The 127,156-nt window shown below is 33.5% G+C and overlaps 5 protein-coding genes across 11 annotated transcripts in view; 3 read left to right on the forward strand and 2 right to left on the reverse strand.

Moving 5' to 3' along the window:
- The window catches only part of MS3_00007801 (uncharacterized protein), a gene marked incomplete at its 3' end in the record, with an annotated part of 13,213 nt that extends 13,112 nt beyond the window's left edge, over positions 1 to 101 (reverse strand). For all 3 annotated transcript variants that reach the window (XM_051216140.1, XM_051216141.1, XM_051216139.1), the window contains exon 1: positions 1 to 101. This exon is cut by the window's left edge and continues 37 nt beyond it.
- Positions 102 to 7,740: 7,639 nt separating this feature from the next.
- On the forward strand, positions 7,741 to 23,027 carry ETV1 (ETS translocation variant 1). Its single transcript, XM_051208219.1, has 4 exons — positions 7,741 to 8,152; positions 17,111 to 17,394; positions 19,216 to 19,790; positions 21,741 to 23,027. Exons 1-4 carry the CDS (start codon positions 7,836 to 7,838, stop codon positions 22,968 to 22,970), a joined length of 2,406 nt encoding a protein of 801 aa, XP_051066696.1. The 5' UTR covers positions 7,741 to 7,835; the 3' UTR covers positions 22,971 to 23,027.
- A 10,271-nt stretch (positions 23,028 to 33,298) lies between these two features.
- On the reverse strand, positions 33,299 to 64,170 carry MS3_00007802 (uncharacterized protein). Of its 4 annotated transcripts, none has more exons than XM_051216144.1 (16): positions 64,136 to 64,170; positions 61,600 to 61,897; positions 61,474 to 61,565; positions 61,314 to 61,437; positions 61,095 to 61,261; positions 60,188 to 60,293; positions 59,388 to 59,500; positions 55,600 to 55,711; positions 46,698 to 46,805; positions 45,988 to 46,064; positions 42,797 to 42,907; positions 38,215 to 38,503; positions 37,163 to 37,235; positions 35,794 to 35,924; positions 34,482 to 34,649; positions 33,299 to 33,770 (listed from the first exon to the last, which is right to left on the reverse strand). In XM_051216144.1, exons 2-16 carry the CDS (start codon positions 61,843 to 61,845, stop codon positions 33,429 to 33,431), a joined length of 2,259 nt encoding a protein of 752 aa, XP_051066699.1. In that variant the 5' UTR covers positions 61,846 to 61,897; positions 64,136 to 64,170; the 3' UTR covers positions 33,299 to 33,428. The 4 variants fall into 4 exon arrangements, with proteins under 4 accessions (XP_051066699.1, XP_051066698.1, XP_051066700.1 ...); XM_051216142.1 differs by lacking the exon at positions 64,136 to 64,170 and adding an exon at positions 63,364 to 63,931 and having other exon boundaries at positions 61,095 to 61,264; XM_051216145.1 differs by lacking the exons at positions 60,188 to 60,293; positions 61,095 to 61,261.
- A 176-nt stretch (positions 64,171 to 64,346) lies between these two features.
- MS3_00007803 (uncharacterized protein) lies at positions 64,347 to 95,686 on the forward strand. Of its 2 annotated transcripts, XM_051216147.1 has the most exons (13): positions 64,347 to 65,264; positions 67,060 to 67,237; positions 72,453 to 72,875; positions 82,580 to 83,139; positions 84,743 to 85,172; positions 85,788 to 86,274; positions 86,983 to 87,401; positions 89,357 to 89,539; positions 90,955 to 91,044; positions 91,242 to 91,665; positions 93,040 to 93,527; positions 93,889 to 94,051; positions 95,193 to 95,686. In XM_051216147.1, exons 1-9 carry the CDS (start codon positions 64,426 to 64,428, stop codon positions 90,985 to 90,987), a joined length of 3,552 nt encoding a protein of 1,183 aa, XP_051066702.1. In that variant the 5' UTR covers positions 64,347 to 64,425; the 3' UTR covers positions 90,988 to 91,044; positions 91,242 to 91,665; positions 93,040 to 93,527; positions 93,889 to 94,051; positions 95,193 to 95,686. The 2 variants fall into 2 exon arrangements, with proteins under 2 accessions (XP_051066702.1, XP_051066701.1); XM_051216146.1 differs by lacking the exon at positions 90,955 to 91,044.
- Positions 95,687 to 97,550: 1,864 nt separating this feature from the next.
- On the forward strand, positions 97,551 to 113,029 carry RAD50 (DNA repair protein rad50). The gene is made up of 5 exons (XM_051216148.1): positions 97,551 to 98,982; positions 101,752 to 101,880; positions 101,931 to 102,321; positions 110,404 to 110,717; positions 112,227 to 113,029. Exons 1-3 carry the CDS (start codon positions 98,732 to 98,734, stop codon positions 101,977 to 101,979), a joined length of 429 nt encoding a protein of 142 aa, XP_051066703.1. The 5' UTR covers positions 97,551 to 98,731; the 3' UTR covers positions 101,980 to 102,321; positions 110,404 to 110,717; positions 112,227 to 113,029.
- Positions 113,030 to 127,156: the final 14,127 nt, after the last annotated feature.

The following is a 127,156-nucleotide window of genomic DNA, read 5'->3' on the forward strand; positions in this document are numbered from 1 at the left end:
CTCTGTGGCCAGTTGCATTGTGCTGAAGAACTCGAAAACAACTACAGTTCATCAATCACTGCGGAAACATAGCGCACAGTGCAGATCTGCCGCCAACTCGATGTTCAATGGTAAACAACTAGAGGTTTGTGTACTTATATTAATCTATTCATTCACTGAAAAGGCAGTATTTCATGCTTCGTTTGAAAGTATCACTACAAGGCCTGAGCAATCCTTTCTAGTTGAGTACAGAAGTAACGAACCATTGAGTCGTATGTCAGTGAAATATAGAGGGCATAGAAAATGAACTGAAAAGCCAGAAATAAGATGGATATGCATCAAATTTAGGTACGTTGTCCTATTATCAACTTGTGCAGCTGATTACAGAGGGGAGTTGTGTTTACCCCTTCTGTTGATTTATTAGAGGGGGAGCTGAACAGATACTTACATCCTTCCTTCCGTTTTTGAATCCCATATAGCATGACATTGTTAACTGCTCATAATTAAACACACTTTTATACATACGTCTCTGGTTTTACCGTGTTTTTGGATGTGATAATGGAACGAATAATTAACTGTCATCTATATTTATAGACTGTTGTAATATTTACATTACATTCTACGTTCGGATATACTACTGAAGCCATATCGTCTCATTGGAATTATTATTTACCTATAATTGTGAATTCTGGTGCCAAAATCAACAGAACGAGCGCCAACCTGCTGATTTAAGTAATGTCCTTAAACTTTTATTTGTGTTATTATCTTATGCGTTGTTTATCGCTACATTAACTGTTGGACGTAATAACTTTATTGCTGTTTTTCGGTTAATGTACTTTTTGGTCCACCACAAACACAAGAAGAAACTCATTAGAAAATGATTCATACAAGCCCTTGAGTTTATGTTTGCACGGATAAATTTTACGATTACACTCTGTCGTGCCAAAAAGATGAAAGAGCATTTCAAGCTCACCTTGTTGGTGAGGTCAGAAAGCTCTGCTATTATTTTAATCTCAGCTGCCTAAAAGTTTACCAGTATATCTGTTTTACGTTCAGAAAAGACGTACTAAGTTCCGTATTCTAAATGAGCCTTGATATATTCCAGATGTCAAACTAAGATATATAATCACTACAAAAACATGTAGTTCTCTGGGCTCATTGAAGCTAACTAAGCAAAGATATGTAGTTAGCATAATCCATGTCTCATTAATCCGCCATGAAAATTATCTGCTCAAAAATTGCCATCTTATTTATGTTATTTCACATAAGCACCCCAGAGTTCCATAGTCGTATTTAAGGCATATAAATTAAGACGATGTTCACTTTCAAATTCTTCACGTAGTTTTGTCATTAAATATATTGTTTAGAATTTGGCGATATTATTTTTAGGAAATCAGGGGTTGAAGGCATCCGGCAGGTAAAGGTGGTTTGATATCCACTCTCATAAACCAGATCTACTGTGGACTATCAGAAGTAATTTTAGTGATCCGAAGGTCATATTATGTATTCTCGCTAGTGATGCCTAAGACTATCCAGCTCGTATTCTAATAATCACTTATGGGCCAGTAACCTGGTGAGAGAGAAATCTGTAAGCACAGTCGGAATTACTGTACTTGGAACTCAAATTATCCACGGAATGATAAACGAGGAAGTCATCGATTAGCACAAATACCAAAGTAATTTGTCATGATCATAATTATTATTCCATAATTTGACTGATGCGTTTTGCTCTCTATCTGAAGACCTGTTTGTGTCAAAGCTGTAAAATAATGTCCATGGTTAAAGCACATTTATATGGAAGTCCGAAAGGTACACCTCGTCTAATTTTCATTTATTTAATGTAGTTTATTTATTTTACATTACATTACTCAGACTCAGCATATTTTGTTTACGTCACATTTAGATATTACTAACACTTCTTATGCATTAAATGAAAACTAAACGTATAAGAATAGCACAGACATACAGCGCTTGACAGCCTTGTTGTCCGTAACATCTCTTTAATCGAGGACATCAAAACCCACTCAAACCAAAATTCAGGAATGAAAGGATCCCAAAGTACGTCTCGGAAATGGTCATTGCATCGAAAAGTATATAGTTCAAACTGACTAATTGATATAAGAGAGAAGGGGCATCGTGTATCTAGATATTATCTGGTGTGGATGCGTGGCAAAGCTCCTTGGGCTAGGGGTGTGTCCAGTAAAACTAGTGAGGTCAGCATCAATGTCCAAGACGTGCAAAACTATTTATTTTGAGGACCTATTAGTTAGATGTGTGGTCTAGGTTGGTACTAGCATGCTTATTTATAGTACTAGAATATTAAATCTCTCCCGCAACTGTAGATTTGCCATGATGTGACTACTTAATCTATTAGACCTGACGTGAAGTTCGCGTCATTATCTATACTGACTTGTCCTACGTGACAGTAAGTGGTTGCTTCCAAGAGGTGATAAAGAATACACTTGGGCTCAGAAGAGATTAACATATTTTATATGAAAGTCAAGGGGTTATATAGTGGTGACCGCATATGCATGCCTGAGCCATGACATTTCAATCAATTATTCCCTCATTCACCAACTCTGACGTTCTCACTGAGTTAAATGTTAATATAAATCTTCTCGATTATCGTGTGTTCACCTTCATGAATCATCCTGTTGAAAACCAATGTCACGACATATTTACCGTTTCAGGTATATCACATGAAGATTGCTAGGATTACCTAATCATTTAAAATCACTGGGTTTCTCAGACTCTTTTCAAGTTTTGGATGGTGATTATTTTCTTTTCTAACTTTATGACTATGATTCTTCCTTAGTCTTTCACTAATCGGCGATTTAATAGTGCTTTGCACTAAAAAAACTCAAACTGTCCCATGGGTGGGACTCACAAACTTTTACTTACATTTACTGAAAAGCCCATGAGCCATGGTTTTATGTCATTAATATGTTTATATGCCGATAAAAGTTATACTGATAAGAGAACGCTAGTCCCATAACTAATTCAAGGTCATGCAACTTCTGTTTACTAAATCAATAAGTATTATTTCAAGATAGGGGTGCATATAGGACGACTGAATGTCACACAAAATTCGAAAATACGTAACTAATTTCAGCTACTACAATGCATAAGAAGCGAACACACGTATTTTTGATAGATCTTTTTTCAGTATAAGTAGTGCTTTAAAATCTCATCACGATTTGACTACATGAAGTGTTCTGCACTATGAGAATCTAATCAAGTAATTGTCCTTACAAAATAAATTATGATATATGATGTCAAAGAATATGACTGAAATTTTGAAAGGGACAATAAGAATAGGTTTACAGAAACTTTTGACTAAATAGTTCTTACTCACAACCCTAAAATTCACAACACTAGCTAAGTGACATGAATAGGTGATTTCTTATCATTAATCAAGACGATTCGCTAATACTAGCTAGATCGGTATGGAGCACTAAACACCGTATAAACTAGGTAACTAACAACATAATTTCTCGAGATATTTCTTCTTGAACAACATGGATTTTGACTTGAATAAGTCTTATCATTTGACATCAGTCAGGTTTAGAAAAACTGAGTATAATTACATGCTAGCGTAGAACGGTTGAAGTCTTCTCATTTATACCTAGATATTTAACAGAATATTAATTTCCCTTCATGTCACAAACAGTAATATTGAAGATGCCACAGGTATTCAGAGTTTGATAACGCTTTAACCAGTAACACCTTCTAATATGGAGCGTATCCACCAAGTGAAATCAAAAGACAGAAGCGAGTAGGTTCGAAGATACATTTGATAGGCTATCAATATATCGAGGATCGTCTGATCTAATCTGGCTAGCTATTGTAGTAGATGTTGAGCACGGCGTTCCCACTCATGATCTGGTGCGGATGCATGACCGAGTACCTTCAGCTAGGTGAGTTCATTAAAACTAATGTGGTCAGCATCCAATGTCGAAAACTTACAGAGCTATTTATTTTGGGGATTCATTTACCGCTATAATATCATAACTACTCCTCATGTATATACATATGATATATGTACATAAATTGAAAGTGGCATGGTTGTTGTTGGACTGGGTACTTTAGTATACTCTTGTACATGGTTCAAAAGTCGTAAAAAGTAAATTGTACACAGAAATTACACAATAAACTGGTGAACTAACTCTTGAACTGTTATTGATATATGTTATCCTGCACACGAACTATTTGAGATTTCATTAAAGGACTTACAGTAATAAAACTTCCTTCCATTCATACTCATGTTTATCAGAGGAACAGTTTGATTTATGATTATTTTGAATCCTCAAGGTTTGATATATTTCCGCAGACTGCAAGAAGTACAGTTCTAGTTGTCTGTTACATTTGTATTCAAAACCAACTTAGCTACTTATTCTTATGTTAGTAGCTCAAGTACAATTCATCTGTATATACTGGTTCAAGACTAAAGACCACTTTTTATTCTTGTTTTGACTTTATGACTGTTTCCTTGCGATTAAGACTGATATTCAAATTAAGCTTGTGACTAAACCTAATCATTATAATCGGATTTTTTCGGCTCAGGTTAATCAGACGTTGATAAAGGAAAATACAGAGAAACCAAATAATTCTCTTGTGAAAAGCAATCATTCTGTATAACAATGAAGTTGTAAGCTGATATTATCTGGTAGAAATCGATTTCATTTAAAAAGACACTCAACCAGCCTAATGAGTGACGACAAGATTGATAGTTACATCTTCTATGGCTTTGATCTGTGGTTCAAGTACTAACTCTGATTTCCAGGCCTTAATTTTCGTAGTTATTGAATGATCCAAAGAGTCACTTATCATACAGGTTCGTAAATATTTTTAACGATTACTCATCACATTTATGGTTTGTATGAGCCTACTAAAATTACAAATGACAAAACCCTTCATTTATTGTCAAACACAGTTTTAAATAGTTGTTTTCTCATATATACTACTCAAAAATATCTAACAGTAAAAAAGTAGCTCATTATCAGTAGTTTTATAAGTAAGAAGACGAATTATTTTCAGTGAAAAATCATTTTAGAAAAACATTTTGAAAAGTGTTTAAATGGCGATAACCAAACATAATTTCATCAAATTATGGGTTATCTCATTATTAATCTCTTTAAAATGTATATATTTAATAAATATCCCATAATGAATAATAAGAACACAATGAAGTAGAAAAATAATAACAGTGAAACCAGGTCATGTGTTAATATTCAATCTGAGAAGGAATCATTATAATTATTGTTGAACAGGAATTATATAAAACTAGACATTTTGCATTATGACGACTAAAATAACTAGAATATAACACTTTCTTCTTTACTAAACTCAAGTCCTTCTTAAAGAAAATTTATTTGTTTATTTATATGGTAAGAGTTTTTCTCTTACCTAAAAATAATATAATATGATGTATGCAATAGAATAAATGATGAGTTTTCACTGACCACGTACTAGAAACAGTAGATAGTCTTTTAGATACTGATGTTTAAATCCTCATTAAATGTATGAAAGAAAAATTAGAAATATATATATATATATATATATATATATATATATATATATATATATATATATATATATATATATATATATATCGTTATAACGGGATACTATTGTCTTAATGTGTGACTGTCGATTATGCAATCGATTATCTGAACTGATACGGTTAACGTGATCGAGTGACTAGTATTCATAAATTCTGAATGATTGACCGAAATTTTCAAATGGAGGAACCTCAGAAAGCAGAAAGAGTTGTTAGCAATGATGAGACACATATGTACCGAATATTTGCACAAAAATGAAAATGATCAAAATTTATTTCAAACTTAAATGATTGTTAGAGATTTACAAAATTCTAATTTCGGGATCCATGTAAAGTTGTGGATATACGCTGCTGTGGTATTCTAAACCAATATGGAAAATTTATCTATTGCGTCTAGGTTTCTAAAGATTTACCGGTTAATGTCGTTTCAAATATTTCCAAAACTATATGAATGTCTACAAACCATCTAGATAAATAATTACGAGTACAAAGCTTTGACCTTTTTATTCAAAAAGTATTTGTGTTTAACCCTTAACTCTCTTGGTAACAAAAAAATGAATAGTGTTAATAACTTATTCACCATATTTCAGGAAGTCTTGATTATTATTACTACCATTATTATTTATCTATCTTATTTTGTCATATTATGTAACAGTGTTCTGGAACTATCACAATAATTATTTACAAAAATACAACTAAAAAAACTAATTACAATTTCACAATCTGAGAATTTTTTACTGATCTATGGTGTTAACTCATTCCTTTTACGTATCATATTGATGTTGTGAACCGTACAAATCTGTCAGCTTGTATGCAGCTGAAACAAAATCAACGAAACACAGTGAACTCCTTGTATTCTGAAAATACTGTTTTTGCTTTATTTAACTTGGTTGAAATTCTAGAATTATTCAAATAATTAGTAGTGAGTAGATGTTTGTCTTGCTACTCCTAACACTGACTTAATCTGTCAAAAGTAGTGAAAGGAAAATATAACACAACACACCATCAAGTATTTTCACATTTTTGAAAAAATCTATTTACATCTCTAACTTGATGATAATTAGCATATTCTATTACTCTATGGATTTCAGTTGTTTTAGATCTGTTATTTCCTTAATCACATAAGAAAGACCCCATTTACATAAATTAAAAGCTTTATGACTACATTTGTTAATAGTTTTTCATGCGACAAAAGATATAATCATGTAATCTGGGAGGGAGCATTTTAAAATGTACCATCACTCTAGTTTTCTCTCAAGTTTAATTATAGTAGCTTTATGAATATCCTTGAAATAAGATAACTTCATTTCTGTGTAGATAAGCAAAACACGAAATTATATTCCTTAAAAAGAACTTATTCATATTTCGGAAAAATGAGTTAACCTTGATCACTATTTTATTAATATTTTTATGGTATCTAAAGTGGTGAATGTTAGATCTTAGTTCCTATGGTGTACACTAGCATCTAAGTGATGATGAAGTGGTTCATTTACTGTCAAACTACTCGAATTTCAATCAACCTACCATATATATGAATTCCATTCTACATTCGTGGGTTTAGACAGTTGTTTAGTATGACCAACCATCCTACGAAAACTTTACATTCTTACATATTATTCCTAATCATGGTTTCCATTTGCTATATTACTTTTAGTTTCCTTCCATATCTAACAAAATAGGTTACGATGATGTAATATAGAATATTATAAACAAAATTTAACAACCTGTATAAAATTTATATTATGAATTTATTCATTATTCAATAATTCATTCCATAATGTTTATACTTATCTCCTATTTAATTATAAATATTTTACCGAAACAATAATTATATGTTCTAACATGACTAGTAAAAAATCACTTTCATTCATTTTCAATCTATTTTAACCCACATGCTTAACTGTTGAAAAAGCTCAATAATTAGCTATCATCTTTCATTCAATAAGGGAAAAGATAATTTTAAAAAAAATATTCTATGTGGTAAATTAGAGGGGAACAGAATTTATGCCTTTAATATTAATATAAGAGAATAATGATTTTAGTATCTACCTATCACAGTTTAAATTATAAACTGGACAGACTAATATGTCCTCGCCTATTTATCACTATTATTCATAGTTTAATATAAGGTGGAGAAATACTAACCAATGAGCTTATGATCCGTACTAATCTAACTTTTTAATATTTATTTTAAACTATTGAAAATGTCTAGTTTCTTAATTTTCCATTTTTGTTCATAATTTTTGGGAACTGAAGTAATCCTAAGAAATTGCTAATATTCTTATTGAAAAAAAAGATGTATACAGATGATGGATGTTGGATGCAAACTAATGAAGATGCATTGATTCACCTTCGTCCATCTCCTCATCATGAATTTCATAACCTTTGGATTACCGAATCAACCTCAAAACCATATTCATTTAATATTTCATCGACTTATTCGTCTAGTTCATCACCAGTACCAGATCCTTCATTTCTTACTGATAACACGACAAATACTTCTGTTATATTAGATAGTCAGTATAATCCATATTTCAATAATACTGGAAATTTACATGTACCATATAGATACATGTGGGATAAAGAAGATGATTATTACCTGTATACATCCAAGTAAGTTTTATCTTTTTGAGATATATCAGATTCATTTTTTAGAAGGTATAGATAACTGAGTTTAATATCAAAAAGAATAAATACATTCGATGATAAGCTTTAGAGGGTTCTCTGTAGAAATATAAGTAAATGTTACTGAATAAGTGATACTCACGTGAAAACTTGCAAAAATTTACATTATTCTTTGAAAATCTAACTATCAAAATGCTAAAACAATTAAGACTGGACTGTTTGATTATCTTTTATTAAAAAAAAGTTGATCCCTAGTGCGGATACTTCAAGACTTCAGTTTCAGCTATTGAATCATTGATTGTAAACATATCGAATTTATTCTCAAACAGTTCGTTAGTATGATCGGCTTCTATAATAGTGGCATAATTCTCTATTTCCCAATTTTACTGAGTTATATCTTAGTTTTGGAATACATGTTAGGTAACATTTCATCCATATAAGTACATTTTGTTAAGTCCACTGATTTTATCTTTGCTACTAAAATTGATGATTATTTACTGAAATATTTTTCTCAAATTTGTATGAATTGAAGGCACTTTACTTAACACAGATCAATTAAGGAGTAAGTGAAAAGCAAGAAGCACGGGATGAGTGTTCCTTTGTCATTCAGGACTTCTCAACAGTATTTGTCCATAACTATACAAAAATCTTTTGTCAATTAATGATCGAATCCTTACGAATGAATTGCTTCGAAATGGATTTGTCTAAGTTCTAGTGAGATTCTATGGAGTTAATCAAATGTAGGATGAAGCAATAAATCATTAACGGCTTTATATGAGGAATATGAAGCATAACAGACCAGTAAATTCTGGAACTGTGACGTATAGAATTTATACCCAGCGGTCTAAAGATACTGTGCTCTTTGTGAGAGCCAAAGATCGTCTCTTGGTGGGTGATCATTTTCGAGGAGTCATGGATTAGGGTAAAAACAACTTTCTAGTCCTCCCTGGTTTGCATTAACATTTCAACTAATGTCAACTGACAATAAAAGCTATCTAGAGAAACAAATATAAGAATTTAATTATATTTCTGGTGTCATTTGACATAATACGACAGTTGCTTACATAGTCCACCGACTATCCATTAGTTTAAATAAGTAAAAATCTCAGATACTTTCGTCTTAATAATTTGCACTATCTAGTAAATAACCCCGATTAGAAGAAAGTCCGTTAGTTCATGATTTCTGTTGTCTTAAACCAGTATCTTTGAATTACACGAAATTAAGAATGAATCACATTTCATATGATATTACGCAACGCTGACAATCTTAAGTAAATGATTAGAGAGTACAACCTCTTAAGGTGGTTTTACTAGAACTTTGTACAATCTCGGATGGATTAATGGTTCAAAGTGATGTTCATTTTTTAAAATAATCATAATAACTCTGACAACGCTTTTTACCCTAACTGAAGTTTATTGTTAAAATTTGAAATACATTATCAGTTCATTTATACTATACACGAAACAATAGTAAGAACGTTCTCGATGGATGCTACTAAGATTGCAACAAAAGTAGTTTCTTTTACTTGCCCATATTAAATAATACTTCTCCTATGTAACGAATTTAAGTACCATCTATTAGAGATTTTAATTAAGTAGCATTATCAAATTGCTTGGGCAAGTATGTGTTTACTATTGGTAAGCTTTTGAATTGAAGGAAGATAGCTATATCAAAAAACTAACTAATCTTCCTTAATATAGAACGTAGTAAAACCATTAAGGGTAAAATATCACTAGTCAATGTATTCAGATTGTATGGTTGCTGACAAATTATAAGAAGAAACACACTTATACTTCACATTTATCATCAACTCTACAACTTTGATGGAACCCTATCATAAACCACAGTTTCATACCCAAACTTTTAGGATAATCACTCAGAGATTTCAGTATCATCTTTCAACTTAGCCCAGAAATAGTATATAGTTGAATCTTAATCAGATGATATATTTTATTGAACTACCAAACCCGATTACCAGTAATTCTTGCATTTTCAGCAATTATTTAATTGTTTTTCTTAGTCATAATTATCACAGGTAAACAAAAAGACTACCAAATCTAAACGAAATTACTATTCCACCAACAGACTAACCCTCCATAATTTAATGTATTCATAAATTATTTAGATAAAACAGGTTTCAATGAAACCATAATTTAAATTTGCTTAAATAAATGTTTTCGGATAAATTAGTAACATATCGCTCAAGTATATACAATCCAGTTACATTCACAATTCGCATAGTCACTTTTAGAATCAATCTCTTGGATACTAGTATACAATGGTTGTTTATTGAATAACATTTAAGGCTACACATATCTTAATATATTTCAAAAATTTTTTTAATGATTTCATGTAGCTTTACTGAATTATTGTGAAAACTTGCACTGCTTCAAGTTTCCGTACTTAAAATGGTGTAAAACTTGAAAAAAAACTGATTGTAATATTAAATTAGCTAGAGAAAGTAGCTTGAAAACTTTAAGATGTCTTAAATGTTACACTTTAGTCTGCAGTCACTAATACATAAGAAATAGTTAAGTGTACATTTATAACCGGTTGCTTTTGTGCAAATAATTATAATGAATTACTTGTTTATGTGACTTGATAAACTTCATTTTGAAATCTCATGAATAAAGTACTCAAATATTACTGAAAATCATTTTATGCTTTTACTTAGTAATCTCTAATTTAACTACTAAATTTCCTATCTATGATGATAGTCTGAAATTGTTATAATATTTTATGTAATCATGATTCGACTTTCAAATAGTTGTTAGCCATTTTATGATTATGTCTACTTGACATAAAATTCGATTTTCATTTCGTAGAAAGTATCATAAACTACATTCTTTGATCATTGATGTTTTGAGTACTGCATTTATTTCGTCTTAGAATCTATATAACACAATTAAGCTTGTTGTAATGACTTTCTAGTTGTTATACTGAGCTATTTTTGGACACTGTTTCATATAATAAGCATTAACGTTGATGTAAAAATGGAACTGTAGAACCTGATTAGAATTTATTTACATGAATATTCTTCATTCAGATATCCATATTTTGATATAATGAGAATTTAGGTCTGTTTTACAAGAAGCTAGAAAACTAATTTTATATGGAATGAGGTTCAATGAAAAGCTGTATAAACCACATCATTCAGTGTAACAAATAAAGAAAAATAAAAGATCACTTAGCTTTTTATATCAACAAGCCTTTATTGGTATTATTATCAGAATGGGTTTTGTGGAGATTTTTAGAAATTTCACAAATTGAAATCATGAGTCAATTGAAGCTAGACCACCATGGAAGACCTGGAAGCACTGGACGGCCGTTTCGTCCTAGTATGGGACTCCTCAGCAGTGCGCATCCACGACCCCGCACCTTTCGGGACTCGAACCCAGGACCTACTGGTTTTGCGCGCGAGCACTTAACCATTAGACCACTGAGCCGGCACCCAACGGTGTTAATGTCTAACTTCAACCAACCCACTAAATTGCGCCACCGTACACCATTGTCTTCAGTGAGTTCCTATCTCACAATAGACCTGGTTGAACTCCAATGGTAACGACTTCTCACTAGAACTCCAGGAGTGTCTCCTGAAGTCAGTCACTAGTGAGCAGGTGATTATTATTATTATCAGTATGGGTTTTGTGGAGATTTTTAGAAATTTCACAAGTTGAAATCATGAGTCAATAGATATTGTTAGCTAAAGTGTGATATTAGTTCATATTAATTGATCGAATTATATATAACTAAACATCAAGGAAATCTAAAAAATGAATCACTAATTGTCAAATTAAATCATAGTGACATGTTTTCTTTATGGCATTATAATTCACTTCTTAGTTATCATATCTTGTATTTAGTAGAATATAAAAAATCCTATGATACAATCAGTCATCATTCTTCATCCTATGATCAAAGTTATTTCGTCCTTTCATTTTTTTTTCAAAAAAACTTGATTGATAAAATCCCAATTCACATCGAACACTTTCTACAGATAATTATAAGTTATGCAACAAACTCTTGGGAAATGATAGTAGTTACGACGAATCAGGCTGTTATTATTATTATTGTTGTTGTTTTGGCCACACCGAAATTCATACTCAGAATTTCTGTTTTCCAAGTTATTATTTTATGCAATATTTTTACATATATATATATCAAAGAAGAGAGGGAAAACAATCCATAGAAAAGATAAAATAATGAAATATATAGACATGCTTACACAGGCAGCAATTGATAGATAGCAGAAATATGTACGCAAATATGAAAACATTTACATTTTCAACGTCTAAGTGACTAAAGGAGAAGAGAATTCGTTAAAGTAACTGAATAAACATTGATGAGCTACAAAAACACACGATAAACTGATGCATTATATCAGTTTTTAGACGCTATAATATAATTATATATATATATATATATATATATATATATATATATATATATATATATATATATATATATCGAGTCACGAAATGATTATTGAGTATTTATTAACTTATTACTGAATACAATGGTATCTCAGTCTATCGATAAATATTATTATATAGGAGATTGTCGTGAACCACTCTCTTCATTAGTTACTTGTTGATGGTGAACAAATATAGTAAGATGGATATAATTTCAATCACGAAAATTTCAGTAAAAACAGCTGATAAATACTCAATTTAATTATATATTAAAGTGACCAAAATGTAAACTACGCATAATCATAAGACTTAAGTTGTTAAATTATAGTACAGAACAGATCAGTAGGATAATAATCAAACTTAAGACTAATCTGAACTTGAGTTTTTGAAGGAAATAAACTTTGCTGGTCAACGTCGATATCAGAGCTCCTATGTAAGAAGATTGAAAATGTAGATTCTGAATCTAACACGAATATGGTAGACATCATCACGTTATTCAATTTAGCGACCACATGGTACATAGATCTCGGATAACAGGAAGAGATAAAGAATAACATAAATTATCAACAAGTTACTTATTTAATGGAGCTGAATTCATAGGAGTTTAACAGAAATTATAGATCTTTATTTTAAAGTCACAACTGGATACATAAATTTCGTACATTTAATTTGTAAAATAAGATATTAATTCAGACAGTTTTCAATTGACGGAACATTGGTTTGATACACATACTCTCTGTTTTTGAATTGTTCCAACCAAGTGGTTCTTGTCATTGATATTATTGAATAACTAACGAAAACGAATGAGCACTGAATATTTACGTTATGATTTTTAACTCTTCAACAACGAGCACTTATCCTTCAGTTCTTCCAACGAGCACATTACATACAAATCGATAAGTCGAGATCTTATGCTCCACATTTTCAATTTTAGTCGATTCACTGTACAAAGTGGACCTCATTCCAAGTGAATGGTAATTTTCTGCCTCATTTCCAACTTGACCGACTTGACACATCACGTCCTTCTGGAAGTTAGCCACTAGTTCTTGTGACGGAGAAAAGTTGTATGGTTTTGTAGATCCATGATGAGTATGTGGGTTTTGTGATCAAATGACGACTAATTACTAAAACCAAATCATTAGCCAAAAGTATTCAGTGAATTAGAACTATAGGGTAAAACAACCGAAAAACAAAAAAATTGTGACTACATGTACAAAAATGTTTGTTTTAAAGTAGACATGATTAAACATAATTTTAAAAAAATTTGTACTATGTAGATTTCGTAAAATGCTCATCAGCCTATAAAATTAAAACCAGAAAATTAAAGTTGATTGTTGCCTTGTATTTCTAGATGGCTTTTATAACATTATTGACTGCTTCCAGTGAGTTTCTAGAATAGTAATTTGGAAATCATTTATTTTCATTAGAATTACTTGTATTTAGTTCCCGATCAGAGAGTTTTTATAATAATAGTTATGGCAATTTGTAGATCTGTATTTTTACTGTTCATTTACATCACTACGGGATTGGCTTATGTGTTCGCTTTATTTAGAAATATCTTGAACACTTTATTCTCCAGCGCATTTTCATCTAACCACAACTAATATCCTTAGACATTGGTTAGTGTTGTCTGTAGTGACGACTTAATCAATCTACATTGACTGGAATATTTATTTTCAAATCAATGAAAACTGTGGCCTGTAAAGAAGATTGTGTCTTCATTGATTTTGATAACCAGGGTGTTTTTGACGATTATTTCTTACAACTGTTTGTTAAACGCTTTTTGTCTTAATCTCAATTTTACTTACGGATACTCGACCTCGATAACAATACTCGTTTATTCGAATTGATACCTTTTTTCTTTTCAAATATTACCTTTTATTCTAAAACTCATTCGCTTGTACACCAAGGTATACATATGTAAATCGATTTTGTTTTTAAGGAAATATTCAAATGAATCAGATTTTGTCATTAATTACTCAATTTACATCAGGTGATCAGTCCGAGTTACTCATTCTACTTGAAACCTATCAAATTTAACAGTCGAAATCCATAATCCTTAGATCATGTCGTATCACGCTTAGTGGAAGTGGAGCTATATCACTCAACTTTAAATCATTGTTTTATATCCGAAAACCATATTCTCTGGTTCATTTAGGACAACTGGTTAATATATTTAACTCTCAGACCACATAAGTCTTTACTTAAAAAAGATTTTATTTATTTACTGTTTACATTTGATGAAAGTTCGAATCGTTTATTTTAAAAAGATAACACAGACGTCACTGTACGACATTACAAATTTATTAAGTTGGTTCTATAATCCAATGATTAACAAACTTAAGGTAATTATGAAGTCACTGAAGTGAATAAATGAAATCCTAAACGATTTTTATCCACGCAAATATTGTTTGTGAATAGATAAATTATTCACTATTAGGAAATATTTCATTTGTAAATATTATTATTACTGTTTTTTTTATCAAAAAACTATCATTTTCCTAATCAGTTGTATGTAGAAGTTTACACTAAATCTGAGATTTTACATGTATTCAATAAACAAGCCATTATCACCTATTAATTAATATTCGAAAGAAACCTAGAAACTTGAACCCTCTTCAGTTAACATGATTCTATGATACAAAAGTAATACCTATCGAATCATATAATAAAGAAATGAGAAACTTCAGTAACATAGTGAATTTTAGTAATACTACTATTTAAGTCAGTTCATTGAAACAGTTTGGATCTATGTTAAGGTTTTTTTTTTGAAAAAAACTTACGGATAAACCACATATGAATAATAATTTGTCTTTTCTATTTAAGTGAATGATAGATAATGGAACATGTAAGATAAATCTAATATCAAGATTAATTTGAATATACTTTTACTTAACAATAACAATGATTGTATAATGAATAGGTTAACATGTTTTCTATGTCTGTGTATGTATATGTTGCTGAATATTATGTTATAATGAATCATTACTATAAGAGTCGAATTCCACGCTCTAACTCTCTTTCTCTCTCTCTTTATGCATATATATTTCAGCAAAAATTTACTAAGATTGTTTGTTAATTTTCATGTTTTTAACAAGATGGGAGATAGGATGATCTCTGATAATAGTGAATCACATATATCCATAATCAAAAGATCTATTACAAAGATTATAACCGATCTTACTGACTTACTATTCCTTCTCTCTCTCTCTCTCTCTCTCTCTATATATATATATATATATATATATATATATATATATATATATATATATATTTTATGTATTGCGTATACTTTTGCTGTATTATTAACTGAACACTTTGAAATAGTCTTCTTTATTACATGTATATAAAATATCAAATATATCATGTTACACATGCCAACTATAATAGTTATATTGATAATTATTTCATTAAATGAAACATTATGACGATTAACTACTGATCATATTTCTTGTTGATTTGTATATCATAAAAATAAGTTCATGTTAAAAGTAAGAATATTAGATTAATAAAAGTAATGTACATTGAAAAGTGATACAAAATTTGTCATAAACAGTTAAAACATAAAGTTATTCTCAAATCTAATATCTACAATTGAAGTATATTCATAGATACATTAGTCATAATAACAAAAGATTCAATAATAACATTGTGAATATCTTACAAGAATGAAGATTTCCACATGTAATTTATTGATTTATTTCTAATTAACTGATTATTTCAAATAAATGATTCTAGAAATGTGTGGTTACGTCACAGTTAGATTTTGTTTGTCATAACTAGCCAGTAAACTATTTCACTGATTGAAATCAGGAGTCATTTGAAGCTAAACCACCATGAAGAACCTGGAAGCATTGGACGACCGTCTCGTCCTAGTATGGGACTCCTCAGTAGTGAGCATCCATGATTCCTTACCCCGCGAGACTCGAACCCAGGACCTGTCAGTCTCGCGCCGGGCATTAACCAACTAGACCACTGAGCTGGCATTCAGCGGTGTTAATGTCTAACTTCAACCAATCCACGAACTATTTGTTTAGAAAGAATATTTATTGAAATAATTAAATATCAAAATTGTGCTATATATTTAGAGATATACAGAACAAAAGTACAGATAATTCAGTCAAGAAATTGACACAATTCTCAGTTAAGAAACAAAAATCTGCTTGAAATCGTTGTTGGTGTTGAGTACAGCAAGATTTGTTACAAGAATGGAAACATTGAACTTGGGTTTTTGTCAGCTGGTACAGGTCAACAGTATGTATTTGTAATCTCGTAGGGACTGATATTCTTCGAGTATTTCGAAACTGTATCATCCAGTGTGTCGATTGATAGAATACAACTAGCACTAGAAACTAGAGAACATGACAGTTTTCAACTCTAATTAATCAGGTAGAACATATACACCATCTGTGCCGGAGTTTATTAAATTCCAGGGAATTCAATATGGTTGCTATTTGGTCATTAATTTCAATTGTTCATCATGATAATTACAATTCAACCACATTAAACCTATTCTATATTACATAACTTTAGGTCTTGTTATTGTGAATTACAAAAAAATGAACACATTTCACATAGTGAAATCGATTCTTTGAATCATTATCAAACTAGAGAAGTTAATGGATGTCTCTCTCATAAAATATGTGGTTGTACAGCAAATTATCCGTCAATTTGTGAAATTCACTCTACAGATATAAATACAGAGAAGTCGAGAAAGATTACAACAGATTATTCAATTCAGTCAACAAAAATTTGTGATTTTCCAGAATATATGGTACCAGAAAAAAGTAACCAAAACTCCAATGCATTTATTGAAGGTGAGTTAGGTGAATTTTAGAGATTTAGATTATATTAAAAAAATTATAGTTGCATTAAATACAGTCAAATCTCAGAAATGTTATAAGCTTGTATTATGTGGAAATATTTTTAAGTAAAAATAGTGAATAAATTATTCATTCACTAAGCCTTTTTACGGTCAACTTTTAACTGAAATAACACAGAACTAATATCAATAATGGTTAAATGACTCAAAATATTATTTTAACTGGGTAATTTATAGAGGTTGTTAGGTTAGACTACAAGTCGCGAGGCTATTTAACAGATTCAAGTGAATTCTAACCGTATTTCAATGACTTGGCAATATTTTTTTATGACAGAATGCTATACAACTAACCAGCTAAACGATAATGGGTTTTTTTCGAAAAAGGATTAACTAAAATGAAGTGAATTACTTATATTACTCACTTAGTGTACAATTTAGTAGTGTTCTTATTAATATCTTCGTTTGTTTAGTTTCTGAGAGTTGAATACATTGTAAGTGCAATGGGGAAAACATAGATGTCATAAAATATTTAACATAATCTTTCAGTAATACGTTGCTCAAATGAGGAAAAATAGTGTTAACATTAGTAATGTGTATTGGAATTTTCAGAAGTACTAGCTTATAACACCGTGAAGAGTTTGACTTAGATATCATAAGTTATAAAGTGACTGAATTAGTCATAGGTTATATTCAACAACCTAAAGCGAATTTTCAACAAATATTATTGGTCATCATGATTAAGGTGTCACCTCTCCCGACTTGAATTAAAAACCATGACTGCTAAGACCACAAAAGCACTTAATATTTCTAGAAGGAAACTCTCAGCGCACATTAATTCACTTAAATTTTCAAATGTCGTTTGGTAACACTTTGAATAATGTAATTGAATGAACTAGATATTATCTATGGAAATTGAAAGTTTTGCTACTAATCACAAAAAACCTTGGTTAAAGACTACTAAGAAAACACATGAATTTGTTAATCATTTAAATAAGTCTTACTGTTAAATTCACTTGGTGTTGTTTACTTGAATCTTCCCATTAATATTTACGACTACAATTGATCAATCTCTTGCTGGATTATGTTCATACTGTACGTATTGCCTCAACATTGCCTTAATTCACCAGCATTATAGGCAACGATGGATGGTGGCTACCAGTAGAATCCAGGACGCGAGTTTCGTCCTATATGGGACTAGTCAGCTAGATGTACCTACATTTCAGAGTTGATGTCCACTCTGGGACTTGAACGCAGTACCGTCCCAAATAGAACGAAATGCGCGTCCTGTATTCCATTACTAGCCAATATTCATCTCTGCTTATATTTCTTATTGTTAGTTTAAATGATATCAGAATTACTAATCAGAACAAAATTTCAAAATAGATCAGATAATTTAAGCAGTTTTTCAAATGATTGTACTTTTAATTAATTTAACTGGATATTGAAAATTACTTAACTATCGTTTCATTTTTAATATAACAACGAAAATCGGTGGCTATCAGGATTCAATAGCTAAGTGGATAACGTGATAGTGTTTGAAGCAAACGGTATTGGGATCCGATTCCCTGAGTGAACATCAAGCTAGGTACATCCAGCTAACGAGTCCTAAATAGAACGAAACTCGCGTCCTAGATTCCACTACTAACCATTATCCATCTTTGCTTGGAAATGAGAATCACCATTTATAACACATACTACAAAAGATCATATCAATTTAGATTTTTCCAAACATCAAATCTTTCCAGAATAGGAAAGTTAATTTCTATATTCATCATATATATATACATAATTTACCTATTTCCTTTTTAAACTGTAGATACAAAGAATTCAAGTTGGTTTACTTTTTCTCCATTTCTATCAATGAATCCTAAATTAGATAATACATATAATGAATCCTTTTCTAAATGGCCATTAAATAATTTTACAACAATATCAAACAATGAATTATCATCATCATCATTATCGTTATCAAAAACTTGTACAGAACATTGTTTAACTAATAATGAACTTCAATTAGATACAAATTCATTTGAATCTAACACAAAATCATCATCTAATTCTTTATTATCATTTAATGATTCTAATGAAATTAAAATAAATGAGAAAAAATTATTGAAACCTTGTCAAACAAATTTATTAAATGATCATTTAATAGAGAGATCATTAATGGAAAAGTCATCATTATCATTAATGAATAATCATGAAAATAATAATAGTAATAATAATGGAAATTTAATGGCGGCTGCTTCTGCAGCTTTAGCTAATCTACATCGTCGAGGTTCTTTACAATTGTGGCAATTTTTAATTGCTTTATTAGATGATAAAGAAAGTCAACATTTAATATGTTGGACAGGAAGAACATTAGAATTTAAATTGAATGATCCTGAAGAGGTAAATTTTGACAATATACAAGTTAGGTAATAATTTTCATTTGAATTAATTTAGAATACACATCTACCATCTTATAATTAATGGAATAGATGATATACTAAGGAAAATGTTTTTAATTCAAGATATAAATACTTTAATGTATATGATAATGTTTGAGACATTAATTTCAATGAGATGCAAGCGGTCATTTTCAATTAGAATTCGAACTATAATTTGATAGATATAGGTTAATGTGTAGTATTGATCTCTGATAAGCCGATTCAGTGTTTTATCATCTAAGCTAAAAAGAACATATGAATAATGATCAGACAGTAATTTTACTTTTAAATAATTACCATTTATTCCTCTAACTGGTAAGTTTGATTCAGTTCATTACTATTCAGTATAACTGTACGAATGTAATCCGGTATGTATACTTTATTTGATCCCACTAAGTATAAATCTCAAGGTAAAACTAACAGCAGTAAAATACATAAAGTTAGATCAACTACATATACATTAGTCTAACTGTATATACCTATCAAGATGATAAAACAGATACCAAGAAGATATAGTTCACGTGTACAATACAATGAATCATCATTTTAATAAAAATACTTTTAGAATATACACACGAAGAACTTTTATTTTAGTTTTTTTGGTAGAAAAAATATAATATAAATTACTTTCAAAAGGCATTTTACCATTGAATTTCATGCTTAAACATGTTCAAAAGGAAAAGATTATCAGAACTTTTTTCTGTTTATCAAAACATTTCTTCAGTTTTAAGATAATAATAATAATCAAATTTTTATACCCTGGATGTTGGAGAGAGAGGGAAAGAATGAGGAGGGGGGAGAGGAACACAAATCTTTTCCGTAGATATGTTAAATGACAATGACCTGTAGTAATTTTGATCATTTTATTATTACATTCTAATATGAAAATTTATAATTAACATGATAACATTAAGCTTATTTTCTATAATTAATTAGTGGTATAATGACTTACTGCATGTTTATGATCAATATAATCTCGTTACACAAACCAGTGATCTAGTTTCAATTGACTCATGATCTCAAATACTGAAATTACTACAATCTACACAAAACCCCTTTTGATACTACTAAACTAAATAACTGGTAAATAAATTATTATATTCCTAAGCTGAATAAAGAAATGAGTTTTTATTTGATTACAATTTTTAGTACAGAAATTTAAGAGACATATTTGCAGAAAATCATAAGAAATTAATCCAAGTATGTTTATATCCGTTGTCGACGTGTTCCAGAAATATAAATCTGAAACTTAGTGGAATTTTCACTGAGAGATAAGATAAACATAGTATTTAAGTTATAATCCATTTCGTACTGTAAATTAGGTTTCATTTTTCGATGTTAACCGAGGTCTGATAATCAACAGGTTATTGATGAATATCAGGATACTAAACATATAAATTTTTGAATTTGACATGGGTATCTTTAACTAAACAGTGACATATAGGTTTCGAAAATCAAAATATTTTTAGCTTTAATATTTATTAAGTCTAAATGTCAATAAGAGGTTTATAAGGAATTTTGAGTAAGAGTTTAAAATCAATGACATTTTAGAATGCATCATATTTCTATAAAAGCATATTCGTTCATTCGACAGCTTTAACTGAGCTTCTGATAAGTTAAACATGTATTTAAACAAGTAGATCTTATTTAGTAAGCACTTTATAGTCACCAAAAAACACACACAAGTTTTTGGATTTCCTTCATCATCATTAGCAGCATAAAGAAGCCTCTTAGAAATTCATAATTTCTAATTATTATCCAAATAATTTTGAATTCTAAAATTATTTTCATATAAATCGTCAGTTTATTAATAAAACTACCGATATCTTAGTTATTGTCCTTCATAATTATCAAAGTCTAGCTATGGATTTCGTAAAAAATAAATGAATCCTATTCTCTTCTTTAAAACAAGGTTGCTCGTTTATGGGGTATTCAGAAGAATCGCCCTGCCATGAATTACGATAAACTGAGTAGATCTTTAAGGTACTACTACGAAAAAGGTATAATGCAGAAAGTGTCTGGTGAAAGATATGTTTATCGATTTGTTTATGAACCAGAACTGTTATTTTCTCTAGCATTTCCTGGTGAAGAGCACTCAAACCAACAACTTATTAGCTCTATGACGACAACCAAAACTAATACAGATGATAAATTATCTGATCAATTGAAACAACTTTCGGATAATTCTATAAATACACCAGATAAACTTGGCACATCCAATAGTCATTTTTGTATTGCTTCAAATCATTTCAATAATCAGCTGACTGGTAATAATACAGAATGTATACCTATTAGTAAAGAAAAATTAGGAGTTAAACGTAAGTATAATGATATATTGAAAGGAGGAAATGAGAATAATCATTATGAAAACAACCATGAAATTCCCATTTCTACTGTAGTTACAAATGTTAATGACAATCAACAAGTTCAGTTACCTGATAAGTATGGATGTGGTAGTGTATTCTCAAATGATGAAGCGATGTGTTCTAAACAGAATGTAAACAATAACAACATTATCACACCAAATCAACACTATAATGAAAATAGCAAAGATTTCTTAATGTATGTATATGAAAGTCAAAATAATCTCACAGATAAATTAAGTGACAACAGTAATTGGCCTAAAACAGACAGTTTATTGCAAACAAATTCCGTATCTGCAATCAATGAATCTTTAGCATCTCATATTGACTGGTTCGATAATCTTACAATACAAAAAGAACAAGAACAACAACTACCAATGTTACATTGTACAAATTCTGAAAACAATCACACAATGAATTATTCATCAAATTTTTCAAATTATCATCAATATGATTTAGAACATTATTTATTATCATCGCCTAATATATACGATGAAATTGATATTTGGTCAGATAAACAAGACTATTATTTATCTGAAGTGTTAAATGAAACATATAATAAAGAACAAGAGAAATTATTATCATCATCGTCATCATCATCATCACCGGCACTTTCATCACAACCGCCATTATCTTCATCATCTTTTATTTCATCACTGAATGATCGTAATAGTATACTGTCAACTCCACCATCTGTAACAGTTAATTTACAAAATATTTATGAAATTAATTATGGATTATTAACAACTAATGAAAAATTACCATATCATCCATTTTAAATATTGATTTCATTATTCAAGATTAAATTCTCCGCTTTTTTTCTTCGCTCTCTCTCTGTTCCTTTAAACAATCATTAAATCATAAATGAATTCATTTTTCTCTTAGAACATTATGTATAAGTTCATTAATGATAAGAATTTGTTTTAATTCTTTACCTGTTTCATTTGTTTTAATAATAAGTGGTAGCTATTGGCGACACTATTCTTAATATTGTGTAATGATGTTGTCATTTGAATATGTTTGTAATATTTTATTTTCATCATACTATTCAAATGGTTTCTTTAAAGGTATATTTGTTATTGTTGCTGTCGTTGTTATTATTATTATCGTTGTTGTTTAACAGAACTATACAATGACTAAGATATAATAGTATACAGTCTATTCAAAATAAAATACTGTGATTAATTGTACAACATTATTCAGTTCATATTATTTTGAATGCATATACCTTCACTAATAATTATTGGTTGATTTGAAGAAATATGCATCATTGTTTATTGAGTGTTTTCTCATGTACAAAACTTGTTAATAGATTATTTTGAAGAGAAAAAAAAATTTTTGTAATATATAAATAAATATATTTAAGAAATAAACGGTTTTCTTTAGAGTATTATCAAATGCCCTAGTACGGCCGAGAGTGGGGAGAGTCCGCTCTTCCTCTCAAAATGCTCTCACATGGTCACGCGTATATAGCCTCTGCCAGGAAAGTCCTACTCACTGCCTTCTCGTGGCGGGGGTGTTGTTTACGAAATTGAGAGGACGAAAAGCGAATATCCGGCGCTTTAATCGGGTTGGTGGACATGGAGAGTCCACCTAGGGGAGTTGGAAAACCCTGATTCAAACCAATGATGCATATGGGCTCCAGTAGCCTGAAGGAACAAATGGGTTATGAACCAATCGTTGGTCACCGGTTACCATGGGACTGCATCTCCTTACAATGCCCCATTGCCTTGTGGATCAGACCTTCAGGTCGAAGGCCCCGGGTGTGGCCCCCTAAGAAAACCACCTACATCGGTTTGGGCACCCGGGCAGTATCACAGCCATCACATAAATGAGATTTGTGTGGCACATATGGATTTGGTGCCTCCTTGTACCAATATCTGTGTTAAAATAAACAAAAATAAATAAATCTAGGATGAAACTATAAATTATGGGGGACCTTTGAGTGACGTTAGAATAACCTTGAGAGTGTTCACCTCATCACTAAGATCAAAAGAAGGTTATAAGCTTGTGTGAGGAATTTGAATTATGATTTACAGTTGATGATTAAGGTTAGAAGTTACATTTAGGGTTTTCATCACCAACTGACATCAGCTAAAATGCCAAAACTCTATTTAGCCAAATTGATGAGTGAATTTCGCCCTAAAATCCGAGACCTGTGATCGTAGACCTGGTTGGTTTGTAAGTAGTGGTATATTCTATTATTCAGTTGTATTATTTTCTTTCTGATTTGATTCATAAACCAAGTGCTTGAATATTAAATGGTATTTTATTCAGTATTGTATTATATAAGTCAGTTAATGGTAAGCTTAAAATAAAAATGTGAAACTTATTCGTAATCATTCATGAAATAAACTTTATGGGAAAGAAAATATCAAATTCAATATATCAATCTCAAATGGAATAGTTAGTGTCACTAAGAGTGTGATGTGTGCTACTGATGTTGACAGATATAAGTAGTATGTATCATCAATCGAAAGTGCAATGTCTGGCGGCAGAACGTTTAAAAGATCGAAGGAAAGAGAACAAGTACAGAGAATGATTGGTGTAGAAGAGAAGGAATAATCAAATCTGAGACGATTGATTAACATTTTTAAAATAAAGTATTTACTCTATGGTTCTCAGATTTTACTGAGATGTTCTATAATTTTGTATTCAAATGCATTTGATTGTCCCCACTTGTGTTCTCGTTCACTAAAATAGAAGTTTTAATAGTGCATTACTGAGATAATATTGAATTATATTGAATAAAAAATTCAAATCCATGTAAGCTTCTTCATAGTTCTCGGTTTACATCATCAATAGCCATTATCAAGTATAAGATCAAGATGCAGACCCCCCTCTAAGATTCTTTCAAATACAACATATCATATTAGTGTCTTCAACTTATTACTTTTTAGATCGGCTTGAAATACTTTGAAATGAGTAATTATCTCTCCTTAATATCTTTGATAACTCAAAATAGAGGAATAACTTATTCATTTTCACGTAAAAGTTAATTCTATAGACGATGACTAGGTATATGGTTGAAGTGGTTGATAACCAGGATGAGGATAAGATCAAAATACAACTATAGTAAACAAATAACTAGATGATTTCCTGGAGTTGAAGTTCCAAAAAAATTTCTTAACTAATTTTATGTTTGGTTTACCATTCTGATTCTATCCTTTAGACTATCAATTCACATGTCCAAACAATGATAGTCCAACTCTTAGTTTCTAGTTGTTTTTTACTTTTTTAGCCAGTGTTCCAATGGAATTACTTCCTACCAGGAATTTAGTAGAGAATAATATTGACTAACCGAAAATACAATTCATTCTCCTATTACATAGTCAACAATGAAAGTAAAAAAAAACAAGTAATGTATAAGTACTTTATATAACATTTAAAATATAAAGTTAGTAAGGTTTTCACATAGAAACATTACTAACAGAAATATTAACTAAATGTTTACTAGTTAGAAAATAGTGTAAAGTTACGGTAAATTACTAAGCTTATAAATTGGATTACTTTGACATAATCCGTTAGACATTAATGTAAGTTTTCTTTACTCATTAATTTACATCAGAAGAAATTTTTCCGCATTAAAATTATTTTCCATAAAATATAAGTATATGATGTCTATTAATCACATAACCTATACAGGCGCGTTTATAAAAAGTTTACGACCTATCGCCATACAAGTTACAAAAGAGTACAATCAGAGACATCGTGGTGGTTGGAAATTAAACATATGTCGATTTCCGAGATGTTAAATTCTAACTACCGATCACTAATTGGCAAGGTAGACTATCTTCAATTCATATTATGTTAAAACATGTGTTGTAATTGCGGTGTAATCACAATTCAAGAATCTTGGTTAAATGATTTACAAGACGGTTGCTTAGTATCACTACAATATTTCAATGTCTACCGTCAGGATTGGTCAAACAATAAGAAAAGTTGGGGCGGCGGTGTAGCTACTTTTGTAAACATGAACTGGTGTTGATTTACTTTTGCAAGTTTTAAGTCTTCAAACGACTATAACGACTGTTTAACTTCAAGATACCGTTCAAAACACTTGAATAAACACAATTATGTTTGTGTTACCAACAACTACGGGACTTTGGGCTGCATATCATCTGCACTATCTGTTTTCGCTAATGAGTTTACTGATTTCTCCATTACTGCCTGCAGTGGTTCACTTTCAGTTATGTGTGGTGATTTTAATTAATGTGACTATAACTTTCTTTCATCATTAGTTTACTAGAATACAGTAGATTTTTCCATTCGTTTGGGTGCAAATTTAGACTTAATTCTCATTACTGATGTGGGAACATATTTAACTCGTAAACTTGCTCCATTGTCTACTTCTGATTATTGTATTATTCGTGTTCTACCTAAAGTATATGGCAAGCTTGTAAAGAGTATACACTTACATCAGACAAAGAAAGTCAAATATAGGAATTACTCAGAAGAAGATATTTAAAATCTGAAAAATATGTTTCGTACGAATAACTGGAGATTATTTGCAGATGACTGATTGGGAAACACTGTTGATGTTATCACTTGGTATCTTAGATTCTATTTTAATATTTGTTGTCCCAATGGAAACCACTTTTTTAAAGTTTTGATCTCCACAACCAAAACAACTACGGAAGGTAAAATAAAAAATGTACAATTAGAAAAACTCTATTGAAGTTCGGAAGCTAAATAGTCTAGTAAACCTAGAGATTAGATGTCTCATCTCAATGTTTACTCAGAAACTTTTATCTTGTAAAAATCCTTCAAGTATGTAGAAGCTATTTAAAGAACTTACAGGTGAAAGACATATTAGAAGCGATAACTAGCTGAATGTTTGTGACTTGAATAAGTTTTGTGTGCGTCAGTCATCTGATTTCATGCTCGCTATATATACAAGTTTGAAGAATAGAAGTATTCCAATTATCATTGAAACTGATGTCCGAAAATGTCTACAGCCACTTAACTCGTCGCAATGTTTAGGACCTGATGAAATCCCAAACCTTGTTTTAAAAAATTTTTTGACGTTCTATGTTATTCGTTCAGGAGTATCTTTAACAGATTTTTCTCAACTAATCTCATACCGAAAATATGGAGAAAGATAAAGATAATTCCTATACCTAAGAAAGTATCTGGTGATAAGAGTGTGAAATTTAGACTGAAAGCAGTAACTTCGCCCTTTCTCAAGACAGTGGAAAAATTGTTGTTACTCCCACTTCAATCTGCACTAAAAGAGCACATTGATCCGTATAAGTTTACTTACAAATGCAAAAGAAGAACCTTAGATGTTGTTGCTGTTCTGCATCACAATATAGTGTTCAGCTTGGAAAAGGGCAAGAAGTATATCCTATGAGCTTTTATGGACTGTACTTCTGCTTTTAATTCTATCCCAAGACAACATTTACTTAACAAGTTAACCAGTGTCAACACTGACAGCTGGGTAACCAATTGGTTACGCCCCCACCTCACTGGAAGAGAACAGTATATTGTGTTTGGAGGAAAGTGTTCGATTTCTCTACTGTCTCATGAAGGTGTGCCACAAGGAGCTGCTGTTTCCTCTTTTCTTTTTTACTGAATGGTCTGCCATCTTCTAGAGAACACACTTTTATTAAATATGCAGACGGTCTCACTGTATGTATGCCGATTTCTACCTCTTTACATTCCATAGAAATGAACTGGAATTGGTCTCGTATTGAATGGAGGTCTTTTGTTAATGGTCTCATACTCAATCTGTCTAAATGTCAACTTTAGCCTGAGACGTGAAAACCAACTTAACACCATGTTGGGACCTCATAATGCCTGTGTCATTGGCGATTCTTTGGTAAATACAGTGTGGAAGATCAATTACGTTAGTGTTACCTTTTCCTCTGATCTCTCTTGGTCTTCACATGTTTCACTGTTATCGAAGAACGTTTTCCGTCTGACTTACTACATTAAGAGACAGCATGCTCTGGAAATTACTCGACATTTACTCTTAAAATTTGTCAATTCTTGCATATCCCATGTTATTCTTTCTCGGGCTTTTGAGAAAAGAGTTTATTGTATTGCAGACAATGCTGAATGCAGTTAGCAAGGTGTGTGGTGAATCTTTCGAGGTCATTATGAATATGGTTGTGGATAGACATCCAAGGTCTTGCAAACTGTTATGAGGTGATATCTTATGAGATATTATTCAGCCACTTCATTCATATCTTTCTCCTTGTATATCATCTGGTAGAACGAGACGTCAATATAAAAGTTCTCTAATACCTTATCTAGCAAATATACTCTGTAACGGACAGGTTGGTAGAGTTAACCTAGTCAATAATCTGTATTCTTAAACATATTTGTAGTTGAAAAGTTGTACAGTTTCAGACCTTTTTTAACATTTCTCTTTTTTGTGTTTGTCAAAGAAACTTGTTGAAATACCTCGTACTAAGAATTCTATATTGTACCAAAAATATAATATTGAATAAAGCTATTAACAATAATGATATCAGAAATTTGACTTTAATCTTTACAGTATGTGGTTCACAACGATTTTCAAGATTTACATGACAATATATAAAACGGTCCGTAGTGATATAAGACGTTTTCTCAAATAAAGCGCTCGCAGGTCCTGGGCCCGAATCTCGGAAGGCGGGATCGTGGTTGCACGCTGCTGTGGAGTCCCACAATAGGACGAAACAACCTTCCAATGGTTCCAGGTTTTTCATTGTGGTCTAGCTTAAATTGACTCATCATATAAACCATTTAAATTATAATCAATGAGTTGAAAGTGTTTACATACATTTTTTTTTTCTATTTTTAAAGTGGTTTTCTACTAAATTTATTCATTTTTACTATAGAAATTCAGACAAACAATGCAATGAAGTTTTATTAACAATCAAAAATCCAGTTAAATTTTCATTAAATAGATTATTAAATTATGTATAAAATGTCAGATAACATTGTTTTGTAAAGATCACCATTTTAATTGTATACTTCATTTCGAACAGTCAAGATTATAGATAAATCATTCTTCAATTTAAAAACAGTTTTGATCATGAACTAATAATCATTAAGAAATTATTCATATTCAATGAACAGTAAATGAATATATCTTTCAACTGAGTTTTATACTCCTTAATAGTATACATCGAATATCCTGTAGGAAACTGGATCCAAAAACATTTATGTTTTATGATAAATTCATTCAAAATTACAATAAAGTTAAATAATTTACTGTTTAAATTAATTAAAAATGAATAACCATCAATTTACATTGTTGAATATAATAAAATTCATGATCTCGACTCTTGAAATTACTACAATCTCCACAAAACCCCTTCTGATACTAATCAACATATGCTCACTAGTGACTGGCTTCAAGAGATATATCCTGGAGTTCTAGTGAGAAGCAGTGACCAGTAGAGTTCAACCAGGTCTGTTGTGAGGTAGTAACTCACGGATGACTATGGTGGATGTGTCGCTCAGTTTCGTGGATTAGTTGAAGTTAGACATTAACACCGTTGGATGCCGGATCAGTGGTCTAGTTGGTTAAGCGCCTGGCCCGAGGCTGTTAGGTCCTGGGTTTGAATCTCGAGGGGTGTAGGATTGTGGATGCGCACTACTGAGGAGTACCACAATAGGACGAAACGGTCGTCCAGTGCTTCCAGGTTTCCCATGGTGGTCTAGCTTCAATTGACTCATGATCTCAACTCTTGAAAACTATATCCAACAAATTAATTGTGAATTTCATTTTAATCGAGTAAATTTTTAGTTTATTATAAAAAAAGAGAACATATCTAATGTTTCACATCAATGAAATTAATACCAAATAATTACTTATCATTATTATTGTTATATGAATATTTAAAGCTTTAGTAAATCAAAGATAATTTACGTCTGTACAGTTGTCTATAGGTATGTATGTGTGTCGATGTATTTATTCCGTTTATTTATAATTTTCATTGAAATTAGACCATAATTATACTCAATTATTTTATGAATTAACTGTACTCGCTATTCTATATATATATATATATACTCTCATCATCCCATCAACCGAAATATATGAAACAAGTGAATAGTCTAAATGTTAAACAGAAATGTTTGTATGCTCTATTGTGTTATGTTATTTCTTTCTCCTACCAATAACATTATTATGCTAACAAAATTTCTAATCATTTAATGCTTTTCTAAAATTTATTTTATTATTGGTCTGTAGAGTTGATATATATATATATATATATATATATATTCTATATGTATGTATATTATATTCTAGTCAATTTGAAAGAAAAGAATGTAAAAAGAAAAAGAAAACCACAACACCATCCCAGTGTTGTAAACATGTTTGAACACAATTATAAAAAGATGTAATTATTATCTTAAATACTACTGTCATTATGATTCAAATTAAATGGGAGAATGTATTTTAACCAAAACAAAACGCTTATATAGCATATATATATATATATATATATATATATATATATATATATATATATATATCATATATAATGACCGATGAAAATGATACACCATATTTTCTGTCGGTAAACTTATAAAACTATGACAAATTTGTTTTTGTTTTTTTAGAAAAAAATATTTAGAATTAATGCTAACCACATAAATTTATGAACACATGTTCATTAAATAATTATTTGCCAACATCTTTTTAAATATTCTTTTCTTTTCTTTTTTTCTCTTTTTTTTTACATTCCCTGTCTCTGATTAAAAAAAATTCTTTACAGATTAGAAAGTAAACTTAAGTCAAGAGATGAGAATGAACTTTACTAACCCTTATTTTATAGGGTATCGTTGTTTTTTTTCTTTTTTTTTAAAATAAAAATATGTTAGTACAGTTATTTATAAATTCAGTTTTTGTAACCAAATATTAATTTTGTGTTGTATAGGAAAGATAGGGAAACGTAAAAAGAAAAAAAAATAAACAAACATAACTATAAAATGTAATTAATCAGTTAGTTAATAAACAGTATTTTATTTCTCCCCCCTTCCCTCATTCAATTTATTTATATTTTGACAGGTGTGAACTAGTAGAATTATTTCTTTATTTTCATCATATTGACAACAACAACAACAACAAAAACGGTGAAAAATTTCATTCTGTTGTGTCATGTGATCTATTCTTGTTCTAATATATACGATATTTAATACTTCTATGTTTAAAAACAAAAAAAAAACAGTAAACAAATCTACTTGAAAATATATGAAAATAAAACAAAAAAAAAAGAACAGCCAAACTTAATGCAATGAATCAGATATTATTAAGGACGAGAAGATATTCTTACTTAATTAAATAAATATATGAATCAGATACAACTAAATCATCAACAATGTGAGGAATTAAATCTTATTTTAATTCTATTGTTTTCCTTTTATAAGAAAGTCATTTATTGTAAGACGTTATATATTTATTTGATGATGTTGATTATCTTCCTGAAGAAGTTCAGATAAGTTAGCTGGACGAAACGTTGGAATTATTTTCAAGTTTAATCGCTGAGATTATTTCAAATATAATCAAACTATTCATTTTAATTTTGACGAATATTTATATAAACATTTATTGTAAGTTATGTATAAATATCAATGAATATACTAAGCGATTGTCATAGAATTTCTGTGAGGACTTGACACATATGACATTGATCAACACCCAGTGATCAATCATCTGTGATTACATCTCAGTCCTACAGGAGGTAAGTTGCGGCCTGGATAGCACAGTGGTAACGTCTATGACTGTGAAATTGGGTGACATGGGATCGAATCCGCCAGGGAGCACCGGTTCCCTCAAGATTACAGGTACACCTTGCTGACGAGTGCCAAGTAGCACGAAACCCGGGTCCAGGGTTTCCACCATCTAATCTCAGAAATTGGTACATATGATAAAAAAAATGGATCAAATAAACGTTAATGATAAAAATTAATGAGTATGTATTACATACTCAAATCAGTCACTTATTTAAAAGGTAATTTCATGATAGACTGATATTACCTGGAGAGTAATTGAAAACTAGATTATATTGGATAGCTGTTTTGAACTAGTTAGAAATTCAGTGGTAGTTTAAGTTAATGACATCACATGAAGTTATACTAAAAACCATGTAGTTTCTTATAAATCATAATGTATTTAAACAAATATAACGGAATTCAGTGGTTCATATTTTCACCTTCAATTACTTTACTGTATATTGGATAAAGACTGTGCAATACTGATACTGTTAAGTGTCAAAATATTTAGCTATTGTCGAGTTATATGTAGGCTTAGTAAAATATGAATAATGTGAGGTATAGGATTCATAAAAGCTTTTTACACATGAAATTAGCTTACAATTAAGTGTTTACTTTTACTCAATAATAATCAGTAAATTCACTCGTCACTAAAAAAGATTATGAAGCTCATTTTGTTAATTTATATTGAATTTCCTTGATCGATTATTAGAGCTTTTTGTTGAAATTTGATTTTGTAAATATCTAGCCACTAGGGCTATTTTACTGATACCGTATCAGCGACTACACTAACGGTTAACAAGTCTCGATTTACTTACATCGCTTCTATCCTCTTTATTTCGTCACTTACTATGATGAGACCCTAAAGTCTAGTCAAAGTAGATCGAGTCCTTTAGTCTATTCCATTATTATTTCCTTATCTTTGTTTGTGGCTGCTTAAAAATTCATTGAAATGATATGCACATTGCAGCGGCATGGTGTTATAATCTGCAGACGCCATAACGTAACATATTCTGGTACCGCTAGCATGAGCCCATAAATGGTGACCGTAGATATTCATTATTCTATCATATAAGTGCGAATGGAAACCCAACGCAAGGCTTCAATGAATAGCTGAAATATCTGAAAATGATCCATTTAACTAGATTAAACGCATTATGAACTTATCCAGCATTACTGAAATATTTTCTTTATGAGTATTCATAATTAAAAATTTCAGTGTAAGAATGAGCAATGGCTGTTGCCAATCATTCAGAATAACGGCTAATCAATTCGGGTAAATGACAATGAAAACTACTTCCTGCTAACAACTGCTATAGAGTCTTTTGAACAACTTTAAACAAGTATTCTTGAATGTTTTAAAATTGAAAATGCATTTTGTTACTTTTTATTAATTTTATTTTGGAAAAAAAAAATTAATTATGATCTTGTGATGTGAAAAGAACTTATAAGCATAACGAAATGAAGTATGAATTATAACTGGGTAGGAAATATTTTTGTGGGCATATAAAGAATAAGGCATTTTATAAACAGAATAATTGAACAAACACTACAAAGTATATGAATATTGAAAAAGTTAGAGAAGTAGATGAGTAAGCTATATTAACTAAACATGCACCAGGTAGAATAGCTTGTTGTATTACAATACCTTTAGAATTTTTAGAATTTTCAACAATATATAATGGATTTTCAACAATAGACTCAGTTTCATTAACAATTAACTGAGAATACTGTATAGTACGTGATTTAGGTATAAACATATTGGTTTCATACAAAAACGAAGACGAACGATCGTTGGAGTAGTTTGATCTGAGATATGTTACATTGTTTTGTGAAATGGAATAGATTTTCGGACACTCCGATAACTAAAATATAAATATTTTAAAGAAAAAATTCAAATACAATGAGAAAAATTATTTTCACTTTCTCGTATAGATACATTATGATAAAAGAAAATCTCAATATTTAGTGCAGTAAGATAGTGAAAAAAATTTTCTAACTAAAGAGGATTACTTTAGTGGTGTTCAGTTGCATAAGCTTGATCATATTGCGTATCAATTCTGACACAGAGAGTCAATCACATCTAGCATGTCAACTTAAATATGCATTTCGCCTCCATGCTTGTAGAGCATGGCTTTAAGAAAATCCGGCTACTGGAGTAGAAGCGTAGTAAATGAGGACACAAATGGGAACAATCGAATGTATTTGAATACAAAATTACAGAACATCTTAGTGAAATCTGAGAACCATATAGTAAATACTTCATTTGCAAATTGTTGATCAATTATCTTAAACGTGACTGTTAATTCTGCAAAATGTCAATCGATCGACTTCATTGTTCTTTCGTTTCCACACCGATCATTCTTTGTTCTCGTTCTCTTCCCATCGGTCTTCTTAACTTTCTACAGCCAGACATTGCATTTTTGATTATTGATACATCTTACTTTTATCTGTCGACATCGGTATATATATATATATATATATATATATATATATCGATTAGCGTATTTATAAAAAGATCTAACAAAATGATCAGATGGAATAAATAAATTTAGAAGACCTTAGTCCTTACTTACTGGACATAGTAATCTGCAATCAGGACATACAAGTTTTCCTTTCACAGTAAGACTTTGTTTTGTTAAACAAGCGTTAATTTCACTAAGTTCTCCTGGTACTTCACAAGGAATCGACATACCTCCAGCAAGTTCTAAAATCAAACCACCTTCAGTCATTGAACATCGGAACTGAAATTTTTTGGAAAAAAAATTATACGTATACCTAATGATAACGTTTGTAAGAAAGATAATAGGAAACTACGGTTTTAAAAGTGTTCGTGATTCTTCATTTAGAATATGTATTTAAATATTTAAGAGAGGGCGACAAATATTCGTAAACTATAAAAATATGTTTTAAAGAATGACTATGGTTATAACTTTTTAAAACTTACTAACAAATTTTAATAATCTACTAACCAAATACATACAACTTCTCTCCTACATTTATTAACCACTAAATTTAATGATCTTTGGCCTATCGATAAACTGACTATAATTAACTTCTATGAGATTATTATAGGTGCTTGACAGTCCTAGAATAAGATGGGAAAGTTTACGGCATCCTCAAGTTTGAAATAAATCTTCGACTGTCATTAGTTTGCACTAGAAGCCAAAAATTGTCTAAAAAATTAAGTAAAAACTAAACAAAAATCAAATCTTTTAAATTATAAATACGATAAAAAGGTGGTCGTTGCTCTCAGAAATGGGAAAATTAATCAAAAACACTGTCTAAATAAGAATACAGCTCAATGTAGAATATGACGGACAAAGAGTAAGCTAAATAAGAATTATGAAAGTTTATAAATAAGATCGAAGTGATTAAACAAGAAAGAATTAATATGGAGTGATCTCAGAAGGATTTTAGTGTTCCATTTTCATATTAACTTTGTGAACAGTTTAAATGAACTATGCTTATGATAGATTTTGAAGAAGATAAAGATACGTATATTTATGATACATTCTTAATAGGAACCAATAATTTTGGTACAGAAATAATTATTAGGCTTCACATGAATACTTTTATAGAATATGAAAATCTTACTAAATAGCTAGAAAACTCATAGGTTACAAAGGACGTATGAAATTTTTCAGTATCTTAGACATGTTCTTCACCAGTGTGACGCATTAGATAAAATAAGAAAGTGACTATCATAATATTGCAGTAATATATATGAAACAAATGCTTTGCACTTCAATAAAGAATAGTTACAAAGTGATTTCATATACTGAATGAACAAAGGTAAAACTGAAAACGAGGTCTTTTGCTGTTCTACAGTGTTCAGAAGGTTAAGCGCGCTAGACATAATCATGGGGGAAATTTTTCAAATCATACTGTGTAACATCCAGCTCCTTCCACTGGCGGAACAAATAAGGAATCTCCATTAATTAAATACCAGTTGGGACTATGCTCTACACAAACAGAATCCATACCAAATCGTTCAAGTTTAAAGTTGTGATGTGGATCTGTAAAATAAGTAAAAAAACGAATGAAAAGTGAATTGCCCATACCAGTTTGTGAGGTAATCTAGGTCTGTGAGAGAAACGAAAAGCCGAAATCGTTATAAACTACAATACACAACTTTGAATGAATTCATACTGACAAGGAAGTTTAGTTAGATAATCAACACCACATATTTATCAATTATTTGGAGGCGAATATTATGGTTATATATTTTCAAGTACCCTATAAATATGGGAAAAAAGCTTATGAATTGTATTGAGCTATTTATAAATAACATAATATAAAGTTGACTTCAGCTTTAAATCCAATTGGGACCAACAATTTGATTGAAGTTTACTTCCTTCTCAATAATAACTATGTGTCACGAAAGAAATATCAAGTATCCTAATGTATCTCTGATATATACTACAATTCTTTCTGAATGATTTTACTTGCTGTCATCCTGTTTTCGTCCATTCAATTACAAAAAGCATCACCAATACTTCAAAACAAATGAAATCACTTGATGAGAAGCGAGTGAAATTAATTATCATTAAAATTAGTTTATTTCAAAACATTCAATGAAACAAAACAATCAAATGAAAACTATCCCATTTAAAGTTTAATATTTATTTTTGTTAGTTCATTCGGAGAAATCAAGAGGAAAAAAGCAACAGATATTACCAATAAATATAACAAATAGTTCATCTTGAGCTCATATAAACTGATAGCCTGGCTATAATAAACAATTCAGTTGATAAATCGAAACAGTACAAAAAAAGAGACTAACCCGATTAGTCTATTGAGTAATTTAATACAATTAGAATATAGAAACAAAACTATTTGGCAATTTCAGAAAGGGTTTTGTGGATACTATAGTAATATTAATAAATGAGGCCATGAGTCAATTGAAGCCCGACCACTATGGAAAACCTGGAAACACTAGACGGCCGGGTTCGAATCTCGCGAGGCGGAATCGAGGAGGAGAACTTCTGAGGAGTCCCACAATAGGACGAAACGGCCGTCCACTGCTTCCGGGCTTTTTTTTTAGCTTCAATTGACTCATGATCTCAATTATTGAAATTACCTGGCAATTGTTCGATAGAAACTAATTTGACTGTCATATGATTTAAAATATACTTCTTTTAAAAATGAAGTGAATAATGACAATATTGAATTTGATTTATTAATTTAACATTATATAAATTTTACTATAAGTTAAAATGAAGTGTCAATGTAAACAAGATTTAATTTAAGTTACCTTTCAAATTAGTTGATGCATGACAATGAGTATTAGCAATTGATTTTCCTACATCATCTTCCCATTCAATTTCCTACAAAAAATGTTTATATAAGAGTGAATAGAAATTGACTCATGACCACAACTACTGAAATGACTTAAATCTCCACAAAACCCTTTCTGATGCTATTAAATGTATTGAGGCAAAACATTTCAATGAAGATAAAAAAACCCATAATATATTTGTGATATCCCAATGAGTAGGAATTCGAATTTCTGATGTTTCGTAACGTAATGTAAGCCAATATTTCAAAGTAAACAAATGGATAACCGAATTAAATAGTATAAAGGAACAAGGCAGAATACTTAGTCTAGTCGAAATCAAAATCAGAATAAGTCTGATTATGTCTATGTCATGTGAACATTTAGGTCATGATTATGTGTTTAAATATCACATTAAGTGAATTTTTGGTCTTTATATTTAGACCATGTTTTACTATAGTTAAGAAAATCTTAAGTAGCCATCGAATGTATGTTTTTGGAAACTCTCAAACAGAATCATATAAACAGAGATGAACTTAAGGCAATATCTAGGAAATTCGCACATGATGCACATATGCCAATAAGTGACTGATTAATTGCAGTTCTAAACATCAATGGAAGGATTCAAACAATCAATACAAAAAATCAATTAGAATCAGATATATTTTATACGAATATTTGTCAATATTTAAATGAATAGTTTGATAGAAACTCAAATATAATTTTCTCAATTAAGGATCAAATTTAGTTTATACAACTGGATTTTACTTACATGTACACTAAAGTTTAGACCCTTCACACTTTTTTAACTGTGTTTATATCATGGATCTAAATACCCGAAATAACGATGCTAAATCAACAGACAACAAGTGAGAGTTTTCTTTCTATAGTTTTGTCCATTTAATTGTTATACCGTTAAAAATCCCAACAACAAAAATGCTTAACTCTCACACATTCACAATTACATAATACTCTCTAAGTGAATGATTTTGTTAGCAGTATAATTAAATAAAATAATTTAATTAACAAACCTGATGATATGGACAGTAATTAGCCAAAGCTATTTTTCCTCCTAATTTAACCAAAGGATACTGATTAGTTAAGTTTCCAGTACCTAGATTGATTTCAGAATTCAATGTAACAGTCGAGAAATTTGTATTAACGAAATATACATATTCATCAGGCAATGGTTTGGAATATTCAATTAGGTTACAAAATCCATAACTTTCTTCACCAGGTGTACAGCTAACCTGTAATCCATTATTTTTGTTGTGAAAGCTTGAAGTTAACTGTTGACAAAACGGTGCAATTGGATGACCACTATATAAAGGAAAAGAAAACAAATTACGTTAATTAATACCCAAAGAATATTTGTTTGTGAACGAAGATAGTTTACCTTCTGTTTAATCCACGTATTAAAGTATTATGTAATTTACGAAATCTACGAGGAAAAATTTACATAATTAGCAGCGATTGTGAGATATTCATATTCTAATATAATAACTCGTGAAAGTCAACTTCCTGAATTCACATACTAAAAAATAAATGAAAACACATCTCAGACCAAATCTCAGAAGCTGTCAGAGTAAGAGGTTGGATGACCGGTGTTCGCTCGAGACTACAGAGCAAATCGTGGTCCTTGGACTGAATCACGTGCGGTTAGAAAACTAGGCCAAGTTATGTACGAGGTAAAGGTGGGAAGAGACACATGGACTAGACACCGAAACCAACTAGGAAAGCGGATAGCCTCAGACCGCCCATCAACAGAAGTAAACCTTCCCCTTGACATCCTGCTTAAAACCTTCAACTTACCAGCAGCCCCGCCACGAGAAGAAGCTCAACAACAAGCTTATCACCGTTTCAGAAGGTGGCCTCCCCGACAGCGGCGAGCAACAGTCAAGATGCAAGTCGACCCCAGGAAAGTACGCTATTAAAACCGGGACGTGTGTTTTATTTATTATTATTTGAACACATAAATATTGGTACAAGAGAACGCCAATATATATGCGCCACACAAAAAAATGAGAATTCGAGGAGAGAAAAAGGTAAGGAGCGTAAAAAAAGAGAACAATAACGAGGAGATTGGTGTAAGGTAGTGTAGTAATAATGAGGGAACGGAAAGTTACAATCAGAAGAAATCTTTCAGTTAAGGGAGACACAACCACTTTTTATGAAGAAAGTAAAAGAAGGTTACAGCAGGATCGCCACTGGCTTCTATTCTGAGCCATATCTGATAACGTCTCCAGCTACTGTGTTGCACCATCTCTCGGACCCCAGCCAGGGAGTCGTGAAGGACCAACAGAAGCCAGTCCTTTGTAGCTTTCTTTCATGCCACGACACCATGTCATACACTGACCAACTCTCCGCATTTTCCAATCAGTCCCAGAGTCGGCAAATAATGCACGATGTTGGATGACATTCGTAGTACATGTCCAAGCCACCGAAGTCGGTGTTTCAAGATGGTGACACCAATTGAATTATCGTCTCTGCGCCGAACCTCTGCATTACTAACATGGTGTTGCCACTGGATGTCAGCAATCCTTCGGAGAAAGCGATGATCGAACACAGAGAGTCGTCTAACGTCCTCAACTCGAAGAGACCAGGTTTCACAAGCATAGAGCAGAACTGCTCTCACCGACGCGTTGTAGATCCGACCTTTTACAGCCAGACTAACATCACGAAGGCGCCAAAGGTGGCCCAGATTGGCATAAGCCGCTCTGGCTTTCACTATTCGTGCATTGATCTCATCACTCACACCACCACCAGCACTTATGCAGCTACCCAGATACACGAACTTCTCGACTACTTCTATCTGTTCACCATCTAGAGTGAGTACAGGATTAGAATCCTGCCAGTCTTGTAGAAGTACTTTGCACATCGAAGGCGCAAAGCTCATACCGTACCTACGGACACTGATTGCCAACTGATTAATTGCGGATTGCATGCCTTGGGCATTATCGCACAGCAAGACAATATCGTCCGCATACTCAAGGTCGATGAGTCTTTCTCCAGGCAACAGATCCACACCTCAATTGCGTACATCCATCAGAGCTGTTTACAGAATGTCATCGATAGCAACATTGAAGAGGAATGGTGAGATTGGGCACCCTTGTCTAACCCCACTGCTCGAATGGAACAATGGAGAAAGGTGGTTGTATGCCCTCACTCTGCCTGAGGTGTTTGTATACAGGGCTTTTAGGACGTTAATAAACTTCTCAGGCACACCCTTCTTCAATAGACAATCCCAGAGAACAGCCCTGTCCAACGAATCGAAGGCAGCCCTGATGTCAAGAAACACTACGATTGTTGGCCTTTGACAAGTATGGCGGTGTTCTAACATTTGGTGGAGGGTGAAGATATGATCAATACATCCTCGACCAGAACGAAACCCAGCCTGCTCCTCGCGAGTCAATCTTTCTCGGGTTTTGAACAATCTACGAAGTATGACGGAAGCCAATAGCTTGGACGCAATCGGAAGTAGACTTATCCCCCGATATTTGTTGCAGGAACGACGTGAACCCTTTTTAAAGATAGGGACAACTATAGACTCATTCCATGACGTTGGTACACGCTCTAGTTCCCAAACCTTTGTAAACAACGTCGTCAATTCCTTAGTCAAAAAGTCACCACCATCTTTAAAAAGAGCCGGAAGTAAGTCATCTGGGTCAGGTGATTTGTAACGCTTCAAGAGTTGGAGTAGACGGTCCCCGTTATCTGACCTGTGACCAACAAGTCCCCATCGGCCACCTAAACGACTCTCTTCTGTGCCTAGACGCCCGACCTGAGCATTCAAGTCTCTGGCTAGTACCACAATATCTGTCGAACGCACTTCCTGGAGAAGAACAGTTAACTGGTGGTAAAACTGATCCTTGATGGCATCCGGGCTGCAATCTGTCGGGGCTTAGGCGGAGATGACGAAAAGACATCGTTTCTCACACCGATTTCTTCTCACTTTGATGGAACTTTCTAATCTAACAGCACATAGGCGACTGTTAATCGGGATCCAATCGATTAGTGCTGCCTCAGCTCTAGCGCTTAGTGCGGCACCAACGCCAGCAAGACCAGACGGAGATGCCACAGGGTCCCCGGATAAACGCACGTAAAACAAGGTTTTTGAAGCGACAGATGGAGAGAAAATTTGAATTTCCTTATTTTCGCGCCAAAGGCGCTCTTGTCACCTTCATGTCGTATTTCCCACTGGGAAATATCTTAAATACTATTGGTCCGTTGGGTCTTTTAGTATGCTATTTGGTAACTCTCCCCAAGGACAGTTTTTTACTGTATATATACGTTTTGGATTGTTGTTATCGCTCATTTCTGGCTGTTTGCAGAGTGTACTTCCCCATTCCAAGATTGGACTTCTCCCTCTAGTTAGAGGGGCTGGGACGCATCAATAGCTAGCTTACTGGTCTTTGGTCAGCGAGTTTTGTTTCTCGTTCGCAGATTAAGTGAACTCGTGATAGCTTCAACCCTAGCATAATCTCAACTAATAATATTGCTCTAATATCCACAAAACCCCTTCTGAAAACACAATACGCTACATAATTTAGTTATGAAAACTAAAAATTTACGGTGTCATGCAAACTACTAGCTTCAAAATACATTTAAGTAAAAGTTGTTTAGAAGTGTAAATCTTTTATAAGGAAATTTCTGTTCAATATCTTATTCCAAAATTTTGGGACAAGTTCGTATAAGAAGTGGTTTGGTTATAGAAACTCCAAATATTTTTTATAGTTCACTAACAGTGAACCGTTTGAAACTATGCCACCAAAGTATCGTTACGACTCAAATGTAAAAGTCTGTCATTCTATGTTTGCCTTGTCAATAAATACAGTAGAAAATATTCTGCTTATTAGATTCATTAATTATATGTACAACATAAAACAAACTATTCAGAAAAGCTTATTTTGCTACTGAAGACGTCTATATGCTATAGTAATTCCACTGAGTCCACCCAATGAATATGTTAAATTCTATATGGAGCACTAAAGTGCTTCCTCAAAGCTTTATGCAACTGATAATTGTTCAAGGGATTTATCAAGCCGAAGTACGTAATCAAACCATGCATGAAGATCTATGTTACAGTTTATTATCAAATTGATGTTCATTGAACTCTCTTCCATTATATAAATTAGTCCTTAGATGGGAGCTTTAATTTTGTAATTTTTAGTTCTAAGTCAAAATATAAAGTGGCCTGACTTCAGTAGTAACTAATAATTAATTTAGTCGTGATTTCTAATCACTGAAGAACGACTTAAAAAAGACACATTGTCCGAATGTCATGACTTAATTTGATGCTTTTCCTGTAATGCACGACCGAGACCTCAACAAGAATGGAAATCGGTATCTTTTGATGGGATTCTCAACTAAGTCAAGGAGGTCACGATTCGATAATGGACTATTGTGCTGTCAGCAGGCATTTTCATACCATCCTCTAGTCCAATGATTCCAACTGATCTGTACAGATCTCCAAAGTCGTCAATAACGATTGGGTTATTTCGAACGTTTATGTTGACTATTCTCAAATTAATCAAATGCATAATCCACTAACCTGTAAACATTCAACATTAGTGTAAATATTGAATAGCGAAAGTTTTACATCAAATTACTTACCCACGACTTTGTTCTAGCATGTATTCTAAACAACTGCCAGTAGCAAAGGTACATCCTCGACCTCTACCCCAACTGAAAGACTGAGATAATGCATAGTTTGGGATGTACCAGCTTAAATTAAGAAAAAAAATCAAAATTGTAAACCGTTTGTAAATTGCTTCTACTAGAAAATTAAATATGAATGTACAAAATAAAGGTTTCTTAAGCTTCTACTTCAGAAGATCTAGGAGTGACGAGAATGTTAATTATTTATTACACAATTTTAAGGATTCAGGTGAAAAGTTCCACTAACAATTATATGAAAGCCAATCAACCCACAGTTCAAGAGATCAAAAATAGCATGACTAATGGTAAATTATAACAGTTAAACTCGGTCATTTGTTGATTAGATGTTTAGCTCAGCAAACAGTCTGTTGAAAACCAAACAAATACTTTGAAAATGTAGTGTCTGAAAACACTAAGAAACTACATAAAACTACGAACGAATTTGTTAGGATATTAAGAACGAGCACAAAATTCTGTTTCCCTCATCAATCATTGGAATACATTTGAAAAGTATGATCCATTGTTATAATTGAAGAACTTTGAAAAGCTATTTGGCAAACAAACTGTTGATATTCATTCTTAGTTTTAACTATTTAATTGTACTATACCGTTGAGCCAGGTGGTCGGCTTCAAGGCCTGCTGCTCCGGCAACATCGGTCAGACTGTCCTGCCCTCCATGGCCGGTGACGACTGATCCACCAAACGAGGAGGAAGTCCGCAAGGAACTCCAACTCTTGAAGCGTTACAAATCACCTGACCCAGATGACTTACTTCCGGCTCTTTTTAAAGATGGTGGTGACTTTTTGACTAAGGAATTGACGACGTTGTTTACAAAGGTTTGGGAACTAGAGCGTGTACCAACGTCATGGAATGAGTCTATAGTTGTCCCTATCTTTAAAAAGGGTTCACGTCGTTCCTGCAACAAATATCGGGGGATAAGTCTACTTCCGATTGCGTCCAAGCTATTGGCTTCCGTCATACTTCGTAGATTGTTCAAAACCCGAGAAAGATTGACTCGCGAGGAGCAGGCTGGGTTTCGTTCTGGTCGAGGATGTATTGATCATATCTTCACCCTCCACCAAATGTTAGAACACCGCCATACTTGTCAAAGGCCAACAATCGTAGTGTTTCTTGACATCAGGGCTGCCTTCGATTCGTTGGACAGGGCTGTTCTCTGGGATTGTCTATTGAAGAAGGGTGTGCCTGAGAAGTTTATTAACGTCCTAAAAGCCCTGTATACAAACACCTCAGGCAGAGTGAGGGCATACAACCACCTTTCTCCATTGTTCCATTCGAGCAGTGGGGTTAGACAAGGGTGCCCAATCTCACCATTCCTCTTCAATGTTGCTATCGATGACATTCTGTAAACAGCTCTGATGGATGTACGCAATTGAGGTGTGGATCTGTTGCCTGGAGAAAGACTCATCGACCTTGAGTATGCGGACGATATTGTCTTGCTGTGCGATAATGCCCAAGGCATGCAATCCGCAATTAATCAGTTGGCAATCAGTGTCCGTAGGTACGGTATGAGCTTTGCGCCTTCGATGTGCAAAGTACTTCTACAAGACTGGCAGGATTCTAATCCTGTACTCACTCTAGATGGTGAACAGATAGAAGTAGTCGAGAAGTTCGTGTATCTGGGTAGCTGCATAAGTGCTGGTGGTGGTGTGAGTGATGAGATCAATGCACGAATAGTGAAAGCCAGAGCGGCTTATGCCAATCTGGGCCACCTTTGGCGCCTTCGTGATGTTAGTCTGGCTGTAAAGGTCGGATCTACAACGCGTCGGTGAGAGCAGTTCTGCTCTATGCTTGTGAAACCTGGTCTCTTCGAGTTGAGGACGTTAGACGACTCTCTGTGTTCGATCATCGCTTTCTCCGAAGGATTGCTGACATCCAGTGGCAACACCATGTTAGTAATGCAGAGGTTCGGCGCAGAGACGATAATTCAATTGGTGTCACCATCTTGAAACACCGACTTCGGTGGCTTGGACATGTACTACGAATGTCATCCAACATCGTGCATTATTTGCCGACTCTGGGACTGATTGGAAAATGCGGAGAGTTGGTCAGTGTATGACATGGTGTCGTGGCATGAAAGAAAGCTACAAAGGACTGGCTTCTGTTGGTCCTTCACGACTCCCTGGCTGGGGTCCGAGAGATGGTGCAACACAGTAGCTGGAGACGTTATCAGATATGGCTCAGAATAGAAGCCAGTGGCGATCCTGCTGTAACCTTCTTTTACTTTCTTCATAAAAAGTGGTTGTGTCTCCCTTAACTGAAAGATTTCTTCTGATTGTAACTTTCCGTTCCCTCATTATTACTACACTACCTTACACCAATCTCCTCGTTATTGTTCTCTTTTTTTACGCTCCTTACCTTTTTCTCTCCTCGAATTCTCATTTTTTTGTGTGGCGCATATATATTGGCGTTCTCTTGTACCAATATTTATGTGTTCAAATAAATAAATAAATAAATAAATAAACTATACCGTTGAAGGAGTTTGTTTACAGTCACCAGGTGAAATCATGCTAAAGTATATATGTGTAACTTAGTTCATCGATGATTTACGATATTAGTTAAACAAATCTATCATTTGCAATGTATTTGTAGGTAAACAGATACTTTTATTAACCTTCAACTTGTCAGAAAATATTTTCTCAATAACGTGGAAACCAGATTATGATGAGTGAAGTTTGAGATTTTGAGTTTAAGATTCTGAAACTCAATACATAAAAAGTTCTTTTGAATAAAATCATTTCGATAATCTATGTCTACAACCAAGAGCGTAGTTAGAAAGTAATTTTTTCTTTTTTTCGAAAATTTCTTTACTGATTATGTTAATTGACAAACAAAATTATCCCGTTAATCACATCACACCTTTACAACTGACTATTAAGTGTCGGACTTTCATACAGTATATTTCAAATGAACTGTTGTAATGTTGAGTATTTACATATAATACAATGAGCATTGAAAAATTTGAATAAGATCTAGGAATTGTAGGCTAATTTTAAGTGATCACCACATAATTATCTTAAAGCACTGAGATTTAAACGTTTTATTAATGGGAGAAAAAGTAATCAACTCTTAGGGATATAAATTTAGAATACAAAGGGTTTAGAGCCACTTGAACTTAATGAGCTTACCCGGTATCCTCCATCATTGCCAGAGTAATCGGTGAAATTCGAAAAGAATTTGTGTATGTTGCCGTCATTAAATCATTCTTTAAAAAATGTTTGAAAATTTAGAAATTTAAATGTAACTACTCATAAGTAACTTAGTATCTAAGACATAAACCATAAACAACAAGCTACGGAAATACGAACAAAACAAGTACTATTGTGATTTTTGAGTTGATGGATTTTAAAATATTCACGGAGATTTAACAATTGATCCCGAGAGAAATAGTTGATCATGAATACTTGATGGTTATTTGTTGAAGAATGACGAAATAGTTCAATTTCATAGGAAGAACAAATCTCCAGTTAAGGATACTGACACAACAATGTAATCGTTTGGAATATGACTATCGTGAAATTTATCGTCTGTGACATGTGATTACGTTTCGAGAAGGTGTAATCACAGGAATTAGTCAATTGGCTATATGCATTAGTTATAGATGTCTAGTTGTATGATAATCTAAACATCACCAAACAATAAAATAGTATTCAGGCTTAATTTTCATCCTTAATTGCATTTACTATAAAATCCTTAAGTGCTCTACAGCATTTTAACCATTCATTTTTAGATTTGGATACTACATAAATTATAAGTACTACAACTCTATGTTGTTCTAGATATTATGAGCTTACTGGTTATCATTTTTCTAATAGATGCATTTATTAGTAAAACATACCTCTAAAAGGCGTTTCTCCCAGTGTGTTAGATACACTCCTGCATCATCCTCATCTTCTAACTCGACACCATCAAGATTCGGACAGTTGTAGAATGATCTGGCGATACGCTATAAGATAGAATTTTTTAAAAGATTTATTTTGTCAACTTATATATTTATATATGTACTAGAGGTATTTGTGTGGTGTAAGCTACTTATGTCGACAGATATAAGTGGTATACAACACCAATCAGAAGTGGAATGCCTAGCAGCAGAAGGCTAAAAAGATCGAGATGAGGAATTATACGGAATGTGAAGGACAATTGATGGAAGATTTGCAAATGAAGTATTTAATATATGGTTTTCACACTTTAGCAGAGAAGTGTAATTTTGCGTTAAATAATAAATTAGCTATCACCATCTGTGTTTTAGTTCACTACATTCGTATCAGTTATTTATTTTGCGTTTCGAAGATCACCTATTTTGAAGAGTAAAGGCTACCTTTATTTATGCGGAAAGAGTCGTGACCGGATTTTTGCATAGCAACTAATTAACGAAATCCTATTTCACCGCAATCAATATATATATATATATATATATATATATATATATATATATATATATATATATATATATATATATATTACAATCCTTTCATTTACCTCCCACTAAAGACATACGTGTCACAAGTTTTTTAAAGTGAACGGATTGTAGTTATCAGTAGGAACCATTAGGTACGTTTATTTAAGCTGTGTCGGTAGGATATATCTACATCTCTGTGTTGGCATTTACATTTGGATCAGAACACATTAACGTTTGATTAAAATTCCAAAACCTATCCAGTCCAAGTGGCCACTAACTTCTTCAACAGATAAGATATTAATGTTATCGTTAACAAGAGTTTGAAACATCCCATCACTGATATTTAGGACTGAATTTTGATCAATCTTTGTTGGTATATTTATAGCCTGTACGAATCCGAAATAGGACAAAAACTCCAATCCTCAATGTTACTGCTAACAATAATCCGTTTTTTCCGAAACACTTGTGATACAGTGGCTAAATCGTATAGAATACGCATATGCCAACAAAGATTGATCGAAATTTAATTATGAATATCACCTACAGGATAATGAAAACCCTTACTAAAAATTATATATATATATATATATATATATTCTTTAAACCATGAACTGCCATCTTAAATTTACTGGTAAATAAGGTGTAATATAAATTTCATTGTCGATTGATTGACTGATGTATGGCTTTAGTTTATGTAATAAATACTAAAGGTCCAATTTATTACTTATCTCAATAAAGTGTAATCTGTTTTAAAATGGATTTCTTATTTATATCAATTTTGTTTGTTGGTAAAATGAATGAATATATAGAGATAATAAGTTTTATTTTTATTCACTCACTTATTTAAAACATTAATTAGTCATATTAGAAAACCATAATTCACTTTAAATGAAAATATAGAAAGTAAATGAAACAGTAAATAAAAGGTAATAATTATATATTTAGATACATTGAGTCTATTTCCTTACTAGTAAAGATGGTTTAACAAAATAAATCACTGGTTTATTTATTATTTTAACCATATATAGACAATTATTTTAATAAAGTGATTTATTTGTAAAAACAATCATTCTAACATAATGAGTAACATTTTAAAAGTGTTCCATCTATTTCTGATGAATGGATGATCAAGTTACTTGAATTTACTTTCAGTCAGTAGATATACACTACAATCTGTCCTGTGTGTAAATGAATGTATAATAATTAATCTAAATTCGTTTTTTCTTAAAAAAAAATCATTTTAAGGTTTTTTTTTCTCATAGGAACAAGTATTTTATTACCCCGCAAAAAAAATGGTTCATGCACTTAATACTTTACAGATAAATAGTCCAACAAAATTATAAAAAATATCTTAAAAGGAATTTCTTTTCTTTAGGTACAAAAGTTACAAATTCGTGACTGTATGTAAACAATATTAATAATTTGAAAATAGTAACTGATATTTCATAAGTTAGACATTATCTCTGGAAGCTATTTGATAATAATAATATTAATAATATAACACTGATATATCCATTTTTGTTGATCAAGAAGCCATGTAAACCGTAGTTGAACATATGACAATTTCCATATTTGTCATCCCATTAAATAATTAAAGTTGAGTCCAATCATACTGGTTGAATGAGAAATCATTTATTACATTAAATTATGTAAACATAAAATCAGATTTATCAGTATGTATTTAACAAATGACTACAATATTTTACGTATAAATAAAAGAAGGAAAGGAATAGTTTTCTATTAAATAAAAATCAGATAATCTATGAAAATGGTTATATCTGGAATTGTCGTCGCTGTTCTGTACGTATTATTTCTTTTATTTCCTTATTACCTGTACTTGACAGTCGGGGACCATTGAGATTTTCACGACGCAAAGTAAGAACATGAAAGACTAGTGCAATAAAGATTTATTGACTCCGCAGAAATACATTTACAAAGAAGTTTCGAAATCACATTATTATTAGATTGAAATAAAATAATTTATATACTGATTTCTCCACACGATAATATAATATATAGGAGAAAATATACTGGAAACATACGCTGAATATGATTAACTTGAATTGATATAAGAAATATAAGTGTCAAGCTGAAGGAAGCACGGAATACAATGGACAGCTTGCCTGCAACTAGACGAATGGATGACTAAGCCCTTCTATCCCATACACACGAACAAATGAAGGTCAAGACATCCAGTATAACAGACGCCTCTGCATCAGTAGGCCTTAACATACACAATGAAAAAACAAAGATCCTCAAAAAATTAAACGCAGACAATACCAAACCAATCTCATTTGATAGAGAAGCTCCGGAAGAGGTGGAAACTTTCATGTACCTGGGCAGCATTATCAACGAACATGGACAGTCTGATCCAGGTATGAAGTCAAGGCTTGGCGAATCAAGGGCCGCGTCCCTACAGTTAAACAACATATGAAACTCAAAACAACTGTCTATCAACCAACATCGAAGTCTGAATCTTCAATATGAACGTCAAGACAGGTCTACTGTACGGAGCTGAAACCTGAAGAACTACCACAACTATCATCAAAAAGGTATAATTATTTATAAACGGTTGTCTACGAAAGATATTCAATGTCCGTTGACCGGATATCATTAGCAACAACCTACTGTAGAAGAGAAAAAACTATCTTCCGGCTAAAGAGAAAATTAGGAAAAAGCAACGGGATTGGATAGGATGTACAATACTGAAATCACCAAACTGCACGAGGAGGCAATCCCTAACTTGAAATTCTGAAGGGAAACGAAAAAGATGAAGGCCGAAGATTACAATACACCAAGAATCGGAAGCAGACATCACAAAGATGAATAGCAACTGGAAAGGATTGCCCAGGACAGGGTTGGATTGAGGATGCTGGTGGATGGACTATGCCCCTCCATGAAGAGTAACAAGCGTAAGTAAATGTACTGAACCAAGTTTATACTGATCTGACACAGAAGATACTGATCCAAATAATGTTATCTTTTTATCCCGTTATATCAGAAACAACGTCCTGAAATCAAAGCGATTAATCACGCCATGATACATTTATTAGGAATAGAAACTTTCCACAGTGCAGTAATTACCACAATTATTAAGTTAATTAAAATAGAATTTTATCATTTAACTCATTAAACAATTTTAAAAAAGTAATGGCATTCATTTTATTAAATATTTTTAATTTCCAGCAAATTAATTTTGTGCAAACATGAATTGAGTGTTGTATACTTTTAGCAATAATCTGGGTAGATTACACTATAACACTTAATTTAGACGCTTTAGTCTATCCAGGAAAAATGACCTTAAAACACTTTATTTTGATATAATTGGTACTATAGTTTGATTTATTTCCATATTTAGAATTAATTGATCAGAATCTATCGAAGTATTTGTTAACAACTCAACAGTAAGGGATATTTGTGACCATTGAGAATTCCGAATTTCCTTAGTTATTTAGGCTTACATTAGTCAGTGATATAGTTCAAGATTGAATTAATTATGGACAAAATATCTATCCGACTTAACAGAAATAGTTTTCAGTGAAAAAAAAACAAGTAAAAATTGTGAAATTCAATTCAAATGGGAAGTAAATAATTGAAAAAGGTTAGTTGACTGACAGCTTAATTAATTCAGCAATACGCTCAAAGAGAATAATAGCAAATACAAATATCATGCAAGGATGATGAATGTCAGAAAAATGACAACTGTTATTACAGCTTTTCATACAATACGTGAATAGATAACGTGAAGGAGATAATTTAGAGATTTAAGGAAACACAAGCTAAATAGTAATACAGTATCCAGAAATGAGAATAACACATAGAATATAGCACAATGATTATTGATAAAGTGATATCGACATTCTAGAAGGGACATAAAACCAAAACTAGTACGTTATTGGAGTCTTAATTATTTTACATAAATTTTTTTAAACATAAAGTGACTACCCCACTCTCATAAAAGATTGGTCGTTACTTTAATTAGCTAAACAGATTTTAGTTGAATAAACAGTGATGAATGTCATGAAATGAGGTATTATGAAAATATTTATCTGCATAGACAAATATGATGTTGCATTTGTTCCACTGATACAACATATTTCATTTGTATGTATTAATTGCAATTAAAAAACATCACAAGAATACTGATCTAGAGATAGAAAACTTTCTAAATCAGTAGATTATTTACATTATGAAAGCTAGATACAGAAGTTATTTTTGTCAAATCTAAAATCTCAGCGTGCAATGCTAAATTGTTATATATATATATATATATATATATATATATATATATATATAGAGAGAGAGAGAGAGAGAGAGAGACTACATTGAAGACCTGGAAGCAGTGGGTCGCCATTTCGTTCTAGTATGGGACTCCTCAGCAGTGCGCATCTATGGTCCTGCACGTGAGACTCGAATCCAGGACCTTCGGTCTCGACTCATGAATCGAATTATTAAAATTACTAGTCTCCACAAAACCCCCATTCTGTTAATAATCATCCTGAGCTCGCTAGTGACTGGCTTCAAGGAGTATTTCCTGGAGTTCTAGTGAGAAGCCGTGAACAGTAGAATTCAACCGTACCTGTTGTGAAGCAGTTACCCACTAAAGATAATGTTGAACGGTGGTGCAATATCGTAGATTGGTTGAATTTAGACATTAACAATGTTGGACGCTTGCTCAGTGGTATAGAGGTTAAGCGTTTGCCCGCGAGACCGAGGGTCCCATACTAAGTCAAAACGGCCGTCCAGTGCTTCCAGGCTCCCAATGGTGGTCTAGCTTAGATCGACTCATTAATTCAACTATTGATATTTAGTTTTTGGGCTGCATAGTATTCATGGTAGATATATAGCAGTATATTATGTTTAAACTAATGAGACTATATGGCTGAATCCATCGAATAATTTGAAAACGAAAACACTAATTTGAGATAAACCATTTCAAACGTCGGAAAGCTATTTTATATGCATTTTGTTATTGAACAGTACACTGAAATAGTAGGCATGAACTAAATGTCGTTGTGACTAATATGTAGAAGAGACAAAAAATAATTAGAATTTATCTCAGGAAGCATCGACACCCGCATTCCAAATACTATTTCTGTCACAGTTTCAACTTTGAATATTTATTATATACACATGAAAAATGAGATGCATTGGATTTTCCAAGAACAGTTTAAATAAATAACCTCCATAAGTAAAAGAAATCTCAGAAAGTTATACGGGTTACAGATGATATTTATCGACTATTTTTAAAATAAAGACACGTAATCCCTATTCTGCCTTGACTCCTTATTGAAAATAATGGACCTCAAGATATCTACAAAAATAGTAAACATATTCATGTTAAAAATAAATCTAAAATTTACTTGTCTTTAACAAATTCTTAAATGTACAACTAAGAGTCACCATTAAAAAGTATGATAACATGATTTTAATGTAATACATAAACAAGTTTATCTTTAAAATGTAATATGGTAAAACTGAGTAGAAAGTAGATTATGAAGACTCAGACTCAGCAAATTTTCAGAACACTTTTTTAATCACAATTAATTATCATCAAATGAAAACCATTTCAAAATTATTATCAGTACACTAACTACCAGTGTAGTCTTAGGAGAAGAATACGAATCGTTGCTTTTTTCTAAATAACAGTTAAATCTGTCGATAGATAAATTATTTTATTTAGTGAGCTTAATTTATTTAACAACGTACTGATACGGAATTCATTTGTAGATAGACGGAGATACATGACGTGACTGATTATGATATTGATTAGGTTGGCTTTCTAATAGTAACCAGATTGAGAAAGCAATACTAAATCTGATTGGTTAATTGTACATGTTACGTAGTAAAGTCAGACCAATAGTGACTCGGTTAATTATAAATGACATTTTAAAAAAGCGCATGTCAACAGTATTGATCAACTACTAATTGGAACTGTGATATACTAAATCGGGTCTGTTTTGATTTTTGGTCTGCTATCAGAAACATCATATAGATTTTAACAACGATAAGTTTTGAAAATGAAGTCCCTTTAATCAATCTGTACAATACAATGGGTAAAAGGTCTGATAACTGACTAACATTCACACATGGGAGTGAAGTTTGATTGTCAAACCTGTTTAATTGGTGATGTAAAATTTTTATGAAATAATATGCATAACTGAGAAATAATTTTACTGACTAACATCAAAATTTGGTAATACAATGGTTGGAAGGAAAATATGAGCTGTTCTTTAATAGGGAAATAAAATATTCATACGACTAATAATATTTCTGGAAAAAATTCTAACAGTCAATGGAAAGGAAATTGTTTACAAAAGTGAATCTTTAAAAGTGAGAAATGACCTACTTTAAAATTATTGTGATAAAATATGGAACTCTTCAGTAGTTTGGTTGGGATGGTATATACAATAATGTTACAAAGGTTAATATTAGTAAGTTTTCGAGAAAGAAACGGATACAGAAAAGAAGTAGGTAATTTGTTTTCATATCTACTCAATATATAAAATGACTGGTTACTAAATCACTCCAAATAAGTTTTACTTTTATCTGAGCCCGCTGATGAAGTTTGTATGATCATGGGGAGAATTTAAGAACATGTTCGCACATAATATGACAAAAAGTATAATCTATAAATAAAAACGCTAAGATACAAATACCACAACCTTTTTTATGGTAGCATAAAACACATTTAGGTGTTTAAGATCATAGTAATTATTTTGTTGTACTATCGGAGTAAATTATTATGCATGTATAAAAATAAAATAGATTGCACATTTCGCAACAAATATCCTCAAAAGACTCAATCTAAAATCTTACTCATCTTTACACTGAATTGGACATCAGCATTCAAAACGTAAAAAATGTTCTATAAGAATTATACTTTCATGTACTGGGAGAACTACGCCTTTGATTGTATATGCATAGTTTTCATGTGTAAATTCACCGCATAATGGTAATCCAATTTGTAAAATTAAGTTGTATAGAAGTACGTTCGTTAACTTTTAAAAATGATCAGGGATACTTTTTCAATCACAACTCTTGGTAAAATTAAGGTTTAACGATTGGGTCTCAAAGAACATTTGGTAGAAAACCAGAGAGATAAATCACAGGACTCCAGTTCAAATCTGAAGGCTGCTGTTATCCATGTAGATATCAGTCAGCATTGCATGTAAGATGTTTATTTAATTATAATAGAGAATATACATTTCGCTAATTAGATCACACTAAATCAGAAGAGTTTATTATTCTGTCAAGCTATTTCAGTTTTGTGTTATCAAGCACCTAGGACAGTTTTGTTTAACATACTGGTTCACTGATCAATTTTATTTCTGGTGATTACATGAAAAATTATTTATGGCTTTAGTAATGTCCATTATAAGTAGACGATTAGTAAATGTATTAATGAATTATAGACATAACACAATGATATAATTAGTTATGAATGCACGACTTTCAAATGAATGATATTTTTCGCTTAGATTACTATTACACTCTATTCATGTAAACAATAATATTTATATGAATATATGAGAAAATATAATTAACTCAATTTATGAATTACTAATCAAACATAGAGTACATTGGGTAACTAATTGTAATAAATAGGTAGTGGTTATGATAAATAAAACGTTACAAATACAGTTTGATGACAAAATGATTGGTATTAAAATTTAGCCATGTAGAGAATACAAAAAAAGGAGCACCACAGTGCATAGGTTTGAGTTCTCACATTTCTCAGAATCATTAAGATAGAAAATCAGTAAAAAGTAAAACTCACCAAAGAGAAGAGATCGAATAAATTTTTCTCGACCAAAAGAAAATAGAATATATTTTCTAATCCTTGACAAATCTAGGGTTGTTAAGGTAACATCTTTAACCCTTAGATTCCAGCATTCAAGTTAATGTAGTCAGAGCAAACAACTGTTTCTCAGACAACTCTTACTAAAAGCTGATGCCTACATGAGTTATTATAAACTTATAGGTTTTATTTTATATTGAATCGCAACTCAAAGTAAAACTACGTACTTTTTATTTTTTAATGTTGATAACAGATACACTGAAAATAAATTTCAGGTTTATCCATCGAGAGAGAATTTTGCAGCACTAGTGACGGAATTCTTTTTCTGTTCGGAATAATTACCGTATAATATGCCACTGAGTCTAATGTTACCTGGTTTTTGGATGTTTCTTAGTTAATGTCGCTTAATGGTGTAAGTTACCTTTTAGTTATGCTAAAACTCCATAGAGCCGCTTAAATATATACCAAAGTAAACGATTTTTATCATTTTAAACATTGAAAACAATATTCGAAAGTATACTTAAAATATAATTTACTTACTACAACAGTCGGTAAAACCACAATGTGCGCTAATTTTTGAAAAGTTCCAAAAGCACTTAACCAAGTACGATTAACCGATCGAACCACATTGTCACTCCACTGGTATACTTGACTGAGAATATAAGAAAATAATATATAGTTATGATTGATAGAACAAAACGTTTATTATTGTTAAGCTGAATATTTTCCTGATTGTAGTGAACAAGAACACTAGTGGGGACAATCGAATGTATTTAACAAAATTACAGGACTTGTTAATAAAATCTAACAATCATAAAGTAAATGCTTAATTTGCAAAATGTCCATCAATTGTCCTAAAATGACTCAGACTTCATTGTTGTTGCATTTTTATACAAATTGCATTCTGTTTCCATTCTTTACTATTCGATCCTCTTGTCTCTCTGCTGCCAGACCTTCTGTTCATGACTAGCATCATATACTACTAATGTCATTAAGTGTAGCACACACCACATGATTAAGTGACTTGTTAAAATCACAACTTTTGATTTTCATATGTAGGGATATACATTGAAAAATAATCATTCATCATTCTGACATGTTTTACTTTCCATGAAAATATACCTCATTTTATGACTCAAAATGAATGGGTATTATAAATTGTAAAACAGAACGTAGCAGTCACAATTGATTGATCACTGGGTGGTAATCAATGTCATGCTTGTCTAGTCCTTATTAGTGCAGATCGAATGCTATCGATCATGTTGCAATGTGGCCACCAGTCTAGGTGACTCGACACTGCGGGCACTATGTATTGAGATTTAGATGGTGGTTGGAGGAAGTCAACAGGTACACCTTGCTGACGAGTGCCAAGTAGCACGAAACCCGGGTCCAGGGTTTCCTGTTAACTACCTCCAACCACCATCTAAATCTCAATACATAGTGCCCGCAGTGTCGAGTCACCTAGACTGGTGGCCACATTGCAACATGATCGATAGCATTCGATCTGCACTAATAAGGACTAGACAAGCATGACATTGATTACCACCCAGTGATCAATCAATTGTGATTACATCTCAGTCCTACAGGAGGTTAGTCACGGCTCGGATAGCTCAGTGGTAACGTCTCTGACTGTGAAGCTGAGTGACACGAGATCGAATCCGCCAGGGAGCACCAGTTCCCTCAAGATTACAGGTACACCTTGCTGACGAGTGCCAAGTAGCACGAAACCCGGGTCCAGGGTTTCCTGTTAACTACCTCCAACCACCATCTAAATCTCAGAACGTAGCAGTATTTACAATGTTTATTTAAAATTAGTTCAACATTAACTTAAACTATTTACTAAACAGCAATTTCACTCTTATCCATAATTAAGTATATCAACATTGAATTATAAGGTAACTCAAGCTTAGATAAGCTAATTGCTTAAGATTTGAATCTATCAAGCCAAAAAATGAACGGAGTGATGAATTATAGAAAAAAAATTTCTTAACAAAAAACCTTAACCAGAGTAAATCTAAAGTGTACCTATAAAAAAAAAGAATGAAAAGGAGTTGATGAAACAAGTTTTAGAATTTACTTTGTATGTAAATAAACTTTTGTTAATATATAAAATTTTAGTATAAAAAACTTGAATTGTTTACTGCTAGTTTATTTGAAAATAATTAATTTAGGGATATTTAGATTGTAAGTAAAGAAAACAATCTGTTTATTAAAAGTATAATAAAAACAGTATTATTGTAATAGTTGACGGTTACTCATTTTCTTAGTTTCTTAGCACACGTTTTTTTTTGTAAATTATATGAAATCATCTCGAGGTTGTTTTTCTTTTCTTCTTTTTTGATTAATTTTCTCTTTATTTTAAAGATGACTATTTCATACATTAAATTATTTGTATATGTAATTTATTTATTATTTATAGGAGGTGAACTAATAAATTATTCTAAATTATACTGTGGTGTGAGCTACTTATATTCATATAAGTAGTATATGACGTGCGTTAAATAAACGTAAGGTCCGGCAGCAGAAGATGGCGAAGATCAAGAAAGGAAGAGCAAGAGCACAATGGAATTGTAAGAAAACACATGTACAATGGAATGGGAGACAATGGATTAGTGTTTGCAACGGGAACAGTACAGTTTGATATGATGGAATGATATTTTGCAAATTGACGATTGACTTTATGGTATTCACATTTTATTCAGATAGTCTGTAATCTTTGTGCTAAATACAATCGATTGTCCCCACCCGTGTTCTTGTTCACTACAATACTACTATTGAGTCGATAATTTTTTTTTCATTCAACAAAAAAAAAAAAACAAAATTAATAAACAATCATGAAATCATTTATTTGAGAAACAGGGACAATTTTGTGTAGAATTGCCCAATTTTTATGATTATAGTTTGTAATTAGTTGTCAGTTATAAAATATACAACTTGGGGATCAGTCGTCATTAGAGTAAATAGTTAATAATAAAATAAACAAGTATGTTCGAATTAACGATAAAATATTGATTTCATTCTTTTCGACTAGAACATCTTTATTTACAAATCATCTAATGATATTAGTGTTAGTTGTTAAAACTGGTTACTGTATAATTCATAAACATTCGAAAAAAACGTGTTCTGAACTGGATTAACAGTTCAAATATCAATAACCTTCAAGAAGGATCAATGTAATTAACGAAACTTAAAGATAAAGTAAATATTCCAAGTTCTACTCTCAACCAAATACAAAATATCCTGATGACACTTAAGATACAAACATTTGAATGTTTATAAAATGAGATTATTTACTACCAGAACTTAGTAAACTAAATTCAGTAGATTAAAAACACTAGTTATACTGACCATTTCGTATCATGTAACCGAATATATATATATATATATATATATATATATATATATATATATATATATATATATATATATATATATATATACGGGAATTTGAATCAAGTTAAAAGCGAAGTTGAATCGCTGTAAAATTCGAAATGGCTACTGAATGAGCTACAAATCGTAGTTTGCAAATCAAAGTTCAGTTACACTTTACCAATGAGATATAAATGAAAGATATATTACGATGGATATTTGATCAAACTAGTTATATAGCCAGTTCATTGCTTTCCGATATGCCACAAGTGTAAATCACAGGCTGATCATTATTTGGACTATCGGTTCACAGTTGAAGTTACGAGTCGATCTAAGCTAGACCACCATTGGAAACTTGGAAGCTATGGGACTCCTCAGCAGTGAGTATCTACGACCCCGCAAGTGGGAGATTGTTCGATTGACAGATTAGGGTTCATACTTAAAAATAGCAATTAAATTTGAAAAATAATCTGACTTATGACAAAAATTTGATCCATGACCTCATACATATTTTTTTATATTTAAACTCAAATCTCAGCCTTGTAAAAATGCAAACTCATGAGAAAACTTGAACTTTATCTATTCCACTGATCAAATACTTAGATGAGTGGATTTTCAAATTGTTATTTACTGAAAAATTGTAAACTCTGAGTGAGTATTTTTCCTTCGATTCTTTGTTGCTAGAAAACTATGAAAATTGCTGATCGACATTTTTATGTTTAGTTGAAGGCGATAGAACTAATTACCTAAGTTATTTGAATTTAGATATTTATGAGATAATGATAAACGATAAAACTATGATTATGTGACCTTTGTATACCACCTAATTATTTCTAGAGCAAGTATTATATTAGAAAATCAGGAGCTTTATTAATATTAACACCGACAAATGTATATACATTTTCCACAGACATTTTGAGTAACAGGATGAGAGATTAAATTTTAACAAAACAACGTACCCGTTCTTTCCTGAATACCAGCCTAGTGCAGGTTTAAATGTTATTGGATCACGTGGTGTTAATGGTCGATTTTGTTTATCTCTGTAGAATGCAAACAAACTTGTAGAGAATCCCTACAAAAAAGTATAAAGGTTGAAGTCGGATAAGGTTAAAAATCAAGTAAATGAGGACAGTAATCGAAATAAACATATGAACTGTTACAAGGTTTAATAAAAACCAATCAAGACAGCCAGACCAGCGTCGATCATAAGTAAAGAAATCTGAAAAGCGTACTTCCATTTGAAGTTTATGCTGATTGTGGATTCCAGAAGAACGATGAAGGCTTCATGAATAAACTACTCTACTAAAAAAGTTACTAAGTATCGTCATCCCTAAAGCACTTACGTTATTGTTAAGAAGGAAGTACAGGCACCATTCATATTGTTCAACATAAAAGTGATGACAAACAGTCAGTCATACTACTGAGACTCATATCAATGAATGTCCCAACTTTTAATATAAATTGATTAGAACTTCGGATGGTAATGTAACTAGTTAGTGTTCACAATTTAACACGAGAATCTAAGTAACACATAACTCCTAAATGAAGATAAATATGCTTCAGTGATAGTGACTAACTTAAGTGACGGAAAGATGTTCTGAAGATTTTTTTATTTGTTTTTTCTGAATATCAGAGGCCAAGTGGTTTAAAATTGCACTAATACATTTAGAATCGGAAAAAAACTGTTTATAAGTTTAACATCTATCAAGCTTCATGAAATAGCTTAAATCCATTTACGTATTAATGAATGATCGCTTACTAGTGAATGTAATATTTCATGCGTAGCAACAAACAGTGAACGCATTTTATCGTTATATTCATTACTTAATGTATCAGGACAGAAATTGATGTAGCCAGCCATAGGGCTAAAAGAAGGAACAAAATAACGAAAATTTGACAAGACAGGAAAAAAATATAGCCTTTCTACAGACTAATTTAGAGTTTATCAACAAAACATTTAATGGTTAGTAGATATTATTTACTCGGCTTTTAGACATTCCAGTCTAAAATTAAACTGGTCACAATTGGACAAGTAGATAAAATAAAACCTTTTATGCTATGAATTTCGCATTAAATGAAGCATAAAAGCGAGTAGAAATAAAATATTTGAATATGAGCTGACTGTCTTAGTAATTTGGCCAGTAAATAATTTATTAGTGGAACGGTGACTTTGTAGTTATAGCATTTATTTATTAGCAAATAGATCTCAGATTCTCTTCTAATGGTTTCTGTGGACTGTTGGTATCACACAAACAGAGTAAATTGAACTGAAGTAGATGAACTTGCACACAGCTAATGAGATAATATCAATTATTTAAAACATTTACACACTAACTAACAGTCAGACCATGACCAAAATGAGGGTACTGACCTCGGTAGTAAACCAATTCTACCTATTAACAAGTGAATTGTAGCTTAAAAAGCTGTGAAAAGATACAATATTACCCTATGTTTTGACTTCAATTTGTAGAATTAAAAAGAAACAAGTCTGTAAATCACATTTGTCCAGTAAATAATCTACATGCACTCTTTTAAACACAGTAAGTAGATATTAAAATTTTATAGAAGGAATTGGATGCTGTAAAAAGTGACATAAGATGCTTGGTTAAAATATTAAGAATTCCGATTAAAACAAGATTATATTTTTTATAAAAAAGTTAATCTACCGATCAGTATTAGCTTCTAGCTGACAGTGTGCAGCATAACCTAGGACTTTTGCAGTATTACATCTATGTGTTCTAAGCGATGAAATATAGAGTATGAAGTTGGCACGGTATATACCTTCGCCCTTGCGACCTGAAATCATTGAGGTTCCATTATAAATAAACCTGCACTGCTGATAAAAACAAGTGAAAATTTTCAATAAATAAAAAAAGGCTTTTTACATTTAAATGTGACACTGGAATGTTTATAGGTCCACATTTTGTCCATTCCACACAACCATTGACACAAAATGTCAAGAGTTGATTATCAAAAGTCATCAACTTTGTAGCACCATCAACACAAACTCTGGAAACACTGAACGATTAAATCGCTTACACTTACCTGTCAAGTGTTAATCTTCTGGGCACGGTATGAGACTGACGTAACAGTAGAGCATCTTCCCAAAACTCAATTGCTACTTCAATTACATCTCTCTAAGAAGAGATATATCAGTTAGGCAAAACCTACCTTAATATCCTGGAAATTTTTGAGAGATTTAATTGACCTATCATAATGGGTATGAATTCTTAATTCTGTTTGTGAATTACGACGAATAAGTTTTTGCACATCCGAAGACACCACATGAGTTACAACTTCAGAGTGATTTATCACACCATGGTGACACAATGTAGAAAAGCGATCATATCTCAATCCACTGATAATGAAATGAACCCCAAAAATCGGAAATAGAATAATATCTTTTATTTTCCACATAACACTTCATCCAAAGGTTATGAATAAGTCCGCCAGAATTGAACTGAACTACCTATCTCAAATTACGGGATAAAGAGGTTATGAAAATAGAACCAATAGTTAATTTAGCATTGAGAGCATTCAGGGGTTAGAAAAAATAACATTATTTACTGAGACTGAAATTTATTGGACAAAAATCCGAAGGACCATTGTGGTTTGGATGGTTTAGGGACTAGATATAACAAGACCAAACTAGAATTTGTCATTTCATTAATAAACTGTGCAGTAGGAATGTTAGTGAGAGGAGTGGCAATGACTCAAGTAGAAAGCTCCAGGTAGACAGATTTTCGATCATTCGCATAAGATACCATCAGACAAAGAGGTCATAAATATACACTCAGTTCAAATAGAAACTACCAACTGCCTATGCATAAACCTCCAAAGTTTGTCCACTAGAATGAGTGGGTTGCGGGGGTTACATAAATCAAATAATGTTGGTCTCACAAGCACAACAGAAATGTGGATAACTTGAACAATTGACTAAGAACGAACCATAGTTGGCATGTCCTTTTTATGAGACTACAGAAACGTGGGGTCCTGCTCTATACTTACTGCCTAGAGGTATTTCATCTAAACGCTCAAGGGTTTGATTGCTTCAACGGATCTGAAAGATTACTTAACACTAAAAGGTGTTTGATTGTAATTATTTATTGAAAACCTATCGCCGACGCCAAATGAGACAACCATATTTTGGAAGGACCAAGTTATTACTTTATATTAGTACACGAGCACATCTGAAGCTTAAGAGAATTCAGTCATTTAAAGTCAGCTTCACTAAATATGTACATTGAAGGAATAACCAGGGACCGTCGCTCTTAGTCTGGATCTTTACTAATGAAACATTTCCATTTAGTAAAGTGATTCTAGAGTTTTTAAGTAAGGTGATATACACTCCAATCTTATTCATAAGGACGAACTAAAATGACCTGTGAACAATAGATGATAAGATTTAAAACAATTGAATATTATAGCATTAAAGGGCAATCTTAAACTGATAGAGTGAGAAGCTAATACTCTGTCTGACGCACTAGGAAATCTTGGACAACATTATCTAATGTACTACCAATCGGTCTGTCCCGCAAACAGCTTCGAAAACTTTGAGACAATTCGAAGTTATATGACGGAGCATTTTTAAACAGGTACTCAGTTACCAGTGGTTCACTAGTTTTCATATTTAAGTAATTAGATACTTAACACCATGATAAATTATTGATTTTTTCATAACTCAGGTATCTTACAAAATGTTGCTTTTTACTGGTGGCGCAACATTTCAGAGGAAAATCCACAACAAAAAGGGAAGGTTAGCAGTTTAGGGGAATCTGACACGCAGCCAAGGTTAGGAACACAACAGAATAATAATATGTAACTTCGAAGAATGTGAAGTAACCTATCTGAATCACACTACAAGCTACATGTAATACTTAAATAATTCTTAGCAAGAAGTGTCCTTGGTATCAAAATACTTAGGTGTATTCGTACCTTAAAATCTAACACAATATTCCAGTTGTGACAAAAATGACTTTTGAGTCAAAATTGCACTAGAATTTTTGAGGCATGCTCTCAAGTAGTTTTATTACGAAAATATCTTGTTCGGCTTTGCATGGAATCTAAAAACAACGTTTTGTCCGTCACTCCGAAAGGATAAGAATATATTGGAGGATATCTTAACTCCCCAAGCAACACAAAAAGGGGAAATAAAGCGGACGAAAGCGTAAATAAAGGGGAAATGTCGCTTTTCCCCTTACGTCGTGTATTTGGGGAAAATTTGTCGACGATTCTACGTAACGCACAGTGTTTGAATGAACCGCATCCGGAACTGCAGTTTTCATAAACTTCGACAAATTAAGGGCCGATCGGTCCACAAGATTGGTTCGTGGTCCAGAAAATCGTCTTGGCAATGGGTACACCCAGTCTTCAGTCTTCAGTAATAAGGACAGTAGGTTGATGAATCTGTGTTAATCCTGACACTGCTTTTCAGTGAAGGTCCAGCTTCTCCTTGAAAGTATTCACCCATTGCCATCCTCTGAAATATTTACTGTGGTTTAGTCTAAATGCAAGACAAATGGGGAACATTGAAAAGTTAGAAGCACAAAAAGTGTACTATTAACTTTCATTGGTAGTCAAGTTTTGTGATTCCCTACTATGCAGTAGGAAATCCATCAAGTACATAATGAGTAGTTCTAAAATGTCAGGAAAAATAATATATCACATATTTTAAATAAAATATTTACGACTATATGTGTAAGATTACTTGACAAAGAACACAAAACTAAGCCTCATTAAAATATGCGTAAACATATAACTATACCTGTAGTGCCGAAAAGATTGAAATTTCGCCACAATTCGGAAATATATAACTCAAATGGTCACCTAAAATGTCATTTTAATTGGTTGATTTTTGATGTTAAGGTTCATAAAACTAATTATTGTAGAAGTTTGTTAGAAAATGTTTTAAATATACCCGTTAAATCAAATCTTCCAGCACGTGAGAAAGGTGGATCGTTGAATGTCCAGAATGTTCTTATATCTGTATGAGAAAACATGGTATTCGAAAAGACTGGGAAAGTTACCATATCCGTAGTTGGGTATCCAGGCTCAGGAACGGATGTTCGTCAACATGTTGGGAAATCTTGTCTCATAAACCGTTTTATGGCCCCATACAGGTTCAATGAAAACCACTTGTCAATTTTAAGTCTGTCAGATTATGATAGTGAAGTGATCTGTTCAAGCCACTGGCTATATTGGGGAGACAGTAGTGTGAATGTTAACGGCTGTAAACTACATATCCAAATAATTGAGCAGTGTGACTTTGTGGATGACCATCTTTTCCAACCTCTTTTCGAACCGAGACCATATGCAGAACGATGTTTGGACTTTAAAATCACCTTGCATTCAAGAAAGTTGTGTTACGTTTGTAAGGAGCAGCTTGGGCATGAGTCGGCTTTTCCTCAGGTTTATCTTGAACCCACCACTTTATTTGTAGATGTCTTTGTATGTGTATATGACATGTCATTATGTGGTCCTTCAGCTCTGCAACAGGCTGCCTTTTTAGGTCATGTCATCACTCGTCTTTCGTCTCTTAAGTTTCCAGTGGTTGTCGCAACATCTAAACATGATATGAATGTTTCTCGTCAGGCCTCAACTCTCTTTAAAGATACACTCAGTGGATGTAAAAAACATTGGATGAAAAATCTGTGTATCGTAGAAACATCTTCACGTCTAAATGTAAATGTCAAAACTGTTTTTCAATGTGCTGCAGTTTTTGGACATCACAAACGTGCTAATAAGTACAAACTCCATACTGGCCTTTTACGTTGTTCACTCAGAAAATCATCCAACGAACGCAAGCCGTTCCCTATGTGTTTCGGAAAGTCAGTGTGGTAAGTCTCGTCAATAATTGGTTAAACTTTGTTTAATAGGTGATATGGTAATTTATATGTTAAGTCCTCCCATATTTCATTTGCAATAATTAACCGATTATTAGAGACTGTCAAGACAAATAGTAGTTCAAGGAAAGTGTACCTACTTACCCAATAGTCAAAATATTGTCTACAAAACCATAAAGCTTATTATTATTTCATGTGAATTGATCTTTAGTGATGTCTGTTTATTACTCTAAAATATAGTATGGCTATAGTGTTTGCTACTATCACTTTACGATTTAATTGTATGGACAGTCAAAATTATTAAGCACATCAGCCCTTAGCATCAGTGATATTCTTCGAAGTGTTTGTTGAGATACTGTTAGTTGTCCATGTTAGTATGGTTTTTTGTTATCTTCAAGTTGTTTTAAATCTACACAATTGATTGGCACACAAATAAAACAATGGTATTTTCCAAAGGCTACGTAAAAATTTCATGATTTCGTGCTTTGATCTATTTAGGGGCTACTATCGTCTATCATATGTTACGTTTTTATGCATTCTAGCTAATGGAATGTTAATTTCTTAACGCTTTAACCTAAGTATGCGATGAAGCATAATGATTACTATATAGGCGGATAAAATGTGATATTCCTTTTCGTAGGTGTTCAGAACTTTTAGAAATATATTCCGTACTCACTAATAGTGAAAAAAGTTTTTCTACAGGCTCTATAAAGTTCATCCCTTAGAACTTGGCTTTTGAGAAAGGTGGAAATAATTGGTGTGATTGTTTCCATCAGGTTAGTAGATACGTGAGATCCATCTAAGGGAATTGGAAAACCCTGATCGCAAACCAATGGTGCAAATAGGCTCCAGGATCCTGAGGAAACAAATGGCCTATGAACCTATTGTTGTCCACCGGCTACCATGAGACTATCTAATGTCACTCCACTGCCTTATGGATTAGACCTTTAGGTCAAAGGCACGGGTATTGGCCCCTTAAGAAAAACACCTTCGGTTAGGGCGCTCAGACAGTATTCCAGTCCTTACATAAATCGAATTTGTGTCGAATAGATATTTGGTGCCTGCTTGTACCAATATTTATGTGTTTTAATCGATAAACGTTAGTATACCAATAGCCTTCCAAGCTGTCATCATTTCTTCAACAATATATTTATCACCATCCTTGGAACAAAACTAAATTGTCTCGTTTTGAGCAAGTTAATGGTACTGTTTATATAAAACCACCCGGGCTCATTGAAGACTGTAAGTATGGCTTTCTCGGAAAAGGCTATCAACCATCTACCATACGAAATGCTTTTAAGTTAGAAATAATACATACTATAGCCCACATAGTGGGTGCAAAAATAATTTTAGTTTAAACATGTCATCAGTTGTTTTAAAATATTGATGTCCATTATGTTGCCCAGTGTACGCAAAATATGTTAACAACTGAATCCCGTTATAAACGTTACATATCAACTGTTTTTACACTGGTTAATATAAAGACCTACTTGGTTTATTTTCATATTTACTGAATAAGATTTCAAACAAAATATTATGCTTTATTTCATTATAATATGTGATAATATTTTCGAAGCTTTATTTGGTCATTGATATTATTTCAATATGTCATTAAGTGAATAACCAAGCTTGAGATTATAGTACTCAATATTTCCACTGTAGTCCCAAATATATCTTATTGCTAATTTAAACTTTTCGTACCTTTAGGATGTCTTAAATTCTTTATTCTCATAAAATCTCACCGCGGTTTCCACATAAGTACCTCTATTTACTTTCATATTTCTTCTAGGTCTAGTATACGTTGGGTTCAATATGGTACCAGTTCATGTGATACAAACGTCCATTCGATTAGCAGCGAATCTCCAAATGTTCGACATGTATCTTATTTTCCTCCACTTGTACAGTCTCTCACATTTCCTAAACAGCATAATAAACTAAGAATTCCTGAACGAATCATTTTACCACAGGTTTGTTAAATTAATTTTTACCAATAGTTTCGTGGAAATTGTTATGCCATGTTTTCTTGTTGCTCTTATCATTCTTAATAATTTCATATATTAGTTGATTATCATTATTTTCTTCAACAAATATTCTATTAATATCATGTTTCAAGTGTTCATCTTGTATTTTCGACTACGTTCTAACCAATACTCACATTTTTCTCAGTTTTGCACTATATTTGTGTAGTAAGTCTTTTTATTCATCTTGTGTATTATTCTAGCCTATCATTCATCTAACTACTCAGTGGTTAATTTTCTACTAAAGGCTTAGTTATTGGTTTGGAATACACAGACAGTCTAGTCCGACTAAGTGAAGATACTGATGTTATGTAGTCTTCTGATCTCCTTGACCGACAATACAAGCATGCTTAGAATGTGTTTCCCTCCTTTTAGGTGCATATTTTTGCTTAAACTGTCCATTTTATATTACTACAAGACTTTAAAACGTGGGCGTGTGGGCAAACTCCAGGTTTTGATCATTTATTTCGTCGAAGCATTGCTCTTGTATAGTGAAACGACCAAGTATGCAGTATTGTGGTTTCACCCAGAGTACTAGGCGATGGTAAACCGGTCGATACGATATTGAATCTTCAACTGGGATAGTTTGGACCTGTGTTACCTATGCCTAACCATTGGCTACCTCGACGGTGGATGTTAGCTGATGTTGGAAGAAAGCTAGGGGCAACAAATTTAAGACGTGACACCGGTCCATAAACTTGTTGACCGTTAATGTAAACCATATTGGTAAAGTCAGACAATCTGGTTGGTGTCTGCATGCTGGATTCGTCAGGCGATATGACTCAGTCATGATCGTGCAGGTATATTCGCTCTTTGGTTTGTGCTACATATGAGGTTCTTATATTATTTTATGCATACTTACCTGTCCTATCTTTTCAAACTTTGTTCCTGATGTTTGATTTTCATCGTTATCATTAATACTATTCTATGTCGACTCTTACTATTTATCTCCTGACCGTTGTTGCTACCTTGACGTGGTGGTCGGGCTTGCCTATCGTGATGAAGCAACCGAGCTATACTGGCTGGAACAACCGTTCCTCAAGGTCCTACCATGTCAGACAGGTCGGTTGAAGAGCGGTAAGACTTAAAGCAACAAATCCAAGGTCCGAAGGCGAAGTCGTACTGCTGACTGTATAGCGGTGTGACGGCAGTAAGGCGTTCCCTTCAGACAACCAGCATAACAGCGATACTTCCTTCCTACAAGGAGGGGTGTGTTTAGAAAAGTTTGACCGTAAGAATCCACACAGCGCCTTATCCCATGGATATCCGTCTCCGGCGGTAAGGTCTCAACAAGTACGGAGCTAACACAAAAATTACTCACAAAAAGGTCTCGTGTGACCGACCTCAAGCAGTTATCTCTTGGGTAGTGTGGTCAAGCTCTCAAGTCACTAAGACCACCTTTAATCGAATTTCGTTTTCAGGTACCTCCAGAAGAACCCTTCCACGGTGTGGTCAGCCGGGAAGTGACAACCGCCGTCATACCTCTAATAGCACTCAAGATCACTGTATTCATAGTCAACTTCCCTCTTCAATATCATTATCCCTCATACATCGACTTAATTCTAAACTTCCTCTCTTGGCTTCCCCAAGTGTCACCATAGCCAACGATTCTAGTGCGTAAAATACTGTCCCAGGTCTACTTAAACCTCGCTCCAAACTACACGTTGGAGCCTTCAACGTACGCATTCTATGTCAAGTCAGCCAACAGGCCTCCTTGGCTAAAACCCTAGAATCTCGTACCATTGATGTATGCTGTGTCTCTGAAACACGCATACAGGATCCCAGTGTGGTAATTTACTTGACCTCACCTCGGCAAAACGGAGAGCCGAAGAGATACACCCTCGGTGTATCTGGTGACCCGACGGCCATTTTTTGTGGACTGGCAGGAGTAGGCATAGCAATAAGCATGAAGGCGGAACAAGCACTGCTAGAGTGGATCCCGTTAACAGTCGTTTATGTTCTGTTCGGCTAAACGGCTCCGTAAGAAGTCGGAAGGATGGGGGCACACGTCGTTACCTTTTTGTCGTTTCTGCCTACACTCCCACCGACTGTAGCTTATATGAAGTGAAAGATGAATTTTACAGAAAGCTATCTGAACTTATTCAGAAGGTTAAACGTTCAGACATAGTACTCGTAGCAGGTGACTTTAATGCCCAGATAGGTAGTTTAAACCAAACAGAAAGGCATTTAGGTGGGTATTTTAGTATTCCGGCACAACGAACAGATAATGGTGATCGTCTGCTGCAACTGTGCTCAGACAATCGTTTATCTTTATTAAACACAAATTTTAAGCATAAGGAGAGACATCGTCTAACATGGCGACCCCCTACACCAAACCAACGATGGACTCAAATAGACCATATTGCCATCAAGTTATCGTTGGAAAGGGTCGTTAGAAGATTGTCGTTCATTCTGGAGTACCTACTTGGACTCCGACCACGCCCTAATACGGGCACGCATCTGCTTGCGCCTCGCTGGACGCATAAAAGCCACAGTAAAAAGACCCATTAGAACTGAATTGAGTAGCGAGAAAACCAAAAGTAAGTTCCAGGAACAACTGACGTCACAATTAGGTAGTTCTGAAAACGAGGTTGACTCAGATGTTGCTTGGAAAGCTATACAAACAGCTGTGGAAACAGCAGTGACATCTATCAGTGATTTAAATCAAAGGATTACAAAGAACTAATGGATTTCCTCAATGTCTATTGCACTGATGGATTCTCGCAAACTCGTCTCATCAGGCTCTGAACACGATGAAGAGCGACAACAAATCATATCTAGGTTAACCAAAAGTCTAAGGAACGACCGTGAGCAGTGGTGGGCAATGAAAGCAAAAGAGATGGAAAAGGCGGCGACTATAGGGAACACAAAACAGCTTTACAGACTAATAAAAGAAACTGGAATTAATAAGTCAAGTGTAAGTCAGACTAGTTTGAAAAAAGACGATACTCTCATCTGCTCTCAGTCCAGACGTTTAGAACGATGGGCGGAACATTTTAGAGAACAGTTCAGTTGGCCTTCCGCTACTCTACAACTACCCTCCATTCCCAGACAGTGTGAACGGGACATTGAAGTAGGTCCCCCAGCTCTAGCAGAAGTTCAAAAGGCTATAGTTAATCTGAAATGAGGAACGGCAGCTGGTCCAGATGGATTGGCTCCAGAGGTCTTTAAGGATGGTGGTCCAATTTTAGCGATTAGGTTGACTAATATTTTAGCTAAGATCTGGGAGTTAGACGTTATTCCATCTAACTGGTCACAATCACTTATCGTCCCAATATATAAGAGAGGGTTAAAATCATCCTGTGACAACCATAGAGGGATTAGTTTAACTAATATAGTATCTAAAATACTAGCCTCGATAATTATCAGACGCCTAACTAAGACTCGTGAACTGCAAACACGAGAGAATCAAGCTGGCTTCAGACCTGGTCGTGGCTGCATCGACCACATATTCACCATTCGTCAGGTTCTAGAACATAGGCATACTTATCGGCGTCCGACAATGGTGGTCTTTCCTGACTTAAAAGCAGCATTTGACTCGGTAGACCGCGAGACTCTGTGGCAGTGTCTGTCATTGAAAGGCGTACCTCAGAAGTACATAAACCTTGTGAAGGCTCTTTACTCGAACACTACCAGTCGAGTGAGAGCTTATGGCGAACTGTCATCTGATTTTGCAACCTCAAGTGGTGTCCGTCAAGGCTGTCCACTTTCTCCATTTTTGTTTAACTTCATCATAGACTTATTGATGGAAATAACATTCGCGTCTACTGAACTCTCGGGTATTGATCTCCTTCCACGAGGTCCACTTATCGACTTAAAATACGTAGATGACATAGTCCTGTTTGGTGAAGGCGCTGATAAAATACAGTCTTTTGGTAGCACTGAGCAACAATGCCAGAATGTTTGGAATGCGCTTCTCTCCCTCTAAATGCAAGTTGTTGCTTCAGGACTGGTCTGCGTCAACACCTGAACTAAGGATAGGGAGTGAAGTAGTCGAACGCGTCGACAACTTCACTTATCTTGGAAGTCTGATTAGCCCTAATGGGTTAGTGTCTGAAGAAATCTCAGCACGGATTCGAAAAGCTCGCTTGGCTTTTGCCAACTTACGTCATCTTTGGCGAAGGCGAGATATCCGTCTATCAATAAAAGGACGAGTATACTGCGCGGCAGTTCGTTCTGTTTTAATTTACGGCAGCGAAACATGGCCCTTAAGAGTAGAAGACACCCGTAAGCTACTAGTATTTGACCACAGATGCCTTAGAAATATTGCTGGCATCTGCTGGGATCACCGGGTAAGTAATAGTGAGGTTAGACGCAGGGTATTAGGGAATGATGGTAAATCAGTTGATGAGGTTATGAATCTTCATCGACTGAGATGGTTGAGCCACGTATTACGTATGCCTGAACACCGATTACCACGACGTGCAATGCTAACCAGGGTAGGGGATGGTTGGAAGAAAGTTAGGGGCGGCCAAACCAAAACGTGGCATCAGTGCTTGAAGTCACTAACTCCTAGTCCGAGCCATGTTGGTAGATGCAGACTACTTGGTTGGGGTCCGCGTAACTATCGTAACCAATGGTTGGAGACTCTTGGTGACATGGTTCGAAATCGATTACAGTGGCGTCGGTGTATACTCTCTCTGTCTTCCCTTAAACGAAGAGATTAAAATTGCTTCATATCTTTCTTTCTACGAACTAATTCTTTCTTCCTGTACTGTATCCTTATTGCAATCTTTCCTTTATATATTACCACCTCTGAATTAACTACTTTTATGAATCCGGTGTCCATCTTGTTGCGTTAATGAGGTATGGCAACTTGGACCGATGCATATATGTGCCTGGTCCTACATTGTAGCTGACTGACTGACTGACTTACTATTTATTTTGTTAATTTAATCTCATAAGATTAAAATTGGTCGAAAGTTATTTTTTGTTTCGTTGTGGTTTGATTATTTTGTCATAAATCAGCACAACCAAGTCTAGTATAGTATTTGTATATCTATTGCTTTTAGTTTACCACTTTCAGCTAATTACAGCTACTTATAATTCCTAATTACGTATAAAATATTTCCATGACTTGCAGTACTCATTTTCGGATCACAACATTTCATCTCATCTTTTTTTCCGACTTGTCTTACTAAATTCATTTATTCTTTCTAATAAGATGATTGGCGTAAACGATCCAAATATTCCTATCACAAACCCCAGTTCACCCTTGGAAACGAAAACCTATCAAATGAACGCAAGTTTATTTCCTGATACCCATTTTCCTGAAAACAGTTCTTTTGTTCAAGACATAACTTTACCAAAAATAAGTGATGTATGTGATCTATCTGTCTTACCAACCCCTCCACCACCTCTTCTTCTACCTGGTCCATGCAGTCGAAGTTCTTTTGAACCAATCAATTCATCTTCCATTGAAACTCGTAAATCAGTAGCACTTCCTGCCAAATGTCCAGACTTATCTCATAACATTCCTGCCGGAAATCCGTTTGTAAAAATCTATGTACGTGGGCAAACAGAAACCTCTAATTGTGCCGCAGCAGCAATGCGAGACCTTTGTCCATTAGAATTCTACATTGATAAAGTAAGTTGATATCAACGTTGTGTTATGAATCCATGATTTTCAAACCATTCCTTACAATATAGGAATTACTTTAGCGTGTTTGTCGGCACTATTCCATGAATACTTGTTATATAAAGTAGAATGATCAGACAAATTGTGCAATCATGTTCATGGCTAAAAATGAACCGAATTGCTCGAAAAAACTGTTTCTATAGTCACTAGGCTATTTGACATCTTCACATGCTTATAATAATAAATAACACATTTGTTAAATTTGCTTACAATTTTTATGTAGTCTTGGAAGTCTGACCAGCCCTTGTGGTCTGGTATGTGACGAAAACACAGCACGGATACAGAAGGCTCGACTAGCTTTTACCAACTTGCGTCATTTATGGCGTAGGCGAGATATCCGTCTATCAACCAAAGGACGTGTTTACTGCGCAGCAGTTCGTTCCGTCCTACTTTATGGCAGTAAAACATAGCCGGTAAGAGTAGAGGATATTTGTAGGTTACTAGTATTTGATCATAGGTGTCTTCGAAATATTGCTCTTATATCCTGGGACCATTGAGTAAGTAATGCAGTTGTTAAGAAACGGGTACTAGGTGAGGATGGCAAATCAATTGATGACGTAGTGAAACTTCATCAGTTGAGATGGCTGGGACACGTGTTGCGTATGCCCAACGACCGACTGCCTCGATGTGCGATGTTCAGTGGTATAGGAGTAGGTTGGAAGAAAGCTAGAGGCGGCCAGACCAAAACATGGCACAAGTCCATGAAGTCACTGACAATTAGACTGAGCCATGTTGGTAGGTGTAGACTACTTGGTTGGGGACCGCGAGATGATAGCAACCGATGGTTAGAGACCCTAAATGACATGGCTCAAAATCGTTTGCAATGGCGCAGGTGCATACACTTCTTGTGTTCTCCCAAGTTTTGATCTCCTTATTCCTCCTTGTCTCTTTTTTTCTCTTCCCAAATTTATTTCACTGTATTATACTCTTTAAATAACATCTCCAAACACTAATTTTCCCGACTACTGCTTATACTTTTATTACCTCTACCACTACGGGATTTGAATCGACCACTGCATCTCTGTGCTAATGTGGTGTGGCAACTCGAACTGATGTACGTACGTACGAAGTTCTACGTTGTTACTGAATGACTGATATGAAGCGTTTACTAATGATTCGTGTCCGTAAGTGTTTTATGTGTAAATTTTGAGGTAACATGCGTTTAGAAACAGACAATTGTTAGAAAAATACCATTGCAGAGTTAAAACACATTGATTCAAGTTGCTATACTTTACAACAGCCGCATAAAAAATCAATACAAATAATAGTTATTAAGGTAAGTCGAGAGAAGGAAGTATTGCGGTTTTCTCAATTAAGAACACAAAAAACGATTTATTCTCCACTGGTGTGATCAACTTTTAAATATGCCATCTTGGATCTCTACTCACTTATTATTAACACTATTGCGAAGACCACAAAAATGTCTGAACCTTCATAAGTCATTCAAGCAAACAGTCAGCGGCTGCACTATCTACTTATATTTCCCAACCGGGCTTCTTTTAGTTTCTTTCTAATCTAATCATCTTCCAGTCAGTATTGTATCTAATATTGCGTATGGTTATATCGGGGCTTGTAGTAGGTTGTCGCGTGAGACAAATCCTCATTTTACAAAAGCCAATGTAGCCACAAAATTGACCTTTGACTATAACGGGTACCATACATGGTTGAAGAATGGTTGTATAAGTACTGTGGCGACTTAAATTAATTATCTATGGTTCTCAACTTCCATACAGGGCTTACTACTCATCGATGGCTGTCTAGTAAGCTCTGTTTGTACTAAAATTTTGTTTGCTGTGCTACGTTGTATTTGTTTGTGATGGCATAAGTTCATAGTTAACCAGATTACAACATCTTTTATGTGACATTAACATTTCTGTTGTGAGGTATCTGCTAGCTAAATTTAGCTTGTTCCTTTTGTGTTTGCTCAATATGTTCGCCGATTATATACAAAACTTCTAAAAAAAGATTTAGATGTCTTGTTAATTTTTGTACCTGAGTTTGTTAGAAATTAAATATGATCAATTAGTTTGATTTGCCAGCTTTCCTCATTTAATAGGAAGCTCATAATTGACACTTGTACTCATGAGAATACAATATATATATATATATATATATATATATATATATATATATATATATATATATATAACACGAATAACGTAGTTTGTCGATCCACTTTCCTATTTTTCTCTCTACATACATCGATAATTATCTTCGTAGTTATGTCTAATTAGTTGTGACAATTCCGCCTAACATTTAGACTTAATATGATCATATATTCTCGAATTTTTGTGATTTTTAGAATCAATAAATAATATGACTAATTAGTGTTTATGCTACAAATTTATTTATTATAAAGAAACAAACAAATAATGAATTAACATAAGTTCTTTGTCACGTAACTTGTTTTGGGCATGTTATGCATTTTTCTGTAATGAAATTCTAAAACCAAATACCAAGTTAGCATAATTATGCTTTCTACAATGCGAATGTGGTAAACTGTTGATTTCCTAAGTATATCCTTAATATTTTTGTAGTTTTTATTCCAAAATGTTTTGATTTTCAAGCTAAGTGGATATAATCACACCAGATGTTTAAACATGGCCACATGTGTCACAAGTCAACATTATTTGTATTTGTTAGTTTGAAACCCTACTTCAGTTCGTTTGACAAGGCTGTTTCAAAAGATGCTTGTTGGAGAGGAATGCCCTTTAATCACGTCCATTAACATTTTAAAAGAAGCTTTGTACAAAATCACTTCAAAAAGACTGAGGGCATATAACCACCTCCGTTGTTTCCAACGAATGTGGGCATTGTCTTCCCAGTTTTTGTGTACAGTACTACACTATGGTATTTGATCACACTTAGTTCTTTACTATCAATTACCTCAGTTCATTAAATTTTGTTAAGCTGTTTTATTAATTTTGTATCATATATTTACGAAATTCATTGTGTATATTACTGTTTTGTGTGTAAATGCAAACATGACTATTTATTCTCATTTGTTCCATTTGTCATTATTCAGTATTACTCAATAAATACCTTAATCTTCAAAGTTCTATTCCATATAATCGATGTTTTTTGTTTGATCACTTAACAAAACTTCTCATAAGTATGTAGTCCATTAACGGTCCCTTTCAGTTTATTCAATAGGTATTACCTTATCTATATATATTTTTAAGTTGCATTCTTGTAATTATGTTCGTGGATTACATTAAACTTTAATTTAAATTGTGAATTGACTCAGTCGTTAGTTGATTAATATTTTATATTCACTTGAATAATTTGTTAGTGTAGAGTCGGGAACAAAGTAAGTGATAGTTGAAAAAAGACTTCAATTTATGCTTTTCACTAATGTTATTCAATCTGCAAAAACATAGAAATCATGATGCATTTGTGCCAACAATGTAACTTTTCAACTCATCCGTCCTCAGTAACCGACATTTGTTTGCATTGTCGGCTCTAACCTAAAGGTTATTTTTCTCATATATTCATCAACTTCGTAGATTATTAAAAATGAATATTTATTTGTTCAATTCGCTCCTTATCATTGTTTTAAGACGGTTTATCCATATAAATTAGGTTAAGATCACAATCCGAAGTATTTTAATGACTACTAGTCTTTCATCATGAAATCGAATACTCCGATTATCGAACAAGCAGGTGTTTTTTCCTCAAACTTACTCATTTTCAGAAATGCAGCGTAATTACCTTCAAACTAGCAATCTGTGTACTTCAAACTAACCATATTAAGTTTGATTTACAACTTTATCATCAATATTAAGACTGTGTTTCTGTTTTTGGTTACTTTCTTCGAAATGTAATTCACCATAGCTTTCTGATCACGTTCAACTTTATATCATTATAATTTGTGTGCAGACACATTTCATATTGATTTTCTTGTTTGTTTGTGCTAGTATGTAGTTATAAATGTCTACTAAACAATTTGTTGCGATTTTTGTATGTATTCATTTCGAGACGCCTACACATCATGACCTAAAGAAATACAAAACTGAAAGCACCCATACACAGATCAGGTAACACATTGGTAACTTGAAATATTTTTAAAGAATTACTCAGAGTAAATGCTTAACCCCAACAAGTAAATTCTTGTTATATTAATATATATACCCTGTCATAGTACATATCTTTAAAGTTTATATTTAATGTCATGACTGGCAACCGTTAGTCGACAATTAATTAAATCCTTATCATACTCACTAGGATTTTAAGATTTGATGTCTAACGTTCTAAAAATGTTATGAAGATAAATTATTGAAAAACAGTTAAACGAAAAAATATCCTTCCGAATAAATTTTTCATCCAAACTTGATCTAATTTATGATTACATCATCATCTCGCCCTCCTTGTTTTATCTATATTTTTTCTGATTCAAGTTAATATTATACACTAGTCATTTCAACACTAACAATTTAATTTGATTTTACCAACAATCCTGAATTCATATCCTGTAATTTATTTATTTGCCAGTCCCAAGCCCGGATAAAGGAGGAGGGCTGGGCATGGGGTTAGCAACACCATCCCGTAGAAAAATAACTCGCTAAAACAACGCTAATCAGAAAAAATATTTCAAACCATTTAAACTCTATCCTGGGAGTCAGAAGGCCTTCGTTTAGAAGAGTTATGACGCCTCATGATGAAAGCCGAATTCCTTCGGAATCTACGAAGCCGATGCCCCTTCTGACAACCAGAGCAATCATTTATTTAGGTACATGAAATGTTCGTACAATGTGGGACATCGGGAGAGCCTTCCAAATTGCTGCAGAAATGAGAAGATACAACCTACAGGTGCTTGGGATCAGTAAAACACATTGGACACAAGTTGGACAATAACAACTAACTTCAGGGGAGCTTCTGCTATACTCTGACCATGATGAAAAAAATGCCCCCCACACACAAGGAGTTGCATTGATGCTGTCCAAACAAGCACAAAAAGCACTTATAGGATGGGAATCTCATGGACCAAGGATCATCAAAGCCTCCTTCAAAACAAAGAAAGAGGGCATTTCAATGAACATCATCCAATGCTATGCGCCTACCAACGACTACAATGAAGACGCTAAAGATCAATTCTACGATAGGCTGCAGTCAATCATCGAGAAGTGCCCAACAAAGGACCTGATCATTCTGATGGGAGATTTCAATGCCAAGGTTGGAACGGACAACACTGGATATGAAGACATCATGGGACGACACGGACTGGGAGAAAAGAACGAAAATGGTGAGAGATTTGCAAATCTATGTGCCTTCAATAAGCTGGTCATAGGCGGCACCATATTCCCACATAAACACATACACAAAACCACATGGACTTCACCGGATCACACCACGCAAAACCAAATCGACCATATTTGCATCAACAAAACGTTCAGGAGGACTATAGAGGACGTGAGAACCAAGAGAGGAGCTGATATAGCATCAGATCATCACTTGGTGGTCGCCAAGATGAAATTGAAACCCAAGAAGCACTGGACAATCGGGCGGACAGTATCACAAAAGTTCAATACGGCCTTTCTTCAGGATACTGATAAACTCAACAAATTCAAGATAGTTCTCAGCAACAAGTTCCAGGCCTTTCATGATCTACTCAATGGAGAGGAGACTGCTACGAGGAGCATCTGGAAAGGGATAAAAGAGGCAATCACTTCAACATGCCATGAGGTTCTGGGCCACAAGATGCACCATCACAAGGAATGGATCACTGTTGATACACTGGATAAGATTCAGGAAAGGAGAAACAAGAAGGCAGCAATCAATACCAGCCGAACAAGAGCAGAAAAAGCCAAGACACAAGCTGAATACACAGAAGTAAACAAACAAGTGAAGAGGAGGAAGATTTAGCAACGACGGCGGAAACGGCTGCAAGAGAAGGAAACATGAGACGACCGTATGACACGACAAAGAGACTCGTTGGAAATCGCCGTAAACCAGAACGACAAGTGAAAAGCTAGGAAGGCGAGGTAATCACCAACATTGAAGAACAACGAAACAGGTGGGTAGAACACTTCAAAGAACTGTTGAATCGACCAGCTCCACTGAACCCACCCAACATCGAAGCAGCGTCCACGGACCTCCCAGTCAGTGTTGGCCCACCAACAATTGAAGAAATCAGCATGGCCATCAGACAAATCAAGAGTGGCAAAGCAGCGGGACCAGACAACATTCCAGCAGAGGCACTAAAAGCAGACGTAGTGGCAACTGCAAGGATACTCCACATTATCTTCAATAAGATTTGGGATGAGGAACAAGTACGAAAAGACTGGAAAGAAGGACTTCTGATCAAAATACCGAAGAAAGGCGATCTCAGCAAGTGTGATAACTACAGGGGCATCACTCTTCTCTCAATACCGGGAAAAGTCTTCAACAGGGTATTGTTAAACAGGATGAAGGACTGCGTAGACGCCCAACTTCGTGACCAACAGGCAGGATTCCGTAAGGATAGATCGTGTACAAACAAAATCGCAACTCTACGGATCATTGTAGAGCAATCAATTGAATGGAATTCATAACTCTACATCAACTTTATTGACTACGAAAAGGCATTTGATAGCGTGGACAGAACAACACTATGGAAACTTCTTCGACACTACGGTGTGCCTCAGAAGATAGTCAATATCATACAGAGTTCATATGATGGATTAAACTGCAAAATCGTGCATGGAGGACAGTTGACAAAGTCGTTCGAAGTGAAGACCGTTGTCAGGCAAGGTTGCTTACTCCCACCCTTTCTCTTTCTCCTGGTGGTCGACTGGATCATGAGGACTTCAACATTTGAAGGGAAGCACGGGATACAGTGGATAGCTAAGATGCAGCTGAACGATCTAGACTTCGCAGATGATCTGGCTCTTCTATCGCAAACGCAACAAAAAATTCAGGAGAAGACGAACAGTGTGGCAGCAGCCTCGGCAGCAGTAGGTCTCAATATACACAAAGGGAAAAGCAGGATTCTCCGATACAACACAGCATGCACCAATCCAATCAAATTTGACGGAGACGATTAGGAAGATGTAAAAACCTTTACATATCTGGGCAGTATCATTGATGAACACGGTGGATCTGGTGCAGATGTAAAGCCGCAAATCGTCAAGGCAAGAGCAGCATATCTACAATTGATGCACATTTGGAACCCAAAACAACTGTCAACTAACACCAAGGTCAGGATTTTCAATACAAATGCCAAGGCAGTTCTACTGTATGGGGCAGAAACCTGGAGATCTACGAAAGTGTTTATTAATAGCTGTTTACGCAAAATACTTCGGATCCTTTGGCCAGACACTATTAGCAACAACCTTCTATGGAAGAGAACAAACCAGATTCCAACAGGAAAAAATCAGGAAGAAGCGCTGGAAGTGGATAGGACACACATTGAGGAAAGCACCCAACTGCATCACAAGACAAGCCCTCACATGGAATCCTCAAGGCCAAAGAACACATTACGCCGGGAAATGGAAATAGACATGAGAAAAATGAACAAAAATTGGATAGAACTGGAAAGGAAGGCCCAGTACAGAGTGGGATGAAGAATGCTGGTCGGCGGTCTATGCTCCATTAGGAGTAACAGGCGTAAGTAAGTAAGTGATTAATTTATTTGTCTTAAACTTGAGACTTTAATTTAGATGTATAATTGTAAAACCTGATGAGAATCTTTTTTGGCAATTATTTTACTTTTCAAATAAAGCCATAGTCATAAGCGTTTGAGTCTTCTTGTTTGTTGCTATTAAGGTATCTAATCAATCAGTCCTTTTCAGCATGTTTCACTGACCAACTTTACGAATAAATATATGTGAATAATTGGGAGTATCGAGGGGATCTTCTCACGATGCTCATATTACAAGCGACTAGTCAATTGCAGCTTTTAAGAACGACAAAGCGAAGATCCAAAAATTTCTAAATAGGATACATACCCGTTCCACAGGTTACTGACCATTTGAATTCAGTAGCTTAGTGAATAGCGTGATGGAGGTTTGAAGTTAAGTGTAATGTGTTCGAATCCCAATGTGAATGTTAACCCTGAGATGCAAGTAAATTCACCTGAAGAGTCCTAAATGGAACGAAATGCGCTCTTCGGATCCCAATGCTATCAATTAACTGACTGTTATATTAGGAAAAAACAGATTGCTTGGTTAGATTGTATTAGGTTCCGTGTAATCTGACCGTAATGACAGCAAAGCAGTTGTACCAACTCTTTAGCCTGATTATCAATTAGTTCACCCATATTGCCAGTAGAACCTGTGACCTATTTACTGATCGACACCGGTCAGTGAGTAGCAGCCAAAATGGTAATGCTTATAGGCCTTCGAGCTTCTAAACCAGTGGTCAATCAAAAGATGAAGATAAAAAGATCAGTTCTCTATCATATCCGTTCAGCTATGATTCAAAACACAAAATAATGTTCTTGAAGTGGCTAACCACATAACACAATAAATCACAGTGTACATAACTTAGTCATAAGTAATACAAAACCGGATTGGTTGATAGTTAATCTGAAACAATGAGATTTGACAACTATTTATAGGTCAAACGAAAGCATAAAAAAACTATAAGAGTACAACAATACAAGCGTCTACTAATTATCAGTTATAAATATAATCAGTAATTCTCTGTGATATTCCTATGAGTCGTACTCCCACACTACTGGTTTCTTTACATCATTAACTTAACTAAAAAGCCAGTCACCTGGGAAATTGTGTAATATAAATGTCATACTTTTTAAAAGCATTTCTTAACTAAATATTTATACGACTAATAACGACCTATTTTCTCTCTTTTCAAACCATTTTTATTTGCTTCATAAATTCGTCGTTGTGAATTGTGACTGGTTCACTTCTTTCTAGGTTTCTTCGCTTTTTACCATGGTACTCTGTGGATTAAAACACTCGGCTTTCAGCCTGTAGGTCACAGGTTCGAGAGCTACTTCGACTGTTTCTGTCTAACAGCCGGGCAATATCCCCAACCCCTACAAAAACGGATAAGTCTGCAGTTGGAATGCGGTCTGAATCTTTTGAAAACCAAATTCACCAGACCCATTTATGGAGTCCTCAACTTTAAACCACAAACTTAGTGAACATTTACCGTTTAACTTTTTCTAATGATAACTATATTTCATACATTGGCATTAGACATTTTCAACTTGGTTGTCTTTAAACAAAGTTCAGAAGGAACTTGAATTGCTGATAGTATGGAGATATAAAAACTGGCGTGTTATCTTTGAATAGCTATCACTCAATACTATATTGTCATAGTTGAGTCTGTTGTATTTCTGGTTATTTTACCAGTGGTCTGTCTAAACTGATACTTAAGATAGTATTACCTAAATTTTTCAGTTATATTGACATATATGTTTCTAGCAACTGATCATCTACACATTTTTGAGTCCCGAAAATTCTCTTTACAATCGCGGAGTTCATCGTTTCATTCCTTACTTACATCATTAGGGAGTTGATAGAGAAATAAATTATTTAATGTGCTTCACATCAATTTATTAATTAATTGAACTCATGTGCCAACTGGTTCATATACTTATCATTTCTTTCTATTGAACGTGTTTTTCGGTTTCAAATTGAGTAATCCCTTTAAAAATGATACGTCTTCACTTATCATTTGCCTTATGTTTATTTTGTCTACTTTATTAGACTGGACGTCAGTTTCGTGTCATAATTCTTTCAAATTCTTCTAAAAATCTTCGTAATCAAACACCTATTCTCAATCCTTTGCCATTCTACTCAGATCCTCCTAATCGTCGTCCAAATGGTCTAACCATTCAACCCGTTCATATGTCTCTGACAGCATCACAGATGTCAGCGTTCTCTGCCCCGAATAGTAGTTCATTGGGAAACAATTTTGGTACTGCTGCTTATGGTAATCATAATAATAACAAAGATTGTAGTCCAATTGTTGATTCGGTACAGGGAAATCTAACGTTAACACCATTCAGCGTTGATAATTCAATGCCTCCAAGTTCTTTCCAAAGTTTTAAGGCTAATCACTTGAATACTTTGACAGAATATTGTGTTTATTTATTCATATACAAGAATATTAACGAGCTTTTAGAATGTTGTGAACTAATTAAACATGAATCATCAATTTCCACTGTCCAAAAACCGATAAAAGTTTTGGCTTATTTATACTGCAGTAATTATGACGCACTCGAAGAAAGAAATGTAATCCTCTCTGGACTAATGGCTTCATCGCGGTAAAATAACCACTTTTTATTTCGTATATAATTAACATTATTATATCAAATTATCCATTAATTCTTTTTCTCTAGTGATGTTCATCTTTTGTAGTAATTGTGCACAATATGCAATCAATGTAACATTTTTAAATGTTCAGATGTTGTCGACATTTTGTACCTCAAAACTGATAATAATAGTAGACGATGTCCTCGTGTATTAATTTATTTAACCATGAGTTCTATTCCACCAAATCGTCACTGTCATTTTAAGTTCGATAGACTGTAAAAAGCCCCGTCTAAAAGTTACAATAGCTGGATCTAGTCATCTAAAATTTCAGAAAAGGCTAGGCTGCTTTTGTTAGAACTCGTCTTTATTTCTTCTGGAATGGAGTCAGTGAAACTACAAAATTACGGTACAGTGTATTCTGTTTCTTCTCATTTCGTATACTACCACTCACTCATATAGCATACAACCGACTTTCAACTTCAGTAGTGCACGACGTTTTGAACCCAATGCTATGCCTACACCTGTGAGAATATTCATTTGCTTAGAAGTGAATAACAATGTCTGGGTCCTTTATTGAGGTCTCACAAACCATATTGATTCACGACACAATAATCTAGAGTTTTGGTTAGTGAATCCTTTTGTGCGATCTTGCATAACGTACGAAATTGTGAGGTTCAGTTTGTGGTTTGGAGTATTGTTTCCTGTAATCAGGAAAGTTATTTTATAAACTCGAGCAGTTAACATTAGTTGCACATTCTGAGGATGACGCTAATGAAGAAGGGTTGTTAACAAAGTTGAGTTACAAAGATATATAGTGTCCTGGTTAATCTGAAATATTTCCGTATGTATGCAAGCGGCTAAAGCTTCTCCCTTGTTTACATCGCAGGAAAATGTTCACTCTAGAACGACTTCCCAAAGTGGCCGAATGAGTGTCAAGTATCTCATAGACTCGGGAGCTTAACTCTTTAAAGCTAATCAAACCCTTCCTTTTTGTAATTATTCACTTTTAGTTTTACCGTGTTCTCTTTCTTCAAACCTCACCCTCCAACACCGAAAATTTATTTCAGTCGGTGTGTGGTGTTTTTAAGACAGACGTCTTCTAGCACTTGTGATAAACTAGCATAATTGAAAATGATGGTTATCGGCGGAAAACTCTTCTTTCGCGACAGTTTACTATTTTCATGAGTGTAACTTCCTTGTCGAGTTCGTCGCTGTCGGTCTGAATACCTTAAATCACTTGTCTGAAACCGTAAGACATTAAAAACGAGTTTTCTAGCCAACAAAGTAGTCACATTAAGAAAGTTTAAACATTTTGTCAAGTTAGTAATAGCAGTGGTTGATAGTTTTGACTCGACCACAGGAGCGGTGTATTTCGATATATACTTTGGTGATAATATTGAGTATTACTGATCAAAAGTGAGTGGATAACTGATTAGTATGATTAATCTTTGGACATCAAGTTTGGTTCATAACCTAGTGTGTAAAAATGTGCACGGTCATTGAGTTGCATCATATTCTACAGTTACATAATAAAAACCTAACAATGTTTAATCCAGCTTGAATTGTTTAATACAAGTTTTTATTATCTATATTTTGTCCTTTATTTCCCTCTAGTTTTAGAATACCTTATTTGTCTGTAAATTCTGAATCAGTAGCAGTGTTTCTGGATAATCTCCTCTACTTAACAACTAATACCCAGATAGAAAACGATCAAACAACATATACTTCCAATTCTAATATTTCTTTTATTGACTGGAGAAGTTTCATAAATGTTGATTATTTATCCATTCTTACAGAATTCATTTGTCTATCAGAAAACTTTATGGATAAGCTAATTACAGAAGATAAATTCAAATTTGTCGGATTATTAACAGCGTTAATCCTCTCAAACTGTAATATAGTATCCGGTTGTACTGATTCACATAGTACAAACCGCAAATTATTCTTTGTACCTTCAACAATTTATCGCGAAGATCCGCAATCGTATTGTAAAAGTAAAAAGAATTCCTCATGCATTTACGTGCATTTTGTACAATTGGACGAAGTAAGATAATTTATCGTTAGCCTATTGATATTTTGTTGTTGTATAGGGATCGATCCTGTAAATTTCAGTATCTACAGAGGAATTATTCAGTCATCGTTTATTTTTATTCCATATAGTTCATACTTTAGTTCTGTAAACAAATACTTGCTCATATAAATATATACGAGGAATGTTGAAATTCTAACTGATCTCTAAGCTTAACTTCTCTGACACTTTTTTGTCTGTGGTTCTCACTCTTTATGCGTTACCGATCTCTATGGGTTCCACTGCTAGCCACCATCCATCTTTGCTTATGATGCTCGTCACAATATCGAGGCATCACGCACAGTATGCACATATACCAATAAGAGACTGATCAATTGGAGTCCTGAACATGGATGGGAAGATTCAAGCAAACAGCACCAAGTGAATTTAACTCTATGTTAACTGTTTAAATAAATATTAAGTTTAGTCCATAACCTGTAAATAATAAAAGCAATACGATTAAATGTGAAAATTATATTAATGGTTAATATTCTATCCTTCTACGTCACGGAATATTTTAGGTTACTACACCAATTTTGTTATTATTCGTCACATTGTATTTAGTTATATCTTGTATTATTACATTTCTAGGTTATTGAATCCGTTTTATGCCAGTCTCCTACGTTCTCAACGGCTTATAGTCCTCGTGCCCTACTTATCCACTATTCTTCATCTTCCTGGTCCGAAGTTGGAATTGACATTGAAGATTCTCTCAATAAACTTTGCTCTGCATTTGATTTAAATACTTTTAGTGAATACAAATTCACTCCAGTGATATTACTTGTCGCGTTTCATTCAGGATCTTCTCAGCAAATCCCTGTAGAAGCTGAAGGCATTATCCATGGGCTAAAACTTATTCAACGCTTAGCACATGACTATAGTTGCCCACTTCTTTTACCATCATCAGAATACGAACCAGTGAAAGTTCAATTTAGAAAAAATTCAATCTCTTCTGGTGTGTCTACAGAATGTGAAAGTGACCACATCAACATGTGCGAAAATATTCAGTCTATAAAAGATAGTGCAAAATTTTCATTGGGTTTTTTATCTGTTTCTCGGTCGGATGATGTAAGAGCTGGTGCGTTTTCCGTCATTCTTTTATCTTTATGAACGTTTGAATATTTTCATGGCGGTTATCAAATAAATATTTTTGTTTAACGTATATACTCATGGATTATCTGTAAACAAATAAGACAGAATTGTAATCATCGTTCACCCTCAAATAAATATCTAAAGGATATTCAATAATATAAGTCTTTATAATTTTAAGATGAATGTACTTATCCTAACGATTACTAGGATTCTACCCTCGTTGATTTTTAAAAACCTAGCTTCCTAGTACATGCATGTTGAATCAGTGATTGGCATTGCTTTCACTGTTATATACTAACATAGAAGTTTTTCAAACTGACCAGTGTGTTTCGGGACATGCTCTCTCAGTTGTATTTGTTTATACTCTTTATATATATATATATATATATATATATATATATATATATATATATATATATATATAATTATCTGTATAGTGTTTTGAAGATTGTTGAGTTTTTAATTGAGATCAAGAACCGATCAATGTTGACCACCATTAAAAACCTGGAAACACTGGACGGCCGTCTCGTCCTAGTATGGAATTCAGCAGTGCGCATCCCTTTTGTACATATTTAGACCTAAATGAGTCTGCTGAATCTTGTATATACTGGTTTTTACATATTTCGAAGAAAATGTTGATTTTGTATGATTTGCATTTAGTCTGTTTTCTTTCTTTTTTGCTTCTCTCTCAAAGAACTGTACAAACGCATTTTTGACGGAGAATTCAGCAGTTGGTACTCTAGCTTCGACATGACCAAAAATCTTTCTGATAACTCGGTTTGTTCTAACGTCGTTGCCAACAATAACAATTATTTCTCAAGCGCACACACATCAAAATGTTCAACATCCTCAAAAAGTCCCGCCGAAAAACCACAATTTACACTTGATTCTCAAAATGTGAGCTCTGTCTGTTCATCAATCCTCCATAATCCACCAAACGATGTAATTACACTTCCTTGGCTTCCTCTTAGTCCAACTGATGCATTTAGTTTCCAGAGTTTAAGGTCACTTCCAACTCAAAACTCTTTTTCTAGAACTCTTTGTCTAGAAACTACTCATGCAAATATTATTCGGACACTTGACAATCATAGGCAACTGTCTCGATCAAATATAGTAAGTTAGCCTGAATGTATTCATTCACTATTATTAAGTTGCCTGTTTGTCCTCGAATAAGCTGTGATAATAAATCCCCTCGTCTTGCTTCTCCTTTTTATATTTTTAATCACCCATTTAGATGTTTTTGTGATTTATAATTTTTTGACAATTTCAGTCCAATAGAATTTAAGGACTTTACAATATAACATTTCTGTGTACAAAGTATGTTTATACGTTGTACGGTATCGTATTATTTACTTGTCTTGAGATCATCATATCTTCTTACTTGATATTATTTGACAACTAGTGGATTTCATTCTATCGGTTATTATCTAGAGAAATTCTTGTAAACCTTTTATACACTTATGACAAGCTTTATTATTTTTTGTATTGTCATGTACTCACGTTGAATAAGTGTTAATGGACAGGTATGCTAAACAGGTTCACAACTTACTGACATATCATGAAAAAGTCTAGGTACTGTCAAATCACTGAAATGATATTGTAAAAGCGTGAATCGTCAAATATAGACCGTTGTTAAACAGAGCGCCATGGTAGTTGTAACGTACATACTTGCCGCATAAAAATGATTTGACGAAGAACTTTAGTAGTAAGTGATGCCAAGATTGATCCTGAAAAGCTTAGTCATCCACTTAGTATGCCTTCAAAGCAACTCTGTTATTTAATGATTGCATCGTGAACAGCACAATCAAATTCATACGTGTGATTCATACACTGAATCGCAGTTCATGATGGTGCATGTGAAGTTTACGTGGTACTGTGTAAATTTGAGTATACGTCTTAGTAAGCATTAGAATTAAGCAATCTTTGTTTAATACATAATAACTCTGTTTGAAGCAACTCTAGCAACAGGTTATTGCCAATTATTGTTCAAGAATAGTTATCCTCTGAGATGCTTATAACTCGCGATAATCGCAAGGGTTGGAATAAAGTTGGGGACGGCCAAATCAAGATTTGGCATTAGTCCATGAAAACATCTGACCGTTGGAATACATTGCATAGATGGGTACAGACTACCTGGTTGGAGTTTGCGCAATTATTGCAACCGATAGTTAGACTTTGGGTGATATAACTCAAAATCACTCACAATGCAATAAGTCCATTCACTCCGTATCTTCCCTTACTTTTTAAGTACAAAGCACAAGTCACCATTCAACAGATCTAACACTAAGTTCCTAAAACTACCTTTTCAAAATCTTTTATTCAGCTAATCCATATTTTTTCCTCGAATTGCATATATACCTCATCGCTTATATTACCACCAATGCTGTTGCTACCTCTACTACTCTACGGTTTCCCTTGAAAATTTCTCGCTTTACTAATGGGGCGTGACAAATTGAACGCATCCTCACATGTTCTTAGTTCTAAGTTGTGTATGACTGGCTGACTACAACTAAATTAAACTTTCAAACGCTCCTTCATTTTTACCTTGTTGAAAATGCCTACACTTCAGCGCAAAAACTCTTCCTCAAGTAGGATCGATATTACTTAGATTCTATCGAATCTGTGTGATGTACGTTTTTGTATGTAAATCTAATTGCCATTTCACGAATTCAGTCATAAGTTTTAGATTTCATAAATTCCATGTTTGTTTATTTGAAATAGCACACAGAGAAATAATGTTAATTCGCGTATTACTTTTGACATAATTCATTGTACATAGTCATTAGAAAATATTTGCATAACTTTTTAGAATTCCTATATTCTTCATCCTTTGGGTTACCGTAGTAACCTCTGTGTCATATTCCTTACGCAAGTTGATATTCCATTCCATATAACCCATACTTATTATCGTCTGAAGGTTTTTGGGTGCTTGCTTAAATATTCTTCATTTTTGATGTACTTTAAATGACATTTGTTCAAGTACACTAGATTACCACTGCAAAGTTATGTATCTTTCTTAATTAGATTACTACTTATTTAATTTTCTGTTTAATATTTCTCTTGGAAAGCTCAATTCTACAGAGTGTGGTATCTTACCTTCGACAATATGTGAAGAAATGTGTCAGATGTCTCAGGCTGGTGTATTTTGTTCAGTATGTCCACAGTCATGTTCCACAGCTGTCGCTTTACCCAGTATTAACTCTTCTGTAGAAGAGTATTACGCCGAACTTCCCAAAGTAACTCAATCAGTTGTAAGTATATTTTCTTCCTTCTTCACTGTTTACTTTTTTATGTACATATATCGGACAATGAACATTACCTTTAAATGTCCAGAATTATTTTTATTACACTTAGTAATTTCACTTATAGTTAACCAAGGTAACCATAATATTATAAGCTAGGATTCGATAATTTATACTCAACTTTGAAAAGCTTATCCCAAATGTTTCTTCTCTTGTACTCTGATAGAACTTCAGTTTAGTTCGATAGACCTAAAAAATTCCTGTGAAATACATGAGTTTTTTCGAATGAATTATGATTGACGTAGGCATATGTTGTAAAATTTATCTTAAAATAAAATTCCCATTTTAATTAACATAGTACTAGGTGAATACTTTAAATAACTCTAATACAATCGTCACACATTACTTGTATGTGGGAACTAATATAGTTAAAAATCAAAAATAGCTTAAACCTCTTTGTAAGGATTGTTTCTAAACATCTGATTGTTTAGTGCTAACAGATTTTTATTAATTTATAGTTAGTTATGATATGGTTTCTACTTTCATACGTTCATAATCCTCATTCAAATCTAGGTTATTCAATGTACTAATTTTCTTACAAAATTTACAAGCAAAATTTTTTAGAGTTATTGGAAGTGCTTATTTTCTCCCAAACAACTCTTAGAAGTTTGGTGAATATGAAACTTTTCAAGTCACGAATTTGTGATATTTTCATCGCGCGAAAAACTTAAATATGATCGTTTGAACTTACATGTCTAATAACTGAATCGAATAGCAACAACAACAAATATCACCACAAATATCCATGCGTTTTCTAACTGCATTATTTATCATCAAGTCAGATCTATAATCTTTGTTCAGTTTCTTAATCATTATTGACTGAGTTAATGAAATAATAGGAGTGTAGATTTTTGTTTATTAGTTTTTACTGTCAAAATATGGTTACTTGTCCACTATATAAACAAATTATGAAAGGATTTGTATAGTTAATAAAATTTTCATTGTTTTAAACCGCGGATTGATCTTAGTTATTGAGAGGCCGTAATCAATGGAGTTTAACTATGTCGGATGTGAAACAATCATCTACCTTCTTAGTTGAAATTAGACATGTACACTATTTGATCCCTGCTCAATGGTGTAAAGCGTTCGGATCCAATAACGAGGTTTCTAAGTTTGATTACCAGGTACAGGGTCGCTAATAAGCACTGCTAAGAAGTCCCGTATTAGAACGAGACAACCGTCCAGTGCTTACAGGTTTTCTATGTTTATCTAAATAAGGTCGGTTCGTGATTGCAAAGTGAAAATAGAAATAAAATTCAATAAGTGTAGATTATTCTCTATACTGGGTTGCTCTTTATCAGTTCGTTGTTTTCAGTGATAATTTAACTATGTATTTTACTGTTTGTGCTTTCTTTTGTTTTCAGATATTAAAACTTCCACTAAATTATTTTCAATGATGAAAATGACAACTTTAAGTTAGCATTTACTTTTCACTTGTTGTTTTTGTGTATTAGGTTAGTAACTGGATGGTCATCGTGTTTCTCTGCTCCTTGTTGTTGTCTTCCATAACCTTTTTTGTTTGTTGACCTTGTTCAAAAAAGTTTCTTTCCAAGCTTGGATGTGTTTGTTGTAATGGAGTTCTATTCTGTGTGTGAATATATACATATGTTTACATTTAACATAACGATTTCGCTTTACCTTATTTATGCAGACTTTAGAACTGGATTCACGTCGTCCTCATCCTAATCGACCTAAACGACCTCATCCACGTACCGATTCCGCTCATTCTCATTCACCGTCTCCGTTATTATCCAACGACCAAAATTTATTATCAACAACCACAGCTTTCAATCAGTCGATAACTGACCTGTGTTCTAAAAATGATCTGTCCCATATTAACGGTCACCAAACATTAGATAATGGTTCAACCGTTTATGCTGAAGTTAACGATGCCTTTGTTTACAAAACACTTCCTCATTGTTCTTCATCTGGTTTTATTCCTACCAAACTATCCTCACATGTAGATCATTATGAATTAACAGATTCTGTACAGCAACTTAATAATTTAACTTTGTATCCGAATCTTTCAAATTCTCCGTACACCTCCAAAATCCGTGATAATAATCATGTAAATGGTAAGTCTTCTAAACCCTAACATTTTACTGTTGTCCCGTTCGTGTGTAGTTAGTGTATTAAACCTTTTTTCTATAACATTAAGTGATTCTAGACATCAAAAAGCAAAACATATTTCCTGTTTTTTATATTTTAAAGAGCTCTACAGTTAAAAATATGGCACTACCCTTTTATTTATTAAAAAACGTTCAGAACTCTGATCCAAACATAAAAGAAAAGACTGGTTTATATATAACATTTCGTAGTTAGTCTTTTGGTACTATATGTAAACCATTATATAAATACTTCAAAATTGACATCGGTAAACATCATAACATACAAAATCCGAAATGCTAAAAATGTACGGTTCACCTATTCCTTTGGACGAAGGTACATGAACTGCGTGTAGTTAGTACCCGCTTTCATCACGAATATAGGAAGATATTCCCCCTTGGTTCTACAAATATGAAAGGAGGATGACTAGGAGTTCTGTCCTTGATCGTAATTATTTAACCAACCTACATTGATTTTAATATTACTTTTAAAATCCTTCTTTAAAGAATCAAAATCTTAAAGTTTTCATGAATATGATTATATATCTTGATAATAGATTCGTTGGAAAGAGATCTCTTCATTCAGTTTTGTTTTCAATGTTCTTATATGAATTATAAAATTACGGATACTGATGTTGGACTCAGGAAAACTCATAACATTGTTCAAACCTACATTGTATTATCTCGACTCATTTTCTTAAGACTTTCAGCTGGGTTCATTTCTCGAATTAACTACATGCCTTATTTTGAGAAACGCTATTCATTAATATTTAACAGCTGATATGTACTCACAAAGATATCGTTTATAGGATTGATATCCCTTTCATTTGTTTTTATACTGTACTAGTGGAATAGAAAATAATTAAGCTCCACTATTTGTATCATTAATTAAATAGTCGATAGTTTCTGCTTAATTGCATCTGACACGAACTCGAGTTATTTCACACGGCTTTCTTTCATAGCTTGCTCCAGTCCTGTATCCCACTTCCTTCTTGTTACTAGCACTTCAATATGATATCGTGTCTCAGAGATTTCGCAAACAGTATTTTAATCACGATTTCTCTAACATTACAACCGATTTTTTTATTTTAAGGGTTGTGACTACTCTTTTTTCCAGTATCATTACAGAGATATTATTTGAAACACAAGATAAGTGAAGAAATATTTCTCTTCACTTAGTTCCTTATTAAGGTTCCATAATAATATGTAAGTTTTACAGTTAAGAATAAAATCAATACCAATCAAATGGTGATTGGTCACCTTAACGATTTTTTCTTTTAAACTAATCAGTTAAAAACTCATTAAATGTGATTCTTTCTTTCCTTTGCCACTACTAAAATTCAGGCTCCCTTGTTTTAAATAATACACGCGAAATGTGCCATTCAAATTCATCGCGTGTGAATCCATTATCGAATATCTTTTCGCAATGCAAAGCTCCTGCTGATACTTCCTTTGGAAGAACTAGCTTGCAGTTTAATCCGAGACATACAAACTTACCAGCTCTGCCTCCGAACGAGATTCCAACCTCCATATCAACTCATTCAGATTCAAATTTCTCGTTGCTTCCTTTTTTTTGTATGCCTACTCAAGCGACACGTTCCGTTTTATGCCCCTCTTATTCCAACAGTTGTTCCACCCCATTATGTTCTTGGTCTACATGTAGACAGCACGCGGTAAATTTCAGTAGATTTTCGAGAGTACCAAATGTTTCAGCTTCTGGCTTGCAGTGTGCTCCAAATACTTTTCCTCTCAAATCTTCTACGTTTCTTGGACCTGTGATGCCCATAGAAGTCCCGTACGAATCTCTCCCTGTTTCTCAGTTGAACCAAAAAGTAGGATTTTCTGAATATTTTAAATTGTTATTCCATACCATTTGTTGTTGTACTTTGACTTTTTCAAAGACTAACGTGATTAAGGTTATGTTAGATTCGATCCAAAAATTCTAAATAAGCTTAAGTGACGTTTTTTTTAAAAAAAAACACTACATCATTTTACTGAAATATAGAATATTAGTGCCAATGGGTAATTTTTTTCGATCATTTATTCTGTATATTCACTTTAACTTTTAAGTACATTCAAAATAGGTTCTCAATTCAGATTATTCCTATTTATATTAATTGTATGTCCTCCTACGTATAATAATAATAAAGATTAGTATTATTAAAGTTCTTGAAATAATTGTTGTTTTTTTAGAAAACATTGACTTATGTTGTTGATTCGGCTGTCACTAACATATCGCCTGTTACATCCGACTTGTCAAATAATCGAAAACGATTTCCACGGAATATTTTATCCAGTGCTATAAAGCGATATAATATTTGGTCACGATATATGTTGAACAATAGTCATAACTCAAGTAAGTTATTAACATGTATTTCTGATAAATATACTTTCCAATATTCTTCTAATCTCATTCTTTACTGTTATGTATGTCTGTTGATTGGTTAAGTTAATAAAGTATTTCATAAATACTTGTACTTTATTTATCTCAGTCAATAAATGTAAGTTTTTATGGTTTAGATTTAACATTTCTTAAATCATTTTACTTTTGCTCTTCTTCAAATCAATTTATAGCCTTAAAACTGATTAGAAATTTACAGTAAGAGCGAGTCCTAGTTAGCTGAGTTGTGTTACGATGTGCGATGATCAAATGTTGTTGTGCTTGCTTCCTGTGCTTGGTGAATCCAACCTTGCTATGTCAATGAGAATACTACGAATGACAGGCAGGCCTCATTAGCGAATTGAATGGTAATGTACACATATGTGTCCGAACTTTGATAAAAGGTATAATCAGTTCGCGGAATAACCGTTTCTTGTTTAATTATCTCAACTATATCTTGACACAGTATATAATTATAGGCATGTGACTTGTCTGGTTTCTCAAACTATGACTTCCCTCTTCTGAAAAACTGGTCTGCCTCCTTATTTGCAATCATCCATCAGAATCAACTGAATCAATTAAGCACATTAAACTGCACTACACATTTTCAAAACGATAATATATACATTCACCTTTTTCATTGAGAGCTTTGGGATGGTCCATAATTTTGTCATCAGTAAAATGGAAATTTATTTCGAGATCAAAACGATTCAGGAGTACTAGTTGGTAACACCTGCTAAACAACAAGAAGAATTTGGTTGCAATGTCACTCAAACCTTACATTCATTTTCTTAAAATAAAACAATCATGCTAATACAAGCATATCCAGTAACACTGTTAAGCCTCTCAACTAATACGATTCCTATAAATTGAGTTACAGTTGTTTCTACAACTTAATAGAATCACTTAATAGGACTATGCTTAAAATAGAATTCTAATTACTAAAATGTGTCATTTTGATGAACAAGTTTATGAATTTTATATTTCCTTTTATTTCTAAATCATTACCTATATCCGGATTAATTCTGCTTATTGTTTCAGTTCGTAAGTCCATTATATTAACTGCACATTGCATCAACCTCAGTCTAATTTACTGCCTTTTTAATTCGAATTTCAGAAACTTAACTATGCATGCAAACAACATCTACTGGAATTTTTTCATGTTAACAAATACTGTGTTCTAACCAAATATTCTTCATTAGATTGTATAATGATGAAATGACTTCGTCGTAATTATCAGCTTCTATAGATCAAATTGGTCTTTTTAACGAACTTATTATTGTATTATAATATGAGTTTTTAATACCAGAATTATTCTCATTATATTACGAGATAACTTTACATGATCATATTACTTAATCTATTTTTTTATTATGTATACTTATTAATGACACTTTTCAAATGTCACCTTATATTCTATGTTAACATCAATATTGTTAACAATATTGCTAAATCACTTCATGTATTATCTATTCTTTCACTTTTATTCCCATTGCAAAGTAATCTTTTCAACACAGTAGGAAATAATTTATTTTAAATAAACTATTTTGCGATTTCTTATTCAACAACAATAATCGTTCACTTCTCACTAAATTAGGTTTAACATATGCTGTTTATAGAAAAAAGTAGATCATAATAATACTCTTTTTAATTTCGATTAAAAATAGGTTCCTTTTTATTGGAATCGGTCTTATCTTATATAAAATTCAGATAATATATCTATCAATCTTTTTCATTTTTTATCACTAGTTTTAATGATTAACATCATACTTCAATAGATATGCTTGAGAAACACTAGTAGATAAAGCGAAATTGTTCAATGTATTCATGAATAGGTGAGTTCTTAATTGAAGCATATTATAATTGTTCAAAGGTTTTTAGCAAAGAGAGGTTATTAAAGATTAACATTTGTAACCAAAGAGTACTAGTGATAATTAAGAGCAATTGAATTATAGTACAAACTAGTAATTCCAGAAATAAGTATTAAATGAGCATGAACGAATGTATTGTATGGTGGTCTAACTTCAATTGACTCATGATTTCAATCAGTGAAATTTCTAAAAAATCTCTACAAAACCCCTTCTGATAATAATCATCTGCTCACTAGTGACTGACTTCAAGTGACGCTCCTGAAGTTCTAGTGAGAAGCCGTTACCAGTGGAGTTCAACCAGGTCTGTTGTGAGATATCCACTCACTGAAGACAATGGTGTACGATGGCGCAACATCGTGGATTGGTTGAAGTTAGACAATAACACCGTTGGATACCGGCTCATTGATCTAGTTGGTTAAGCGCCTGGTGCGAGACTGATAGGTCCTGAGTTCGAATCTCGCGGAGTGCAGGATCGTGGATGCGCACTGCTAAGGAGTCCCATAGTGGGACGAAACGGCCGTCCAGTGCTTCCAGGTTTTCCATGGTGGTCTACCTTCAGGTGACTCATGATTTCAATCAGTGGAATTTCTAAAACATCTCCACAAAACCCCTTATGAAAATATATATCGATTATTTATTTTGGCTAATTTTTTATTTACCAGAATTTACCATTCAATTAAGGGATAGATTATGTAAGAACTACAGTTTCTTGTGGTAACAATCATTTGTCAACTTCAATAAAAAATTTTCCATGTGTTATTCTTGTTTTCTAATAAAAATAAAACTTTTCAAATTGTTTTGGAAGGCAGGATCTAGTGACTTTAAATATAAATATTTTGGGAATATAATTGAAAAACATCACCAAAGCAACCCGTCTATCCTACTAAATTAACTTTAGTTAGTGACAATGTTTTGATCTACAGTTAAACTCTAGTCCGATGAAAGAATATGATTGATAATTTACTAAACTAACCAATATGCGTTGAAATGCTTTGATGAGAACAATCTTCATGAAACGAAAAATGTAGTCTTATTCCTTAAAAACTATCAGTACATTCTAAGTTTACATTTTAGAAATGGATTTATTCAAGACCTCACATTGAGATCACAGTTCAGAAGTATTCAATCTTTGATCGACGCACTAATCAACAGAAATAGACGTACATGAAAGACTCTTATGAAAAAGAAATTTTGAATATGTTGTCTCAAATAATTAAACTTCTCACCTACAAAATCTTTATAACCTTCGTCAGTTTAATTTATTCAAGATTTAAAGTAGATGCACAATATCTTTTCAAACTTTACCATATGATCATGTTTTCTAGTTGTCTAAAACGTTTAGAAAAACAGATAACATCCCTACTGACTTGTTACATCTAAAATTAGTGAAGAGATTTCCCTTTGGCTTGAGTTCATTGTCAATATCATACAATAACAAATATAGACTTTTCCCCATAGAAAATTGGTTATACATTTTGTGGTGGTAATAACAACCCACTAACTATAGTAATAATGTCATAAGCTGTTGAAAATAAACAACAACTAACCCAAAAGAAGCTATTTTTTTATAATGTTCAGTAAATTATTGATTTTATTAACAAAAATAATAATTAATTTGAATTAAAGTTGATAAGCTACAATTATATTTGAATGAAATGCTTGATATTGGCAGTCTTTTTTAAATACTTATTGGATCTACTAAATGTATATTTACAACTGATTGGACACTGGATACCGACGAATGACATGTGTGCCGGATCCTTCTTAGTTGTAGATTCAGTTCTATAGACTGAGTTGAAATATGACCATTGGTCTAGGTGATTCAACATTGCGTGCACTACGTTGAGATGTACGATGGTGGTTGGAGGTAATCGACACGAAACCTATGGTTTCGTGCTATTTGGCACTCGTCAGCAAGGCGTGCCTGTAGTCATGAGGGAACTGATGCTCCCTAATGAATTCGGTACCATGTCACCTAGCTTCACAGTCAGAGACGTCTTCACTGAGCTACTCGAGCCGCGACTCACCTGCCCCAGGGCTGAGACTTATTTACAATTGATTGGTCATTCAAGTAAATATTGAATAACAGTATTTATTCTTTGGTAATTCAGTTTGTATCATTTACTGAATATGTACGAAACAGTTTTTCTCTGGTATCTACTATGCATTTTTGATTGTAAGCATGTTTTTCTATCTTCTAATTATTGTCATATTCTTTATGGATAGAAAATAACAGTTACCTCGTTTTCATGGCAAAATGTCGAAGTGATGAACCTGTCGTATTATAGTAAAGGGTAGTTGTGACCTTTCATCTGTTCAACTTTGCTAATAGAAGTCTTGTAAACGTGAGGTTTTTCATGACCTATATGTTATGTGAAAAGAACCAAGTAACGAATTCCATGGATTTCCTGCTAGTAGTTTCGCGTGTATAATAGTTAAATTTCACATCATATATAAATATTTTTTCCGTGTTTTCGTCTAGGATTTTCACGAAAGTATGTTTTATCATGTCTTATTAATAGTATAAGGACCAAATATAACCTAGGCTGAAGAAAAACTTTTTAGTCATTATTTCAAAATGTTTCTAATAGTAGTCAGGGAAATATGAAATCATGTTTCTTTTCATACCACAGTATCGAGTACTGACTTTTGATGGACTAAGTACTAACCATAATTTATATTTTACTTTTCAGACATCGATTACATTGAGATATGTAGCGAAGAAGATACAGCTGCTGCTTTGAATGTTTGCAGAACGCGAAGAACTTATAATTACCGTGTGGTTATGGTGAAGACAACAACAGGAAGCATGTCAGTTTCTCGGCCGAAGTCAAAAAACAACACTTCATGCAATAACGAAGCCCGTTTAGATATGCGTGGACGATGTTCAGCTGGGCAAAAAGTTCTAGCCAGTTTAATCATCCGTTTAGCACTGGCTGAAGTATTTTGCCTACATTGTGGAGTACTTGCTCTTGATGAACCAACGACAAACCTCGACCGAGAAAATATTGAAAGCTTAGCTTATGCTCTGGTAGAGTAAGTGGTTTTCAGCGGCGCATATTATTAGGAATTACGTAGTAATTCGGTTTGAAGTATACGACTATATTCAAAATAGGTCATTAAAGTTTTAAAACATAAAACTTAGTGTCATGTATTGGTATTACTGTGAAAGTTTTTTATTCTGGCTTGGTATTCAGAATTAATATCGGTAAAATTCACTTGGTATCGTTTACGTGAATCTTCTCATTGATGTTTAGGACTGCAATTGATCAGTCTCTTATCGGCATTTGTTCATACTGTGCGTATTGCCTCTATATTGCCTTAATTCACGAGCATTATAGGCAAAGATGGATAATGGCTAGCAGTGGAATCACCAATGGGAAGATTCAAGTAAACGATGCCAAGTGAATTTAAACTTCACTCCATCGCACAAGCAAGTGGCTATCAGGACGCAGTAGTTAAGTGGATAGCGCGATGGCGTTTGAAGCGAACAGTACAGAGTTCGAGTGCGAGGACGTAAACTCTGGGATACAGGTACATCCAGCTGACGAGTCCCAAATAGGACGAAAGGTGTGTCCTGGATCCTACTGCTAGCCACTATCTATCTTTGCCTACAATGATATCGGCAAAGTTTATTGTCTATTTATCTTTGTGTTGTCAATTATTCAGATTACTGCATTTCGTACCTGAATAAGGTGAATACTCAAAGCAGGTCTGAATGATAACTCTCATTTTAGTACTATAACCAATTTTTTAATCGGGAAGTAATAAATTTAAACCATCCTTTGCTGTTGTATATAAATGAAACTTATCTTGTAATCGCTGTGGAAGTACGCACCTCTAATTTAATTAACAGAAGTTTTACCGTTAAGTCTTAAGTAAATAATAACATTACAACATAGTTTTATAAGTATCTTCCAATTATCGCTTGAAATGATTTGCATTAAGAACGTCGAAAATGAAATCCAGTTCATTAAATCATCATGGTAATGTAGTAGTGGTGATAGTAGTGTGGCGTGCGCCACTTATGTTGACTGATATAAGTAGTACGTGACACCAATCAGAAGTGGAATGCCTGGCAGAAGAAGATTGGATTGAAGAGAACAGAAATCTAAACAGACAGTTACCGTAATAACAATGAATCTGAAAGAATCATGAATCATTTAAAGGACAACTGAAGGGGGATGTGCAAATGATGTACTTAATGTATGGTTTTCATATTTTACCAAAACATGCTGCGATTTTGTATTAAACAATAAGTCAGTTATCTTCACTAAGTCCTCGTTCACTACGGCAATATTAGTAGTAGTACTGGAATGATTTAAGGAAACTTCATGTGTAATAAATAAACAAATAAATTCTAAAAAATTAAACATATACAGATATTTTTAAAAGAAACTAACATTCCAGTTCATATTGGTTGTATTTACTGATTTGAAGGTGGATAATTATACCAAATGGTTTATTTAAAGATTATTAGTTTTGTATAGCCTTACTGATTGTTTTCATCCGAACAATGTTAAAATTTATAAATAAATTGATATATTTGTAATATCCCAATGTGTAGAAAATTTAAATTCTCTGACGTTTCGTCACTCAGTGTAAGCCACTTCTTCAGAGGATAAATAACCAAATCAAAACTAATCCAGGTTTAAATAGTACAACGGAACAACAAGAATATTATGTGATCAATCAAAAAACAAGTTAAAATTTGTTAGTTCTGTTCTGTTTTATTTATGCATATATTAGAAGTAGTGTTTTGTACTGTCAAGTTTTACAATTGGTTATATTTCAATCTATAACAACATATATAATCGAACAATATTATTTTCGATTAGATCCTCATCAGGCTTTACTTTAATATACGGTAATATTTATATGTATATACGAAATTATTAAGCCAATCAAAGTATTTTATGGGTCAATGATAACAGTGGAGTAGATTACATGAATAGATAAAATAAGTGAAAAGTACGAATTGGAAGTGTGATGACATGTGTGTGACAGAACCGAGCTTTGTAGACCTTCATTATAGGAGAAATCTAGTAAAATGTTTTACAAATAGAACTAGGAAGATACGCTCAGTCGATAAAATAAACACACACTTGGTCGATAGCGCTCATGTAGTAGACAGAAATAGGTCATTTAAAGTTGTTTTTTTCTCAAATATACGTTTCACGATCCAATTATCTGAACACTTCTTATTACATAATTTTATAATTCTTATGAATGTAATTTCAGTGTCTATATTTTTCCTAATCATTGACCTATTTCCTATTATGTAAGATTGATTCAAGCGTTTATTATTCTTATCACAACTAGTACACCTGTCATCCCATTACGAATTTGTACTTTTCACTTATATTTATTCATGTAATCTATTCCACTGCTATCATTGACCCATAAAATACTTTGATTGCTTTAATAATTTCGTACATACATACAAATATTACTGTATATTAGAGTAAAGCCTGATGAGGATCTAATCGAAAATAATATTGTTTGTATGTTTTTCTAAATCACAGTATGGTAATTTTTCACATTTTAATCTGTATAGAGTACGCGAACGTCATGATGAGTTTTACCGGTTGAGTCATTTAAAGGTGTAGAATACTTTGCCCTTATTTCACCTATTTGGTCGGGAAAATTAAGTTTCCAAGAATGAGAAATTTTCCTTGTCCCTTTGCAATTGTTGCAAGATTTGTTTTGATCCTCTCAGTTGACAAGCCAACAACTTATGCTTGTGTGTAACTGTTCAGTAAAAGATTTCTCCGAGCATGATCAATATTATTTTCTTTTATTTAGAATTATAAAAAACAGGAGCCGTCAGAAAAACTTTCAGTTAATCGTTATCACACATGATGAAGATTTCGTCGAATTACTTGGTAGATCAGACTACGTGGAAAACTTTTTCCTATTATCACGTGATGCACAGTAAGTCGGAATAAATAGATCACAACCAAATTTAATTTTCTTTTTTATAGAGGTTTATCAGAAATTAGAAAAGTCCCTATTGGAGAACATTTTCATTAAAATATACATATTGTTTATTTAAATTATATAAATGATTTCATGAGAACTTCTTATTTGTTAAATCACTATTGTCTAGCTCATTTTCCTCTCATTGTATATGAAACAACAATTAACGCTTATTCTGATAGATGTGAGTACTTTTCTATTTTATATGATAATTTTATTCAGGTATTATTAGTCTGTAAACAAGGTAAATTCTGACCGATAAACTAAAAATGAGTGCAGACGTGTGTAGGTTCATAATACTGTGGACCATGTTGTTGATCAGCTCAAATTAAGCTTACAGGATCTCCTAACCATCTAAATTATGTGAATACAATGCAATCCTAAAATAAGCTAATAGTGAGTTGATATCCACAATAATTATATTTTTGTTATATCCCTATGAGTAGGAAAATTGTACTTCTGACATTTCGTGACTTAATTTAAATCAATTTTTCAGAGTACATGAATGATTTAGTTCGGTTATTTATTTACTCTAAAAAGGTGGCTTACATTAAGTCACGAAACGTTAGAACTACAATTTTTCTATTCATTGGGATATAACAAAAAAATATTTATTACTAACTTTCTACCCAATGCTCAATTTATTTGAAACTATCAAGTCAACCCTCGGCGTTGATACCTATAAATTCATAATAAGGTCATTTGTTGTGTGTTTTGAGTTAGCGATTGTTGTTATCTACTGCACGAAATATTAGTAGTCTTGAAATGGAAAATTGTGCTAGTTTATGGAAATAAAAAATGATGATACTGTCAATTGACGATCATAGGTTTTGATGATAGCAAAACTGTTAGTTACAACCTTTCAAAACACTTACAACCAGTCAAATTGTGTTAATTTTGAAGAAAGAATAATCCTATCGCCTGGCGTAAACGTGCCACCGTACAGTTCTGTTCACCATGTACCGTTTCCTGGGTGAAAGTTCTTTGAATTTTCCTTTAATTTTAAGCATCAGTAAGATGTGAATAAAATATGAATCTGTTGCATCGTTGCGATTAAAGTTTGTCTTTTTTTCCGAAATAATACCACTTCAAATTTATTCATTTACGATCGTGTACAGCATTTCATGTGTTGCAAATAAATAACAATTCACACGAAAGAAATAAAATGTATCTCCAAACTAAACACATATTTGACATTTGAATTAGTTTTTTAAACCCATGCACCAATAAAAATATGAATAAGGAAGTTTGGATCAGAATCTATGCGTAAGTACAAAATTGTTATCTACAAAAGACATGTATAATTCAAGGTATGCCTAATATGATAGCATGTTAGAAAGAAAGTGAATAGCCACAAATAAACACGGAAGTATTGTTTAAATAACTTTCGATTTCAGGAAAAAATGAAGCGTTCCTGTAGATTCCTGCATATTGCAGTAAGAAAAAAATAATGTGATCTTTAAGAGCTTCTCTTTAACTTTCAAGTTTTTCCATTATTTTATTAGTGAATATGAAACACGAACATTTAATTGTTTCAATGGTTAAGATCATGAGTCAGTTGAAGCTAGACCACCATGGAAAACCTGGAAGCACTGGACGGCCGTTTCGTCCTATTGTGGGACTCCTCAGCAGTGCGCATCCACGACCTCGCCCCCTGCGAGATTCGAACCCAGGACCTACTGGTTTCGCGCCCGAGCACTTAACCACTGACTCATGATCTTAACCATTGAAATTACTACAATCCCCACAAAAACCCATCTGATTTAATTGTTTATTGTTTTTAACCTGAAATCGTTATTCATAATAAACTAGATGGGTAAAGTGTTATGAACAAGCGATTTAATAGACAGTAATATCCGAAACAAACTAAGCAATGTGATTTCAGTATGAATCGAAATGAATTAAACAGCACATTGTTACATACAATGTTATATAACACACTTAGAATCTACAAATATCTAAACGAAGCAAATATTTTGCAGTTGATACAATTGAGTGTTTAAAAATGCTTGATGTTTAGGCATGTATAAGCCCAGTTAACCGACAGATGATTTACATAAATCTCGTTGGTGCAAACTGGAAGAGATGTACATAAGTTTATTCAAGGGGAGGAATGTTAATGATGGAAATCTAGGCTAAAATCCACTTGATATTCGTTGAGTTATGTTGAGTTTTAATTAACATTTCTAGTGTGAGAAAACGAACCGCGGATTCAAATATGCTATTTTTCTAAATGTATGTTGCGTCTGCATTATAGTTAATCAAGTATTTAGTAGAAATTCAGTAGTGAGACACCATTTCTGTATTCGTTTCACTGATAATTGGGAGAATTTATGAAGAATTAAATTCCTGTTATACCAAGTGCTAAATTTCGGTAGTTCTACAGCAAAACCGATGAACAGTTAATCGACCCATTGTATTTTGATGTTAGGGAAATAACAAAAACTGTATATCATCATTTATTGGGAAGAAAGTTATCATTCATCAACCCAGAGTCAATAGCCTATGGAGTTAAAGTTGACATTTCAATCAAGTCATTTTTTGTAAGTAATACTCATCGCAACGAATATGGCTTGTTATATATTCCTCGAAATTAAAGAAATACTGTCTAATCTAAAAGTGGTCATACGACTTTGTCAACTGTCATCTCTAGATTACACAGATGTTTTAAAATGGCGACAGTAAATCACCATCCTATTGCCCAGCCACCTGCATCATGCAAAATAAATCAAAAAGTGTACTGTCTCTGGGATCCATGATATCGTACTTGCAGTGATGACTTCTGTGGAAGTATATTGATACTCAAACGAGTTAATTGAAATCCACCTTCCGTAATCCTTACTCATCACTACACCACCGTCGGATCCCATTCCAAACAATGCATCAAGTGGTTTTGCGTATGCTATCTGCTCGATATATGGTCCCATGTCTGAAAATTGGATAGAAATTAGGCAAAATATGATTTACACCTTTTGTAATGAAATGTATGTTGAGCCTATGTCAAGTGATAACATGTTTGGTTTGAACAAGTACATTTGAAACGTTCATATACAACAACAGCCTGTCATATCAGGCCTAATTACCTAGTGTGACCAAGTAACTGATTGAGTGCACTTAATTTGTATAAGACAGTTTAACACTTATTGAATCCTATCTCTGTTAAACAATTTTAAGTATTATGAGCTGGTGAAACGAAATGTATCTCATTTAGAACACGGATATAACTAGAGAAGTTGTGGAAGTGGATTCCGAACTTTAATAGAGTTATATATTATATTCATTATGTTATTCCTGTTTTGTGGTCAGGAAGACGGTTTAAATCGTAATTATATGAAATGTGATGTTGGTCAACTGCATTTTAACACTTTTGTTAGTTACGTATTTTGAGAAGAGGATGGGGTAGCAAATCATTTTTCATCTAAACAACATCTCTAGTTGTAAAATTGAATTTATATAAATACTGTTTTTCATAAACACTCTAACATAATGTAGACTAAGATGGCTGGGAAAATGTATTTCTGTTTATCATCGAGAGTGAACATTAGCATACTATGAATTCCGATCTTGTGCTGATGATTTGCGATTGTTTTCAGGTAACGAGTTTGATAACTCCAATGCGTACTCAAGGTTATACAGATAACAATTCATTGTGAAGTTGCGAAGCAGATCACAAAGATGAGCACAAGTTTAGTAAATGCTTTTTCTTTGGCAAGTTTCGCCCATGTAATTCCTATGTATTTCGTAATGCGTTTGATGACATAAACGTTTTCTTAGTATCACGTCTAGAGTGAGAAATGTAGTAGGACAATATACCACTTTTTCATTCTCAAATCATTTTAAAAAGTATTAGTAAAAACAGTTGTACCATACACCACGTTATTCAGATGAGTTGTTCAATTATTACCTTACTTAACGTTTTACAAAGCATATCCAAGCTATTGCATTTTTGATACTTATAGATGTAGAAGTTAGAATACATTCAACAAAATGATAAATCAGTAGAATTGTAGTTGAACAGCAGCATGTAATGGGTCACCTTTTCCTGATAGAAGCTTGAGGTGCTTTAGATAGGCCATAAAACATTTCACCTAATTGATCTAAAAGTGTTTCTGTTCAGGAATATTAACATCAGAGACTATTTAGACGCTAAACTGATTTTGAACGCGGAGTATGTCTCTTAAGTACTGATTACTACATAGGTGATTATTATAAAAATATCATAAAACAACTGGATATGTTGCATCATTAGTTCGGAAAGCCAGCAGAATATACACCTAGCTCAACCATGTTCATCAGTAATGACCAGAACATTTTCACTTGTCTGATCGAATGTGTCACTTCACATTGAAGATCAATAAAAATTATACTCCATAGAATTTCTTCCGTGAAAAGTATCGTGTTGGTAAGCATTAAAAGAGGAATTTTAATTCATTGAACCGAGAAATAATCTTCAAAAGATCCGAGTGAAGAAATTGTCACCAGTTGGAAATGTAAAGGTTAAATAGTTAGGCGACAGAAAAATAAAATTCATCTTCCTGTAAAATTACAGGGAAGTGGGTATTCACATAAATAAGCATTGTATGGATGAAAATTTCACCTAATATTTGAATGGCTAAGTATTTCATTTTTGAACATACAGTAAGTATATTAATATTTTACAGATATTATTTTCATTGTAGTCGAAAGTAACTAGCAGGTAGTGCAATAAATTGTGTTCAGCTTTTAACAAAACTAGTTTATTTGTATTGGAACTGAAAATAATCAATTTCGATGACTGACAATATAAGAAAGATGTCAAAGTATCCATTGATTCAACACATTTAATATGAACCCACCTAGGTTCTGTATATTTACAGTGCTTATGTACCGAAATGTCACCATCACGATAGAGTAAGCAACTTTTTCTCCTCTATTCATTTTGTAACTTTCTAGATAGATAGCATATGCTGTAGGCAGTGATAAAAAACATGACCAACTGAGGCACTAAATTGATCAGTACTGAAGGGAAACAAATTGATTCAAAACATTGATAAGTTTACTTTCACAAGATATTCAAAACGACGAAAACTAACAGTTGTTGTGAAGACTTAGGGAACATCTAAATTCAATATTTCACAACGAAGGCCAATGAGGAATTTCACTTGGTGTTTCAATCGACATCCTATGTTTAAGCAACATTCAATGCTTCAGATATGATCATATGGTGTAGAGTGTACCTTATTATTTTTTTGACTAGATTTTAAACGTTGAAGTATTTACCCGTTTCATACTTAAGCATATAACACAACTAATATTTAAAGAAGCTACTAAACTTAGTGCACTCACGAATGATGGTGAGAATACAAAGATATGTGTTGACAGTGTTAAGGTCTTAAGTCTTGTAAATCACAGTATTTTTTTCATCACGGAATTCTGATAACGTGATTCAAGTATTTGTCCAGAAGATCGGTGTTTAGAATTCGTCTCACAAGTTGGTGGTATTCAATAGAATAAATAGACGTTAAGTATGTGGTAGACCAAACAATATATGAACTGAAAAAATAATAACAAAGCTATTGAGTGGAAACAGTAATGTTATAATATATCAGTTATACGTTATAAACACAAAAAAATTAGGGACGTTACTTAATTCAGCTTGCTTGTACGTGTTCAGATTGAGATTGGTACCAGAGTTAACAATTATAGATGATTAATGATTCTAGAAAGATTGTTGTGCTTCCAGTGATATAGCCAAACGTAGAATATAATATAAATGTGGCTACAGTCTGTAGTGACTCACGTTTATCACGAGAACACGACTGGTTTAATAAAAACAATTATTATTATAACCAACTGTACCAGTGTTTGTAAGCAAAGATGGATAGTGGCTAGCAGTGGAATCCAGGACGCACGTTTCGTCCTGTTTGGGACTCGTCCGCTGGATGTACCTGCATCTCAGAGTTGATGTTCACTCTGGGACTCGAACTCAGTACCGTTCGCTTCAAACGCCATCGCGTTATCCACTTAGCTACTGAGTCTGCTTACAATGCTTGTAAATTAAGGCAATATCGAGGCATACGCACAGTATGCACATATACCAATAAGAGACTGATTAATTTCAGTCCAAAAACATCAATGGAAAGATTCAAATAAAAACAATATCAAGTGACTGTACCAGTGTTTGTTTTAACGTGCTTTTGTTTGACTATGCTAATGACAGCTATTTTGTGCTTCCATTCTTTCACTTACACTTTGATTGTAACTTCGCGCGAATTCGGTTGCCTTCTGTAACCAAGGTTGTATCCTGACACGATCTCGGTATCCCCTCGATGCCACGAGATCGCCAGCTAATAAACCTCGACTTGGTCCATTAATCGCCTTTTGATATTTGGCTTCTCGGGGATTTTATGGAGTCATTTAGAACGAGCTTCTTACGCCTTCTGATTTATTTGGCACGTGTTTCTTAGTAGCGGTGTTCATAGTTAACCTCAACACGACGCCACGCTACAAGTCTATAAATGTAGACAGTAGACGATTTAGAGCTCAGTTATCACAACCGCGAGCAATGGAGAACAAGAGGTGTGTATAGTAGTGTGTTTGTTAGCAGATAACAGCATGTGTCATGTTATGCGTGTAAAACGACAGAAAAATTGTGTTCAAGGACATACACTTCAACAACATGTACAATCATTTAGTAGTAAATGTACAGACTGAAAAATTAACAAGTTAAATACAAATAACATGAAAAACTATTTATAAAATAAGTTTGTCACCACAAGTAAGCTATTTAAACAATAAGTATATAAATGTGCTATACGATTCGCAGTATAATCTTCAATAGGTCTACTTATAAAGTACACCACAGAATATTCGTAAAAACCGCCAAAATCGATTGTTGAGAGACATTTTACAAAACTGACTACCAATCTGAAACACAGGTTGACGACACTATCATGGAGAGGTTTTCACTAATCCTTGAAGTTAACAGTGCCTCCATTTTGATCGTTAGACTGGTGCCCGTTGGAGGAGTTGGGATTCGAGGAAATAAATGGACGTTGAATCGCATCTTCATACTGGAATCATTTGTGTCATTGCAAAGAGTAGACGAAACGCTTGTCTGAGTTGTCATTGAGAACTGGGAAGGCCAGGGTAAATATTGAAAGACAGATTGAGTCTTGATGTGCATATTTCGCGAAATATATTTTCTTACATATCTATAAATTGTCATTCGTAAGGTGATTTGTATTAACGTGAGTAGATTATCAACCTGTTTTATTTATACGAAACTTAATCAACAGTGATATATTTGTCTTAAGAACCGATTTATAACTTTTCAGATTGTAGTGGACCAGACAATGTACGAGCGTAAAAAATATTAACAAAGTTATTTAAGATTAATAGTAATGTTAATGTATATAAGTTAATTGGTACAAATACAACAGAAAATAGGGAATTTGCTTAAATTCACCGAATTTATGCGTGTTCGGATTTGGTCCGGTGCTGAAAATCCACAATTATAAATGTTTGATTATTCCAATCAAGTTGATGAACCCTCTAATAATATAATTCAATGTAAGGTATGATATATTCCCAAATACAGTCTATAAATGTAGATAATATTTGAGTTAGGCTTCAGTTAACTCAATCACAAATGAATGTAGAACGAAGGATATGTGTGCAACAATGTATTTGTTAGCAATCAATAGTATGTCATACAATGTAAGTTACACAACAGAAAGTGTGTTCAAGGTCATTCACTTAAACAACACGTACAATCGTTTAATGATAAATGTACAGATTGTGGAAATAAACAAAATAAATGCAAATGCTATCAAAAACTACTTACAAAATAAGTTTATTATGCCTATCTTCACACCCCCCCCCTCAGAGTGTCCGGAGGTAACACTGGTTCTAATAACAACAAAAACAAAAAATGGTGAAGATAGGTATGACATGCACCTTAGTAATATACAATGTGTTATTGTGTAAAATAGTATTAGTGTAGTATATCATAACAACCACAGAAAAAAATATATTCCAAGTCTTGGTTTGCTAATAAAACTACTAATGTGCAAGAATGTTGTATGGTGTTTGAACGAACTAATGATACCTTTGTACTTGTTGAATGCTCGATTTCGAATTCCAAATACGATACATTCGTTTGTACTTGTGTCGTAATTCTTGATTCGATTTCGTTATTTCTGGGACTCTTAGTTCGTACTATAATTCAAATAATACGAAACATTACACTGGCGTCGCGATGGAAAAGTTAGATATTCTTTCAACTTTGGAAGCTTTCGAGGATTTGTAGTGACTCACGTTTATCACGAGAACACGACTGGTTTAATAAAAACAATTATTATTATAACCAATTGTACCAGTGCTTGTTTTAATGTGCTTTTGTTTGACTGTGCCAATGACAGCTATTTTGTGCTTCCATTTCTTTACTTACACTTCGATTGTAACTTCGCGCGAATTCGGTTATCTTCTGTAACCAAGGTTGTATCCTGACACGGTCTCGGTATCCCCTCGATGCCACGAGATCGCCAGCGAATATATCTTGATTTGGTCCATTAATCGCCTTCTGATATTTGGCTTCTCGGGGATTTTATGGATTTATTTGGTTATTCGCTGAAAAATTCCCATTATATTAAAATGGTTATGTCCAACCTTCGCCTTCTGATTAACTTGGCATGTGTTTCTCTGTAGCGGTGTTCATAGTTAACCTCAACACGACAGCACGCTACAATTGGTGACCCGTATCTTGGAACACGCCTCAACTTCTGATCAAATCTTCCAAAGAAGCCAATTCGGTGAGTCTATGATTTATCTATCCACGTCTGTCGTATATTTTCATATTTAATATATAATATACTCGACATGACGGATAACGATAAGAATAGTATTAATATAATAGACTCCCATTTATGTGTACCGAATCCTTGTTACTTTTTATTCGCGTGATGATGAATTCCACGCTTTATTCGAGAAATCTTCCCCTATTAACTACTCTCCTCGCTGACCCGGCTGCTTGGTACGGAATGCATACGCATAAGCATATCTGTCTACCACCCAGCATCAAATGGTTAAGTTGAACTGTTTCATTGCCAACTTAAAAGTGCTCTACGAGCACACGAGAACGACAACTGGTACGAAACCTTACCGCTCGTTCTTTTAGGGATCAGAACGAGCTTAAAGGCAGATATACAATGTTCGGCCACTGAACCGGTATACGGCACGACATTGCGTCTGCCCGGAGAATTCTTCACACCGCGGAGCAGACCTAATTTCGGTAAATCAGACTACGTCCAACGACTGTCTGCATTTATGCGAACGCTGTCTCCGGTGTCAACTCGAATGCAACATCGACAGGTCTCTCTCCCTCGAGAGTTATCTACCTGTTCACATGTTTTTGTACGAGTAGATTCGGTACGCAAACCTTGGCAACAACCTTACGAAGGCCATTTTCACGTGATCGCTCGTCACCAGTGTTTGTTTTAACGTGCATTTGTTTGACTGTGCCAATGACAGCTATTTTGTGCTTCCATTTCTTTACTTACACTACGATTGTAACTTCGCGCGAATTCGGTTACCTTCTGTAACCAAGGTTGTATCCTGACACGGTCTCGGTATCCCCTCGATGCCACGAGATCGCCAGCAAATATAACTCGACTTGGTCCATTACTTGCCTTCTGATATTTGGCTTCTCGGGGATTTTATGGATTCATTTGGTTATGTCCAACCTTCGCCTTCTGATTCATTTGGCACGTGTTTCTTTGTAGCGGTGTTTATAGTTAACATCAACTCGACGCCACGCTACAAGTTCTATCCGTCCCTATTTAGAGTACGGAAACATAGTATTTCCCCCCCCTCATTCCAAAAGGATAAGGACACCCTGGAGCGAATCCAACGGCGAGCCACGAAATCAGTTCGAGGACTCAAATTTAAACCTTACGAAGAGCGCCTCCATTCACTTAACCTTTACCCATTAGAGTATAGACGTCTTAGAGGTGACCTTCTGATGGCTTATAGTTTCCTTAACACGTCTGGACATCCTCTCAAACACCTGCTTAAGCTTAGTTCCAACACTAACCTAAGAGGTAACACCCAGAAACTGGAGACACAACATAACAGAACGGACTGTAGCACAACTCCTACTCTTTAAGAGTTGTCAAATGCTGGAATTCGCTGCCGAGCGAGCTAGTCCAAGCGACTTCCCAGGAGTCCTTTAAGAGGCAACTTGATCTATTCTTAAGGACTAAGGATAGTGTCACACTATGATTTACTAATTTCTTCTACTCTTTTATTGTTAACATACCTAGGTTCCTGCCTGGAGGATTTGGTGATCCCTTGCTACTAGACACAGAAGCCTGTTAAGCGAAAGCTTCTTCCATTCCGTCCACAACCATTTCAACCATTAAGAAAGGTGTTTACTCGAGAAGGGGTTCCTGTGATATTAGTGACTGATAATGGCTCTCATTTTGCTGCAGATGCAGTCACTACCTGGTTGAACGGTATAGGGTGCAAACATCTGTTTACTGCTCCCAGACATCCGTGTTCTAATGGCCAGGCAGAGAATTTTGTCAGGACATTAGAGACTGCTATTGATTCTATAGCGGCCTCAACATTTAATGAGCTGGAGGGGGAGTAGATACCTTTCTATTGCAATATAGAAATGCCAGGCATTCGGTGACGAAGGAGACTCCAGCGAAGCTACTGAAAGGAAGAATTCTTCGGTCGAATATGAGATGTTTGGAGTCTGCAGAAGTTACATACTATCGAGGAAATGATCTTGGACCATCTATGGGTATTGTTCTGAAGAATGTCGGAAAATCGATGGTGCAAATTGTAGACATCAATGACTTAAGTACACACAGTCGACATGCTGATCAAATACAATTTCAGGAACCAGGTGAGTCAGTTACAATTTCGGTTGTTAATTCTAATGCTAATGAGTACATTCTAGATAATACAGAATCCTTATCCAATACAATGTCAGACAGACTCAGGATAAATTTGGGAAGAAGACGTACGATTGATTACAAACACCTAAACTCCAATTTAAGCTGTGGCGCATGTGGTGTTTGAACGAACTAATGATACCTTTGTACTTGTTGAATGCTCGATTTCGAATTCCAAATACAATACATTCGTTTGTGCTTGTGTCGTAATTCTTGATTCGATTTCGTTATTTCTGGGACTCTTAGTTCGTACTATAATTCAAATTATTGGGAATATTATATGTTGATAAGCTCGTAAAATAAAATATTGGCTTGTTTATTTTTATGTACAATTAATAAAAAATTAACTACAGTTCACCCGTTTATTATTATGACAATTTCTCTTATTAAAAGCATTGACAAAACAAGTGGTCGTGAAGAAATGTAATTAATTATATGTACACGTGAAGAAAGGAAATAGTTTTTACTAGAAAATCGAGTAAATTTGGCCTTGTTATATGTATCCCTGAATGTTTTTGCTTTCATTAGTCTGCAAAATGTACCTAACGTTTAGGTTTCTTTATAAGTCTACTGGAGCGTGTTAAACAAGAAGGGTTAGTATTAAGTTTTTCATCCTCCATTGGTTTTTCAGTAGCTGATGAGAGGGGTTGCTTGTCGACAGTGTTGTCTTCTTTGACTTGAGTAGCTTCGTAGAAAGCAGGTTTTATTCTGTCTATAGAAATGGTCTCCTTGTTGCCATTTCTGTTGATGAAATACTTTCGTGTGTGTTTATTTACTTCGCGAGGGGGCATTGCTTTAATGTTCTGCATCGTTTGTAATAGGCGGCTTACGAAGCGAGTAGAATCCCCTGGAGTTGTAGCTTGATAGTTGACTAGTTGACCAGGTAACGTCAGAGTTGTGACAGTAGTTGAACGAATCCCGAGCAGTACATGCGGTAAGGCATCGCTCCATTTTGACGAGTCAGCTTGCACCATCAGTGAACTTTTTAATTGGCGATGGAATCTTTCAACCATGCCATTAGCTACAGGATGATAAGCTGTTGTTTTGATGTGGTTTATCCTGAGAAGTTTAGTGAACTCCTGAAATAGGACGGATTGAAATTGGAGACCACGATCTGTAGTGATTATCGACGGTACTCCATAGTTCGGTATCCAGCGATCAAGGAAAACTGATGCAACTGTTTCTACAGACATGTCTTTCATGGGGCATGCTATGATCCATCTGGTGAACCTATCCACCGCGGTGAGGATGTGCCTGAAGGAATTTGACGGTGGCAGGGGGTCAACTAAATCCAAATGAACATGTTGGAAACATTTGTCGGGAGTAGGAAATTCCCCATTTGGGCTGATAGTATGTTTCTGGATCTTGCTGCATTGGCACTAAAGACAGCTACGTCTCCAACGTTTAATATCCCAAGTGATTTTCGGCCAAAGGAAGCGTTCTGTTATGAGCTTTGTGGCAGCTCTAATACCTGGGTGTGACAGACCATGCAGGTGTTGAAATATTTTTCGGCGACAAGCATATGGGATAAAGTGACGATTATTACCCGTTGAGGCGTCGCAAATGATAAATGCATCTGAAAAAGGAATCGGTACAGGTTTGAGAATCAAGCTAGACTTTTCTTTGCAAACTTCCAAATCTGCATCGTCTACTTGTAATTTAGCCAAGGTTTCGAGGCTGATGTTGTGAATGAGTACCATCATATTAATATCCTTTCTAGATAGTGCGTCTGTGACAATGTTGGTGTGGCCTTTAATAAACTGGATGTCTGTAGTGAATTGGGAGATATAATCCAGTTGTCTGGCTTCTCACGGAGAGTATTTGTCGTACAATGTGCTAAAGGAATGGCAAAGAGGTTTATGGTCAGTCATAATGATGAAGTCACGGCCCTGTAGCAAGAAGTTGAAATATTTTACGGCTAAATACATAGCTAGGAGTTCACGTCCAAAAGTACTATAACGTTCTTGGGTCGGCGATAGTCTTTTGGAGAAAAGGGCTATGGGAGTAATCGTGTTGTTTACCCGCTGTTGTAATTCTGCCTCGACAGCTTTCTGTGAAGCATCCGTACACAGGATCAACTGGGTTGTGGGGTCAGTATTCAGGTGTTGGAGCATGGTAGCATTAGCAATCATGGATTCAGCTTTTTCAAATGCCGTTTTGGCATCAGGAAGTAACTTGAAAATTTGGTTCTTTTCTTTCTTTGTACCTGTTTTATCGTTTTTCAGTAAATCTGTCAACGGATGTAGTACATCAGCGCAATTCGGTAGAAATCGTCGGTAAAAATTGCATGTTCCAAGGAAACGACGTAGTGATTTTACTGAAGTTGGTTCTGGGTAACTGGTAATGGCTTCGACTTTCTTTGGAAGTGGTTTAATTCCTTGGGAGTCGATGTAATGTCATAAAAACTCCAAGGCTGGGACACCAAATAATAATAATAATAATAATAATAATAATAATAACGACGCCATGTCTTTTGAAACGTTCGAAAAAGTCTGTAAGTGCTGGATGTACTCTTCTAGTGATGTACTGGCGATCAAAACATCATCGATATATTCAAATGCGAAATCCAAACCTCGTGTGACCTCATCCATGAACCTCTTAAACGTCTGAGCGGCATTTTTTTAGCCCGAATGGCATTCTCAAGAATTCAAACAGACCAAAAGATCACTCAATTTATTACATTTAATTTATTAGTATTGATAATTGATTTACAATGAAATGTTTTTTAATAGAAGAAAAAACTAGATTACATTTAAGTGTGAACTGATGTCAAACTGAAATTTGATACTGTATTCCAAATAGAGTAATTTCAGGGAAACACCAAATTAGTCAATTACGACTCTAAAATAACATTACCACCTAGAAACTTCCATTTACCGCCTCTGAGCATCATAATTCGTACTGATTTTTGTCTATTATAGATTCTAACTAGTTCAACACTTATTTATATCTGAAGGGGTTTTTGTGGATATTGTGATAATTTCAGTAGTTGAGATCATGAGTCAATTGAAGCTAGACCGCCATGAAAAACCTGGAAGCATTAGTCATATCAACTTACAAATAATATGAATCAGTATAATTTCCAAACATCTTGAAGTTGCTTGTTCAAGTATCATCATTTAATTCTTCAAAAAAGCAGATGAAACGCGAACAATAAGGAAACAAGTTGAAAGAAAATGATTGTACAAATCCGGGCTTAATTTTACTTATTGTCTAGTTCTTAACAAACGAAATTTATTTAATTATTTGAAAATGTATAAGCATTTCATTCAATCAATATATAAAAGTTGAATTTATAGTTCGTTACACTCTGTTCACATGCTACAACTAAACGTTTTAATAATGCATTCACCAACCAAATGAACAGATGGAATACGAAGCTGAAGAGTGTAGAAGTATACTTCCATTTTCATCTAGTTCTGTGGTGAGTAAAGTTTTCAATACTCAAGGCAGTCGTGTAATCATATCATTGACTCAAAATTGTAAGCTAGAGAGTAAGCGTAGAGTAAATTGCGATAAAGGAAATGAAACAACACAGCTCACAGATACCAACACGAACTAAATGAAAGTGCCCACTGAGCAGACACATAAAATCAGAACGTAACTTCATGGGTTTTAGGCTGACCATTTATCTGTTTTATTACTGTCGCCACTGAACAAATTGCTGTAAAGGAAGAATACTGAGAAACTATGTACTGACTAGTACAGAGGTGGGATAACTTCTCACTATGGGTACACATGAATACTTCAAACCAAACACTGACAATGAAAATTATATCTGCTTACACAATCGTCATCATCAGCGAAACAGGTGGTAGTATACTTCAAAGAACTCTTGAATCGACCAGCACCACTGGACTCACCCAACATCGAAGTAGTTGGCCCACCAACAATTGAAGAGATCAGCAAGGCCATCAGACAAATCAAGAGTGGCAAAGCACCGGGACCAGACAATATTCCAACAGAAACAGTGAAAGCAGACGTAGCAGTAACTCCAAAGATGCTCAACATTGTCTTCTGAAAAAATTGGGGATGAGGAACAAGTACCAACAGACTGGAAGGAAAGTCACCCGATCAAAATTATAAAGAAAGGCAATGAAACGGAATTGACGGACTGTTACACAAATAAAAACATGATATATTCAGTAACTCAAACTGAGCAAGGATACAAACCATTGTCTCATTACTCGATGTTTTCAATGAGACATGTCGAATCAACACCTTTAACTGGAATAAATTCACTTAGTTCGACTACATTGGTGCATCTGAGAAATTCGAACTCGGAATAAAACAGTGGAAACTAATTGACTGTAATTAATTCAATAAATAGATACACTTTTCAGTTGAATTAATAAAAGCAAACAACAGTTTTAACCACACTATTATAAAGGGTGCGTTTAACATGTTGGTACGTCACCTTAATTCTTGTTCTGTATTGTAGTTATTTATTACAAACAATTGCAAGGTGTGACACGGAGAGTTAATTCACTTTAACTACTATGTATCCGTAACGTAATAAACGTAATGAAAATAATGGTGAAAGAACATTTATTCATTGAAGCATTCCAGATAGACAATAGAAAGGCTTAAATACCGGTGGCCTATATTCATTCAATTTGTTGTCCTTTAATTATCTGCAGGCTAAATTATAACAATGCTTTATTACAATATGACAGATATGAATTGTTTCAGTAAAGGGCCATTGATGTATTAAATAAAACAAGATATCAACGACCTCTTATAGAACACCATTTTGTATAGTTCACTTATCAAGTCAACGTATAACATTGTTTTTTTCAGTCACCTGGTTACCAAAGTGTTAGGCTTTTTCATTTACCTTAAGGACAACTTTGCAAGTAATACAGTGTATTACAGTTTCATCTCAGGTTCACTTCATACTTTCAACTCACTATCGACCAAAATACTAAAGACTTGTTATCATCATTTTATTTTTGGTCAGTATAAGAGTATGTAGGAATAATTGTTGCTATTGGAGTTTTCAAATTTTTTGTTATAGAAAAATTCATTCATATGACAAATATATGGACTGTCAACAGATTTCTTTTGTTATTAGGGATTAGAATAAATAGGTGTAACTACCCAAAATCCAGTGACTGCATTCCGATTGGCTGAAACGACTACATATTTTGCAACTATTTAAATGAATTCAGGTTTACTTGAAATTAATTTAGCTACTGACTGAAATTAGTTAAATCATCCGAAAATATTTTAAACAAAGTTTAACCCAAAATTTCATCATCATCATCATCACCTTCGTTTTACTTACATTTTCACATTCATACATAATGATCGTCTATCAAAGAATTCCAACAGATTTGATCATTATACTGATTCATACTGTTTGTAAGTTGATGAGTGATTGTTCAAGTTTAAACTAATATATTGCATTCAGTAGTTCATGGATCATTTGAACAATCCACAAAATTGTGTGAAAATAATTCATCGTAAGTCTGTTGAAAGAATATTAATATGATTCTCTTTAAGTGTCTTTGGTTGATTAGAGGTTTATTAATAAACAGGAATCAGAAGATAAGTGTCAAAATGTATTCAGTCGACATCAGTTATGTATCATTACTTTGTTGTTAATATTGTTCATTTGAAGTCATCTGTTTACACTGATTGTTTACCGAATAATCGTTAATATCATGTATGTTTAGCTCTTAGTGCTGATCTAAATCTGTGGTTTACTTAGCTGCTAGCAAGCCTCGAATAACAACACAACCAGCGTTTCCTACTGACTATCTTCAACCACCTAATAACTTTCTGTGTGATGTAGATGCATAAGTAACACAAAATGTGATATAATTATTTCTACTGAGCAGTGACAAGACATTTATTTCACTTGCGGTGTACAGTATAGACATCGTTTATTAATTATTTATGTCTAGAATTCACAATCACTAATCTAATTAAACTAATATGACTCAAATGATAGAGGAAGCGGTCAACCATAATCACAGTCAAATTAAACTATGCTACCATTAAGTAGTAGAGCAATATCTTCAATTTTCTGTATCAATACTACATCTCAAACACGTTTGTTCTACCATTCGATATACGTTAACTAAATTGCAAATGATTACTGAGCAAACTAACCATAAACATATTCTCAGTCTATTTAAATCAGTAACTGAGCCTAAAGGCAGGCAACTAAGTGATAGCAAATCAAATGTGGAAAGGATCACCTCTAGAAGCTAACACATAGAAAGCCCATAGAAATGATGAAAGTAGTCATAACTACTAAACACATCTCGACTTAATTAGTTTAAATGACGGTTCTAAACTAATTAACAGTATTGGCCTGGAGACATTTCAGTTGAATGATATAGCTTTCAATATAACGTTCGATGAAAGACAGTGCTGAAGATAAAGTTTCTCGAAATAGTCTATCCATAGTTTCCTTGACTGTTGATTTTAATACTTTCAATATTTTTGGTAAGTGCGAAAACTGTTCAGTAATATACAAAAAGCAATTTAAAATATTTAGACTGTCTAAAATAATGGTGGAACTTAGTTGATCTTTAGTCAACCATTAATGCTAATGCGTTATCTTGATATAAGCATGTTTGCTGACGCTTCTGTTTGTTTGGAATATCACATCAATTGCGCATAAGAATGGTAGTTAAAAGTAAGCTGAGCACATTTTTCAAGAATTTCGGGCTAATTATTGGCATTATTTTCGGTTTCGTTTATGGTTGAACTAAATGAACAAACCGTAGATCTTAATCATCTGCTGTTAATTGTGTAGTAAATACAGTCATTGATTTCATATTGAAATCATATTCAAAGCTCTTTACTCTTAGTTTCGATTTATCAACTTTGCAAGATGGATAAACTTGTAGAAGTACTAAACTGTGCAGAGATATTCATTAAATTACGATTTTAGGATGGCCAGGTCATATCCAAATAGTACAAATTCCGATATATTCAGCTAATGTGACGATAAAAGTTTGTTGCACTAAGTATACACCTTTGAATCTCATCTCCAGACTCAAATCACTGATTTTTAATAGCAAATTAATGGTTCTCTGCAAGTCAGTTCCACACACTAAAACCAAAGTTATTGAAACATACATAACAAAATTCACTTTTCTACATATTCTAAATTACTGGTGTGTATAAGATCGCAATACACAATCTTTTTGACTAGGAACTGTGTTAATGGTCACTGCATTAATGGAACGTGTGTATGTAATACATGCTGGATCGGGAAAACCTGTGAAGAACGAGGTAAGTCAGTCATTTATGGTTTAACTAGTCAATATTACTAACAACAAGACGATTTTCTGTTCGTTTTTTATAAATATTTGGTTACATTCTATCATTTCCTTATCAAGTTGATGCTAAAGACTCTTATCTCAAACTCATAAGATTTACTGTGGTGTATTCTACTGATCACTGTCTACATAAGTAGTATGTAAGCCAATCAGAAGTGCAAATGTCTGTCGATAGAAGCTTGTGAAGATAGCACTGAATAAAACAGAATGGGGAGCATGAAGGGATTGAGAGATGGAACTATCATGAATGATGCAAGGTTAAATGATGTAGGATTTGGAAATGAAGTGTATAATGTATGTTTTTCACATTTCATAGAAAAGCTCTGTAAGTTTGCATTGAACAATAAATTTGTCTTCCACACCTGAGTTCTTCATTAACTAAATTACTTGTATAAGAAATAAACATTACACTGAATGGATAATAATTCACATTTCTTGATAAGCTTGTAGTCAAATTTACTTCGCATCTTGTTATAAGAAATCTTGGAAAATCGTCAAATGGTAAACTTAAATAAAATTTCTTCATGAATTGATTCATCCATTTGTAAAAACGACCAATCATTTGTATTGTGTATTGGTTACAGTTGAAGAAATGTTGTCCATTCCATGATTCATAACTCATTTCTCATTTACATATGTATTGTGAAATATTAACTTTGTAGAGATTATATGCTTACCATTTTAGTACATAGAATTCCAAAATTCACTCAGACAGTATTCACGTTCGAAACCAAGTTTTCTAACTGGATCAATGGAAGTCTGATTGGTAGTCTTTCTCTGAGTGATGAAAACTCCTCCTTAGCATCGTGTGGAAGTGTTCAATTTAACATTGTAGTTGGTTCAAACTACTTACCAGTAGCTATCGATGGAACAACTGGTATTTTGAAAGTAATTGAAAGTGATTATGAAACAATGAAGAATAATCACACCATCACTTTTCAAGTGACAGTTAGGAATGCAAATACTTCACTAAATATATCTGATGATGCAACGGTCAACATTTTATTTGATGAAGAGTATTCTGATGAAGAAAGAGGAAGTGAAATCACTGCAGTCAAGAGGGTATGATCTCTGTTTATTGTAGTATTTTTTAAAATTAAACTGCGAGTTCTGTCATTGATTTCACAATTGGTAAGCTGTCACTGAAAGAGATTCATGGCTTGTTTCAATTGACACTGTAGTAACCTGTTTCTTTGAAACAAGCTTAACAATATGATCAAAGGTTCTTCAAATCTTATCTCATAGTTCTGAGCCTTGATGTTCAAACAACAACAACAACAACAGCAGCAGCAGCAGAATATCAACACGATTAGTGGTATGCTACCACTGGAGACAACCTCCAAAGCAGATAAACGTCAAACTCTCATAAAATGCTACGAATAATCATTTTTGTCAAAAGTGTTAACTTCCAAGTATGAAAACTATTTAAAATAATGGTATTAGTAAGAATTGTAAGTAGGCATAATCGTCTTTGAATTCGTATGTATTTCACAGTCACTTATCCTACAAAACAATGTGGTGTTTCAGATTGCAACTTTCATTCATTAATGAACTCGATTTAATGATTCCGATGTTAATGAAATAAAATAGTGTTTTCATCAGGACATTGTGATACGATTCAGCAAATGTGCACAGTAAGATATAGAACCACGATATGTACTATCCAAAATAATTGATTTGAGGTTTTCAGATGAGTAATGTCATTTTTTCTTTTTTATAGGGCGTCATAGTTCCACCGAATACTATCAATGTCACATTTTCCAGAGTATACATCCAGGACAATCCAAATTATTGTCTATTCGATACATGGTTTATTGATTCGGTAATTGTCCTTACACCTGGAAATAATAGTTTGATCATGAAATTTTCTGGTCCGTCTCTAAATAATGTTTATTACGGATATATACAATATTTGTTTGCTTACTACAACGGTTCAAATATAGCAAATGATTATCCTGTGAAGTTTAGTAATCTCACATACTTGAACAATAATTCCTCGGTAAGGATATGAATGTAGTTTGATTAATTTTACTGTTTACAGAGTTTTCTGTTAGAGATTGTAAATGCATGTGTAACAAGGAATGTCCAGGTAAATATACATATGACACCTCTTGATTCCTGTCACTAGAGGTTGTTCGTTGTGATGTGTTAAAAAATTTCTGGAAGTTTCTAGGTTGTGGATATCCATTGATACTGCACTTCAGAAAATAATGAAGCATATCTAGTACGTTTCAATAGCACATGGTTATGTACATAAACGCTTCTCATTGAAACATAGTAAACAAACAAGTTTGATTTATGTTTACAAACAGTAAAATACACTTCGTCTAACAGACAATAAATGTGTGTAAAAATGAGAAATCCCTAGATAATTCGAACTAAATTATGTAGACACAATCAGGTTTTCTGAATTCACTTTGTGTATAGGTATAACCCTTAGTTAACAGTCTCGCATGAAGCTGATATATCGTCTAATGCTTTTCTCCTATCCTTCAATATATCTTACATTGTAATTAAAAATATTGTACTAGGTAAAAGTTACTATGGAAAGTACACCGATATGTGCAACGACTTATTCCACATTTCACTGAAGATTGAGAGTAAATATCAAAGTTCTGTTTCATATAAAAATATTCAAAATACCAGCTGACGCTGATTATGTACTCGAAGGAAAAAAAGTTTTTAAATAGTTAAAATCAACTATTAAATACTCACAGTGAGATTATGAAGATTCATAACAATGGATATTTAATTTGTATAAAATTTAATTCAGTTTCGCTTAAAAAACCTTCCTGATTTACGTCTCATCCAATAATCTCCATATCTTAACAACCTATCGAAAACCTGAATACAAAAACCCATTATGAGTATGAATTTGAAAAGTGAGTGTAAATAGAACAGAATAATTGACAAGATTAGAAGAAAGAAAACACTGTAATATAAGACTATAGTCATCACTGAGTAAAAGTTCTAGTGAGACGAAGGAGTGGAAAATACAAGAACTAAAACAGAAAGGATCAGACAAGATGTGGCAACATCTTTGTGAGGTTCATATTTTAAGGAGCAGTAATAGATAGAATTTCTGATTTTCTATATTTGCTTTGTTTTATTCCATAAATTAGATTTTGGTTATAGATGAGTCGATATACCGAATAATTGTAGTCAATCTACAAACTTGAGGAAATATATGATAAAAGATATCACATCAAATGACTCAACATCGCTTAAAATTGGTTCTGTGAATGGGTGTAAATTGGTTTGAAGTTGCAGTAGTATATCTTCGTAAGTTGATATTAACTCATATCTTCGGTGCCAAATTATAGATATAAAAATGGATAATTTCCTGAGAATTCTAGCCCTTAATCCACTTTTGTTAATTGTTTTCCGTAGTCTTCGGAGTTCACAATGACAAGTCAGATAAGTGTTTCATCCGCTCCTGCCAATGATTCAAATGACTTCAGTATTAGGATGCGATTCCAAGTTGGTCTCTTCCCTCAAATGTCGATTCCACCAATAGGTACCAATTTAACAGTCAGAATGGAGGCATTGTTGACTCCAAAGATTACCGTAGATATTCCCATGAGAGTTTCCTCGCACTGCCCGATTCAATATGATTCAGTCAACTTTACCAAGTGCCCACCGCAAGTGGAAGTAGGTGGGGTTTATGAATATTCTGTGGACTACTTTATAAGCAGACCCATTGGCGATTACGTGGTGAGTGATAAGTATTATACTTGGATAATTTGCAGTCTTATGAAAAAAAATTGTTAAATAATAAGACTTCTGACTTAATTGTTACATACTATGACGTACCTCATAACGAAAAATTAATTTGTTCATCATCAATATGAAATATGTGGAGCTTTATGTCATAAGACACTTCAACAACTAGATTAATGCATATTATTGTCTTTTGAGGATCAAAAGGATGTTCATCGTTTTGAGACAAGGGATGAAATAAATTTATTTACCGATCACCCAGACTTGCTTTTATCCACTTAGCTATATCAAAACCTCTCTCTTACAAAATTGGCCATTGTTGACAGTCAGTATCCTACCTAAATTTACCACTAATTCGTTATCATAATAATCCAGGTTTTAACTGACAGTAAAAAACTGTTCACGAAAATCAGCAATCAAGACTGTTTGTTTCCTCCGCTCAGATTTCGCTAATACGATAAATTTCCTTTGATGATCAATAACGCTTATGATTCAATCTTCAGTACAGATTATACATATATTTAGTTCGCTCTTTCGAATAATAATTAATATTGGTTAGTTTTCGTAGAAAAATTTGTAATCTAAAGGTGATGATAAATTCAGTAGAACTAGACGAGGCTATTAAAACATGTCGGGTCCTGATGAACACCTCAAAATTACAAACTGAATAGAAAAGGTGTCAGGTTTTGATGATAATTACTCCAGAGAATATCAGCTATAGTACCGATAGTTACGTAATGCTGCAAATTAGTAGAAATGTGACTTTTGTATGCTCACCCAATACAAAAAGTTACGCATTTATTTCCTCAAAGCCACATGCAGAAAAAATACTTACTCTTGTTTCCTAATAAATTGTTTGATAGTTCACATTCACGACTGATGAGTTCAGTGCTTCGATTGGACATATATCTTTGACACTACCTACAACATTCTCTACATACCCAGAAGGTTACAAAATAGATACGCAACAATTCGTTGGTTATAACTTCGTACTGACTACCATTGGCTACGTTAGCGTTTCAAATCTACAAAATCCAGGTAAGTTCACCGTACAATGATTTCTAACCTTAAACACTCTGTTTGAGTATAAACCATGTATATTTTTAACTGTATCATATATTAACAGTTATGTTCAGTCTAGCTGTGTCATATAACACTGAGTTCCTGATGTTTCACAACCAACCACGATGCTCAGAACGTGGTTCTCATAAATATTGTATTTTCCAAATATTACATCTTTTCCTGCATGTATTTTTATGAAATTAATTGCGCACTTGTCAAAACAATAACAAGCGCCTTTCCATTTTCTGATACTTATTTACACAAGGACCGATTTTTCATATTGCATGACATTTGGGAAGTGGATGATATGATTTTAGGCACTTATTCTGCTACTTGCATTTCGGTATTATGTATTATAGATATCTTCCATTAATAATCATTTTGGGCTCATCTGAACCTTTTGATAATTATTTCTCTGTTAATATTTCTTCGATGAATCACTTTTTTTACCGGTCAGTATGATGGCCTCGTCAAAGTGATGTTACTAATCAATTCTTAACAACCACATTTATTTGGTGACAACATTTGTGCATGGATAAATCAGTGAATAAAAGATTATCAACTGTTGATGATGAATTCGGTGAATTCTACTGTCTTGCGCAGTGAAAAATTGAAAAAAGCTTTTACTTCAAAAGTTTTACTTCAAAAAGCTACCCAATACGACACTTGTAGTGTAATGGTATGACAAATTTCTTCGTACCAAAGATATTTATTACTGAACTGAAATGACAAGAGATGTTGTGAACAATCGAATATGCATAAAGATGGAGTGATTAAGAGGAATGTAGAAGATGGTAGGGGCTGAATACGTTGTTATTCAAGTTGGATAAAAATATTTGTTTCCGGAAGTCGTATTCCGAAAAATCATTGACTTTAAGATATATCTTACTGGTAATCATCTCGTTAAGAATACACGGTTTTAGAATTGTGAATAAATCGAGAGATAAACGTATTGTTACTTTAGTCCCTGTGTTTGCTGAATACGAGATCAGATTATTGACACGAATCTCCAAGTGAAGACAATACTAATGGAAAGAAGAATATAAGCTCCTGTATGATACGGATTTCACAATTATCTCAATGAAATCGAGACCTGATAATTGAGCTTCATACCTACATTATATATCAGTTTACAAATGAAGAGCGAATACTACAATTTACTAACTTAACTTACGCCTGTTACTCCTCGTGAAGAAGCATAGGCCGCTCACCAGCATTCTCCACCCGACCCTGTCCTGGGCAATCCTTTCCAGCTCCTTCCAGTTGTTATTCATCCTTTTCATATCTGCTTTTATTATCCGACGCAATGTGTTCTTTGGCCTTCCTCTTTTCCGCTTCCCTTCAGGATTCCAAGTTAGGGCTTGCCTCGTGATGCAGTTTGACAATTTGCGTAATGTATGTCCTATCCATTTCCATCGTCTTTTCCTAATTTCTTCTTCAGCTGGAAGCTGGTTTGTTCTCTCCCACAAAAGGCTTTTGCTGATGGTATCCGGCCAACGGATGTTGAGTATTTTGCGAAGGCAGCTATTTATAAATACTTGTACCTTCTTGATGGTGGTTGTTGTAGTTTTCCAAGTTTCAGCTCCATAAAATAAACCTGCCTTGACGTTGGTATTGAAGGTTCTCACTTTAATATTGATTGAAAGTTGTTTTGAATTCCATATGTTCTTCAATTGTAGGAATGCGACCCTTGCTTTGCCAACCCTTGCCTTACTACTAACCAAATAATATCTGCTGGCAGTTTGTTATACATTTCATTATCAGATATATTTGCTCTTGTGTGATTGCATTTAAATTCTGAATAATCTTGCTACTTGTAACACTATTTTATTTTGTAATAGATTTGTATTAAAACTTCTAAACTTCTGTTAGGAGAATTTCTAAAATGTGCTGTCATCATTCTGCTCAATAACACACGATAGTACTTCTTCGCTGTTTATCATGGAATCACTATAAATTTATTCAAACTGCGAGACACCTGATATGTGATTTCGCTAGTTTATAGGCATCTCCTATTGTCATAGTGAAATTTGATGGAAAAAAATAGTATGGTTTGACCGTGTTGTGATCAACAGTCGAGTTTAACCACTAGCAAATAGTTACTAACATGTTTGGATCATCGTAGATACTTTTATTTTGTTGTTATTTCACTTATCATTAAACTGTTTACTGGAATCAAATATCTCTTGTCCAACTTATTTCCTGAATAAA

Source organism: Schistosoma haematobium, chromosome 4 (assembly GCF_000699445.3).
Source record: "Schistosoma haematobium chromosome 4, whole genome shotgun sequence".
NCBI classification, from domain to species: domain Eukaryota; kingdom Metazoa; phylum Platyhelminthes; class Trematoda; order Strigeidida; family Schistosomatidae; genus Schistosoma; species Schistosoma haematobium.

Bases quoted from the DNA above. Each gene is read 5' to 3' on its own strand.
- RAD50 (XM_051216148.1), top strand. From the start codon at position 98,732: ATGGTGAAGACAACAACAGGAAGCATGTCAGTTTCTCGGCCGAAGTCA. The intron at 98,983-101,751 runs GTAAGTGGTTTT...TCTTTTATTTAG, and splicing joins TTAGCTTATGCTCTGGTAGA to AATTATAAAAAACAGGAGCC. The intron at 101,881-101,930 runs GTAAGTCGGAAT...TCTTTTTTATAG, and splicing joins CTATTATCACGTGATGCACA to AGGTTTATCAGAAATTAGAA.
- MS3_00007802 (XM_051216142.1), bottom strand. From the start codon at position 61,845: ATGTGGAAAATAAAAGATATTATTCTATTTCCGATTTTTGGGGTTCAT. The intron at 46,806-55,599 runs GTAAGTAAATTA...TCTATCTTATAG, and splicing joins TGGTTTTACCGACTGTTGTA to CGTATCGCCAGATCATTCTA. The intron at 42,908-45,987 runs GTAAGCTCATTA...TCTTAATTTAAG, and splicing joins GCAATGATGGAGGATACCGG to CTGGTACATCCCAAACTATG.
- ETV1 (XM_051208219.1), top strand. From the start codon at position 7,836: ATGTATACAGATGATGGATGTTGGATGCAAACTAATGAAGATGCATTG. The intron at 17,395-19,215 runs GTGAGTTAGGTG...TTTAAACTGTAG, and splicing joins CTCCAATGCATTTATTGAAG to ATACAAAGAATTCAAGTTGG. The intron at 19,791-21,740 runs GTAAATTTTGAC...CTTTAAAACAAG, and splicing joins AATTGAATGATCCTGAAGAG to GTTGCTCGTTTATGGGGTAT.
- MS3_00007803 (XM_051216146.1), top strand. From the start codon at position 64,426: ATGGTATTCGAAAAGACTGGGAAAGTTACCATATCCGTAGTTGGGTAT. The intron at 67,238-72,452 runs GTTTGTTAAATT...CTTTCTAATAAG, and splicing joins AACGAATCATTTTACCACAG to ATGATTGGCGTAAACGATCC. The intron at 85,173-85,787 runs GTAAGATAATTT...TTACATTTCTAG, and splicing joins ATTTTGTACAATTGGACGAA to GTTATTGAATCCGTTTTATG.